The following is a 144,179-nucleotide window of genomic DNA, read 5'->3' on the forward strand; positions in this document are numbered from 1 at the left end:
AAGGTTCCAGAAAGACAACCATCTCTGCAGCGCTCTACCAATCAGGCCTTTATGGTAGAGTGGCCAGACGGATGCCACTCCTCAGTAATAGGCACATGACAGCCTGATTGGAGTTTGACAAAAGGCACCTAAATGACTCTGACCATGAGAAACAAGATTCTCTGGTCTGATGAATCCAAGATCGAACTCTTTGGCCTGAATTGTGTCACATTTAGAGGAAACCTGGCAACATCTTTACGGTAAAGCATGGCGGTGCCAGCATCATGCTGTAGGGATGTTTTTCAGCGGCAGGGACTGGGAGACTAGTCAGGATCGAGGAAAAGATTAATGGAGCAAAGTACAGATAGATCCTTCATTAAAATCTGCTCCAGAGCACTCAGGACCTTAGACTGGGGCCAAGGTTCACCTTTCAGCAGGACAACGATCCAATGCACACAGCCAAGACAATGGAGCAGTGTCTTCGGGACAAGACTCAATGTCCTTGAGTGCCCCAGCCAGAGCTTGGACTTGAACCAGATCGAACATATCTGGAGAGACCTGAAAATAGCTGTGCAGCGATGCTCCCTAAGTATTTGATACACTGCCAATTTTGCAGGTTTTCCTACTTACAAAGCATGTAGAGGTCTGTAATTTTTATCATAGGTACACTTCAACTGTGAGAGACGGAATCTAAAACAAAAGTCCAGAAAATCACATTGTATGATTTTTAAGTAATTAAATTAGCATTTTATTACATGACGTAACTATTTGATCACCTACCAACCGGTAAGATTTCCGGCTCTCACAGACCTGTTAGTTTTTCTTTAAGAAGCCCTCCTGTTCTCCACTCATTACCTGTATTAACTGCATCTGTTTGAACTCGTTACCTGTATAAAAGACACCTGTCCACACACTCAATCAAACAGACTCCAACCTCTCCACAATGGCCAAGATCAGAGAGCTGTGTAAGGACATCATGGATAAAATTGTAGACCTGCACAAGGCTGGGATGGGCTACAGGACAATAGGCAAGCAGCTTGGTGAGAAGGCAACAACTGTTGGCGCAATTATTCGAAAATGGAAGAAGTTCAAGATGACGGTCAATAACTCGGTCTGGGGCTCCATGCAAGATCTCACCTTGTGGGGCAACAATGATCATGAGGAAGGTGAGGGATCAGCCCAGAAGTACACGGCTGGACCTGGTCAATGACCTGAAGAGAGCTGGGACCACAGTCTCAAAGGAAACCATTAGTAACACACTACGCTGTCATGGATTAAAATCCTGCAGTGCACGCAATGTCCCCCTGCTCAAGCCAGCGCATGTCCAGGCCCATCTGAAGTTTGCCAATGACCATCTGGATGATCTGATCCAGAGGAGGAATGGGAGAAGGTCATGTGGTCTGATGAGTCAAAAAAAGAGCTTTTTGGTCTAAACTCCACTCGCCGTGTTTGGAGGAAGAAGAAGGATGAGTACAACCCCAAGACACCATCCTAACCATGAAGCATGGAGGTGGAAACATCATTCTTTGGGGATGCTTTTCTGCAAAGGGGACAGGACGACTGCACCGTATTGAGGGGAGGATGGATGGGGCCATGTATCGCGAGATCTTGGCCAACAACCTCCTTCCCTCAGTAAGAGCATTGAAGATAGGTCGTGGCTGGGTCTTCCAGCATGATAACGACCCGAAACGCACAGCCAGTGCAACTAAGGAGTGGCTCCGTAAGAAGCACTTCAAGGTCCTGGAGTGGCCTAGCCAGTCTCCAGACCTGAACTCAATAGAACATCTTTGGAGGGAGCTGAAAGTTTGTATTGCCCAGCGACAGCCCCGAAACCTGAAGGATCTGGAGAAGGTCTGTATGGAAGAGTGGGCCAAAATCCCTGCTGCAGTGTGTGCAAACCTGGTCAAGAACTACAGGAAACGTATGATCTCTGTAATTGCAAACAAAGGTTTCTGTACCAAATATTAAGTTCTGCTTTTCTAATGTATCAAATACTTATGTCATGCAATAAAATGCAAATTAATGACTTAAAAATCATATAATGTGATTTTCTGGATTTTTGTTTTAGATTCCGTCTCTCACAGTTGAAGTGTACCTATGATTAAAAAAATGACAGACCTCTACATGCTTTGTAAGTAGGAAAACCTGCAAAATCGGCAGTCTATCAAATACTTGTTCTCCCCACTGTATGTCTCTGCTTGCAGATTACCTGAAATGTTGTCTTGTCATTGGTCTCTTCAATTTAACCATTGGTGACATCTGTGAAACAGCCCCTCAAAACGTAACCATAGTATTTGCACTGGTGACTCTGAGGAGTGCTTATCAAACAGAAATAATGTGATGTAAGTTTCAGATAGACCCTAAGATTGTGTTGTGTCAGGCCTTGTCCCTATTAGTTACATTTTTTTTATTTTACCAGGCAAGCCAGTTAAGAACAATTTTTTATTTACAATGACTGCCTACCGGAGACAGTGAGTTAACTGCCTTGTTCAGGAGCTGTACAACAGACCTTGTCAGCTCGGGGATTAGATGTAGCAACCTTCGGTTACTGGCCCAACGCTCTAACCACCTGCCGCCCCCCAAAAAGTCTATAGAGAACTCAAACATGCTTAAATTCAATAATAATTCAAATTCAATGAATGGCTTTAGACCTGGTACAAGCCTTTTTCATTGCACAGGAGCCTTTTTAATAATATTGCACAAGAGTTGTGGTCTACTGTAAACAATGGTGTGTTTTCTCCAGAATGGAAAAAGGTGTGGCATTACAATGTTTGCTTTGTTCGATCCTTTTCCCCGCCAGCATTCTCAGTACATTTATTCTGCTTGATGTTGATTGTGGACAATGGACAATGAACATGTCTTGTTGGTGTGCTGTGCTCTTTGGGTGCTGGGAATCGGCAGTCATACCTGTTCCAATCAGTATGAAGTAGGCACTGTAAAATGAGCTGTAGGAACTTCAGAACTTTTGACGAAATTATATCGACCTGTTGCATACTTCACATAACCTCCTGTGAACATCTACATGCATGATCATGTACCCACATTTAGTACTAATTAACTGTTGAATGTGCCCTGTGTTTTGCGTTCAACCTCTGTCACCAGTCAGAGCAACAAAACACAACCAGACCAAATTGCATACTATACTATCTGAAAATGCCCTTTGTCTAACCTTTCCCTCTTGCCAAGACTTGACCTTTCTATTCAGGTGTTAAAAAGTACATACTTATACATGCTTGGAGGAACATGGGCCTCAAGGCCTTAGTCTGGGCACTGGTTAAAATGATACATTGGGACATTAGTTAGTTAATATGGCTAATAATGTGAAATGATGCATGACGTCTTTTTCCACCCTACTTAGCCTTGGAGTTAAACTTTTGCCATAATGTATCATGATAAACCCACCTCCTCTGTATGTTCAAATAACATTTTACTCATAATCTATTATGTGTGAAAATAGATTAGCCTACTCATAGGGTATGTTACGCAAATGCAACCTCGGGTTAATGGCTGCAGTGTCAAAACACTTCCAGCAGAATGCCAATGTGAAAATGTCCGCCTTTTAGGCCTAAGTACAATAGGCCTACATAAGCACTTGTGATGTGCTACAATGACGACTGCTGAATAAGTCAGGTCTTAGTATATGTGTTTACAAACTGTTATATTAGTAAATACAAATAATTCCACATCCAAAAATAAAAGTTCAGTTGGATTAAGGCCTCATATTTATTACATTGATTGAGTACAGTACAGTAAACAACCAATAAGTGACAGATAGTATAGTAAGTGCTGTTTAAGGAAATAAGAAACATATCTTATTATGTGATTTCATGATGCCTCTGGACACAGCCCCAGAACAAAACAACATCGTAACTATGGAGAATGGCAACAGTGTTTACATCACAAATACAGTGCTTTTGTAAAGTATTCAGACCCCTTGACATTTTTCACATTTTGTTACATTACAGCTTATTCTAAAATGTATTAAATTCCCCAAAATGACAAAGCAAAAACAGGTTTTTAGACCTTTATGCTAATTTATTCCAAATAAAAAAACTTAAATATAACATTTACATAAGTATTCAGACCATTTACTCAGCACTTTGTTGAAGCACCTTTGGCAGCGATTACAGCCTCGAGTCTTCTTGGGTATGACGCTACAAGCTTGGCACACCTGTATTTGGGGAGTTTCCCTCATTCTTCTCTGCAGATCCTCTCAAGCACTGTCAGGTTGGATGGGTAGCGTAGCTGCACAGCTATTTTCAGGTCTCTCCAGAGATATTTGATCGGGTTCAAGTCCGGCCCCTGGCTGGGCCACTCAAGGAAATTCAGAGACTTGTCCCAAAGCCACTCCTGCATTGTCTAGGCTGTGTGCATAGGGTCGTTGTCCTGTTGGAAGGTGAACCTTCACCCCAGTCCGAGGTCCTGAGCGTTCTGGAGCAGGTTTTCATCGAGGATCTCTCTTTACTTTGCTCCGTTAATCTTTGCCTCAATCCTGACTCGTCTCCCAGTCCCTGCCGCTGAAAAACATCCCCACAGTATGATGCTGCCACCACCATGCTTCACTTTAGGGATGGTGCCAGGTTTCCCCCAGACGTGGTGCTTGGCATTCAGGCCAAAGAGTTCAATCTTGGTTTTATCAGACCAGAGAATCTTTTTCATGTGCCTTTTACTGAGGAGTGGCTTCCCTTTTCGCTTGTTCATAAAGGGGTGTTGTGTGTATATTAAGAAATGTTGTTTATTTAATTGACTTCTTTGGGATCGTTGTCCCTTCCACGGGACGGTTGAGCTAACGTAGGCTAATGCGATTAGCATGAGGTTGTAAGTAACAAGAACATTTCCCAGGACATAGACATATCTGATATTGGCAGAAAGCTTAAATTATTGTTAATCTAACTGCACTGTCCAATGTACAGTATCTATTACAGTGAAATAATACCATGCTACTGTTTGAGGAGAGTGCACAATTTTGAAAATGAAAAGTTCTTAACAAATTTGGCACATTTGGGCAGTCTTGATACAACATTTTAAACAGAAATTCAATGGTTCATTGGATCAGTCTAAAACTTTGCACATACACTGCTGCCATCTAGTGGCCAAAATCCAAATTGCACCTGTGCAGGGATAATATATTATGGCCTTTCTCTTGCATTTCAAAGATTATGGTACAAAAAAATACAAAAGAACGGTTGTTTTTTTCTTTGTATTATCTTTTACCAGATCTATTGTGTTATATTCTCCTACATTCCTTTAACATTTCCACATACTTCAAAGTGTTCCCTTTCAAATGGTACCAAGAATATGCATATCATTGGTTCAGGGCCTGAGATACAGGCAGTTAGATTTGGGTGTGTCATTTTAGGCGAAAATTGAAAAATAAGACTAATGTAACAAATGTGGAAAAAGTCAAGGGGTTTAAATACTTTCTGAAGGCACTGTACATGATGCCATTGTTTCATACTTAAGATGTTTTTATTGTATATCAAAGTATAAATATAATATAATAATATAGTGGGCATGAAACAGCCCTCTGAGGCCAGGTAGTTTACTGTTTGCTTAGTTTTCTATCATCAATGGGTGCATTGTGCGGTGTGTTTCACTAATTGGGCACGGCATAATTCCACAGAAAACATCCAGTCAGTTCAAATATTCAGGAAATGATTTTATCGCTGTTTAAAAATGAATTTCCTGCAATTTTACACAGTAATGATTAACTACTCTGTCAATCGATTTGATGATTAAATCTATGCAAAGACATATTATGAACTGACCGTTCAACTCTCTGTATTCTTTTAGTCTGTAATAGGGTAACCATAAGTTCAAGCTAAACAAATCAACGTTTATTTAGCGCCGTCCTTGTAGAACCGTGAAGGGCGCTCCAACAGTTTAAAACAACACTCATCAATATCTGTTGCCTATGTCTAATAGTCCTGCTCATCACTTATTATTATTATTATTAGGAATAGAAGAAGTTCACTTCTCACAATTGTGCTCCTTTAGTAAAGTTAGATCAAAGCTGAATCAATGCCTCGCAAGAGTAATGAACGTAATGATGAATTATTATTTTACATAACATAATAGCATAGTAGGCCTATACTGTTAGTGTTACACCAAAAAGACCACCTTGTTTCTAATGACATTTTAGGATGATTAGCTGAAGCTGAATAGTAAAACAAAAATTCTCATGCACCAAAACTCAGAGCCACGAGGCAGGATGTACCGTTGAAGTCGGAAGTCTACATACACCTCAGCCAAATACGTTCAGACTCAGTTTTTCACAATTCCTGACATTTAATCCTAGTAACAATTCCCTGTCTTAGGTCAGTTAGGATCACCACTTTATTTAAAAAATGTGAAATGTCAGAATAATAGTAGAGAGAATTATTTATTTCAGATTTTATTTCTTTCCTCACATTCCCAGTGGGTCAGAAGTTTACATACACTCAATTAGTATTTGGTAGCATTGCTTTCAAAATGTTTACCTTGGGTCAAACGTTTCGGGTAGCCTTCCACAATAAGTTGGGTCAATTTTGGCCCATTCCTCCTGACAGAGCTGGTGTAACTGAGTCAGGTTTCTAGGCCTCCTTGCTCACACACGCTTTTTCAGTTCTGCCCAAACACATTTTCTATAGGATTGAGGTCAGGGATTTTGAATGGCCACTCCAATACCTTGACTTTGTTGTCCTTAAGCCGTTTGCCACAACTTTGGAAGTATGCTTGGGGTCATTGTCCATTTGGAAGACCCATTTGAGACCAAACTTTAACTTCCTGACTGATGTCGTGAGATGTTGCTTCAATATATCCACATAATATTCCTCCCTCATAATGCCATCTATTTTGTGAAGAGCACCAGTCCCTCCTGCAACAAAGCACCCCCACAACATGATGCTGCCACCCCCGTGCTTCACATTTGGGATGTGTTCTTCGGCTTGCAAGCCTCCCCCTTTTCCCTCCAAACAGAACTGTTTTTCCATAATGACCATCGTTATATCTTTGTTTCATCAGACCAGAGGACATTTCTCCAAAAAGTACAATCTTTGTCCCCATGTGCAGTTGCAAACCGTAGTCTGGCTTTTTTATGGCAGTTTTGGAGCAGTGGCTTCTTCCTTGCTGAGCGGCCTTTAAGGTTATGTCGATATATGACTCGTTTTACTATAGATATAGATACTTTTGTACCTGTTTCCTCCAGCATCTTCACAAGGTCCTTTGCTGTTGTTCTGGGATTGATTTGCACTTTTCGCACCAAAGTACGTTAATCTCTAAGAGATAGAACGCGTCTCCTTCCTGACCGGTATGACGGCTGTGTGGTGTTTATACTTGCGTACTATTGTTTGTACAGATGAACGTGGAATCTTCAGGCAATCGGAAATTGCTCCCAAGGATGAACCAGACGTGGAGGTTTACTATTTTTTTTCTGAAGTCTTGGTTGATTTCTTTTGATTTTCCCATGATGTCAAGCAAAGAGGCACTGCGTTTGAAGGTAGGCCTTTAAATATATCCACAGGTATACCTCCAATTTACTCAAATTATGTCAATTAGCCTATCAGAAGCTTCTAAAGCCATGACATCATTTTTCTGGAATTTTCCAAGCTGTTTAAAGGCACAGTCAACTTAGTGTATGTAAACTTCTGACCCAACTGGAATTGTGACACAGTGAATTATAAGTGAAATAATCTGTTTGTTAACAATTGTTGGAAACATTACTTGTGTCATGCAGAAAGTAGATGTCCTAACCAACTTGCCAAAACTATTGTTTGTTAACAAGAAGTTTGTGAAGTGGTTGAAAAACAAGTTTTAATGACTCCAACCTAAGTGTATGTAAACTTCCAACTTCAACTGTATGCTTTGATTGAAACAAAATACAAGAAAGGCTAATTGTTTGTTAACATCATCTGCTCAGATTCTTTCACAAACAGTCATTCAAGAAGATAAAAATGCATAGTCTATTTCCATTAAATTGATTGAGATCAATCAAATGATTGGCAGGCACATGCAGTTTCACCAGTAAAACAGGAATAATTATCCTCCACGATTGACGTGATAATGGCCTGTTTTGAAATGAGGTATTCCTAACTTGGTGTTTGAGGTTATTAAAAATATAACATTTTCTTGAGACAATATGTGTGGGCATAGGCAGACGTTGCAATTGGAGGAAGCATCCTGTAGTTGCAATTGGAGCTACCATCCTGTAGTTTTTCATTCCAACCCTAATCTAGCACACCTGATTCTAATAATTAGCTGGTTTATAAGATGAATCGGGTTAGTTACAACTGGGGTTAGAGTGAAACCTTACAGGATGGTAGCACTCCAGGGGTTTGAGAGTCCAGTAATGATAGGCTATTCAATAGGCTACATCTGCCAGTACAAACTTTGATTGAGTAAATTATGACATAATTTACATTTTTTTCCATTCCTCACCCACAAAAAGAGCACTACACTACTGCAGGTATGATCTATGGTATGTCTGTGGTCGGTGGTGTCTGTATGCCGCATGTGTTCCCCGCTGGCTTCATCCATCTAAGCAGAAGCCAAAATGCAACCATCCTGTGCTCATTACGAACAGGGTAAATAAAGGACCTTGAATGACAGCACCATGGACAACTCCTTTCACCCGGAGACTTCGGGGGCTGTTTTGATCGGATTATTTTACTGAGCCATCATTGCAATCCAATGCATGTACGATTTATTCAATAAACTGAGATGTATTGCGGCGCTGTACATTTTTTTTTGGGGGGGGGGGGGTGCACTACAGAAGGCCTGGTACACGACTGGTAAAGGCCCAGTGCACTATAGTGAAACAAAAGATTTTGCCCGCACTATAGACACTATTGATCTGCTAATACAGGACTAGTAAAGGCCCAGTGCACTACATTTGTGGAAAAAAAAATAATAAAAATATATAATTTTTTAAATTCAGATTTTTCAGGGGGTGCTGCAGCACCCTCTGCTCCTCTACTTCCCGTCGCTATGCCCTCTGTAGCACCTTGCGGTCAGAGGATGATCAGTTGCCAAAAACAGGAGGGGACTGAGCATTCATCCTTGAGGGGCCCCTGTGTTGAGGTTCAGCATGGCAGATGTGTTGTTGCCTACCCTCACCACCTAGATGCAGTCAATACATTGTATCATGTTTGAAACAAATGGAGAATTTAATTAATGTATTGCCAAATCCCCAATGTTTATAATATTCCTGAAAGAAAGTGCATTCTAATTCCCTCAAGAGTAGATGATTCTCACACCTCCCACACAGACATGAACAAATATTGTGAAATATACACATCAATCATTAAGACAAGCTATCAGGCACAAATAATGAACTGAAATTCCACACCGAAAACCGGTCCTAAAAATACCCACAGATCAAATATAACAACTTTGTAACCGGCATGAAAGCACACTTTTGGAATGACGTTTCCTCCTTGAGAGTGGCATAGTAATCTCTGCCCTTGATTGAGTACAGTAGACTGAGGAACCGAAACAATGCAGACACTGCTCAACGTGACTGAGTAACCAGGAGCAGTGGCCGTACAGAGGAGGTACTTTACCCCCCCCCCCCCCCCCGCCCCCGGGAAGACATATAAACGGCTGAGCCTGTGAGTCCGTACACCTCTGCCCTCACTGCACCACCGCCCTCAGGCACCCGCCTGGCCCACACCACTGTGACCCGATCAAGTCTTCAGAGAGTGAGAAAGAAAGAGGACTACTCAAGGAACTTTGAAAACAAGTTTTTCTGCATTTCGATTTATTTATCGATCTACTTATTTGGTGAAATGGCATGCAGAACTTGCCTCTGGCTGCTAGGGACAACATTTTTTACTTGCACAGTCCGCCTGGTTGTTGAGGGTACGGAGGTGGGAGCAACCCAGGGGTCGCAACCGGAGCCAGGGGTGGTGGGATCAAACCACAGCCAGGCTGGAGGGGGCCATGGGTCCAGCATCTCAGGGATACAAATCGTGACCTTTAAGTGGCACCATGTGGAAGCCCCCTACCTCATCGCCTTATGGATACTTGTGGCTGGGGTATCCAAGATGGGTATGTATACAGAGAGGGATGCTATCAGCACCAATGGCCTATCTATCAGACATGGGTGTCTAATTTCAATTCAGTCCTAATTAAAATTATGTGAAATTATTGTTTTCATTCAGTGTTTTAAACCTTTAGGAAGAGCAGTTCTTCAACAGGAGACCCAGACTGTACTCAGGCTCCACTTTGGAAAGTTATTTCATAATTTAGAATATTGTTAGACACAAACTGCTATGTCAGAGAATATACTGTGGAGTTAGTATCAGACAAAAATATGCTGGCAGACAGATATGTGACTACATTTCCCAATTGAGTGTTGTGTACCATTTACAATATTGACTTTTTGTACATTTGAAAAAAGTACAGACTCCGAGCATCAAAATTGTATATCATACGCGAAATATGGGAAAGTTATGCCTATTTGAAATGTGATTAACTTGTTATTCCAGAAAATCCACTTGAAAGTTTCTAACTTGCTGGAGAGCTCTTTTTTGAGTATGCCCATTCAGCATCGTTCACACCCTTTTCAGCTTTAGCCCCAACCATCTCCCCCATTTGAGTCTTCACGTGAGGCCATGTGCTAAACCGAGTGATTAAGGTAGTGTAGAAAACAAGTGGTGAAAGTAGTAGCCTATAAAAAGGAAATTCTCTAGGTAAAAACACTTTATCTAGTCCTTGGCCTATATCCAAACACGTTGTTCTTCATATTGTCTCTAGTAAACACAATGTATATCCAATCAAACCACCCCCCAGACTCATCTACCGTAGCTAAGTGGATGGGTCTCTATTGTCTAGACTTGTTCACATGTTCATGAAACACAATAGATGGCCATATCACCCCCAAACACACCTGGCTACGTTTATGGGTCATGTTATCATCTGGCTAAGTGGACTCTTTTGTTTAGACATGTAGCAAGCTAACTAGCTAAACACATAAATGTACCATAATCCCAACCCATACAGTTTAGTAATACAAACAGATTGTCATACACTTAGCCAGCCACCATGCATGAAATGATACAGCATTAATCTGCAGGTAAAGCTAACCAATCATCTAGCTAACAGTAGGCTACTGTATAACTAGCGATGCAAACAGATTTCTGACTAAATGAGATACGATTTATAATGTTAGCTGGCATTAGCTACCAAGCAACTAGTTATCTAGGTTTAGTCAGCTAACGTTCGCTAGCTAGCAAACAGTATTAAACAATGTTCAATATTCCCTTTATTTGTAGATGTAATCCAGTGAGAGTTGTCTTTTACAAGAGCCTTCTGAGTTATCTTTTCGTCTCTTTCATTTGCAATCAAACTTCCACATTTTGTCCATCTCCTTCTCATACTCTGCTTCTACTGGGCATTACACTGAGTTCAAAATTTGATCCACTTCTTCTGTGACAACAACACTGTTGATGTGTCATCACAAAACTCTGCAATGTCTGGTGCAATGACAATGTTGTTATTTGTTGTCACCCAAGTCAAAGATTTCTTAATCATCGGATTCCTTTTCAGAGTCAGGGAAAGTCAGCCCACCGTCCTCCAGAAAGTAGTCCATCACAACATTCTCCCACTGAGCTTTGTCGATAGAGTCTTCTAAATTCAGGGCAGCAATGTTGTTGAGAGCAGTAGCAACACATTTGCAGTTTTCCATTGCTATTATCTTTTTAAAAAATCAGCGTAGACTACTGACAGTCGTGAAGAGAGCACGACTACCTATTTTCCCCCTCAGGAGACTGAAAAGATTTGGCATGGGTCCCCAGATCCTCAAAAGGTTACACAGCTGCACCATCGAGAGCGTCCTGACCGGTTGCATCACCTCCTGGTATGGCAACTGCTCGGCATCCGACCGTAAGGTGCTACAGAAGGTAGTGTGTACGGCCCAGTACATCACTGGGGCCAAGCTCCCTGCCATCCAGGACCTCTATACTAGGAGGTGTCAGAAGAAGGCCCAAAGAATTGTGAAAGACTTCAGTCACCCAAGTCATAGACTGTTCTCTCTGCTACCGCATGGCAAACAGTACCGGAGTGCCAAGTCTAGGTCCAAAAGGCTCCTTAACAGCTTCTTCCCCCAAGCCATAAGACTGCTGAACAATTAATCAAATGGCCACCCAAACTATTTATAATGCCTCCCCCCCACACACACACTTTACCCCTACCTACATGTACAAATTACCTTGACAAACCTGTACGCCCGCACATTGACTCCGTACCGGTACCCCCTGAGGTCTCGTTATTGTTATTTTATTGTGTTACTTTTTATAAAACAATTTACTTTAGTTTATTTAGTAAATATTTTCTTAACTCTATTTCTTGAACTGCATTGTTGGATAAGGGCTTGTAAGTAAGCATTTCACAGTAAGGTCTACAACCGCACAAGTGACAAATAAAATTTGATTTGATCAGGGAAGCCTACATTGCCTTCAGACTTTTTCCACATTTTGTTACATTACAGCCTTATTCTAAAATAGATTAAATAAATAAAAAAATACTCAGCAATCTACACACAATACCCCATAAAGACAAAGTAAAAACAGGTTTTTAGAAATGTTTGCAAATGTATTAAAAATAAAAAACAGAAATACCTTATTTACATAAGTATTTAGATCCTTTGCTATGAGACTCAAAACAGAGCTCAGGTGCATCCTGTTTCCATTGATCATCCTTGAGATGTTTCTGCAACTTGATTGGAGTCCACCTGTGGTAAATTCAATGGATTGGACATTATTTGGAAAGGCACAGAACTCTCTATATAAGGTCCGACAGTTGACAGTGCATGTCAGAGCAAAAACCAAGCCAAGAGGTCGAGGGAACGGTAGAGCTCCGAGACAGGATTGTGCTGAGGCACAGATCTGGGGAAGCGTACCAAAACATTTCTGCAGCATAGAAGGTCCCCAAAAATGCTGTGGCCTCGATCATTCTTAAATGGAAGAAGATACACCAAGACTCTTCCTAGAGGTGGCTGCCCGGTATCTCTCTGCAATCGGGGGAGAAGGGCCTTGGTCAGGGAAATGATCATGAACCCGATGGTCACTCTGACAGAGCTCTACAGTTCCTCTGTGGAGATGGGAGAACCTTCCAGAAGGACAACCATCTCTGCTGCACTCCACCAATCAGGCCATTATATTAGTGGCAAGATGGAAGCCCCTCTTCAGTAAAAGGCACATGACAGCCCACTTGGAGTTTGCCAAAAGGCACCTGAAGACTCACACACTATGAGAAACAAGATTCTCTGGTCTGATGAAACCAAGATTTCACTCTTTGGCCTGAATGCCAAGCGTCACGTCTGGAGGAAACCTGGCACCATCCCTACGGTGAAGCATGGTGGTGGCAGCATCATGCTGTGGGGATGTTTTTCAGCGGCAGGGACCGGGAGACCAGTCAGGACCGAAAAAGAAAAAATGAATTCCCATGTTTATCGTTTTGCATTCAATAAATATATGAAAATGTATAAATGTTTGTGTGTTATTAGATTAAGCAGACTGTAATTGTATATTTTCATGACATAGATGAAGATCAGATCCCATTTTATAACCAAATTATGCACAAATCCAGGTAATTCCAAAGGGTTCACATACTTTTTCTTGCCACTGTATACTGTGTATGTATGTAAGACCGTAGGACCTAGAGGGGAAGAATAGGATTTGAGGTCAATTTTAAACACCAGACTGATCAAAGATAGCAGGCAATACCATCCCTCCAGTGAGAACAAAATCTGTCTTTTGTGTAGCATTTGTGCCATAAATAGGCCCAGCATAACGCTACTACTGTCTGGTAACTGTAGCTTTTGTCAGTGTTATCAAGGCAACACACTGTTCTCCCGACCAAGTGCTTTTAGCGTTTTACTCAAGTTCATGGGATATATTAAGACATTCCATAGATAACTGTTCAGAAATGTTGACAATGGTTTTTGAGTAGGTGTGAAATAAGTGTGAATGTGGCATCTTCTTACATACAGTACTTTATATTCTCAAGGCCAATCACTGTGCTTCAGACAGGAACAGTGCTTATGTCCAAAACAGTGGCAAAAAAGTAGAACATTTAGAAGGGAAGAAAAAGCTGAGCAAATGAGGAACAAAAATGCATGTTTTATTCAGTTAAAAGTTTCTCCAAACAAGTGAAGAATAATTTACTCAAAGATACTTTTCTAAGAGTTAGTCTGGAGTGGTCTCAATCCATGTAACTAACCAATAACCATACATGTCACAAAGGAAAAATCCTTTGAACAACAGCTTATCTATTTGTTTACTTAACATTTAACTAATTTATCCCAGATCCGGAGTGTTGGGTATACATCACTTGAGTATAAGTAACACATAAAATGGATTATAACTCTCCCAACAGCTTTTTCCAACTTGCTAAATATTTTATTTTCACAGCCAAGGTCCTCGAGGATAAATAAACAGAATAGTAAAGGAGAATCTAAACGTAATCTTTAATTGAGCTTCCAGCAATCAAGAGCAACCTGTAGCCTGAAACACCTCAGCAGAATATACAACCCTGAGGTACCGGAAAGATACAACCCTCAGCACTGTGGGTGGATGACAAATCCAGATGTTGCTGTGCATTGTCAGTGAATATCTCCACATTAAGATAGAGAAGAGGTCATCTGAATAAGTAGAATCTGATAAAACATTATGACTTATGAGAAATCCTTGCCTCATGCCACTTATCCAGAGTGTGAGTGAGTGATGAGCACATTTATAATGGTACGCTGCCAATGAATCATACTCCAGGGTTCAAAAGACTTTCTCAGTCATCCGAAATGGTTGATCATTTACAGACGTCGTATCCTCACACATTTTAATCTCTTTGCTTTACCGTTTAGTTAGGGATTTGAGTTTCAGCACCTTCCTGTGTGTGAAGCCCAAGAATGTTGTCAAGAAGGAACAGATGTCAATGTCTGACTCCCTAGTATCCTGTGGGCATCTTGATCCCGTTATTGCCCAAGGATCAACAAAGTGTAGGGAGGCCAGACCCTGTATTCTTAAAGCGTCTCAGAGAATGAGTTCTGATCTAGGATCAGGTCCTCCCAGTTCATGTATGCATATTCAGTGGGATCTTAAAGGCAAAACTAAACTGAGCCTAAATCAGCACTCCTACTCTGAGATGCTTTATGAACACAACTCCAGGGATCAAGAACGTGTAAGGTTGACTGAACTCATTACCCAATTACGCTCAAATAGTGCCAGCGACTCGGCACTGAAAAGTTAATGTTGACTTCAGAGGTTTGCCAGACAGTGAGCAGAGCACAAGCGCCACGAACTCTCTCTGAGGCATCATTGGAGTAAGGAAGCAGAAATAATTGACTGGGTTGGTACCTGAGACAGTTTATGGTTTAGGTCTGTTTGACTTGGCTCGTCTGCACCTGAATCTACCAAAATTATCCCTGTAATCTTTTCTACTCGCTGACACTCTTTGGCTCTCATTTCCTCTACGTATCACTGTCTCTCTGTTCCCCAACAGTGGTCGAGCTGAACCACAGCCTGACCAGTGTGATCCCGGAGAGCGCCCTCCTCATCCTCATCGGTTGGATCCTGGGCGGCATCATCTACGGGGCAGACAAGATGCAGACCTTCACCCTGACACCCACCGTCTTCTTCTTCTACCTGCTGCCCCAAGTCATCCTGGATGCGGGCTACTTCATGCCCAACAAGCTGTTCTTCAGCAACATGGGCGCCATCCTGGTTTACGCTGTGATTGGCACCTGCTGGAACGCTGCCACTGTGGGTCTCGGCCTCTGGGGGTGCTGGTTGGGCGGGGCCATGGGTAAGGCAGCCAACATGTTTGTCCCAAATGGCACCCCATTCACTATACAGTGGTACACTTCTTTTGACCAGGGGGTCCTGGTAAAAAGTAGTGACTATACAGGAAATAGGCTGTCATTTGGAACTGGCCCGACCAAAGCTTGAACTGATGATTGAAACTGGCATTTGTGAGGTCCTCAATCAGCAAGTTAACGGGTAATGTAGTTTAAAGGTCTGAGATCATTATACCTTTCACTCTGGGCCTCTGCAGGTGATATCGACATTGGTCTCCTTCAGTTCCTGTTGTTTGGGAGTCTAATTGCTGCTGTGGACCCCGTGGCTGTAATTGCCGTGTTTGAGGAGGTCCATGTCAACGAGGTCCTGTTCATCATGGTGTTTGGGGAGTCCCTCCTCAACGATGGTGTCACAGTGGTTTGTCTCACATTTTCATCCTCATTCAGCATTATTAGGTGTCCCAAATGACACCCAAATGGTGTGTCTCTGGTCAGAAGAAGTTCAATATGTAGACTAAGAATAGGGTGCCATTTAGGCCGCTGAATTAATGTTTACACTATAGTTTTTTGCCCACAAAATGTACTCAACTTTTGAAATGTGTTGCTTTAGTGAACTTTATCATTGCAAAGATATACCCAATGAGTGAAGTACAAAGGCAATACACAAACTGCATTCCAAGGCAGGGCTCCTTGGCTGAACTGCATGCATCAGTCATGTGCTTCACTCTGAGAATGCTGTCCGTTTGTACATAACATAAATCACATACAAATAGACCAGGAATAATTATGTTTGTCCAATGGATAGACTACACCATTTATTCCATTGATTGTAACACAATAAAGCAGGGTATTCAAACTTTTTCAGCAGGGACCCCATTTTTTGGCCATAATTTCTGGGGATGCTCATTTTTTGGCCATAATTTCTGGGGATGCTCATTTTTTTCTGCCGACACAACCCCACCCAAAATCTAATTACACAACGTTACATTCAGTCAATTTAGATTTTCAAATAACGTGAACTAGTAACCTTCCATCCACTGCATTTTCAGCTTTCTATGAGAACCAATACATACATTTACTCAATACAATTACATTTTTCAAATGATCTTTCTATACACCGTTTGTATATTGTCCCGTATATATTATATATATAGTTCCCCCCCTCCAAAATAAAAAATAAAGTTGCAATTTAAAAAAAATTAAATTCCCACCCCACTGCAATTCCTCGACACAGACTTTAAACACCACTGCATTAAATAACATACTGTTCTATTGATTTGGTTGCATTTGGTTCCCTAACCTCCCCACCTCCTCAGTGACCAGTCATCTTTATGTCCATGTTCCCTCAGGTGCTGTTCAATGTGTTTGATGCATTCGTGTCGCTGGGAGGGGCAGAAATCGATGCTGTAGAGATCATTAAAGGCATAAGTATGTAAGATCCACACACTTTTTGCATCCCAAATGACTGTTTCCCTATTAAGTGCACTATATAGGGAATACGGTGCCATTTGGGATGCAAATTTTTCAGCGTTGGATTCTCAGGCCAAATGCCAAGCCATTAACAACCCTGTCGTGTAATCAATAGTGACAACTTCTTGTGCCATCTTGAAGCAAACTGAAAGGGTAATGCAACAAGCAGTAGATTATGTAATCTGTTTAACTAAAATGTTATGTATTCATGAAATAATCAATATCCTTGTTCACTGTTTGCCTCTCCATATGTCCGTCTTCCTCTTTCTCACTCCTCTTTCGCACTCTCATTCTCTCCTTCTACCATGTGTAGTCTCGTTCTTCGTGGTGGCATTCGGAGGCTCCCTGGTTGGTATTATCTTTGCTCTGCTGATCTCGCTCCTGACCAGATGCACAAAGAACATCCAGATCATCGAGCCAGGCTTCATCTTCATCCTGGGCTACCTCTCCTACCTGACAGCTGAGATGCTCTCGCTATCCGCTATCCTGTCGTAAGTGCTTCTGAGTGTTATGTTGATTTATTAGGCCAACAATACCCTTTCCGTAAAGGGATGTTCTATTCAAAACACAACCTAACATGATTTTTCCACTTGGCTGTAATTGATTTGGATATGTATTTCAGTTACTTAGTACAGTGCATCCAGAAAGTATTCAGACCCCTTTACCTTTTCCACTTTTTTTTATGTTACAGCCGTATTCTAAAATGGATTAAAACATTTTTTTAAATCAATCGACACACCCTATAATGACAAAAGGAAAACAGGCTTGTAGAAATCTTTAGCACATCCATTAAGAATAAAAAACAGAAATACCTTATTTACATAAGTATTCAGACCCTTTGCCATGAAACTCGAAATTGAGCTCAGTTTCATCCTGTTTCCATTGATCATCCTTGAGATGTTTCTGGAACTTGATTGGAGTCTACCTGTGGTAAATTCAATTGATTGGACATGCTTTGGAAAGGCACACACCTGTCTATATATGGTCCCCCAGTTGACAGTGCATGACAGACCAAAAACCAAGCCATAGTGTCGAAGGAATTATCCGTAGAGCTCCGAGACAGGATTGTGTCAAGGCATAGGTCTGGGGAAGGGTACCAAAACATTACTGCAGCATTGAAGTTCCCCAAGAACACAGTGGCCTCCATCATTCTTTAATTGAAGAAGTTTCAAAGCAAGACTCTTCATAGAGCTGGCCGCCTGGCCAAACTCAGCATTCGGAGGAGAAGGGCTTTGGTCAGGGAGGTGACAAAGAACCCGTTGGTCACTCTGACAGAGCTCCAGAATTCCTCTGTGGAGATGGGAGAAACTTCCAGAAGGACAACCATCTCTGCAGCACTCCACCAATCATTCCTGTATGGTAGAGTGGCCAGACAGAAGCCACTCCTCAGTAAAAGGCAAATGACAGCCCGCTTGGAGTTGCCAAAAGGCACCTAAAGACTCTGACCATGAGAAACAAGATTCTCTGGTCTTATGAAACCAAGATTGAACTCTTTGGCCTGAATAACAAGAGGAAACCTGGCACCATCCCAAAGATGAAGCATGGTGGTGGCAGCATCATGCTATGGGGATGTTTTTCAGAGGCAGGGACTGGGTGACTAGTCAGAATTGAGGGAAAGATGAATGGAGCAAAGTACAGAGAGATCCTTGATGAAAACCTGCTCCAGAGCGGGTTCATGATCTAACAGGACAACGACCCTAAGCACCAAGCCAAGACAACACAGGAGTGGCATCAGGACTCTGAATGCCTTTGAGTGGCCCAGCGAGAGCCTGGACTTGAACTTGATCGAACATTTCTGGAGAGACCTGAAAATAGCTGTGCAGCTACGCTCCCCATCCAACCTGACAGAGCTTTAGAGGATCTGCAAAGAAGAAGGAGAGAAACTCCCTAACTACAGGTGTGCCAAGCTTATAGCGTCATACCCAAGAAGAATCGAGGTTTAAATCGCTGTCAAAGGTGCTTCAACAAAGTACTGAGTAAATGGTCTGAATACTTACGCTACCGTTCAAAAGTTTTAGAACACCTACTTATTCAAGGGTTTTTCTTTAATTTGACTATTTTCTACTTTGTAGAATAAGACATTAAAACTATGAAATTAACACATATGGAATCATGTAGTAACCAAAGTGTTAAACAAATCAAAATATATTTGAGATTCTTCAAAGAGCCACCATTTGCCTTGATGACAGCTTTGCACAATCTTGGCACTCTCTCAACCTGCTTCACCTGGAATGCTTTTCCAACAGTTGAAGGAGTTCCCACATATGCTGAGCACTTGTTGGCTGCTTGTCCTTCACTCTGCGGTCCGACTCATCCCAAACCATCTCAATTTGGTTGAGGTCGCGGAATTGTGGAGTCCAGGACATCTGATGCATCTGACGTTTTTAAATTTATTAAATACATTTGCAAACATTTCTAAAAACCTATTTTGGCTTTGTCATCATGGGGTATTGTGTGTAGATTTATGATGGGAAAAAAACTATTTAATCCATTTTAGAATAAGGCTGTAATATAACAAAATGTGGAAAGAGTCAAGTGGTCTGAATGCACTGTATGTACAGTATGAGCCTTATAAAAGATTATGGTCCATAATCTTTGGGCCCTCTACTCACCATGAAATACGATCCATTTGCCTGCTGTGCCATAGGATCGTGTTTTGTGGCATCTGCTGTCAGAAGTATATCAATGCCAACATGGATGAGAGGTCGGTCACCACAGTACGATACGTCATGAAGGTGTTCGCCAATGGCTCAGAGACCATCATCTTTGTCTTCCTCGGCATCTCGGCCATAGATCCAGCTGTATGGGTTTGGAACACAGGCTTCATCCTCCTCACACTCCTCTTCATCTTTGTGTTCAGGTTCATAGGTCAGTTGTGATCTTTAGTATGATTTTGTGAAATCACTGCTGACTCCATTTCATTCTTCATAGGATGAACAATATTGTAGTTTGGAAGCTTAGGGCTGATTATAAACTTGCAATCCCTGTGTATGTAGCTCAGTATTTTACTAAAAGATTCTCATTCAAGGCTTCACATTACCAGCACTAACACTCTGTGTGTCTATGTATTTGTGTGTGTTTTTACATCACAGGGGTCTTTCTCCTTACCTGGATTTTGAACAAGTACCGACTGGTTCCCTTGGAGTTCATTGATCAGGTGGTGATGAGCTACGGTGGCCTGCGAGGGGCAGTTGCCTACGGCCTTGTGGCCATGCTGGATGAGAATAAGTTCAAAGAGAAGAATTTGATGGTCAGCACCACCCTCATAGTGGTGTACTTCACTGTCATGCTGCAGGTAAAATGGCTAATTTAAATGTAAAACTTCAGTCCATTGCGATTTCATTAGTTGTGGAAATGTTTTTCTTCCATAGTGTAATATGTCTTGACTTGAATAGACTGGCATATGTTAATTACCAGTTTACTATATATTCTTCTTCTTTGGTGCAGGGAATAACCATGAAACCACTGGTCACCTGGCTGAAAGTGAAGAGAGCAGCCGTGACAGAACTCACACTAGCTGAAAAAATACAGAATAGGGTAAATATTTGGTTAGAAGTCTTTGTTGTTCATCAACCTGAGAATCAGATAACTAACTATACATCTCTCTTATAAATCCACAAAGTAAAGTTTCACCTTTTGTTGTGTCAGATCTTCAGGGTCAAACCACAAAAGTCAAAACCCACCTCCAATATAGCTGAACCCTTATTTTACAAGGCATCAGCCATTTAATCTAACAGTGTTGAAATTGGTTGACCTAAATATATTCTTGACAAAATAAATCCATGACTCACCATTCATTTGTATTTGTTCAGACCTTTGACCACATGCTTGTCGCCATAGAGGACATTTCTGGACAAATAGGACATAACTACATGAGAGACAAGTATTTGGACACTAACATCACATTATCAACTTCAATAAGTTATTATCATATTATAAGTACAGTTTGAATTAATATATCACATACCATACCTTGAAAGACAGAACGTTAGCACAGATTTTTAGAATTGTATCCTTTTCCTATCTTCTCGTATCCTTCTAAGGTGGCATAACTTTGAGGAGAGGTGGTTGTGCTGGTTCTTGATGAAGCCCTCTGCCAGGAAATCCCGTGACTACATATTCAACATCTTCCACCAGCTCAACCTCAAGGATGCCATGAGCTATGTAAAGGAGGTAAGAGCAACTCACAAGGTCAGGGAAAGCCATGACAATTTAATACTGTATTTACAAACGCAATATATTAACCACCAAGATCACTGATCTACAGTAACATTAACAAATAAAGAAATTGGATGGCAGACCATGAAGTCTTCTTATGCTCCCACCATAGGGAGAACGCAGAGGCTCATTGGCGTTCGTTCGAAATGAGACCAAGGCCGATGTGGATTTCAATAAGAAGTTTCGTGCCAGTTTCTCTGAGATTATGCCTGACATCATGGCAGATAACATGGGACCGGATCATGTTCCACTCTCCTCTATCTTGTAAGCAACATTTCCTGACTTTAGGGTTCTGGTCATGCACTAAATAGGGACTAGAGTGTCATTTGGGATGCTGTCTAAAACACATGCATCATTAACTTGGGTTGGCGTAAACCCTTTTTTCATTCTATGGCAACTATAAATGCATACCATCACAGGGAACTGTTTCATTGGAAGATGCAGGATGACTAGCATAAACATGACTTATTTATGAGAAACATTACATCAGGAAGCAGAGAAGGGAAATGTCCCTTAAACGTAATCCAAGGGATTACCATCAGTTTTCTAAATGTTCTTTGACAGAGAGGAACCCACATTCACAAAAATGTTATTAAATAACATCAGGATCACTATAGGTCTTATTTCCAACAAAGGATTGAATAGTTGTAGATGTCTTTTTCTTATCCAACAGTTGATCTATGATTTTCCAAGTTTACTTTATATTATTGAAGAATTCTTGTAATTTGTTAGTAAAATATATTTTGGGGGGGTATCCGAAGTAGGTGAGTAGATTTGTTCTTATACTTTTTATAAGTTGCAGAATTCAGGGGAGAGGGATTTGTGATTTGTCATCTTTATCTGGATCCCAATTAGCTGATGCCATGATGATATATAATCTTTCTTTCTAATAGTTTTAAGTAACTACTATTATTATACCACCAAATATGATGATTCAAAATAGAAACAAAAGCATACAGTAGCAAAAGCATGGTTAGTAGACACTAACTTTTTGTAGAGTAAGATCCTTCTCCTTGCTCCTCAATGTACTGTAACACTTGAAATACTGTAGGTCTGGTACGTTTTCAGTGTCTGCCCTCCAGTGGCCAGCTAAATAACAACAGTGTACATTTATATTTCCTCCCTTCTAGACAGGATATTGTGCCCTCTGTCTGCCTAGACATGCATGAGCAGGACCTGACAATGAGGGAGTCAGAGGACTTTAATGCACACCATCTACTGCAGCAGCACTTGTACAGAGGCAGGAAACAGGTATTAGAGCACTCAAAAATCTCAGGGGCGGTTTCCCGGACATCGATTAAGCCTTGTCCTGGATTTAAAAACAAACTCAAAAGAGAATCTCAGGATTAGGCTTAATCTGTGTCTTAAATACCCCTCAATGTTGAGCAATTATCTTAGCACCAAATCACTTATCATTAGTTTGCCACTGTCACTGGTTGCTTGTTTCATCGTATTAGTTTGTGTGCTAACAGGCCAGTTGTAATCCTTTTACCTTTTATTTTTGTTGATACTGTACTCAAAGGGAAATCCCAATCTTTGGGAGTAAATGTATGGGGATTCTGTCTCCTAAAGCATCTCCTGCATCTTGTCAATCCACAATCAGCCATACACAGATTAAGATGGTCAGTTACCCTGCTCTCTTCCTCTCATTCCCTCAACAGCACAGACACAGGTACAGTCGGAGCCACCTCGAAACCAACAGGGATGAGAATGAGGTGCAAGAGATCTTCCAGAGAACAATGAGAAGCCGTCTAGAGTCATTCAAGTCAGCCAAAATGGGTGTCGCCCCTGCCAAGAAGATCCAAACCAAGCATCAAAAGAAAGATAAACCACAAAAGGTCAGGGGTGAAGGCACTTTTTCCCCCTTCCTCCGTGTCCGACCTCATAGCCATCCTCTTATAGGCAATGTAATGTGTATGTTGTGTAATTTCATGTTATGTCATTTTTAGATGCCAAATGGAAACTCTTCGGATAAAAGTAAAAACCATCCTTTTGGGGATAAAGGTACTTGCTCTTTGCTTTTCACTTCTCTTTTGCATTATATGAAATGGTTAAGGGGGGAAAGATGAGGCTGATTACATTTGCTTTCTGCCATTTGGGCTTAGATACCTCTGCTAACGTAACAGGCATAAAAGAAATGACTCAAACTAGATCCCCCACATTTTGGTCTTGATGAGAATAAAACCTTTTAGGGGAAGGTTCTCTTCTGCACTGTTCATCCAATCCAGTAAATGTGGAGGAGTTAAGATGGAGTGTCACCTTGTTAACATCCAAAAACAGAAGTCGCGTCTAGGCCTGTGGCAGTCATGAACGTTTTTCAGACGGTTATTTTCATACAAAAGATTGCTGCTGATGCCCGCCTTTAGGAACATCTACATTTAAAAAAGGCTAATAAATCAATGTCATGTACACCACCACAATGAATCCATTATTTATTTTAGGTCGGTCTAAAGAAACATTATGATATGATGAAAATGTATGGAAACCATGTGTTTGATACCATTCCACTGATACCGGTCCAGCCATTACCACAAGCCCGTCCTCCCCAATTAAGGGGCCACCAACCTCCTGTGGTATGCATAATAATACAGTCCCACTCAAAGGCGATTAGTGGAATTTGTTTAATTTTGGAGAATAGGCTAGACTAATTATTTACCAAAGACATCGTTAATCAGTTTTTATTTAAAAAATTCTGCCCTGTGTAATATGCGGTAGGCTATGTATTGTATAACGGCCCAATAACTATTTAAACAAAAACATTTGGGCTGGGCTCATATTGGCCTATGCGTATGGATAAGCTCTAATATGCAGATGCGTGTTTTGAATGAATCATCACCTTAGAAAGCGCTGTCGACTTCGTTGTTAGGCTTTGAAACAACATCCACAGCCACCATTTTTCCACTCAGTTTCAACCTGTTGTTGAACTCATTTCTTCAAATTGATCAATCACAGTGAGGTGAGTGTTTTAAAAGCACAATACTATTTTGATAAGTGTTTGATGTGATTTTCAATTGCATTTGCATTGATGTCAGTGTGGTTAGAGCACGTGTTAAACTCATTCCATGGAGAGTCGAGTGTCTCCAGGTTTTCACATCTCCCTTGGACTTGATGAATTAAGGTCACTGATTAGTAAGGAACTCCCTTCACCTGGTTGTCTAGGTCTTAATTTAAAGGAAAAAACAAAAACCCACAGACACTAGGCTCTCTATGGAATGAGTTTGACACCCATGGGTTATATGGACATTAGAGTCCTGCGTGCCAGGCCGTTAGCGACCTGATGGTCGTTAGCGAGTTGGGTACTACTAAGCATGTCCAGAGTGCATAAGAGGAGATTACCCCTATTCAACAGTCAAGTGTAATTTTACTGCAGTCATGACTCATTACCGCCGGTGTGGTGGTAATACTGTCACTGCAACAGCCCTAGTCTCATCACAGGCTCTCGCTTCCATTTCCCCTGAAAACCAGAACATACGGTTGTTGACAACCCCGCAGATTCTACCCCTGCATAAATGAACAACATAATTTCATTGTTTTCTGATTGGCTGTTTCGCTCTGCCTCCAGATTTTGAGTTTTCTGAAGGAGACTGTGGCTCTGGTGACGAGGCTGCTGGCGATTTATTCCCCATGAGGGCCTATAGAGTAGAAGGTAAGAGTCTTCTTCACATCAACTCAAGACTAATGAAACCAACCAATTTAAACATGCCAAAGCCACACTAAAACCATTTGGGTACTAACACTAATCTCACCTCAGAAACCTTTCAGACAGTTAAATCAATTCCATTAATTCTATCCCTTCTGGTGTAGCTGGAATAGTGAACCCAGCCTTCATGGCAGAGATGGACCCCATGGACAACATGCAACAGATCCCACATGTAGCACTTCTTCCACAAACTTTGAACTCCTTTGACACCTAACCCTGGGTCCTGGTCATGACCCCAGTTGCCAAAGAATCAAACATTGCACCTGCTCTTTGACAAAACATTTACTAGGGCATGTTTTCTTTGCTGTGCAGTTGTTTAATCATAGTTCTGTATCCCCAGACAAAACATTCCAGGTCCAGTAACCCTTGTGCCCTCCAAAAAAGGCTTTCAGTCTTGACTGAGCTCTTCCCTCTTCTTAGTGTATGTTTGGTTGTAGGTTAGGTTTTTTAAAGTAAAGGGAACTGTGCTGTATATAACTCCATCGTAACACATGAAGATCATCATGAGTCCAACACCAAATAAGAATGTTGGACATTTGACCTTGCCATCCAAATCCATGGTAAATTCTGACCCGGTTTACCTGACAAAACCAATCCCTCAAACAATCCAGGCTTTGACTGGCTTGCTCACATCCCATGTAGGCTGACAGTGAAAGAAAGTTCAGTCACACTTTATTTGGATAGTCCCATATAGATAATCTACGGCTGGTCGTATTATTTACATTTGAGTCATTTAGCAGACGCTCTTATCCAGAGCAAGTTACAGAGTTACAGTGCTAGGAGGGACAAGAACATATCACAGGCATAGCAAGTACATTTTTACTCAGTAAAGTAGGGTGGGTGTCAGAAGGGGGGAAGGAGAAAAGTATCTAAGTGCCATCCGCATAGCAATGATAGGAGAGACCATGTGAGGATATGAAGGAGCTCCTCCTGACCGGCTTAGCTGTCCACAGCTCTGTTCTGTAGACTTGCAATGATTCACTCAGCCACAGAGCAGGAGGGGCTGGGAGAAAAGGGGACAGTGCGAGTCATAAGATGCGGAAAGGGAGGAGGGTAGGGCCGACGAGGCAGAATCAGGAGACAGGAGAGAGAAGGATTTATCAGAAGGGAGAGATGGTAGAATAGAAGAGGAGAGAGTAGTGGGAGAGAGAGAGCGAAGACCATGACCATTTGGGTAGGGGCTGAATGGCTAGGTTTGGAGAAGAGTGAGACAGAAAAGGAAACAAAGAAGTGATCAGATACCTGGAGGGGGGATTGTAGTGAGATTAGTAGAAAAATGAGGTCAAGCATATTGCCTGCTTTGTGAGTGGGAGGGGACTGGGTAAGGCTGAGGTCAAAAGGAGTGGAAAGAAAGAAATCGAAGGCAGATGTCGGGGAGGTTGAAGTCGCCAAGTATGAAGAGCGGTGAGTCATCACCAGGAAAACACCATATCAAGGTGTCAAGCTCATTGAGGAACTCTCCAAGGGCACCTGCAGGGGATAGATGACAACAATGTTAAGCTTGAGTGGACAAGTGACAGTGACAGCATGGAATTCAAATGAGAACAGGTGAGTGAGGGAGAAAATAGAACATTTCCACTTAGGAGAAATGAGTAGCCCTGTGCCACCACCGCGACGACCAGATGCTCTCAGACTTTGAGAGAAAACATAGTCAGATGAAGAGAGAGCAGCTGGAGTAGCAGTGTTCTCTGGGGTGATCCATGTCTCCGTCAGGGCCGAAAAGTCAACGGACTGAAGTGTACCATAAGCTGAAATAAACTTGCCGTTCTTGACTGCAGATCGGCAGTTCCAAAAGCTGCCAGAGAGACCAGGAATTGCACATGGATTGCGCGCGCAAGGTACACTAAATTAGAATGGTTGCAACCAAGGGGTGGGGAGAGTCTTTGAAGCCTACAGGGAGAGGAGTGGACAGGTATAGAAAACACAGTTTCCAAAGCCACAAAATAGCAAAATGAGATCATCTGAAAATAACTAGGTAAGATACTGAAGTGAGAGTGTAGTGTGGGAGCCTTCCTATCTTTCCTTCCTCTAATAACTATGCAGAACAACAAGGCAGAACAGTCTTAGTTTTGAGATGAGACCACCACTGACACGACCACAGCTTACAGCTGCCACTGAGAAAACAGAGGAGATTGAGGAGATTGAACAAACTATACTGTATGTTGATAAGCAACTGCTTGCTGAGGTTACAGTTAGGGTTAGGTTTGGAATAACCGTTAGGGTAAGGGTTAAGGTAAAGATTTGGGTTAGGATAAGGTTAGAGTTAGGGTTAGGTTTGGAATAACCGCTAGGGTAAGGGTTAAGGTAAAGATTTGGGTTAGGATAAGGTTAGAGTTAGGGTTAGGGTTAGGTTTGGAATAACCGTTAGGGTAAGGGTTAAGGTAAAGATTTGGGTTAGGATAAGGTTAGAGTTAGGGTTAGGTTTGGAATAACCGTTAGGGTAAGGGTTAAGGTAAAGATTTGGGTTAGGATAAGGTTAGAGTTAGGGTTAGGTTTGGAATAACCGTTAGGGTAAGGGTTAAGGTAAAGATTTGGGTTAGGATAAGGTTAGAGTTAGGGTTAGGTTTGGAATAACCGTTAGGGTAAGGGTTAAGGTAAAGATTTGGGTTAGGATAAGGTTAGAGTTAGGGTTAGGTTTGGAATAACCGTTAGGGTAAGGGTTAAGGTAAAGATTTGGGTTAGGATAAGGTTAGAGTTAGGGTTAGGTTTGGAATAACCGTTAGGTAAGGGTTAAGGTAAAGATTTGGGTTAGGATAAGGTTAGAGCTAGGGTTAATGGATAGTTGAAATGTTGTTGATAGTTATTGAACATCTACTTGGGACAATCCAAGTAAAGTGTTACCAAAAGTGTAACGACACACCATATTTAAGTTCATAGAATGAGACCAAACAAGCAAGTTTATTCAGACTGTCATTTTTGTGACCACCTCATGTCCTCACCCTTTATTGTGATCAAATTATGTCGATTTTTTTGATGATAAAGAATATAAAGCACTTTATATGACAGTAATTTATTGAGAGGATGACATAATCTAATGCAATTTTAACAACTGAAATGCTGTCAATCACTTTGTGTTTTCTTCCATTTGTTTGAGAGATTTGTAGCCATTTTTGGGGTCAAGATGTGGTTAGTGTTGAGAGATTGAATTTTACAGATGTAAATGTCACTTGTATAGTAAAGAAATAACCTATTTATTCACCAATAAAGTTTATTGGTTACCTGTATCGTGTATCAGTCTGTTCAGCATTGCATTAGACTAATCTAAGCAGACTATTGTTTCATGGGAGACATATCATTCAATAATTAACTTACAATGGTGTCACTCATCATAGCCAGGAGTTCTACCACAATGACTAGCTTGGTACTCTGTTACGGTAAACGTGTGAAAACTGTAAATCTATAGATTTTCCATTTTTATACCTTTACTATAACATCCCCATTGAGAGATGCCCTAACAATAGCCTCTAGAATAAACCTGTTACACTCGCACCTCCCTCAAACGTACAGGTTAGCTGCAGTGAATAAACAATGATTTGAAATCTTATATTTGGCAATACACATCATGAATTAGTTCCTATGAATAAACAGATCTAAAATGTACAAGGGTCCAAGGAATGCGCAACAAAATACAGCAGCAGTTAATTACTTTAATTTTGAACTTGAGGATCAGACCAAAAAAGTGACAGAGATGAACAGATGGTACTGAAACTGGCACAGATGTTGACCAACTTTCTAAGGGAAATCAGGCTCAGCAGAATGTCATTGGTATAATACAGTAATGGTAACATGGGCCCTGGTCAAAAGTAGTAAACTATAAAGGGAATAGGTGTCACGCCCTGGCCATAGAGAGGCTTTTATTCTCTATTTTGGGTAGGCCAGGGTGTGACTAGGGTGGGCATTCTAGTTTCTTTATTTCTATGTTTTCTGTTTCTATATTTTGGCCAGGTATGGTTCTCAATCAGGGACAGCTGTCTATCGTTGTCGCTGATTGGGAATCATACTTAGGCAGCCTTTTATCCTTTGTATTTTGTGGGTAATTGACTTTGTTAGTGGCACTATAGCCCTAGTATGCTTTACGGTTGTTTCTTTGTTTCTTGTTTTGTTGACGACATTTACATAAATAAAGGAAAATGTACTCTCACCACTCTGCACCTTGTTCCGGTCATTTCCACAACGACATCCGTGACAATAGGGTGCAATTTGGGATGCAGCCATTGGTCTACATAGAGGACCAGTCAGTCAACCCGCCTGGATAACATTTCAAGCCGCAATGTACAACTTACATCACTGTTAAAATCCTAAAACACACTGACTAGATTCACATTCATTTTCAACAAACCCTATTTCCATCATTTGCATTAGTGCTCATAGGGATAGAAAAGTGAAAGATATTTTGAGGATCCATAGGCAGGAATCCGCAGCGGTCCACCCATTAAGAAGTTAGAAAAAACAACAACAATAATAATATACACTACCGTTCAAACGTATAGAAATGTCCTTGTTTTTGAAAGAAAAGCACATTTTTCATCCATTAAAATAACATTGAATTGATCAGAAATACAGTGTAGACATTGCTAATGTTGGAAATTACTATTGTGGCTGGAAACGGTTGATTTTTAATGGAATATCTACATAGGCGTACAGAGGCCCATTATCAGCAACCATCACTCCTGTGTTCCAATGGCACGTTGTGTTAGCTAATCCAAGTTTATCATTTTAAAAGGCTAATTGATCATTAGAAAACCCTTTTGCAATTATGTTAGCACAGCTGTAAACTGTTGTCCTGATTAAAGAAGCAATAAAACTGGCCTTCTTTAGACTATTTGAGGATCTGGAGCATCAGCATTTGTGGATTCAATTACAGGCTCAAAATGGCCAGAAACAAAGACCTTTCTTCTGAAACTCATCAGTCTATTCTTGTTCTGAGAAATGAAGGCTATTTCATGCGAGAAATGACCAAGAAACTGAAGATCCTGTACAACGCGGTGTACTACTCCATTCACAGAACAGCATAAACTGGCCCTAACCAGAATAGAAAGAGGAGTGGGAGGCCCCGGTGCACAACTGAGCAAGAGGACAAGTACATTAGAGTGTCTAGTTTGAGAAACAGACGCCTCACAAGTCCTCAACTGGCAGCTTCATTAAGTAGTACCCGTAAAACACCAGTCTGAACGTCAACAGTGAAGAGGCGACTCCGGGATGCTGGCCTTCTAGGCAGAGTTGCAAAGAAAAAGCCATATCTCAGACTTGCCAATAAAAAGAAAAGATTAAGATGGGCAAAAGAACACAGACACTGGACAGAGGAACTCTGCCTAGAAGACCAGCATCCCGATTTGCCTCTTCACTATTGACGTTTGGACTGGTGTTTTGCTATGTAGATATTCCATTTAAAAAATAACATGTTTAAAAAAAAGCAATTTCCAGCTACAATAGTAGTACATTTACAATAATAGTACATTTACAACATTACCAATGTCTACACTGTATTTCTGATCATTTTGATGTTATTTTAAAATGGACACAATTTTTTTTTATTTCTTACAAAAACAAGGACATTTTTAAGTGACCCCAAACTTTTGAACAGTAGTGTATGTGTCTAGATCTTCTCTCGGGTGACATTTCTAATGGTGGCCCTAGTGAATATATCTGTCTTGAGTCAATCATGTACTAAGTGTGTGTGTCTTACATTCTGTTTGGAGACATTCCTTTTTTTGCACAAAGACAGATTTGATTCACCTTCAACCCTGTACTTGAATCTCCTGGAATTGCGTTTAGTATTACAATGATGGTGGTGTTGGTGGTGATGATGATTACAATGATGAAGAAAACCATTTTTTTCTTCTCTAAACCTTGGCACAAACAGAAGGGTAGTATTACATGACAGCTACACTCCTCTGAAGCTATGGTACATAGTATCTTAATGTGTGAAGATGTTTTACTTGATAGTCTGTAAAGAGAATTAATCTTACATATGTCTTTCATTTTAGATTCGATGATATGGATTCTTTTTGATTCTGAATGTATATGTTGTTATTAATATACAATTATTATTTAACTTGAAAGGAAATACCCTATAAACATGTATGTATTACAGAGTATGTTTGTAATATAACATGTGGGTGGCAGGTGTGCTAGCGGTTAAGAGCATTGGGCCATTAACCAAAGGGTTCGAATGCCCGAGCTGACTAGGTGAAAAATCTACAAATGTGCCCTTGAGCAAGACAATTAACCCTAATTGTTCCTGTAAGTCACTCTGGATAAGAGTGTCTGCTAAAATGTCAAAATGTGAGATGAGATCGTGACCCTTTAGGTCAGAGTTTAGTCTGTAGCGTCATTCCAAACCAGTACATCACCTCTGACCCTGTGATGTCACTGGTATTTATTCACAATATGTACCGTATAGCAATTTTTGTCAGAGTTGATATTTATTATCCTTATACTGTGGGATCTGTCTGTGAATGGGAGGTGAATTGCATTGGGCAGGCTTTTGTTCCAGCCTAGCACTAAACACACCCGATTCAACATATCAACCTCTCATCAAGGCTTTAATAAGCTGTATCAGGTGTACTAATGCTGATATGTAACTTAGTAAGCATGCACACCCTATGGCTCTCCAGGACCAGGACTGACCACCCCTGGCTTGGGGAGTGTGTGGGGGTCTGGGTTAAACCAAGTATGGCTCTCTGTTTTTAAGGTTTATGACTGCTTGCATGTATTACATTCCTCTGACCCAGATGCTATTGTAGCAGTTGTTGCATTTTGACTATATTAAGTTAAGAGACACCCGACTGCAAGTCATAATGTCATCACAGTAAAAGGGAACGGCAATGGTGGTCTATTTGTCTCCCTTCCTGCTCTCTTCCTCTGACTCTCTCCCTCTATCTGTGAGGATGGGATACTGATCCAAGCACTATGAAACTGACATGTCTGTGGGAACTGAAAGACTGAAAGATTGTAATACAGTTTGACGTGCTTTGACTGAAGCAATACATTTGGCTACTTTGGGTGTTAAAGTGACTTTGGTAGACTTTGGGGGCCTTGAAAAGCACTTATAATAAAATGTATTATGTGTTTGTTTCTGATGACACTGGAGAGCTTTGTGCATTAGAGCTAATAATGTACCATGCCAGGTAGGGGAGTGCATTTCACTGATCCCCGCGTCACCACAAATCTCTGTTTTAACTAGTCATAAATGTTTATATACAACATATTTATACAGTAGAGATCATGTTTGAGCCAGAAATTCAAACACAGTCTAATTTTAGTCAGTGGTAATATTTTGCATTTGAGTCATTTAGCATACACTCTTATCAAAAGCAACTTACAGGAGCAATTAAGGTTAAGTGCCTTGCTCCAGGGCACATTTAAAAATGATTCACCTTATCAGCTTCAAACCAGCGACCTTTAGGGGACTGGTCCAACGCTCTAACCACTAGGCTACCTGCAACCCAACTTTCTCAATAATTAATAATAATTATTGATAATTAATTCTATGATGACTGAAAACACAACCGTGGTTGGAAAGCAACCATTGTAAACAAAGTGACATGGCAGGCTGTTTAGCTCTTGCATTTGCTTTCTTTGGATTTGTGGCTACATCTCATTATTGTAATCCTTATTTGAATATTCGATGCGGGTTGTTGTAAACTGAGTGTATTAATTGGAGAGAGTTTCTATGCACTTTAGCCTCATTCTATGCATGCACATAGCCACATCCAGACAACTCCGATATGAAGTGTTTTTTCTCAAAGTTGCCGGATGTCACATGACCTACTTAGGTCAGTGCACTCGTAACAACTTAAGCATTAGGAAACGTATATTTGATTAAATAAACCTCACCTTGCAAATAAGCTATTCATTTAGTTGTTTACCAAGTTAGACACTCTTATTGACCTTCATACAAGAAGTAATTGCTTGGTAGGCGAAACAACGAAAAATACGACACTTGCTGGATGGCGACTGAGTTTCCGCTGAGTTGGGCCTCCCTCCTCCGGTGCATTCGGGTGCACCCTCTGACACAATCTAATATCGTCTCTATGGCAGGAACTGATCAATGGACTGACCAATGGCAGGTACTAATGGGCATTTCCTGATATCAAGGAACGCCCATATGAAGAAACTCCGAGAATTACGCCATATTTAAAAAATATCAACAATGAAAGGGAAAGGCGATTAACGAAACGTTTAAAGAGTCATGTCCCGGTTGAGGCAGGGATTTTCATTCCACTGTATGGATGTACTAGCTAGCTAACCTTATATTTCTGAAGTATTATTTGACTTGTATCGAGTTCGAGGAAGAGTTTGCCTGATTGATGCTTATCTAGCTAGCTAACCAGCTAGCCAACTCGCTTATTTGCTTCGACAGAGATTGTTGTTAAAACATATGACTCACTGCGTGGAATGGGCATATTATTCCAAGCTGACAAGTTAACTCTGTCTTGTTAGTAAACCTCATGTGGATGTTCATACTCCTAGCTAAGTTGGCTGGCTAGCTAGAGAGTCTGTTCACTAACGTTAGCACTCGCTAGCAAGAGACCGCTATCATGAGTTGGTTCAGATCTACCCAGCTGTCAAGCTTTGCCAAACAAGCTTTGACAACAGCTCAGAAATCCATCGACCGAGTTCTTGACATTAAAGAAAACGAACGGGGCGACACAGTGATAATGCCTTGTGGCGGTAGGTGAAGTAACGTTAGCTAATGTTATAGTATAACTGTACTGCTGTCATTGGTTGTTTTGTGATTTAATACACAACCATTTGCGTCTGAGCATTATTCCTGAATTGATGTGATTACCAATGAAAGTGAAACACTAGCTAGTCTCCGTGATAAAGAAACTATGATGAGCCGGTTCTAATTTACAGAAATAAAATAAATATTAAATATGCTTTGGTGTCTGACTGCTATATGCCCTTTTCTTCTGGCCGTTCACCAACAAGGGCTACAATCTGTTTTCCCGTTAGATCTACCAGGGAAGATGCCATTGAGCGGTGGATGGGGGTTGACACAATGAGAATCTCCTCCAGAGGAGTGTGTAACAACTCTCCCTCTGTCATCAGAGGCCATCACGACCGCTGTCACCCGCGCGGTTGTGGATGAAACAGAAAACTTCTTCAATGCTTTTCTGCCCCCAGGAGAACTGCAGGGTGTCATGAATATCCAGATTGTATCTGTGCCACCCACAGGTGGCTACAGGAGAAGGATGATGAGAACGGGGAGACTATGGTTAAGGACGATGTGGACCCTCGCAAGCCAGGGATGAAGGAGACCAACTTCTTCCTCAGAAATCGTCCTCGTTTAGAGACCAGACCCTCCAGTCTTGGCTCAGGGTGATGCTCATAATGACACTGACAGTCCACTAATCAGTGAGAGTTGGGTAGAATCAACTGTAGAGGATACAACTGCTGTTCCTGAGGATGCACAAACAGAACGACCATTTACTCCCTCAGACACCCAACCTGATGATGATGTTGTTGACACTTCTGAACCCCCCAGCAACACTGAACTGGAGTCCCCCTTCGACTCTTTCCCTACCACACCCCCTAAGGAAATCCTATTGGAGCCCAAAGACCCCAAAATGGAGGACAAGCAGAGCGAAGCACCCTCCCTGAAATCAGAGGACAGCAACACCCCCTCCCCTCCTGTCAGCACATTCTCCTTAGGCACCTCCACCACTAGTGACATAGAGGTATTGAACCATGAAAGTGTGCAGAGTGAGAGTTCGGCCAGTTCCAGGCAAGAGACTGCAGAGGCCAAGGCAGGCCTCCACCTGATGCAAGGCTCTTTCCAGCTGCTCTCAGCATCTGCCTGAGGAGACTTCTCCTGCCTGGAGGACTACGCCAAGCTGACCGAGAGCTGCGGCTCCTCCTCCGATGCCTTTGAGCGCATCGACTCGTTCAGCATGCAGTCTTTGGACAGCTGCAGTGTCAGTGAAGTCAACTCTGACGATGAGATCCCAGGGAACCGGATGCTGGCGTCTGTCACCGCAGGACCCATGCCCTCACCTCCTGTCATAGTTGCGACCCCCGCACAGGTACGGAAGGGGGAGAAACAGGAAGAGGAAGAATAGGAGGTGCTAATAGAAGCAATGAAGGATCAGTCTCTGGATAAGAATGAGATGGAGGAGAGTGGTCGCAGTGCCACGCCTGTTAATGGCGAGAAGCCTGAGGACGTAGAGGAACAGCTAGGGCTTCAAAAGGTAATACAGCGGTCCACAACATGACCTTTGCAACTTGAAACACCACTTTTTAAAAACAGTGTGTGTTGTCTCAATGTGCATGGGTTTGTGTGACTTTAAATACCAACTCATAGAGAGCAGAATCGTGGCACTGTTGGGCAGTCATGTTCATACAGTGTACAAAGTACAGTGCATTCGGAAAGTATTCCCCCTTTCCCTTTTCTACATGTTACGTTACAGCCCTGGTCCAAATTGGATTAAATAAAATAAAAAGAGCTGGCTGCCAGGCCGAACTGAACAATCGGGGGAGAAAGACCTTGGTTAGGGAGGCGACAAAGAACCCGATGGTCACTCAGACAGAGCTCCAGAATTCCTCTGTGGAGATGAGAGAACCTTCCAGAAGGACAACCATCTCTGCACCACTCCACCAATCAGGCCTTTATGGTAGAGTGGCCAGACGGAAGCCACTCCGCAGTAAAAGTCACGTGACAGCCTGCTTGGAGTTTTCCTAAAGGACTCTCAGACCATGAGGAAGCAAGATTATCTAGTCTGATGAAACCAAGATTTAACTCTGGCCTGAATGCCAAGCGTCACGTCTGGAGAAAACCTGTCACCATGGATCAGGATCAAGGGAAAGATTAATGAAGCAAAATAAAGAGAGATCCTTGATGAAAACCTGCTCCAGAGAGCTCAGGACCTTCCAACAGGACAAAGACCCTATGCACAAGGCCAAGACAACGCAAGAGTGGCTTGGGGACAAGACTCTCTGAATGTCCTTGAGTGGCCCTGCCAGAGCCCAGACTTGAACCCGATCTAACATCTTGAGAGACCTGAAAATAGCTGTGAAGCGACGCTCCCCATCCAACCTGACAGTGCTTGAGAGGATCTGCATAGAAGAATGGGAGAAACCACCAAATACAGGTGTGCCAAGAGGACCCAAGAAGACTCAAGGCTGTAATCACTGCCAAAGGTGCTTCAACAACGTACTGAGTAAAGGGTCTGAACACTTATGTAAATGTAATATTTCATATTTGTTTGTTTATACATAAAAATAACATGTTTTTGCTTTGCCATTATGGGGTGTTGTGTGTAGTAGATTGCTGAGAAATCCATTTGAGAATAAGGCTGGAAAATAATAATGTGGAAAAAGTCAAGGGGTCTGAATACTTTCCTAATGCACTGTAAATGGTCCCTGTGGGGTTGCTCCACCTCAAAGCACAAGAAAGGATTTTGGTAACCATCTCAGATTGTTCATTAATTGTTCCTGTTGGAAACGGATTGGATTGGCATTCCTGCAAAACAATTTTGTTGAAATATAATTTGATAAATTTGGACCAAACTTATTTTTTCTAACAATGAGTTAGACACAAGGAATCTGACATTCATGGACCCCCCTCACGCTAATCCTACCCCAACAATGAGTACAACGTATCAGTTCTCTACATTTAACATAATCGACAAGTAGTATGGAGCTGTGGCTCAGAGTATTGTATCTTCATCCTATGTAATGTATTCTTGGAATTTGAGGATGTTTTATTTTTCCCTTGTTCAGATAAATTAGTAATTGAAGTCAGGTTTATGTCCCATCCTACGTCCTGATATTACCAGGTTCTGACCAGTAGATGGTGCTGTTCCAGGTGATGTTAAATGGATAGGCCTAGTTCACCCCAATTACAAAATTACATGTGTTTCCATACCCTGTAAGCAGTTTATGGACAAGGTATGACAGCAATCCATGCTTTGGGTTTGTTGTCATCAATAAGAACAATCATTGAGTTACACAATACATTTTTACGGATGTAAATTATAATATACTATAGGTACTATTGCCCAGAATTCGATTTATGGTACAAATGCTAGAAAGCTGGTACTTGAAACAGTAGACAACAAAACCAAAGAATGAATTGCTTTCGTACCTTGTCCATTTAACTGCTTACAGGGTAAGGAAACCAATATGTGATTTTGTAATTTGGTTGAACAAGGCCTATCTCTTTAACATAATCTGGAACAGCACCACCTAGTGGTCAGAACCATATAATATCAGGATGTAGGATGGGTGATAAACCTAACAACTTCAAAGACTAATTTATCTGAACAGGGGGAAAAAACATCACCATATTCACTGAGAATACATTACATATGATGAAGTAACAATACTCAGCCGTGGCTCCATACTACTTGTCAGACATAGAAAACTGATAGTCTATACTCATTGTTGAGGTGGGATTGGTGTGAGGGATCAGTGGGTGTCTTTGGACCTTTTCTTTGGATTCGCCATGGCTTACACATTGTTAGGAAAAAGTTTGGTCCAAATGAAATGTTATGTACTATAGTTATTGAATATTATTATATGAATCCTTATCCTTTCAATTAAAGTGGACAATTAGCTTAATTTCTCAGAGATAAAATGATATTTCAACAAAATAATGATGCAGGAATGCTAATCTTAGCTGTTTCTAACTACAGACACGGAACAATCTGAGATGGGGGTCATGGCTTGTTGAAATGACATGGATTGACCCTGTCGACACAAAGCATTCCCCAAACCATCATGCATTAAGCAATGTGCTCCTCTATTTGAAAAACATTCTTGCTGGAAACTGAAAATTAAGTTGTCTAGAAACAAGGTACACTATCAGTTTTATTCATTCACTGAGTGCATTCCCTGTGACGTTCCTATGTGGACTTTTTTGTAGGTAATTGATGAGATGTCAAACTGCCTTGAGAAGAGGGAGTTACAGCTGCTGACAATCAGCGAAGACAAGGCAAGGCTAGAGGAAGAGTGTGACAACCTTAAACAGTGTGTATCAACATCTTGACATTGGGTAAAATCCAGGTTTGAAAATGCCATGTAAGAGCAGAAAGGAGCATTCTCTAAACGAACCAATGGAAATATACTGAACAAAAATATAAACACAACGTGTAAAAGAAAGTGTTGGTCCCATGTTTCCTGAGCTGAAATTAAAGATCACAGAAATTCTCCATAATATCCTCTTACGCCCACCCGACACGCAGACGTCCCATCTAGCCACCTGGAAATGCAAATGCGCTACGCTAAATGCTAATAATACTCGTTAAAACTCAAACGTTCATTAAAACACACATGCAGGGTATTGAATAAAAGCTACACTCGTTGTGAATCTAGCCAACAAGTCAGATTTTTAAAATGCTTTTCGGCGAAAGCATGAGAAGCTATTATCTGATAGCATGCAACACCCCGAAATACCTGAAGGCGACGTAAACAAAAGAATTAGCGTAGCCGGCGCTACACAAATAGCAGAAATAAAATATAAAACATTCATTACCTTTGACGAGCTTCTTTGTTGGCACTCCTATATGCCCCATAAACATCACTATTGGGCCTTTTTTTTCGATGAAATCGTTCCATATATACCCAAAATATTCATCTATGGAAACTGTGTGATTCAGAAAAAAACACAGTTTCAAAACGCAGCGTCATTTTTTAAAATTAAAAAAGTTGACGATAAACTTTCACAAAACACTTCAAAATACTTTTGTAATCCAACTTTAGCTATTAGTAAATGTTAATAATCTATCAAATTGATCACGGGGCGATGTGTATTCAATAGCTCCACGTCGTCAAATCATGTTCGGAAATCTCTCTTCCAAAACTTCCTGTCGGAGACCGGATGGAATGGGGTCTCTCTCCTTTGTTTGACCAAGAAATAACTCCCAGGAAATTGACAAGACTGGCGACATCGTGTGGAAGCTGTAGGAATTGCAATCTCAGCACCATGCAAGTGGCGCATGGATATTTTTTCCAGTTTTCAGTGACCAGTTTTTCTTGCGCTTTTCGATGAAACAGCCGTGATATAGTCACAGCCGTGATTTAACCAGTTTTAGAAACGTGAGAGTGTTTTCTATCCACACATACTAATCATATGCATATACTATATTCCTGGCATGAGTAGCAGGACGCTGAAATGTTGCGCGATTTTTAACAGAATGTTCGAAAAAGTAGGGGGTAGGCTTAACAAGCACAAATAGCTTTTTGCTAAAAATTTGTGCACAAATCTGTTTACATCCCTGTTAGTGAGCATTTCTTCTTTGTCATGATAATCCATCCACCTGACAGGTGTGGCATATCAAGAAGCTGATTAAACAGCATGATCATTACACAGGGACAATAAAAGGCCACTCTAAATTTTGCAGTTTTGTCACACAACATAATGCCACAGATGTCTCAAGTTTTGAGGGAGTGTGCAATTGGCATGCTGACTGCAGGAATGTCCACCAGATTTGTTGCCAGATAATTTAATGTTAATTTCTCTACCATAAGCCGCCTCCAATGTTGTTTTGGAGAATTTATCAGTACGTTCAACCGGCCTCACAACCGCAGACCACGTATAACCATGCCAGCCGAGGACATCCACATCCAGCTTCTTCACCTCTGGGATCATCTGAGACCAGCCACCCGAACAGCTGATGAAACTGGGTTTGCACAAACAAAGAATTTCAGCACAAGTTGTCAGAAACGATCTCAGGAAAGCTGATCTGCGTGCTTGTTGTAGTTCGGCGTCGTAACCGACTTCCGTGGGCAAATGCTCACATACTTCTCCAACATGGCCACTGGCATGTTGGAGAAGTATGCTCTTCACGGATGTTTTCCGGTTTCAACTGTACCGGACAGATTGCGTGTATGGCGTTGTGTGAGCAAGCAGTTTGCTGATGTCAACGTTGTGAACAGCGTGCTGCATGGTGGCAGACAACGAACACAATTACATTTTAGTTATGGCAATTTGAATGCACCGCTGGATGAGATCCTGAGGCCCATTGTCGTGCCATTCATCCGCCGCCATCACCTCATGTTTGCATGGCCTGCATACTCACCAGACATGTCACCCATTGAGCATGTTTGGGATGCTCTGGATCGACGTGTACGACAGCGTGTTCCAGATCCCGCCAATATCCAACAACTTTGCACAGCCATTGAAGAAGAGTGGAACAACAGCAACAGTCTGATCAACTCTATGCGAAGGAGATGTGTTCCATGGCCCTGCATGAGGCAAGTAGTTGACAGACCAAATACTGTTTTTCAGATCCATGCCCCTACTTTTTAAAAAGATATCTGTGACCAACAGATATCTGTATTCCCAGTCATGTGAAATCTATAGATTAGAGCCTAGTTATTTTATTTCCATTGACTGATATCCTTATATGAACTGTAACTCATCAAATCTTTGAAATAGTTGCATTTTGTGTTTTATATATATTTTTCAGTTGAATGGTCTATATTAGAATAGCCTAAAGAAACAAATTGTTTGTTGGCGAGTATATGTCCTCTTGGTTTTGTCAATGGGAGGGTATGTATGGTGTTTGGATAGGATGGTCCTTTGTGAGACTGAGGAGTCTCTGTGTGTGTCGCAGTGAGGTGATTGGTCTTAAGGAGGAGAGTTCCAGTGTTCAGTCTCTGAAGGAAGAGTTCACACAGAGCATCGCAGACACCGAGAGGAAAGCCCAGAATGCATGCAAGGAGAGAGACATTGCCAAGAAGGTAAAACAAGCTAAGAACTAACACACGGCCTAAGAACTCATTTAAGATCATTGTCATATATCTAACTGAACATTAGTGACAATGATAGTCACAAAGCAAAAAAAAGCCTTCTTCAAGCATCGTCTCAAGTCTTTTTACTGTTATGTTTACTCCATAGGAGATTAAGGGGATGAGGGAAGAGCTGTCCACCAGACTATGGAGATCCTCAGAGAGAAGGAGAAGCAGATCCACGGACTGCTTGAGGAGCGTGAGAAGCTGTCCAAGCAGCAGCAGCAACACTCCAACACCATCAAGAAGCTGCGTGTGAAGGAGAGTGAGACCAAAATCACCAAACAGAACAAGATGCTTAAATAGCAGGAGGAAGAGCTCGAACACCTACAGCAGGTCACAGGAAATATATTACAAAATGTTGAATTTGATAGAAAAGTCACAATACTTTGCGGTCATCAGAAGTGTGTCCTGATCCTGAATGCCCATTAGTATCTAACCATGCATGGCCGTGTGTGTGTCTCCAGCTTTTTTATGGGAAGGAGGAGGTGGAGAAGCAGCACAGGGACAACATTAACAAGCTGAACATAGTGGTGGAGCGCCAGGAGAAGGACATGACCAATCTCCAGAATGACTCAGAGGAACACCAGGAAAACAATAAGAGCCTGCAGGCTGCCCTCGACAACTCCTACAAGTAAGAATACATACTTCACACAAATAATAATAACTCTACTTTTCCAACTCCTGCTTCAGATGTGCTTGTCATTTAGAAATCCCACAAAGACACAACATTCTGATGTTTAAAGATGGTCACAGAAGCACCAACTCATATTTCCAAGCCATGTAGTGGCATGGTGGGGTGCATGTGATCTCAGGGAACTGGCAGGGCTGCACAAAGCCAAGGCCAGCCATGCCAGTGATGCCCAGGAAGCTGTTTTGAGCAGGGAAACCCAGGTCAAGGAGGAGCTGGCTCTGACCCTGGTGGAGGCCCACATGCAGCAGGATGCTTTGGTCAACCAAGTGGCTGATCTGCAGCTGGCTCTGCAGAGGGCTGAACAGCAGCAGGCCAGGAAAGAAGACTACCTGAGGGAGGAGATCAGTAACCTGCAGCAGGTAGGATACACTCACACAGGCCTGTTTTCCTCATTACTTCTTTGGAGTTGACTGTAAGGCGCAGCCATGCTTGTGTGTTAGGGGTCAAAGGTTACACACTGATGTGTTTACCGGTGGTCTTTAGAGACTGCAGGGGGGCGGAGACCAGGACCCAGGAGCTGAGTCAGAGTGTTACCTCAGCAACACAGCCCTTACTCAGACAGATCGAAAACCTGCAGGCCTCGCTGGTTGGCCTCGCTGGTTGGCCAGACGGCATCATGGGAGAAACTGGAGAAGAACATTTCAGATCGAGTAGGTGAGAACAGAACCTCTGAAGTCACAATTTACTTTAGTTTGTAACAAGAGCTTTCTACATCTTGTCAGGACCACAGATTGCTCCTATTTTTAGATGCAGGTTTAATTCCTTTAACCTCCCACCCTTTAACTCAACAGCGGAGGCACAGGCCCAGCTGGCTGTTGCTGTGGAAAAGGAGCGCGCAGCAACTGAGGAGCTTCTGGCCATTAATGAACATGCTGGTCTCACTGGAGTCCCAGAATTCCCTGCTTCGCCAGGAGAAAGGGCGTCAGAGGATGACAGCAGCAGGTACTGGAGGGCTTTTAACACTGGCTCGGTGAGACACAGTAGTAAGTTGCCTTCACTTAGTGTTTTCAGAAAGTATTCCCACCCCATGACTTTTTCCACGTTTTGTTGTGTTATTGCCTGAATTTAAAATGGATTAAAAAAATACAAAAATATCACTTGCCTGCAGACAATACCCTATAATGTAAAATAGGAATTATGTTATGGGAATTGTTTTACACTTAATAGAAAAGCTGAAATGTCTTGAGTCAGTAAGTATTCTACCCCTTTGTTATGGAAAGCCTAAGTAAGTTCAGGAGTAAAAATATTCTTAACAAGTCACAAAATAAGGCGCATTGACACTTACTGTGTTCAATAATAGCGTTTAACATGATTTTCGAATGACTATCACATCTCTGTACCCCACACATACAAGTTCACTCAGTTGAGCAGTGAATTTAAAACACAGATTCAACCACAAAGACCAGGGAGGTTTTCCAATGCTTCGCAAAGAAGGGCACCTTTTGGTATATAGGTCAAAATACAAAAAGCAGACATTGAAAATCCCTTCGAGTATGGTGAAGTTATTAATTAAACTGTGGTTGGGTGTATCAATACACCCAGTCACTGCAAAGATACAGGCGTCCTTCCTAACTCAGTTACCGGAGAGGAAGGAAACCGTTCGGGGATTTCACTATGAGGCCAATGGTGACTTTAAAACAGTTGCAGTGGTCTAAAGTACTTAAGTAAAAATACTTGAAAGTATACTTTAGTAGTTTCTTGGGGTATCTGTACTTTACTATTTATATTTTTTACAACTTCTACTTTTACTGCATTCCTGAATAAAAATTATATACTTTTTACTGCATACATTTTCCCTGACACCCAGAAGTACTTGTTACATTTTGAATGCAGGAAAATTGTCAAATTCGAACATCCCTGTTCATCCCTACTGCCTCTTATCTGGCGGACTCACTTAACACAAATGCTTCATTTGTAAATTATGTCTGAGTGTTGGAGTGTGCCCATAGCTATCCGTAAAAAATCGAATTGTGCCATCTGGTTTGATTTATACTTGTGCTTTTGATACTTAAGTATATTTTAGCAATTACTGTCATGTCTTATCATGTTATGTCTTGTTCCTGTTCTTTCTCTTCACTCTGTCTCCCTCTGCTGGTCGTATTAGGTTACCTTCTCTTTCTCTCCTCCTCCAGCTGTTCCTCATCTCCTCTAACTACCTCGTTCACCCTTTTCCCACCTGTTCCATTTTTCCCTCTGATTAGGTCTCTATTTCTCTCTCTGTTCCTGCTTCTTTCTTTGTCAGATTCTCGTTTGAGTTTCTCATGCCAGAAACAAACTATCGTCTCGTTTGCTTCACCCTTATCCTGTCCCGTCCTGTCGGAATCCGCCTGGCAAGTGCATCCTGTACTCAGCTAACTGTCTTGTCGTTTGTACTGTGTCCAGTTCATCTGATGCTACGTGAGATCAGGTACCACTGTTCCTCTACGACCCGCGCCTATTCAGAGAGACCTGCAGCCTGTCGCCGCTAACCCAGCTATTCTCCTCTGCTGCTAAGAAGGGGGCTCTTTTGTAATTATCAGAAGGACTTTTTGTTTCATTTGTCGCCCTCTCTGCGGGTTGTCTATTTTTCCATTATCTACATCTGAAGAGGATCTATGTCTTCCCTGTGTTTACATTAAAAGACTCTGTTTTTGTTAAACCGCTTTTGGGTCCTCACTCAAGTGCACAACAATTACATTTACTTTGATACTTAAGTATATTTAAAACCAAATACTTTTAGACTTTTACTCAACTTGTATTTTATTGGGTGACTCACTTTTACTGGAGTCATTTTCTATTTCAGGTATCTTTTACTTTTACTCTAGTATGACAATTGGGTACTTTTTCCACCATTGAATGTCTGTGACAGGAGATAACTGAGGATGGATCAATAACATTGTAGTTACTCCACAAAACTAATCTAATTGACAGAGTGAAAAGAAGGAAGCCTGTACAGAATAAAAATATTCCATAACATGCATCCTGTTTGGCACAGGGCAAAAAAATATGGCAAAGCAATTAACTTTTTTTTCTCCTGAATACCAAGTGATATGTTTGGAGCAAATCCAATACAACCCATTACCGCGTACCACTCTCCATATTTTCAAGCATAATGGTGTCTGCATGATGTTAAAAAAAAAAAAATCGGTGCGGCCTCCTGGCCGCAAACCTGAACCTATAGGGGAGGGTCCGGGTGGAAATCTACCCTCGGTGGCGGATCCGGTTCTGGATGCAGCCCCCCCTCCTTACGCTGATCCCTCTGCTTCTGGGGAACTGGACTGGGGACCGTCGCCGGAGGCCCCGGACTGGGGACCGTCGCCGGAGGCCCCGGACTGGGGGCCGTCGCCGGAAGCGCTGGACTGTGGAGGCGCACTGGAGACCTGATGCGTGGGGCCGGTACAGGTGGCACCAGGCTGATGACATGCACCTCAGGGCGAGTGCAGAGAGGAGGCACAGGACGCACTGGGCTGTGAAGGTGTACTGAAGACCTGCTGCGTGGGACCGGTACAGGTGTTACCGGGCTGATGACACGCACCTCAGCACGCCCGCTCTGCAGCACTCTCAATGCCAGCACCTCTCTCCGGAATCTTGCGTCGAGCTCCTCACTCCTGGCTCAATGTGGCCCCCCCGAAAAAATGATTGGGGTTGCCTCTCGTGCTTGCTCCGTTGAGCTATCTCCTCGTATCGTCGCCGTTCCGCTTTCGCTGCCTCTATCTCCTCCTTAGGATGACGATACTCCCCCGCCTGCGTCCAGGGTCTTTTTCCATCCAGGATCTCCTCCCAAGTCCACTCCTCCTCTACACGCTGCTTGGTTCATTTTCGGTGGGATTGTCATATGAGTGAGACCAAGGTGCAGCGTGGTATACGTACATTCTCTTTTAATAAATGAAACACTTAATAAAAACAACAAAACCAACAAACAAAACGTGAAGCTATACAAAATTAGTGCAGACAGGCAACTAAACATAGTCAAGATCCCACAACACAAATGAGAAAAATATAAATATGGTCCCCAATCAGAGACAACGATAAACAGCTGTCTCTGATTGGGAACCACTTCAGGCCAACATAGACATACATAAACCCTAGACATACAACAACTAGAGTACCCACACTAGTCACACCCTGGCCTAACCAAAATATATAGAAAAACAGATATCTACGGTCAGGGCGTGACAACAGGCAAGTCTGCTTTCTACCAGACACTGGGGGATGAATTCACCTTTCAACAATAACCTAAAACACAAATCCAAATCTACACTGGAGTTGCTTACAAATAAGACCGTGAATGCTGATTGGCTGAGTTACAGTTTTGACTTAAATCTGCTTGAAAATGTACGCTAAGATTTGAAAATGGTGGTCTAGCAGTGATCAACAAGCAACTTGGCAGAGCTTGAAGAATTATGAAAAGAATAATGGTCAAATATTGTACAATATAGGTGTGGAAAGCTCTTACCCAGAAAGACGTACCCAGAAAGACTCACAGCTGTAATCGGATTCTAACATGTATTGACTCAGGGATGTGAATGCTTATGTAAATGAGATGTTTCTGTATTTAATCTTCAATACATTTCCTAACATTTCTAAAAACATGTTTTCACTTTGCCATAATGGGGTATTCTGTGTAGATGGGTGAGATGTATTTAATCATTTTTGAATGTATGATGTTGCGCAACAAAATGTGGAATAAGTCAAGGGGTGTGAATACTTTCTGAAGGCACTGTACATTGAGGTGGACCTAATGGCTATTCATTACAAAGCTTTGGAGCCTTTCCATTAACGGGCCATTGTCTGTCATCCTTATGGTGTAGGGAGCATGTGGAGCTGGAGAATCTGAGGGGAGAGCACACTCGAACACAGGAGGAGGCCAATAAGGACAAGGCATGTTTCTTCCCCTGCCCAATTTATCCTGCAGTAACGTAACAACACTTCTCACACATCCTCAGAGTCTGGTTTCTTCCTAGGTTTCCTTCCTTCCTTTCTAGGGAGTTTTTCCTAGCCACCATGCTTCTACATCTGCCTTGCTTGCTGTTTGGGGTTTAAAACTGGGTTTCTGTATATTACCTTGTGACATCTGCTGATGTAAAAAGGGATTCATAAATACAGTTGATTTAACCTCCTCTGTTCCTCCCACCAGCTACTCCTGACCAATCAGCTGGAGATGGAAAAAATGAAGGTGGAGCAAGAAAGGAAAAAAACGCTACCTAGCACAAGAGACCCTCAAGGGAAAGGTAGATATCTATCGATTTCTGTTTTATATCAATTACCAACCTTGTGTGTCTGTTCTTAAATCAGTCTGTGTGGAGGGAAAATGACATGCTGTTTCTGTCATTAGGAGTGGAAGTCATTGGTTCAGTCTGTGAGTGAGCCCCCAGCCTCATCTACCCCCTCCCAGTCCCGTTCCAGCTCCATCAGTGCAGTAGACCACACAGGCCTGCACTCCTCTTCCTCCCAGGTACTCGCCACAGGCACACAATTTACCCTATCACACCCAGCCAACCTCCATTTTTTCCCCACTATTAGGGATGGTTACCTCAGTAAAATGAATAGGGAACTTATGGCAAAGGGACAAATCTGAGCTAGTTTGCACATTTGGCTCGCTTGAGGTTGGATGTTTAAAAAAAAAGATATATATGTTTTACCCCTTTTTCTCCCCAATTTCGTGGTATCCAATTGTTGTAGTAGCTACTATCTTGTCTCACCGCTACAACTCCCGTACGGCTCGGGAGAGATGAAGGTTGAAAGTCATGCGTCCTCCGATACACAACCCAACCAGCCGCACTGCTTCTTAACACAGCGCGCCTCCAACCCGGAAGCCAGCCGCACCAATGTGTCGGAGGATACACCGTGCACCTGGCAACCTTGGTTAGCGCGCACTGCGCCCGGCCCGCCACAGGAGTCGCTGGTGCGCGATGAGACAAGGACATCCCTACCGACCAAGCCCTCCCTAACCCGGACGACGCTAGGCCAATTGTGCGTCGCCCCACGGACCTCCCGGTTGCGGCCGGTTACGACAGAGCCTGGGCGCGGACCCAGGGACTCTGATGGCACAGCTGGCGCTGCAGTACAGCGCCCTTAACCACTGCGCCACCCGGGAGGCCTCGAGGTTGGATGGTTAACAAGAGAGACCTGTTTTGTATTTCATCAGGAGGACTCTCTGGATCAGTCGTTGGATCAGTCCATGTCTTTGAGTGGGACCAACTTGTATGATGCGGCTCGGCTCTGTGGAGGCTCCAGCATCATAGAGAACCTGCAGTCCCAGCTGAAACTCAGAGGGAGGGAGCGCAGCTACAGGTACCAACTGCCTGCCTGACACTGCTTCTACTTTGCTTTGAGGACTACCACTGTAAGTGTCCTACATGCATTTCTTCAAATGCCTTCTAGTTTTCGATGAAGTGTCTGATTTTCAAATATACTTTCTGAAGGTTGCTGAAAAACTGCTTGCCAGGCTCTTTCTTACCTCTTTCTTTCCTCTTTCATTCTTTCGCTCTCTTGCTTGCCCCCTCAGCTGGAGATCTCTAGTCTGGAGAGGACTCGCTCTTCCATGGCGGAGGAGACGGTCAGATTGACCAATCAGAATGAGGAGATGGAGGACAGTGGAAGATCTCAGAAGGAGATCTCCACACTGAAAGTGCAACTTCAGGTGAGGAGAGGATTCATTCATAGAAGTACCACTAAGACAGTTTAATCATATTAGGGTAAATCGCTGTTGTGATTATTTAGCTTAAATACAAGATGTTAGTTGTGAAAACTAACATCTGGTAAGATGAGTTGCTGGACAGAGCTTTATAAGCAGCTAGTCACAGATAAGGAAAAGTCCATTAGAGTTAGCCCTCTTGAGACTATAGATCTAGTGTTATCCTCTGAGCCCGCGTTGTGTGACTGACTGTGTTGTAGGAGCTGGAGCTGAGACGCTACACCATCCTCCAGATGTATGGAGAGAAGGCTGAGGAGGCAGAGTAGCTGAGACTCGACCTGGAGGACGTCAAGAACATGTACAAAATCCAAAACCCAACTACATCCTACATCTCCACCTTGTGACTAATAGTACACTGCGTGCTGGTGTAAGGTTTCCGGTGTTATGGCGACCTGGAGTTTCTACATTTTAGTTTGCAGAAGGTAAGCGCCAGGTTTAATACATGTGTAGTTTAGTCTTCTGATCGACCACATAAACTTTATTTTATTTACGAGAAGTTGACTTTGGAAGTTTGCAGGTTCTATCACTTTTCACCCGGGAATGCATTTAGCTGTGTACCAGCCATAGCGGTGCCACCAAAAGTTCCAATTTGATGATATCAGTGTAGCAGGGCCGGGATGATTTATCGAGCAAAGTGAAACTACTAATCCAGACGTTTTATTAGGGGCGTTTTGTAATGGTCATGTAATAATATTGCTGCAACTTGGTAAGGAGCTCTGGAGCAGTGGTAGAACCCCGTAAACTACAGATAATTATATATTGGTGAGCAACTTGTGAAAATCAGATAATATGTCAGTCACTGTGCGTGTATGGTTCATTGTAGCAATCAATATAACGATTGTGAAGCAACAAATTATTCATTTGATACAGTAGCCGGCCTGTGACACTCCCTGAGAAAAGTCTAGACGGCTTTAATTTAAGGGAGCAACACTTTACACCATAAACATGCCATAATTATGTGATTCCACATTTAGCCTGTTGGTGTTATTATTAAAGACTCTGAATGTACATATTCTAACAACTTCAGCATATCTTTGAAGCCACGTGGTGTTTCCCCACGGGCTCAAAAGCATCAGATTGAGACGAAAAAATGGTCAAACAACATTGCAGCCAAGTGGCCTACAACGGTGGTGAAAAGGACAGCACCCTCCAAGGTGCTAATTAATTCAAAGCATTTTACACGTCACTTCAGTATGCCCACATACTTGAGTATAGCTGCGGTGTTTACACAGGTCTACATTTCTTATGGCCTACTTGTCTAGACATCAATGTCCAGCAACATTTTTAGAGGACACTGCAGAACACCCCAAAAAATGTTATCTGAGTATGTGCTTCATATTACCACATAGGCAGAAGGCCTATATATTCTCATGCGTGTTCTGCTGTAGCCTACATTGACTTATTTTATATGACGTTATATTCCGATAGTGTGATATTTGTTCTACTGCTACATTTTTAGACGACACTGCAGAACACCCACGCACACATACTGTACACATACTGTACACATACTGTACACATACTGTACACATACTGTACCCAGCTGTGGGACATCAATGTAGCAGTAGAACAAATATCACAATATCGGAATAGAACTTCAAATAAAATAAGTCAATGTAGGCTACAGCAGAACATGCATGAGAATATATAGGCCTTCTGCCTATGTGGTAATATGAAGCACATACTCAGCTAAAAACATTTTTTAACCTCCCACAATGACTCTCCCCATCTCAAGTCCATTTAACTCCTGAGAGTCAACTTCTTTAATACTGATCGCTTTTATTCGAATGTCTAAAGTGTGAACAGTGGAATAATTAATTAATCATGCCGCGAGAGGTACCAGTTTTGGGCAAATAGGTGCCGGAACAAACCAAGTCAAATCTGAGAGGTGCAGGATCCTGTTCCTGGTCACTGGTCATACCCATCCCGCACATGTTTTTTTGTTGTTGTCAATTTCCCCTATCCCAGCCATGATGGCTTGAACAATGGTAGGAAAAATGTCACTAATATTTCCTGCAACAGGACTTCTACTATAAAAAGTTCAGATCCGCCTCAAGGCAGATTCCCACACTATAGTCTATACCCACAAACTTGTAAACAGCGGTATCCATTTCTTACCCAAGATTACAGTGTGTCTGCCTCTCTCGCTCTCACTGCACAGTGTTTGTGATGTGCTGTGAGGTAAACCAAGGCGACTCTCACATGTGTTTGTGTGGGACTGACTATGCTGCAGCTGGTAGCACTGGTCATGGTCTGTATTTACGCTGTGGTAGCTGCTGAGGAAGCTGAGAACACCAACCACAAACCACCACTCCACTACAGCAGCCTTGCGCTGCCACGGCACCACATCTCCTACTTCCCCCGCAATAACAAGAGAGTGGCCAGGCTCTGTGGAGAGGACCCGCTCTGCCCTTTTAAAGTAAGAACTGTACTGTCATAGTTTTTTAAATAATACAGGGTGAGCTACTGTGTTATTATTACTGTGTTATTATTCATTGGACTCGCCTACCTGTCAGACCTGCTCTCTCCCTATGAACCTCCACACACCTTATGTTCAAGCCACTCCAAACTACTCCATGGGGGACTGTGCCTTTTCCTCCCATGCACCACACCAATTGAACTCTCTTCCTGATAATCTCAGCGCTGTTCAGACCATTGTTTTTTTTTTTTTAAGCTAATCTCCATCGGTGGAACCTACCATTATGTCCTTACCTCAAAGGCTTTGATTGTTGCTTTCCTGATATGGTTAGATATACAGTATTTGGTTTTTTAAACTATTTGTATGTTTATTTGATTTTATGCACTTTGAGATTATTCTTGTATAATGAAGAGCAAATTTGCAAATGTAATTGATTATTATTATTGTCAGTAATAGGGACCTATGACTACCATGTTTGTTATCATCATACACATGGTGGAGGGGGATTAGCTCATTTTAAGTCTCTTGTCTAAGCAGCCATAGTCTTGTGAACAGAAAGTAAGTTTAGAGCTTAAGCCTAAAACAATTGAAAGCTTACAGTGTTTGACAGTGACCACGTACTGATGTTTTGTGTATCATGGTGGTACAAGTAGGCTGTTTTTAGTGGGGTCTTTTAAGTTCCATCCAAGTGTTTAGCACGTCTTTTAGTTTATGCCTCCCCCTTCCCCTTTAATGTTTTATAACAGGATGCTCTGCTGGATGTGTCGGCCTGCTGGGGCTATGAGAAGAACTGTGCCCCAGAGAACTGCTTTGGCTATCCTGTCTGCACCAGGGTTGACTCCGGATGGTACAATACAATCCCACTCTCTCCATTCACTAACAAGAATATTGTTTCATTTTATTAATTAGCATATTGTGTCAAGCTCTTGTCATACATGTGGATGTGCATAATTTATTTCTGACACTGGTTTGACCTAACAGAGCTCTTCGTCCTCCCTAGCGCCAGCTCATTGGAGGCAGCCCAGGAGCTGTTTTGGAAACAGGCAGACTTTGGTTACGTCAGGGAGCGCCTCAGTGAGATGAAGACTCTCTGCAAGGCCACCAATCCTGTAAACCCTTCCTCCTCTAGTGCAGCTGCACACAGGACTCAGGAATCCACACTGATAAACAGAAAATACGTTTGCAAAACGCTCACATTTTATTTCTAGGGAGACTCGTCTCTGAAATGCACCCACCACACTCGCTTCTGCAGGGCAACCAATCTGTACTTGGACCTGCGGAACCCTCGCAGGGGTCATGAGAGGTCAGTGTACCCTTGGGGACACGTCTTATCTAGAGTCCCATCTGGATTCCTTGTTTTCCTGTGTGCGAAGAATCCTAGTAGTTACGTTTTTATTTCTTACATTTGCTTGTCTCTTCATCGTCATTGACCTGAAAGGCAGGATAGGTGAAAGCAGTATGACTGACCCTCCTCTTGGCCTGATTAAAGAAATGATCATAAAATGAAAGTGTGGTACTCACCTGTGTTTTCTCTGCAGGTATAAGGAGGACTTTCTCCAGGAGGGGGAGATTGGGGGTCTTTTCAGTCTGAACCACGAGCGCTGGCCGCAGAAGGAGAGCACAAGAGCCCTCTGCAGTCCTGGTGAGATAAAACATAGATTCCTTATGACCCTCTCTGAACTGTGAGATTCATATCAAGGTTTCTTCTTACTAAAAACATTTCTCTCTGTAACAAAAGTAAAAAGGTTCAATTTGATTGATTGATGGTCACGTCTGTGACTATGAATAACACAGGCCTGATAACTCTGAAAAACCCTTGTTTTCCTCTCCCAAGGTATGGTGAACTACAGACATACACAGAGCTGGACTTGAAACCCACAGATGAAGAGCACTGTGACATCATCTTTGAGAAACCTACTGTATTCATGAAGCTTGATGCAGGTGGGCACAGTCTTCATGCCTTTTTAGTACAATATCAAATAACACATTCTGTTTGCGTATATATAAATAAAATTAATAGAACATTTATTGATTATTATTTTTAACCTTTATTTAACTAAGAACAAATTCTTATTTTCAATGACAGCCTAGGAACAGGGGCTTTGTTCAGGGGCAGAAAGACAGATTTCTACCTTGTCAGCTTGGGGATTTGATCTTACAACCTTTCGGTTACAAGGCCAACACTCTAACCACTAGGCTACCTGCCTCCCAACATGCTTGGAACCCTGGCAATTTGACTGCAAGCTCATGGGTACACTCGCAATGGCTGCCTGGGATAGTGATGCAATAATGATATTTTGAAATGGTCTATCATCTGATGCTGGGTTGCCATGGTAACGTAGACTGTTCATTCAAATGATGCTAACTGATGTGGCTCGTGAAATGGAATGTATTTGTTGCCATGTCAGTTGAGTTGACTCAACAAACCACAGCATAGATTGAAGGGTAGACTTCCGGCCTTTAGTTTCTGGCATGGTCTAGGTTGAAGATTGAGAAGGTTAAGGCAATATAATAATTCCATGCAGAAGCGTTCGGAAATAAACAAATTCATTGGACCAGCACCGGAGCGAAAATGACTGGAAGTGAATGTTAGCAGTACAGAAAGTTTGCCCTGAAAGTGGAAAATACACACAATCGTAATGAATTTTAGCTAACTAGTCTGCAAACACATAGCCTAACTGTTTTAATGTCATTCTATTTAAATGTCTTTCAGATGATCTATAGCCACTTTATTGTCATGTCATGTTTTCAATACTGATCCTGTAGTATTAGCAATGGCACTGGTCCAATGAATGTGCTTATTTTCTAACGTTAATGCATACAATTATTACGTTGTCATAACCTGTATTTTTTTCGACTTAGGAATGGGTACACTCAAAATGGCTGCCAGTCCAGCTATAATGTCATTAATGACAAGAATGGAGATGGGCTATCTATGCATTCTATTTCTATGGTAGTGACACAGGAAAGCCGAGGTCACACGAAGCAATCTGGACGCAATTGATGTTGTTGCAACAATGTTGCATCTGAGTTGCTCCTTGTGTCACCCCCCCCCCCCCCAAACAATAGCCTGTGACTTAGTTGCATTGCATCACAAGAGATATAATCATTCTATTTCATGCAGCTGACTCTATGCAATGTCCAATCATTGAGCAGAAAAAAGTTGACATGACTTGTCATATTGTGCTGTTCGGAACTTCGTCTGAGTTGTGATGTCAACACAGCTGTCAGTGCTGCTGCAAACTGCGACAGAAGAGCCATGCCAAATGGGAAATGCATAAACAATTCTAAATATCATGGCTAGTCATGTATATGGTCTGCCAGTCAATAAACATTTTAAAACGTAAACCCAGACCTTTCTCTGTCCAGTTTCAACTGAAATTGTCCAACATGAACTGCACTATCTAGCTAGCTTAGCTTGTCGCTATCTTGGCTAACTATCTAGCTATCTTGTTAAAACTTGTTTGGAAAATAGGCAACATTTTGCTAGCTAGGTAAATTGTACAGCCGGCATCTTGTCTATGTCAATGCTGTTACAATTACCAAACGTTTGAATAAACAAATAATAACAGCCTTAACCGCGGTACTGACTGAGATGTGATGGATCAACCTGAATGTGTGTTTTTGGCAGGGTTTAACATGTACCATCATTTATGTGACTTTGTCAACCTGTACATCACCCAGCACATCAACAACTCCTTCAGCAGAGACATCAAAATCCTCATGTGGGACACAGTAAGTGCAATATTCTGCAGCCCATCTCCATTCCACTGACCTGAGACGACTGAAAAAGTGCAAGAAATATGGTGATGGCTTAGCTGGGCCCTCCAATAGGCTAATTAGAGATTCCACCATGTTGCTGTCACCTCGCAAGCTGAATGCTTTGTCCAAAGGTGTTTGTACAAACAGAAGCAAGAGAATGGTTGTTTACCAGAGTGTTGTGTATCGATGTGCTGTGTTTCACATTTGACCACTTGCTTGTGGAGGAGATTAAGGTGAAGCAGTGGGTGTAAAACAGAATGATTTATGGGAAACCTTATCCTGTCTATTGTTCCCCCCTCTGTCTGTGGAGGCGAAGGATAAGGATAGAGGAAGGGAGAGAAAATGACAGCGAGATGGAAAGGAATGGCCTTTCATCTGACAATTGTGATCAAGGTCGGTTCGGTTTCAGTTCGATAATAAAGCAAGGTCAGTTCAGTTTCAGTTCGATAATAAAGCAAGGTCGGTTCGGTTTCAGTTCGATAATAAAGCAAGGTCGGTTCGGTTTCAGTTTGATAATAAAGCAAGGTCGGTTCGGTTTCAGTTTGATAATAAAGCAAGGTCGGTTCGGTTTCAGTTTGATAAAAAGCAAGGTCGGTTCGGTTTCAGTTTGATAATAAAGCAAGGTCGGTTCGGTTTCAGTTTGATAATAAAGCAAGGTCGTTTCGGTTTCAGTTTGATAATAAAGCAAGGTCGGTTCGGTTTCAGTTTGATAATAAAGCAAGGTCGGTTCGGTTTCAGTTTGATAATAAAGCAAGGTCGGTTCGGTTTCAGTTTGATAATAAAGCAAGGTCGGTTCGGTTTCAGTTCGATAATAAAGAAAGGTCGGTTCGGTTTCAGTTTGATAATAAAGCAAGGTCGGTTCGGTTTCAGTTTGATAAAAAGCAAGGTCGGTTCGGTTTCAGTTTGATAATAAAGCAAGGTCGGTTCGGTTTCAGTTTGATAATAAAGCAAGGTCGGTTCGGTTTCAGTTTGATAATAAAGCAAGGTCGGTTTCGGTTGAGATGTTTTTTGTTTTTAAACATTAAATACATTATGTGGGTTGAATGCTGTTACAACACAGAATAAAACAATAATATTAAGTCCCGTGATGGTAAGTGATGGTGTGACTGCCCATGGCTGCTTATCACTTTATTAACCATCCTTTATTTACATGACTTTATTTTAATAAAATATTTCAGTTGTGTATATTACATTTGTTTTATTTGGTTACTTTATTTCACTCCAAGTCATCATCTCGTCTAGAGAGCTGCTGCCTATGCTGTCTGACAAAATAACTATTTTAGTAGTTCTTCAAAGTAAATAAGACATACTTTTATGACTGCTGAATACCAAATATCAGTCACTTAGATCATGTCTTTTCAGGTAGAGATACACTATATATCAAATTTTATTTGTCACATGCGCCGAATACAACAGGTGTAGTAGACCTTACAGTGAAATGCTTACTTTATACAAATGTATGTGGACATGCTTCAAATTTGTGGATTTGGCTACAGTATTTCAGCCACACCCGCTGCTGACCGGTGTGTAAAATAGCGCACACTGCCATGCAATCTCCATAGACAAACATTGGTAGTAGAATGGCCTTACTGAAGAGCTCAGTGACTTTCAACGTGGCACCATCATAGGATGCCACCTTTCCAACAGGTCAGTTCCTGAAATTTCTGCCCTTCTAGAGCTTCCCTGGTCAACTGTAAGTGCTATAATTGTGAAGTGGAAACGTCTAGGAGCAACAACGGCTCAGCTGCGAAGTGGTAGGCCGCACAAGCTCACAGAACAGAACTGCAGAGTGCTGAAGCGCATAGCGTGTAAATATCGCATGTCTTCAGTTGCAATACTCACTACCGAGTTCCAAACTGCCTCTGGAAGCAACGTCAGCCCCATAACTGTTCGTTGGGAGCTTTGGGAAATAGGTTTCCATGGCAATCAGCCGTACACAAGCCTAAGATCACAAGAGTCGGCTGGAGTGGTGTAAAGCTCGGTGTCATTGGACTCTGGAGCAGTGGAAATGCGTTCTCTGAAGTGATGAATCACTCTTTACCATCTGGCAGTTTGATGAATGAATCTGGGTTTGGCGGATGCCAGGAGAAAGCTACCTGCCGAGTGAATAGTGTCAACTGTAAAGTTTGTTGGCGGAGGAATAATGGTCAGGGGCTGTTTTTCATGGTTTGGGCAAGTCCCATTAGTTCCAGTGAAGGAAAATCTTAACGCTACAGCACACAGTGACATTCTAGACGATTCTGTGCTTCCAACTTTGTGGCATCAGTTTGAGGAAGGCCCTTTCCTGTTTCAGCATGACAATGCCCCCGTGCACAAAGCGAGGTCCATACAGAAGTGGTTTGTCAAGATCAGTGTGGAAGAACTTAACTGGCCTTCTCAGAGCCCTGACCTCAACCCCATCAAACAACTTTAGAATGAATTGAAACGCTGACTGCGAGCCAGGCCTAATCACCCAACATCAGTGCCCGACCTCATTAATGCTCTTGTGGCTGAATGGAAGCAAGTCCCACAGCAATGTTCCAACATCTAGTGGAAAGCATTCCCAGAAGAGTAGAGGCTGTTATAGCAGCAAAAGGGGTACCAACTCCATATCAATGCCCCTGATTTTGGAATGAGATGTTCGATGAGCAGGTATCAACATACTTTTGGTCATGAAGCAACTGTTCTCTAACCCTCTTGGTCACGCATTCCAATAACCGCTACATTTCAGTTTTCTCCTCCCCACTCAGACCACTCACAGAAAGTCTTAGCAAAATTCACGCTTGATAATTTTCTCTTTGTTAAGAAGCTATTTTTGTTTCTTTTTGACAATTTAAATTTAAAACTACAGTAAGATACTTAATTTTTACCCAGATATGATTTGATATTCAGATAAAATTGGCTGCATTGGACCTTTAATCAGGTGGCTGACTGCTGGGAAAGTACAGTTCTAATGAAACATACACCATAATTCAAAACAGTGTTTCATAATACTCTTCATGAAATCTGACATGAAGTTTAGCCAGTCCGATGAAGCAACTGAATTTCAAAGTCATCTTTCTGATGTCTTTTTCTTCCTTGTCCGCGTTTTGACAGATATGGGGATCTGTTCAGTGAGACCTGGAAGGCTTTCTCTGACTATGACATCATCCATCTGAAAACTTTTGACACTAAAAGGGTAAGAGAGAGTGTGTGTGTGTGTGTGTGTGTGTGTGTGTGTGTGTGCGTGTGTGTGTGTGTGTGTGGGTGGGTGGGGGGGGGTCGTTCATGGTTGTATAACGTATCCATTACCTTGAAACCCTGCTCCCCAGGATGAGATATGGGCTGTTCTATAACACACCTATGGTTCGTATTCTGTCTGTATCTCTTCATGTGTAATGAAAATGTAGAGATAGGATTGCGCCGCCAATGAGGAAATCGGAATCCATTTGAGCTGCTTGGGTTGTCCCTGCCTTTCGGACTCCATGCCTTCCTCCGTACCTTCTCTTATTTTGATCACATAGGCTTTATGTCTGTGTTTTTTTCTTTCATGTTTCTCGCCTCATCATGCAATTTTCTTTTATCATCTGTTATCCAGTTTGGTCATAACTCATAGCATGCCATTTGGGTCAAATATTTATGCTATGTACTCATCATCTCCAGCCCTTAAGTTATTTAAATGATAATTTCAAGGAGATTTGTGTAAAGATGGTATCATTTAAATACTTAGGTCTAGGGGGGGTCAGCCTTGAGGTGTGAAATATTGATAGGTTAGCCTCATATCTGATGCCTTGGATTGCTCCTGCTGCTTATGTCATGTTTATATTCATGTGTTTATATTTATGACTGCTTTGCTCTGGCCTGTAGGAGGGAATCGTAGACCTGTGCTTGGCATGGCTTTAAATGTCTTTCTGTGTGGGTATGGAATGTGTTTGGATTTGTCAGATTTCTATCCAAATACAATTCTCACTGTGCATCTGTGCGTGTGTGCGAGGGACATTGTGTGTGTGTGTGACATTGAGTGTGTGTGTGTACATGCATGTGTGCGAGGGACATTGTGTGTGTGTGTGTGTGTGTGTGTGTGTGTGTGTGTGTGTGTGTGTGTGTGTGTGTGTGTGTGTGGGACATTGAGTGTGTGTGTGTACATGCCTGTGTGTGAGGGACATTGTGTATGTGTGTTTGTGTGTAAATGCGTGTACATGCGTGTGTGTGAGGGACATTGTGTATGTATGTGTGTGTGTGTGTGTGTGGGACATTGAGTGTGTGTGTGTGTGTGTGTACATGCGTGTGTGCGAGGGACATTGTGTGTGTGTGTGTGTCTTTGTGTGTGTGTGTACATGCGTGTGTGTGAGGAACATTGTGTATGTGCACGTGGGACAGACAGATGGAGCTAATGGATTTGTCTTGGTGTGTAAATGGCAGGTATCTGACTGCCACAGTGAAGTGATGTTCAGGGCCTTCTCCCAGTATGTTCTATATCGACTCAACATTCCACAGGATGGACCCAAGGTAAGGAATACTGACCACACATGCAGACACACACGCATACACACACACATGCACACACACCTTTTCTTCACTGGTCTGTAGCTCACCGATACAGGCTTTACTGGTCTTTACGACCCCAGACTGAGTGCATTTGACTGTATCTTTACGACCACTGAAGACGGTTGCGAGGATGCAGCTCATTGTGTATTCTCGGCTGATGCTAAGAATATGCTAACAGCCTTCCTGTGAGATGGCAGTGCTTGCGATACCGTCTCCCAGCTGAATAAGAGGTGTGCCCGGCCCTGACCCCCTCTCAGCTCCTCTCAGCTCCTCCTTTCATCCCTCTGATTAATGGTTCAGGGAGACAGCAGACTGCTCCTCTCTACCATTGTGTTCTACTCATCACAATATCAGCTCTCCTTATGCACACACTGCTGTTTCATGTCATCCATCTAATATGCTTTTCTAGTTGGGTAACTGCATGTATTTGGCATTATGTGGTGGTGTGTTCCCTCTGGGTTTCTCCTGACAGTCTGTGTGGTTTGTGGCTGATCACTTTCACAGTTTCTCTTTTTTTAACATTAGGAGTTGTCTTCCTGAGGCTATTTCCAACTCAGATGGTACAATGCCAGTGAGACTGAAATTGAGTTTTGTAGGACTTTTAGCCACTAGATGGTGATGCTGTATAGGACATTTACTCTCTCACTTGTTATATAAACCCTCTGTGCTGTAGCTCTATGTAATGTGTAATAAAAAAGACTGTAGAAAACTCCCACTTCACCTCTGGATGGGAGCCTGCCCCTTATTGGTTGTGGGAGTTTTCTACAAGTACATCAAATTGAGATTAAGGTCCTTGAAAAGCTATGGATGGGTTTACAGTTGTTCTTAATCACATTCAAGCATTTTGGGGATCTGATTTGAAAAGTATCTGTAGCAGCAATGTTCAAATACATTTACAGGACTTCAGAAGATTTTCTTGCCTGAGTTACCTGAGTTTCATATCTTAGACACACTTTTGCTAGACTTTAAATACAGATGTCATCATTGAATACAACATTCACTGTTAAGTGAATTTTACACGCTGTTTTAATTGGAAGAGAAATGTGTGAAATTGTGGTCACTGTTTCCAGTAATCAGTAAATACTTGTGCACTAACGCCTAAAACACCCCATCAGTGTCATGCCATGCATAATATAGGGGAAGATCTAGGCAATGGGGAAGATCTAGGCAATGGGGAAGATCTAGGCAATGGGGAAGATCTAGGCAATGGGGAAGATCTAGGCAATGGGGAAGATCTAGGCAATGGGGAAGATCTAGGCAATGGGGAAGATCTAGGCAATGGGGAATAAGTTTAGATATTTTTTTATTTTACGACATGTAAAGATGTGACCTTCCATTATAGAGCTTTGATGTGGATTGAGGCATTTACATTCATATCAGTTGTGTTCTTCCGTTGTATTCACCTTTCCTTATTTATATTGTGTTTCTGTGCGCCAATGAAAAGTCTACAAAACAATGAGCCAATCAACCTATGTGTTGAATACGTGGAATTTGATTGTGAGGATACTGATGAATGAATCCTTATTGCTTCTTTTTTATTTGACTTTTTCTCAGGAATAATATTTGATTTGATGTATATTGTTTAGTGAAACATGCATAAAAGGAGTGTAATTGTCCATGATTGTACACCTTTGGATAGTTGTAATTCCAATTTTGATCATCATGATTTAGTGACTGCTTAGAAAATGTATTGATCTACTGGGATTTTAAAAAGACAGACAAACTTTCTGTTTCGTGTGCTTGGACTGTTTTTATGAATGTATTTGCCATTTTGATGGTATAATATAATTTTGATGAATATACTGTATTAATGTTTTGAGAAGGCAACCACATTTTGAAAGTGCATTTACTGTTTTGCAAAAGGCCACAGAGTTCTGGTTCTTTTAGACTGTTTTGAAAATGGACAAAGTTGAATGCTTTTACACGTTTGAGAAAAAAATGTATTACGTGAAATGCTGGAGTTCATCTTTTGCGATTTCTGTTAATGCACCATATCCAATATAGCCGTCCTATTTATATCATCTGACTACTCCTGATCCTTATGCTCCTGGTTTCAGGAGGGGAGGATTCGTGTCATGTTGTTAGCACGCAGCACAGAATATCGCAAGACATTAAACCAGCAGGAGGTGAGTCCAGTCTGAGGCAGCACTGCCCACTTCTCCCTCCCTCAATTGATTTACTGCCTCCTCCAGCTCTTAACTGGCCATTTAAAATCTTATTCAAACTGGCGGAGTAAAATGCCTGTGATTTATGCGGCCGGTGTCTGTGTTTGTTCCTCTCATTGATCAGAGAATGCATCTCACTGTGTTCATACAGCTCACAAACGCCCTGAAGACCGGGCCTTTACTCGAGGTCAACGTGGTGCATTACAAATACAAGTGAGTGTGAACAGTTTGTGTTCTTTAGATGCATTATTGGTGGATAAATGATATGGTGCTGCTGGAGGACATAAAGGCAGCAGCACAAAGGGAATTGAGTAACAGGTGTATTTTATTGTCTGACACACTGCTATTACAGTGGGGTAAATATTGAGTGGTATACTATGTTGGAGTGAAGTCAGTAGGGGTATTATGAGTTAAGTAGTAAGTTAAATGTCATAACTGTCTGTCTTGTCTGTAGGGACGTCCCGTTCCTGGAACAACTCAGGATTACCCACAACTCTGACATCTTCATCGGGATTCATGGGGCGGGACTTACTCACCTGCTCTTCCTCCCTGATTGGGCCGTCATCTTTGAGCTGTGAGTGACACTGTTCAGTCTGTCTGTGTGTGTGTAAAACAGCTTTATGTCTTTGGGTTTTTTTGGGTCTGTGTGGGTCTGTGTATCTGTCTGTTCCATTGGATCCTTGTCTGTCTGTCCGTCCTTCCATGCTCTTTGAATGGTGAAGTACAGGCCAACAGAGCAGAGCTCTCCCTGTGCCGTCTGTGCTGGATATAGTGCTATCTATGTGATGGGTCTGGCAGCATGCTGTGCTCTGTTAGCCCTTAGCCATGAGGTGCAGCAGTGAATAACGGCCTAATTAAACAGGCATTCATCAGGCCGGGCCATGCAGGGCTGGGAGGCATACTGAGAGAAGAGAGTGAGAGCAGGAGATAAAGTGTCTGCATCTGTTCTCCACAGATATAACTGTCAGGATGAGAGCTGCTATCGAGATCTGGCTCGGCTGCGGGGGATCCGATATGCGACTTGGCAAAAAAGGGACAAAGTGCTCCCAGAGGATAAGGTGGGACACTCCAGTACCGCTCCTGCCACCTCCACCTAACTCACTGCCCCAGGTCCCCAGAGACACCTTACCAATCCTCACCTGTAGCTGCAGCATGTACCACCAGACTCATCTGTCATTTTGTCTTTAGTATATACACTTGCGTTGCCTCTCACAGACACTCACAAATCACCTTGCAGACCTGCAGTGCGGTGTTCATAACGACTCTTTCTTTCACCCCGCCCCACACACACAGGGTCACCATCCCACCCTTGGGGAGCATCCTAAATTCACCAACTACTCCTTTGATGTGGAGGAGTTCGTGCGTCTGGTGCTGAAAGCAGCAGACTTCGTCCTGAACCACCCAGAGTGGAAGCCCCGGCTCAGCCGTGATGAACTGTAGGCCCCCAGCAGCAGACTTCGTCCTGAACCACCCCGAGTGGAAACCCCGGCTCAGCCGTGATGAACTGTAGGCCTCCAGCAGCAGACTTCGTCCTGAACCACCCAGAGTGGAAGCCCCGGCTCAGCCGTGATGAACTGTAGGCCTCCAGCAGCAGACTTCGTCCTGAACCACCCAGAGTGGAAACCCCGGCTCAGCCGTGATGAACTGTAGGCCCCCAGCAGCAGACTTCGTCCTGAACCACCCAGAGTGGAAGCCCCGGCTCAGCCGTGATGAACTGTAGGCCCCCAGCAGCAGACTTCGTCCTGAACCACCCAGAGTGGAAGCCCCGGCTCAGCCGTGATGAACTGTAGGCCCCCAGCAGCAGACTTCGTCCTGAACCACCCCGAGTGGAAACCCCGGCTCAGCCGTGATGAACTGTAGGCCCCCAGCAGCAGACTTCGTCCTGAACCACCCCGAGTGGAAGCCCCGGCTCAGCCATGATGAACTGTAGGCCCCCAGCAGCAGACTTTGTCCTGAACCACCCCGAGTGGAAGCCCCGGCTCAGCCGTGATGAACTGTAGGCCCCCAGCAGCAGACTTCGTCCTGAACCACCCCGAGTGGAAACCCCGGCTCAGCCGTGATGAACTGTAGGCCTCCAGCAGCAGAAGGAACACAGGACAGTTAGGTGAAGTCAAATCCCTGGACTCAAACACAGCCATCTTAGAAATCTAAAAGTACATTTTAACAATGAAGATGTTGTATATTATCAAGGTAAAATGTAAGTTTACAACCTCGCTTTTCAGCTATTTATTACCTGCCAACACAGCCCAGGGTACATCTCAATAGAGATAATGAAGACCAATCAAATGGCCTTGGCAAACCTTATGAGTGCCTGCTACCATTTCCCTTGCTAGAGAAAAGTATATACTCCTTACAACAATTGCCAAATTTGTATTACATGCTTCCACTGGTGTGTTTGCCAGAAAGAACATTTGTTTCATTTCTAAACAATGTGCTTATTTCTGCATTTTCTGATAAAGTTGTGTGTGACAGACAGGGATGTACCTTTCAGCATGTTGTGTATGTACCAGTTTGAACAACACTTCAGACTGGTCTTTGCAGGTGTTTTGTAGTCCCTATCGCACACAAACTATCGAATGAATCTAAAGCTCAATGTTTTATTTAGGAGAAAGGGAGTCAGACCTTTTGGTCGATGTTTTGCAAATACTTGTGAAGTCATTTTATATTTCAAGGCCATGGAAACATTTTGAAATCAATATTTTCAAACGAACTGATCTTTTTTTTGTGTGTGCAATTTAACCCTAAAAGTGGCAACATATTTTTGTTGATGACCAAATTGGTAATGATTGCAAAGTAACACCTGTCAAGCAGTAAAATAATAAAATAAAAACCTTCTGTAACACAAGTAAATACATTTTTAACACATTTATAGTCAAGTTTATGTTAAAAAATATATGTTTTTGTGTGTCATGTTTTTACCCGTTATTTTAATAAATTTCACCCATAGCAACTGAAAAAATGTGTTGTGATTCTGTGATACTCAAGGGCTGAGAAATTACAGATTGAGCCAGTCTGACATACCGGTACGACCGATATGGGCAGCCGATATGGGCAGTATGATCAGATTTTTGGAAAGCTATGGGCTGTCAACTCCGTTCCAATTTAATCTGAAAGATGAGACTCTCACCTTGGTATAGAGATTGACTGGAAGCTTAATATGCATTTACATTTTTTGGGGGGAGTGGTGCCATATGTATATCTTTTCAGGGTACATGCATTGACTTCTGTGCTAAATGTGATGCTTTTATGACAAAGTGCGCACTTGAATAACATTTTTCAGAAAGATTATTTTTTATTTATTCCATATTAAAACAGAAATCATAGTAAATTGTGTGTTTTTTCGTCAGTAACTAGTTGCTTGACAAAGTCTTACAGTTCCGGAAGGATCAAAAAAAGGGTTTATAAATTATGTTTTTGACACTTGGGGTCCAAATATACCCGTTGGCGCTAAGCATCAGTGATTTTATTAATCATAATTTTAGTCAATCTTTGATGGTGACCACGAACAGAAACGCTCTGAACTTTTCCAAAATAATTGCTGATCTCAAACAGTTATTTTCTGTGGGTTTCATTATTTTAGTTAGCTGGGGACTGGGGAGGAATGTCTCCCCACAAAAGGGCACTGTTTCAGATCTTTCTGTAAAAACCATAAATCTGTCTGACCTCAAAACCACCAAGCCTGTGCTATCGGTGACACCGGTTCACCGCTAGATGGCAGCAGAACACCACACATTAGTCAACAGATGAGTTTATTTCAGGATTACACAGCAGAGGATTGCACGATGTGTGGCACTGCATTGATTAGCCTGAGACTGCTTTCTTTATATAGTCTGTTGAACTCCTGTGTAATCTGGGTCAGGATTTATTCAGTTGATTGATCATATGATGAATGACAGATAGCCTGATTCATATTTAAGAGCTAGCCTATGTTCTAAAGGATTGTCAGGAGTTGTACCCCGTTCACAACACTAACACAGAAAATATCATGTAGGCAGGCCTATCTGAGCTGCTCTTGACAGATGTTGTGGCTGAACTTTCCCAATATTGACAGACTGTCTGGGATGAACACTATTTATGGGTCGGCTAAGGTTACGGCCAGTAACCTCAAATAAAATAAGAATCTCTATGCAGCGGATGAAAAGTGGGGAAACCAAGATGTATGCCCTCAATAACCTTCATGGCAGCAGAGAGCAGAAGGGTATCCTACGAAGCAAGTTAGATCTACTCCGGGTTTTCTAAAGCAAACCAGTTTCAGTTAGCTTCTCACTCAAGCTCGTGCTTCATCTGCCTACGATGAAGGCTCGTCCGCCTGCCGCTTGCAGGCTTCTAACTGCAAGCGCAGTTCTGCTGAGAGAATGATGAAACGTCAACCCATGGGTGAGTTAGTGCCACATTTTCATTTGTGACAAAATTAGACAGGCTATGAGGTGAAATAGAATTTTAGAAGTGTTGTCTTTCTTTTATTAGTATATGAACATTGTCAATTAACTCAGAAAATCAAAATGTCCGTTGTGTGTGTGTGTGTGTGTGTGTGGGTGTGTGTGTGTGTGTGTGTGTGTGTGTGTGTGTGTGTGTGTGTGTGTGTGTGTGTGTGTGTGTGTGTGTGTGTGTGTGTGTGTGTGTGTGTGAGAGAGAGAGAGAGAGAGAGAGAGAGACAGAGAGAGAGAGACAGAGAGAGACAGAGAGAGAGAGAGAGAGAGAGAGAGACCCTTGGAAACCCGCGGTGGTCCATTCAGTGAGTAGTGTGTATGTGCGCCTCCTGTGTGTAATTAGGATGGAAGCATGTGCTGGGTGAGTTATGGTCTTTCGGTGCAGTTATGTCCCCAATCGTTATCTATGAGCTTTAGCCATTAGCGCTTATGACAGCGACTTTTGGATATTTTCTTCAGGTGTCCCACATGGTGCTTTCTAAACAGGGCTGCTTGGGTGGCCTTATTTCGTGTTAGAAGTAATGATGTGTGTCTACCCTGGAGGTGTTGAATTACCGCCTCCTCTGTTGCTCTTAATGTGTGCCATATGGGGGGAGAAATGAGCTTGAAATATGCAAGGAGAGGGTGTGCTCATTCAAAGAGAGCCTATGGCTTAATCATGGGGAAGTGTGATGTGCGTAAAGTCATTAAGGCACATCTCATCCAGTGATTCAGACTAGATTAGGGAGAATTATTGCACTGCAGTTTTACCAGTTGGGCTTTTGAGGATTGAGGTTTCACTGCCAATGCAAGGGAAATACACTATATATACACAAACATGTGCAATCTCTATAGACAAACACTAGCAGTAGAATGGCCTTACTGAAGAGCTCAGTGACTTTCAACGTGGCACCGTCGTAGGATGTCACCTTCCAACAGGTTAGTTAAAGCTTCCCAAGTCAACTGGAAGTGTTGTTATTGTGAATTGGAAACGTCTAGGAGCAACAACGGCTCAGCCGCTAAGTGGTAGGCCACACAAGCTCACAGAATGGGACCACCGAGTGCTGAACGCGTAATGGGTAAAAATAGTCTGTCCTCTGTTGCAACACTCACTACAGAGTTCCAAACTGCCTCTGGAAGCAATGTCAGCACAATAACTGTTAGTCTGGAGCTTCATGAAATGGGTTTCCCTGACTGAGCAGCCGCTCACAAGCCTAAGATCACCATGCGTAATGCCAAGCGTCAGGTGGAGTGGTGTAAAACTCATCGCCATTGGACTCTGGAGCAGTGGAAACACTTTCCATGTAGTGATGAATTCAGTGGAGGCTGCTGAGGGGAGAATGGCTCATAATAATGACTGGAACGGAGCCAATGGAATGGTATCCAACCATGTGTTTGATGTGTTTGATGCCAGCTATTACTATGAGCCCGTCCTCTTCAATTAAGGTGCCACCAACCTCCTGTGGATGAATCACGCCTCACCATCTGGCTGTCCGACGGACGAATCTGGGTTTGGCGGATGCCAGCAGAATGCTCCCTGCCCGAATGCATAGTGCAAAGTGTAAAGTTTGATGGAGGAGGAATAATGGTCTGGAGCTGTTTGTCATGGTTCTGGCTAGTCCCTTCAGTTCCAGTGAAGGGAAATCTTAACGCTACAGCATACAATGACATTCTAGAAGATTCTGTGCTTCCAACTTTATGGCATCATTTTGGGGAAGGCCCTTTCCCGTTTCAGCATGACAATGTCTCCGTGCACAAATCGAGGTACATACAGAAGTGGTTTGTGGAGATCGGAGTGAAAGAACTTGACTGGCCTGCACAGAGCCCTGACCTCAACCCCATCGAACACATTTGGGATGAATTGGAATGCTGACCGCGAGCAAGGCCTAATTGCCCAACATCTGTGCTCGACCTCACTAATGCTCTTGTGGCTGAATGGAAGCAAGTCCCACAGCAATGTTCCAACATCTAGTGGAAAGCATTCCCAAAAGAGTGGAGGCTGTTATAGCAGCAAAGGAGGGACCAAATGTATATTAATGCCCATTATTTTGGAATGAGATGTTCGTCGAGCAGGTGTCCACATCCTTTTGGTCATGTAGTGTATATAGGCCTAATGCCACCGTTGGTTCTCACTGCAGTTCAAACACTACCCACAGAGATCATTAAATCAATAAGCATTGCATCCCTTGTTTTGCCATTTAACTAACTTGTCTAGGCCTATCTAGTCTAGTTTGTGAGCTCACTTCTTTGTCATACTATGCTCATGTCTTTTCTACCCAGGCCATAGATTTGATTTAGTTTTCATCATCTATCTCCTCTCTCGTCCATTTCCCCTAGTCTTTTTGCACAATATCCATCAAATGTGTCTTATAAAAAAACATGTCTCACCACTAAGCAGAGATAAATCAATTACAGTGAGCTCATCTTACCTCACCACTTCTACAGGCGTCCAACAAAGCAGGAAAACATTCTCTTTCAGGGGATAAATGTGGAAATATTGATTGAGTGGGAAAAAAATATTCAAGTTATGACCAGATATTTCCATGTTTTTCTCTCCGAGGCAACGATTCTGGGGGGAAATAGTCCCAGAAGGGATACTATTAACCTGGGTCTCTGGAACCCGAGACGGACTTTACTCCACTCTTACCCATTCAGCAGTATTTCTTCCATCAACTCTTTTCATGCCAAATGGGATATATGAAGGAAGTTGAAAGATATTATCAATATAAAACATATGTCTTTATGATAACCTTGGCTTGGTCTCTTTTGAAATCGCTGCTCTTGCTGAATATACCTGTTTGTCTACCGTACCATGGCTTAAATTTAATTTCACATTTAACCTCAAAACTTGATGCCCAGCAAAGTGTTTTTTTTCTCTCAATTTGGTTTGTTCCAATACAACCTGGCCGTTTGTGGATGACGAGATAAGTGCTTTTGATGAAATAATATTAACGGAATGGTCAGGAGTTTGAAATGAACCCATTAGCCGTTTTCACTCTTCTGCTAAAAGGCCCCACATCCACATCGCTGAACGCTGGGTTCATATTCCTGAAATCACATTAGCTGGATTTTCACATATTTATGTCAAAATATCTTGACATCATCCAGCTGGAGATCACGTTGAATCCAATAACATTTTGGTGGCTGATCTGATCTGACAACTGAGCCAACGCAGACAACAGCGGATTTTTAGTCTTCACGAGGGAGCTGGCCATGGTGCTGAAGTCCTTTCGAGCGCCTCTTTCCGCGGTCCTACATTGTGTTCATTCATGTAGGCTACCTCTATTGGAAGAAGTAGAGCCATCCCTCTGTTGAGTCAGTGAGGGAAACTGCAACATGACATCAATTAACATTTTGAAGCCTGTAGTGTTTGGTGTTTCAGCGCTTCCCATGGTTATGTACATACTACCTCAATTGTGCCGACCAACCAGTGCTCCCGCACATTGGCTAACCGGACTATCTGCATAGTGTCCCGCCACCCACCACCCGCCAACCCCTCTTTGACGCTACTGCTACTCTCTTTTCATCATATATGCATAGTCACTTTAACCATATCTACATGTACATACTACCTCAATCAGCCTGACTAACCGGTGTCTGTATGTAGCCTCGCTACTTTTATAGCCTCGCTACTGTATATAGCCTGTATTTTTACTGTTGTTTTATTTCTTTACTTATTTATTGTTCACCTAACACATTTTTTGCACTATTGGTTAGAGCCTGTAAGTAAGCATTTCACTGTAAGGTCTACACCTATTCGGCGCACGTGACAAATAAACTTTGATTTGATTGAAAGTAGCACATGTTATATCTTCTTAGGCATATTGAAAATGTATGTTTCATGCAGACAGGTAGATTCATAAATGTTGGACTAGTTTTAGTCCAGGTTAGGCCATTACCTCATCAGACCGAGATAATGAGCGACCATGAGATTAGGTGATATGTGAAGACTTCACTTCGCTTCAACTGCAACCTTACAGCTCACATTCTACCCCCCCCCCCCCCCTCATAAAAAAGAAAAACCGTCCAGCCCCGAGCTTCGCGAGGTTGTTTTTGGTAAATATTTTATTAGATAAATGTCTAGACAGGGGAAGTGTAGACTACTCGATGATGGAAAGTAATCGCCACGAGAGATTGATTGCACTAGCTGAATTGCACCGGCCGGGCCTAGCCACGTGTTTATCTGAGCACACTCAAAATGTATTTTATTTCATGCTCTCTCCATCAAAGCTTCAGTATTGCAACATAGGCTAACTGTAGGCCTATGTTTCGCCTATTCGATCAATGTAAAGCAAACTGTGTAGACACAGTGAACAGAAAGACAAGGCACTCCATATATGATATGCCCTCGAATCTCTGACGTGGTAAAACATCTGCAGCATATCAAGTCCTGCAGCCGATCCTCCTCTATTTGGGTCGTTAGCGGACATCGACCTGGCCAAAGCCTAATGACTATAAATACAGCGCTACGCAATCAATCGCAACGCCTTCATAGAATATTCTAGGGATCAAATAATGGATAGCATAGGCCTATATCTTGGAGCATATCTGTGAGACGGAGTTGATTCAATTTGGTTGTTTAACCACCTTGGGGGTTGACATTTACACACCTACGCGCGCGGGCGCAGAATCAAGTAGGCCTAGGCTGTTGATATTTATCCACGGTTTGTTAAATGATGTTCGAAGTGTGGAAGCGAGCCGGCCTATTATGTGATGCTAAGTGTAATCGATTCAATCGGTCAGTTGAGCAGCTGCCAAGACTTTTGGATCGCATTCATCTCGTCATCATCTCTTGCCTCTTGATTTTCTCCTTGGACTTGCCGATGCCGTCATTTCAGCACATCCCTCACTTGGCTACTTGTAAACTATGACATCAGTGAACGTATACTTGAGACATGGCAAATGGGGCGGGCGCAGCGAAAGTGTTCAGAACCGGGAAGACAGCCTCACAATTCTCATGTCAAATCGATATCAGCTCGGGAGGAGCGCGCACGGGGAGCGCAACTATCATTCTACCATCACCATCACTCTCGCTTCTCCAGCCGCTAGCGGACCCGTCTTACGGGCATTGGCGGGGGACCATTGCCAATAACACAATTAACTTGTGTGGAACGTTTAGAAAACACGAGTCTGTGTTCTCGTGTTTGGATTTATTCACTTTTGGTGACTTTTTTTTATGCCATGAATGAGTAACCTTCCCATGTCTATGTCACTGTCCTCTTTTGGTTCCATCTATTATGGGACGCAGTATAATAACTAGAGGGTGGATCCAGTCGATAACCAAACTCAGACAGCTCACCCGGCTCCGGTGCGGTGGCACCCCGGCTTTAGCCCACCCCGCTGCCAGAGTGTGGCCGGCTCCGCTAGATGGACAGGGAGCTCGAAGGATTGCCTTGTAGTCGGAAACCGGATTCAGTGGAGTGAAGAAAAAGCAACACACAGCAAGCGTGCTATCCCTGATTCCTAAACAATTTGATTATGCCATCGGTTTTATAGATTTAGGTAAGATGTTATTTTTCATTCTTAATTCCTTGCATTGATTTGAATAGATTACCTGCTTTCTTGTTTGTTCCGTGACTGTTCCATGGACTCGGACGCACACGGTCAATGATAGGCTAATGAAATAGGACCAGGGTCAGGAGAAGACTTTGCTTTTAGAAGAGGTAGGCAGGCACTAGGCAGGCTACCATTTGTCATGCCGCACAGAGGGGGGGTGATCGGTAAGGGGAAAATAACTTTGATGTTCTGGTTTTCTAAAGTGTGACCAATCTGTTAAATGACCACTCTGTGAGAGGACGTTTTAGTGAAAAATACTTGAATTAAACGAATTATCTTCACACTCTGACCATAAAAGTCACTTTGGATTCCTGTTTTCTTTAGATTGCTGAATCTAAACCGTTGCACCGAATTGACTGTTTTAAATTAATCCGAGGGAACTTCAGAAAAATCCAAATGAATGTGAATGTGTTCGCAGTAAGGGCAGCGATTGAGGAGAGATTGATGCAGTGTTCACTGCAAGGTTAAATAAGCGATCGGTCGGGGATCTGTGCTGCTTAGCACCTATTGAGTGGTACGCAAGGCTGATCCGCTGATCTGGCTCTTTTTCACCCGACTACGCTTGGATCCTGATCAGGTGGGAATAGAGAGGGAGCAGGGACGCGAGCGGGCAGGGAGCATACACACACACACACACGCACACGCACACACACACACACACACACACACACACACACACACACACACACACACACACACACACACACACACACACACACACACACAAAGAGGTAAATGACTTGGTGCATGTTAATAGGAGCAGTAATGAGAGCCAACCCCTATTATGTTGTAATTGTTAGTCATCCCACCGTCCTACTCCTCACCACCTCCTCGCCACTCTTCTCTCTGTTCTGCTCTGCAATTTGTACAGTATAGAGAGTGTAATTATTTCCCCATTGTTTCTCTGTGCGGTAGTGGCACTCTGCAGAGACCGTGTCATTAGTGCAGGGCAGAGGGGGAGATGGAGAGGGCCCCAGAGAGAGGAAAGGTTTGGGGACTTAATTCTCATTGACAGTGGATGGCCTGTCTCCCTCCCTGCCTGCAGCACTCTCTTAATATGCAGTACTCTCTTAATCTCTTAGTGATCTCAAGGAGATTACTCTAGCAAACCTGGCCTCTTCTTTCACTGAACCGTCATCAACACACACACACGCCACACACACACGCTCGCCGCACGCAAGCGCTTGCCGCACGCACGCGCACACACACACACACACACACACACACACACACACACACACACACACACACACACACACACACACACACACACACACACACACACACACACACACACACACACACACACACACACACACACACACACACACCTTGTGTATGGGCATCATTTTTCTCGAGGGTTAGCAATACGATGAGGATTCTTACCAGAATATCGCCATTCTGCTTGCAGTGTGTGGCTTCCCCTCTGTCTCTTTCAGCCTCTGTGGTCCAATTCCATCTTTCAAACCCCCCCCCCAAACCACCTCCCACATCCAGACTCATCACCGCCCTCTCAGGACGCCCACCAGAGAGGGATAAGGCCTATTCTGTGAGGCCCCTTCATGGCATGACACCCCCACCCTTTCCCAACAGGGGATTTATCTGGCTGAGTGATTGTGAATAAGGAGGAGTGTATTGTGTGCATTTGTGATGAGTACAAGGCTGAGCGGGCAGGGAGGGAGACAGGCCATCCACTCCTGGGTGATCCGCTAGATAAAGAACGCAATAATCATGGGTAGCAGTGTGACAGATCTGAGATCAGCTCTATACTGGCATTAGCAGATTCACTGTGAGCCCTTGTGATTGATGCAGTGCAATCCAGAGAAGAGGAGAGGAGGAGAGGAGAGATCCTCCAAGCAAGAAGGCAAAAAGAGAGAGTGAGAGATGGAGGCCTCAAATTTGTAAGTGAGATTGGTCCTGATGGTCATTCATCCTTTCCTCTTCTGCCCGAACCGTACCATACTGTACTGGATAGACTCCAGAGAGAGATCAGAGTCAAGCACAGCCTAATGCAGATCAGGAGCTGCACAAAAGCTTCCATCAGAGCCAGGCTGAGATGGAGGGTGCAGCCAGAGAGCAGTGTCACCTCTGGAGGAAGGTAAGGCAGGGCAGATTAACATTAGAGGAAGTCTTTGTGCCTGTGCCATGAGCAACAGGAGGCGGAGGACACAACCTCTGCCATGAAGAGGAGCCATGGTAAGGGTAAAGGTCAAAGGGCACAGCATTCAGAAGAAGCCTTGTTAACAGTGCAACAGGGCGACCGTGTCATGTCCAACAGTGTGATGTGTGAATTAGAAATCCCTTTAGCCCTTTTGCTTTGGTGAATCAAAGGGAGCCTCTTTAAATAGAGTGATTAGTTAAGGAATCCCGTTGAAGAAAGATTGAATCCCTTGTGTTCACTCCTCTCTCTCTCTGCTACTCTCTCCCCTTATCTCCCCCCTCTCTCTCTGCTACTCTCTCCCCTTACCCCCCCTATCTCTCCCTCTCTCTCGCTCTCTCTCTTCCCCTCTCTCTCTCTCTCTCCCCTTATCTCTCTCCCCATCTCTCTTTCTGTATTTCTCTCTCTCTCTCTCTCTCTCTCTCTCTCTCTCTCTCTCTCTCTCTCTCTCTCTCTCTCTCTCTCTCTCCCTCTCTCTCTCTCTCTCTCTCTCTCACTTTCCCTCACCCACTTGCTCTCTGCTATTCTCTCTCCTCTTATCCCCCCTCTCTCTCGCTGAGTGTGCGAAGTCTCTGTGCCCCAGGAGGCTGCAGTAATACAGTTAGGGAGATGAAAATGTGTGGTGTGCAACAGCCTAGAAAAGAAGTGTGTGAATGAGGAAGGCGAGCCCTGGAGGACAGAGGCAGAGCAGAGGGAGGAGAGAGATATTGCACTGTGGTCCGTTGAGCTGGTTCTCCTTCGTTTCTTCTGCATGTGTTCCACTGCTTCCCAGGGTTCTCTGATGTCCACCCTCACACTACATAATGGATTCACAGGTGCTGTTGTCTCCGGCAGGGCTGTTTGGCTCAGGCCAATCTAACATGGCTGGCTTAGATTTAGAAAGAGAAAGCACAAAGTTAGGTGTTTGTTTGTGCAGGTAATGTATTTCTGCAAGTGTGAGTTTTGAGGTTGAAAGAAAATAACAACTTCCTAAATGTATTCAGTCCAGATGTTGGTTGATCACAGAATCAACCCACTTCCCCCAACATTTTCTTTCCACGAATCTCACATTTGTACAGACTTTCGTTTCTTATCATCAAAGTCTATGAAAGATCCCTGTAAGCAACGGTAATGATTGTAATTGAACAGTCACAGCTTCTACCCATGGTGCAGTATATATCACCCAGGATGCAATCTGCCAGTGTGGCAGCTGGCAGATGTACGGGTACGCGTGAGCGACATTGTGTGTGTGGGTGATTATTAAAGGCTCCCAGTGTAGACTTACCACGGGGCCACTGATGAGGGCTAACACTACTAGAGCCCAAACCAGTCAGCCACAACAGCACCCAGAGCAGCACTACAGGCTGTTGGGGGATTTAGACCTATGGGACTAAAGACTGAAAGGGAAAGATGAAGGGTGGTTTGTTCTTCCTCTGTTGGTGAGTATGTGTGACTGTGAGAGAATGTGATGAGTGTTGTCTATTGTGTGTGCATTAGTGAGGGAGGTTGGTTGTGTGTGTGTGTGTGTGTGTGTGTGTGTGTGTGTGTGTGTGTGTGTGTGTGTGTGTGTGTGTGTGTGTGTGTGTGTGCGTGTGTGCGTGCGTGTGTGTGAGTGCTTGAGAAGCAGATTAGTTTTTGTGTGCGTGTGTCTCGCTCTCTCTCTAGAGAGAGATCTCTCTGAGTATTGCGGCAGTGTGTTTGAAGTGATGGCTTTGTAATGAGAGCTCCAGGCTGCCACTGGTCAGGAGATTGTCTCTGAGGAGGACTGATGTCACTCACAGGATCAGTGGACAACGTCCTGCTCGGGGGATGTTAGAGGATGAGACGTCATTTAATGTGTTTGTGTGTGGTGTTTTTGTTTCTGTGTGTGTGTGTGTGTGTGTGTGTGTTTGTGTGTTGTGTTTTTGTCTCTGGATGTGTGTGCGTGTGTGTGTTAGCATTCACATTGTGCATGTGCATGAGTGTGTGGGTTAGAGGCCTCTCGTCTCGAGGGGAACAGAGCAATATGGTGTCAGACCCACAGACAAATTAATTCACTTATTGACACCACTGACACGTCTCAGTGACTTTGTAAAATGAACATTGATCAGTCTCTCTCTCTTTCTCTCTCCAACGCCCGCTCTCTTTCTCTCCCCCCTCCCCTATCCCCCACATACTTTTCTCCCCCCAAATCTCCACCCCTCTCTACGGCCTATGTCTCTCCCTGGCCCGCCCATTTGCATGCGTGGCACATTTGGTCATTAATATAATTACGTGCTAGCCGGTACCAGCCTGGTCATTAGCAGCAGAGGGAACTGAAATAATCAGGATGTTGGCCGTGTGTGTGAGGGCTTAGGGCCGAGGACTCAGCCCCCTCTCCTCTCTCCATGAGACAAGGCCCATTGATTGGTCTGGTCCATAGGCATACAGCACATAGCCAGCTGGGTGGAGGAGTCAATGAACCCAGTGCATTCCTCACCGCTAAAGACCCAGGATTAGCTCAACTTCAGAGGGGCTGTGGCGCCGCGCATAGAAAATCAAACCTAGCTCCACATCAAGGTTGTTTATATTCCATTAATCATAATTTGGACACAAAGCACAATGAATTGCTGTGGTTCTCGGGCTATCTGCCTGTCAGGGCTTCTTTTGGCTTTGTTTGCTCTGAAGTTGCTCGATATGCCGCGGAAGACTGACTCTCTCTCTCTCTCTCTCTCTCTCTCTCCGAGGTGTTGGAACAGCGATCAGTGATTCAGTGACTAATTGTTGAACATTCTCTCTATATCTTTCATCACACCTTCTGTAACTACCCCTGCTCGCTGTATAGTGTAGTTCACCGCCTCTCTCAGAACCTCTAGTCCTTTTTGATCCTTCACTTCCTTGGGGTGAAAACAAATAGAAGAGATGAGATGAAAGACGGACAAAAAGAGAGAGTAAAGAGATAGATAAATATATAGAAAAGGAGAGAGAGAGAGAGACTGAGAGAGAGAGAGGGAAAGTCCAAGACAGAGAGAGGAGAGGGAGGACAAATAGAGAGAGAGAGAGACAAAGAAGGAAGGAATACAAGTGAGGAAGAAAGGGTGGGAGGGAGAGGAGGAAGGAAGTAAAGAAGGAAAGAAAGAATGGAGGAGGGAAAGAAGCAAGGAAGTGTCTCGGTGAAGACAGACCGAGCAGTCAGAAAGCAGCACAGTGAGGACATGAATACTGTTCTTTCACTATAGTGTTGAATCACAGTGCTTACCAGAAAGTACAATCACTGCCTTTGGCATGAAATGAAAGAGTTGCAAATCAAATGTTATTTGTCACATGCTTCGTGAACAACAGGCGTTGACTAACAGCTAAATGCTTCCTACAGTAGCAAAGACAGACACAGATTTCAGATGTTAATTCAGTCTCCTAGCTGTCTACAGTATAGTGGGTGCATCTAAAGTGGCAACATACTGTAAGGATGCGAGTTAGGTGTCTGGACCCACTGTTTGTCTCCCATCCATATCTGTGTCCTAAGGGACGCTGACTTTTAATGGTCTTTTATTGCTTTATTAGAAAGTGCTGGATTTATGGCGTGGGCCGTGACTCTGTCTGCCGGAGCGCTGTAGGAGCTGCTCTGATCTATGTCAGGCCACACTAGCTGTCTGGGTTTAAAACGACGCCCTCGTAAAGCACACAGTAGTGGTGCTGGGTATGTCTGGGCTGAGCTGGGGCTGGGGCTGGGGGCTGGGGGCTGGTGCTGGGGCTGAGGCTGGGGCTGGGGTTGGGGCTGCAAGCAGGTTGGCTCCGTAAACGAATGTTTATTAGCCTGTTAGTGTCTGTTGTTCCATAAAGCATGGAGTAGGAGGAATCCATCTCTCCCATCCTCAACTGGAGAAGACCCTCCCTTACACCCAGCTAGCTGCTTTCTGATGAGGATTGTTGGCCTCTGAAATGGACTGTCATGCCCAACCAGGGAAAGATACATGAAGGATGTTGTACACACACTCTCTCTATGCATGTGTAGTGTGTGTGTGTGTGTTTGTGTGTGTGTGTGCGTGCCTGTTGGCAGGGTGTCCAGACTCCCTGGAGCTGCCGGTAACCTGCTTGGACACATGAAACACGCTAAGGGACTCTGGTCACGTCTGCTTTTCATCCTTAGTGCAGAAAAAGGAGGAGGGTGAAAAAAAGAGAAAACCATAAGAATAAAAACACAAAGACACAACTGGTCGAGTCACCGGATCTGGGGGGTGGAGTCTCTGGTCTGTGCAACAGGGTCTGGATTGGACTTAAGTGCAGGCCGATCAATTGTGCTGTAATGGTACCTTACCGCCACCGCCATCTCTGAGCCCTGCAGTCAAAACCTGGAGAGGGGCACAGCAGGTACTGTCTCTGGTAATGACTATTCTCTCCTTGTTCTGAGACATTTCTACACAGCCAGGGGGTTATCCTAAAATAATAGCTTGTGAGTGTGAGGGAATGCCTGCCAGCAGTGCCCTTTGACCTCTCTGGTAGCCCACACACAGCACAGACCAAGCCATCTGACTGAGGGAAGTTTTATTCTCCATTTAAATGAGCAGAGTAGAGGACCCCAGTAGCATAGAAAGACTGATTTAGGATCCCAGTAGGCCATTGAGCTAAGGCATTGGCATTACTATTAGTATTGGGAGCTAAGTTAAGTCTTCAGGTCTCAGGCAGCGGTTGTCGTTATGTTAGTTCACTGAACCACCTCTGCTACATAGGTTTCATATGTGAAAAGAACGTTGGCTGTATGTTTCATATGTGAAAAGAACGTTGGCTGTATGTTTCATATGTGAAAAGAACGTTGGCCAGATCTGCGCAGTTGCACTGCACAAGAAAAGTCTAACAATTATGAACACAAATGCAGTATACCAATCTATATTTATCTAATTTCTGGAGTGGCGGTATTTGTGATTTTCTGTGTTTGTGTATGGAGAATGTCACTAAAACAGAGTGTTTGAATCAGACAGCCATGTCTGAAAAAGACGAAATATTGTCAGATATAAGGATATCTTCACCTCATGTGTTTATATTAGGGAATACAACCCCATGTCACTCACTCACTCACTCACTCACTCACTCACTCACTCACTCACTCACTCTCTCTCTCTCTCTCACTCTCTCTCACACTCTCTCTCACACATACACACACACACAGGAACCTAGGAAGGAGGCAGAAAAATTGTTCCACCATGATTAGGAATAGCAGTGGAGATATATTGAGTTTGAAGCAGACGGTAAAACAGTGGGAGAGGCAAAGGAAGAGAGAAAGGAAAAGAGAGGAATGAGAGAGATAGAGAGACAGAGAAAATAAGGAGGAAAGGAGAGATGGAGGGAAAGATAGAGAAGATGAGTAGAAGAGTAGCTAGACAGGGACAGATATAGGAGAGGAGAAGAGCAGGGAAAGAGAAGGGAGAGGAGCAGAGAGAGCGAAAGAGGGAGAGAGAGGAGAGGAGAGGAGCAGCGAGAGCGAGAGGAGAGGAGAGGAGAGGAGAGGAAAGGGCGAGAGTGAGAGTGAGAGAGGGAGGGAGGAAGGGAGAGAAAGTGGAGCAGAGAAAACGAGAGGGAGAGAGAGGAGAGGAGAGTGAGAGGGAGGGGGGAGGGAGGGGGAGGGAGGGAGGGAGAGAGAGAGGAGCAGAGAGAGCGAGAGAGAGGAGAGGAGAGGAGAGGAGAGGAGAGGAGAGAAGAGGAGAAGAAGAGAAGAGAAGAGGAGAGGAGAGGAGAGGAGAGGAGAGGAGAGGAGAGAAGAGGAGAGGAGAGGAGAGAGTGAGACGGGGAGAGAGAGAGGAGCAGATAGAGCGAGAGAGGGAGAGAGAGGAGAGGAGAAGAGCAGAGAGAGCGAGAGAAAAATAGGAAAACAAAAGAGCAAGGAGAAAGGGACAGAGTGAGGAAATATAGATTGTGATCGAAAGAGAGAGAAAGAATGAGGAAAGGCGAGAGGAGGAGAGAGGAGGAGGTCATGGGTCATAAATGCCTGTTGTCCAGAACGGAGGCTGTGTTGGGCTCTATGTGCTATCCGGAGGAAATGGAAAAGAACAGCGTGTTGTAATGGGCTTGTCTCAGAGCCAGATAAATGCACAGGACTAGGACGCTGGCTGCTGTGCCCTGCCAGATATTTTATATTGTGCACATCTGCGGAAATCTGAAACGCTTTTAAGAAGCTTGTATCGGGCTCTGTCTCTGTTCAGCTCATTTTCCATATCTTTATGGCCATAGGAACACCCAGTTGTTTTACACAGATATGGTTTTATGTGCTTTGTTCGTGTCCAGACTCGTAAAACCAGCACTGATGTGTCTCTGGACAATGTAGTCTTAGAGCTAATGTAGAAGAATACGTTGAATATTATATTATCATGAACGTTGTTGATTGATATTATTTTTTTACAACAATGGACAGGTGACATTTGAAGCTTTATTTGTAGAGAAACAACAACCTTTCCAATTCCCCCAGCTGCTGCTTTACAATCCTGTTCAGAATGAATATGGGAGGAGAGGGATATTGCCTGTGTACAGTGTTCATGTTTAATACACTCTCCTCTCTCCATCCATTGGGAGAACAGGGCTCTGTACCAATGCAAAGCCAAACATCCTCAGGATAGGATCTATGTGTCCAGTACCTGGAGGGTGTATGTCACCCTTAGTAGGTCGACACACACACTCCTCACCAATCACTTTCTCCACGCTCACATCCACTATCATGACAGGGAGATTGTGGCACACAGACTTCTTCTAGGTGCAATATCTTGTTCTAAGTGCAATATCTTGTTCTGGGTGCAGTATTTGTCATTCAAGTGTTGTTGCTTGTGTGTGATGTGTGCTGTGTATATGTACAGTTGGGTAGCACAATTCTACATTTTTTTGCCATGCAGCAGAGCAAACATTTTGCAAAACATTTTGCCATGTCTTATGACTTGGGGGGGGGGGGGGGGGGGGCTAAAGCTTTTTGTTGGGGGCACCCTAAAGCTCATCCTACACCACTGTGTGTGTGCCATGTGCCATGTGTGTGTGTGTGTGTGTGTGTGTGTGTGTATTTGTGTTCAGGGAGTGCTGACAGATTATGGCCTTTGGATGCAGGGCACATAGAAACATTTCTGACAGAGGTGGGATTTGTCTCACCGCATGTCAATGAGGCCCTAGTGTCACTCCTGTGTTATTACTGCATAAGCCAATGCAAATCAACTAAATCTCTCCTTCAGCCCAGAGAGAGACAGAGGTTTGAGAGAGAAAAAGAGAGATAAAGAGATAGAGACAGAGGGAGAGAGAGAGAGATAAAGAGAGCGAGAGAAAGGGCTGATCCCTCTTCAGATAATCATGAACTCTGCTCTGTGTTTACATATGAATGTGTTTGTTCCTGTGTTCCTCTGATGCCTTAAGGCTATTCACCACGCACTGCCAAACATAACATTCCTCAACAGCTGATGCATGTAACTGAGACCTGCTACATCTGCCTCATCTGCCCCAGGACATCTAGTGTGTAAATGTGTGTGTGTGTGTGTGTGTTTGTACAGTATAAACTGTGTGTTTCTATGTGTTTGTTGAGAGATGAACGTTGAGTGCTGTAAGAGACAGCAGGGTGATGTCAGCGTGACTGACAGTACTCATTGTCCCCTTAGTCCTGAGGAGAATGAGGTACATCTGGAGAAAGGGACAATGCAGCATTCGCGCGCGCGCACACACACACACACACACACACACACACACACACACACACACACACACACACACACACACACACACACACACACACACACACACACACACACACACACACACACACACACAGACAACATTGTGCTCTTTTAATGAACGTGTCAGAGAACAAAGCTGATAAAAATGCAGACCATGGACCTGCCAGAAAGAGAATAAGAAATGTCCGGAAATGTGCTACTGTGCTGTGGTGCAGCATGCATAATCACCTCTCACAGACTACATGTACACTAAGCGCACGCACACACACACACGCACGCACGCACGCACGCACACACACACACACACACACACACACACACACACACACACACACACACACACACACACACACACACACTCACGCATCTCTCTCACAAACATACACATACCTACACGCACAAACACTGTCCTGTACATGGAGATACACACATAATGCTCATGCAGCTACAGCCTCTGTGTACACACATACAAGGACACACGTTTCCAAGTTTACTCAGAAAATATACTTTCCACAACACGTATTCCCTAAATATATTATGTTACATTTACATATACACAGTCAGAGCCACAGTTATACAACCCTGTCATTCCTGGGTGACTGATCTCTTCACCGCTCATCCCCTCTCTCTCACGCTCTAACCTCACTCTTTCATTCATCTGTCTTATTCTCTTCTTCCCTCCCTCTTCTCCTATTTTTTTCCCTTCCTCTGGCTTTCTTTGTACTGCTATTGTTTTGGTCCACACCTCCCTCCCATCTGCTCTTCTTTTTCCATCCCTGCTTACCTAATTGAACCATTTTCATTGTTATTCTACACATGTTGTTTACGAAGCATGTGACAAATAAAATGTGATTTGATTTGAATTTCTGTCCTCTCTCTTGTTCTCTCTCTCTCCCTCTCCCCCTCAACCTCAATCCATATTTTCTCCCCTTATCTCAGTTTTTCTCCCAGTTTTCTGTCCTTGCCCCTCTCTCTCACACTCTGTCACTTCTTGTCTCTCTTCGGTGACTTGTGTTATCAGTGGTTTTTCTCTGACCTTATCACTAATGACTTGCAGTAACTGAACAGTGTTTTATTGTCTGGTTCTATTATACCTCAGAGATGGTCTCAAATTTTACCACCAGGGGGCAGAAGCATCACACTCAATGGCTCACAGGAGAGGTGATCTTTTTCAGGGAGTGAATACTCGTCTACTTAACATAGCGTACACAATACTCCAGAAGTCCCCCAAAGGATAGTAAAACAAGGACAATTCTGATGAAAGCTATTTTAGGCTTAGGGCTTAGGTTTAGGGTTAGGGTTAGAATTAGGTTTAGGGTTAAGTTTAGGGTTGTGGTTAGGCTTAGGGTTAGGGGTTAAACTTAAGGTTAGGGTTAAGTTAAGGGTTAGGGTTAAGTATAGGGTTAGGGGTTATGGAAAATAACATCAACTGTTATTTCCCCACAAGGATAGTAAAACAAACATGGTGTGTACAGATACTGGCATGTGGGAGGCTGTCACTCAGCTGTAATTAGAGGTAGTCTCCTACTGTCCTCCAGTACCATCTGAATGTACCCAACCAACAGTCTGCCTTTTTGTGTGCCTGTGTTTGTTTTGGCTTGTTTGATCTGACTGTTTGAATCTGTTCCTGCATCTATTAATGATGATGTGTTTTTGGTGTGTACTGTGTGAATGCAAGTGTGTATATTCTTGTTTGGTGAGTGTGTTTGGGATTCTCTGTGCTTTTGTCTGCTTCTTATGTGTACATTAGTTACGGTGTCTGTGATATTCTGATTTTGTATGTGGCGTGATGCTCTCTCTCTCTCTCTCTCTCTCTCTCTCTCTCTCTCTCTCTCTCTCTCTCTCTCTCTCTCTCTCTCTCTCTCTCTCTCTCTCTCTCTTTGTGTGTGTGGTGTATTTCTCTCTGTGTGTGAGTGTGTGTGTTTGTGTGGTGTGTTTGAGCTCACTGCCTGCCTCTCTGCTGGATTCTTCTCTCTGAAGCTATGTGTGATGTAGAGGGGATCACGTAGAGCCTGGGGGTAGGTTAGCCCACTGTAAACAATGAATCTGTGACAGAACCCTGGCCCTCACATCTCCTCTCCAGCAGGGTCTTTAGACAGGGTTAGGGGACACACACACACAAGGGCCACTAGGGGCCACCTTAGGGAATCTCCCTCTGACCGCCCCCCTCTGTTTCCCCAGGGGCCGTCGCTGTGTGAGAGGAGGAAAAGGAGGTGCAGGGGAAAGAGAAAGAGAAGGAGGACGTGTGTGCAGTCATGACATTGACCCTCGTCCCATAGAGCATCCTGCTCAGATCAAGACTGACCAGAAAGGAGAAGGACAGACAGGACAAGAAGGTAAGACTGGTTCTATTTCATTGTCTACTCCTTTTTGAAGACACCTCTCCTCTCTTTCCTTTCAAATACTTTTTTTTTTACCCCCCCCCCCTCTCTCTCCCTGTCACTCTGTCTCCCTGTCACTCTGTCTCCCTGCCTCTCTTTCTCCCTGTCTATCTCTCAGGATGAAGCTGTGGGGGAGGTCAGCTTGGCCTTTGCAGGTGGCCCTCCTTGTTGCCGTGGTGATGTTCTGTGGTCGCCAGGTGTCTGCTGGCAGCCGTAACCATCGGGGACAGACAGGTACAGTAGGCCCTGCTCTCGCCCTAAACCCCACATGAGGTTAATTAGATTTTCACTGATGCCACATGTGTGCTATGAGTCTGTCATTAAGCATGCCTCCTCAGTGACACTTCATTTGTCCCCATGACAGCACACTGGGACCTAGGACCTGTTTTTGAGGCTTGTGTACTAACACCACTTCATTGGATAACACAGCCCACAGCATATAGCATTTTAACTGTCATCTGCCAACTATCAGAAATGAGTGAGTTTGTGATCTGAGATCCATTCAGGGTAGATAGACGGTGAGGCTATAATTCCTACACCATTTCCCTTTGCTTGACTCATAGATGGTTTAGTGCTACTGTAGGACATACATGTATAGACTTGTAGTGATGCCTGCCTTAGTAGGAGAGTGTGAAAACTGGCCCAGTAATAAGTATATTAATATGCATGACTTAAACTGGCCCAGTAATATGTTCTCCTCCCAGAACTGACCCCACCCACCCTATTTCCATTATCACTCCCCTCAGAGAGAGACCCTGGCCAGGGCTAAAACATGTCCGCCACCCAACACTAATTGACACCCACAAGCTAAGGCGCTGTGATTTGCATAATTCATTACCATGGTTCCCCTCGTGGCCACAAAAGTGACCAACACAACCCCATCAATATTTCAGAATGCCAGGGGGTCGCCATGGGGACAGTAATGCTGAGTCATAGCCTCCCGCGGCATGCCCGGTCCCAGCTCCCTCCTAGCACCCTACACCTCCCTCAGGGTCACTGTTTCTCACTTAATTAGGACTATTTCCTTAATTATCCCTTGCCATTTTTTCTCTCTTCCTCAAGTTTTTGCCTGGGATCCAAGGTAACCTTTAGCTGGCATAGAAATGCCACCAGCATCTAGTGCCGGTGACTGATGCAGGCGCTGGCGAGGCAGTGTTTTTGGCGTCAGGGCGAGCACAGCGCTAATTGCAGTCCCAGTCTGTTGTGAAGGTCAGCTGGGGTCTTCTCTCCCCTCTGAATTCGCACGTTGCTTTTCTTTCCCCAACAACAGCAGCCAGAAGACTCAGTTCCTACACTGCAGCAATTCGTTAGAGCTTTTCTACTAATTGGGGGAAGTTTAGGACTTGTTTGCTGTTATGCTGCATGTTATACAGCAAGGAATTTTAAGGGAGAAAAATAATTGGTCTGGCCTACAGCAAATAGTATTTTCACTGTCATCTGCAATGCATTTGTTTCCCTCTGTTTTTCACTTAGTTTCACTGTTCCGTTATTTATAGTATTATATGCTGTGCCGTTTCTTCTGGTTCCATGTCCTGTCCTATCACATGTGGCCACACGGTGGCTCCGGAGGTGAAAAAATACCTCACTGGAGTGATGCTGTTTTTTCCCTTAGGCTCATTTACACAATGTCATCCACAGTGGCACTCTGTTACTTTGAAGGTGCTCACCAGGAAACAGTAACACACAGGAACGGAGAGACTAAATCTCATCCATCCATAGAGGGAAGCTTTGACTGACACTTGTCAGGAAGAATAGATAGGAAACATAGCAGCAGCTTTTCCTCTTGTTTCCTGTTAATGTTCGCAGGGCGATGAAAGACAGTCGTATGGGGGCAGAATAGTCTTAATATTTTGTCTGTATAATGTCCCAGGATCCGTGTGTACATTCACCATAACTCACAAATAAAACCATGATCTGTGAATACATTGAAATGTTTCACAAACAAAACTATGATCTGTGAATATGTCAAAATATTTATTTAAAATAAAAAATGAAATGTCACATTTACAGTATTCAGACCCTTTACTCAGTACTTTGTTGAAGCACCTTTGGCAGCGATTACAGCCTTGAGTCTTCTTGGGTATGACGCTACAAGCTTGGCACACCTGTATTTGGGGAGATTCTCCCATTTTTCTCCGCAGATCCTCTCAAGCTCTGTCAGGTTGGATGGGGAACGTCGCTGCACAGCTATTTACAGGTCTCTCCGGAGATGTTCGATCAGGTACAAGTCTGGGCTCTGGCTGGGCCACTCAAGGACATTCAGAGACTTGTCACGAAGCCACTCCTGCGTTGTTTTGGCTGTGTGCTTAGGGTCGTTGTCCTGTTGGAAGGTGAACCTTCACCCCAGTCTGAGGTCCTGAGCGCTCTGGAGCAGGATTTCATCAAGGATCTCTCTGTACTTTGCTCCGTTCATCTTTTCTTCGATCCTGACTAGTCCCCCAGTCCCTGACGCTGAAAAACATCCCTGCAGTATGATGCTGCCACCACCACACTTCCCCGTAGGGATGGTGCCAGTTTTCGTCCAGACGTGATGCTTGGCATTCAGGCCAAATAATTCAATCTTGGTTTCATCAGAGCAGAGAAACTTGTTTCTCATGGTCAGAGTCCTTTAGGTGTCTTTGGGCAAACTCCAAGCAGGCTTTCATTAGCCTTTTACTGAGGAATGGCTTGTGTCTGGTCACTCTACCATAAAGGCCTGATTAGGGTGCTGCAGAGATGGTTGTCCTTCTGAAAGGTTTTCCCATCTCCACAGAGGAACTCTGGAGTTCTGTCAGAGTGACAATCGGGTTCTTTGTCACCTCCCTGACCAATGCCCTTCTCTCAATGCCCTTCCCTGCTCAGTTTGGCCAGGCGGCCAGCTTTAGGAAGATTCTTGGTGTTTCCAAACTTCTCCCATTGTGTTCTTGTGGACCTTCAATGGTACATTTCCCCAGATCTGTGCCCCGACACAATCCTGTCTTCGAGCTCTACGGACAATTTCTTCAACCTCATGGATTGGTTTTTGCTTTGACATGCAGTGTCAGCTGTGGTACCTGATATAGTCAGGTGTGTGCTTTCCAGATCATGTCCAATCTATTTAGTTTACCACCGGAAGGATTACTATCAAGGATGATCAATGGAAACAGGATGCACCTAAGCTAAATTTCGAGTCTCATTGGACAGGGTCTGAATACTTATGTAAATGTAATCTTTAGTTTTTTTATTTGTAATACATTTGCAAACATTTCTAAAAACCTGTTTTTGCTTTGTCATTATGGGGTATTGTGTGTAGATTGAAAATATTTAATACATTTTAGATTAAGGCTGTAAAGTAACAAAATGTGGAATATTCAGGTGGTCTGAATACTTTCCGAATGCACAACTTTGCTCTTTTCTTGTATGAGAAATGTATTCTGAATGTAATCGTTTATGCCTGGGCATAGCACTATCACAGCATCCACTTTAGTTGTTAATGATATTGTCAATGCTTTGCACACTAAAATCAAATGTGCTGCTTTGTTTGTGGACCTGTCAAAAGCTTTTGATTTTGTTGCATCATGTTGTTTTATTGAATAAGTTATCCTCGATAGGCCTGAGTTCTGATGCCTCTTCATGGTTTCATGAATATCTTAGTAACAGAACAAAGGCCATCGTGACTGAAATACTTCCACATTTCTTGAAGTATTTTAAGGTGTGCCGCAGGGGTCGATACGAGGACCTGTTCTTTTCACTATTCATATAAATGCTATTGGTCAATCCATTAAAAAATAAAATGTAATCTATATGCAGATGATACTAATATGTATGCAATTGCCCCGACTGCTGACCTGGCTTTGGCAAGACTACAGTACCATTTTGCAGTTGTGCAGGAAGCCCTTACTGATTTAAAACTCATACTTAATATGAGTTAAAACTAAATACATGTTGTTTTCAAGTTCTCTGAAGATTGTCTCAGATGGATTACATCTTTACTCATCAGATGGTTCTATAATCAAAAAAGTCCCTGCGTACTTGGTATTTGGATTGACAGTGATTTATTGTTTAAAAACCATATGACTAAGATTGTTAAGAAACTAAGATTTAATGTGGGCTTTTAAATATATATTTTTTATACAGAAACAGATTTTGTCTCTTTCTATTCAGCAGGAAGCAGATTGTGCATTCAACATTTCTACCTGTTCTTGATTATGGTGATACTATTTCTGACCGACCGCCTTGATTCGGTCTTATGTAGCAAAATTTGAATAAAAGCATTGGATAAAAGCAGAAACACAGAGCTTCAAAATGGTATGCAAAGGCTGTCTCGCATTTGAGGAACAATATGAAAGTAATTCTACTTGAATGTTGATAAACTTGTAACCTCACTTTTTAGAAAATGGCCTTTGAATGTTTTGGTACCTACTGGAGAGCTCGTCTTTGTCTACACCCAGCATCGTTCACACCCTCTTAAGCTTTAGCCCCACCCTTCTCTTTAAGGAATAATCCAAGCATTCTGTACTAAGAACACCAGTCAAGCACCCAAGCTTACTGGCTAATTTGCTAGCAACTTCCAGACACAAATGAGAGAACACTGACCGTTACTTTCCCTAGCAGAGCTGGTTGTTATCCAGAGCGTTGGTGACTGCAACTGTGCTGCTGGTTACATTTTATGCATAATTGTAAAATCGTCAGTTATTCTGCACTCTGGCACACTCAGATGAGAGTGCTCTGATATTGGAGTAGATAGCCAGATCGAGATTACCAGCTACGTCTATCAACAGTTGTCGCAGAGACATTCTACTGAAGGGTGTGCTTATCAATTAAATCTGGAGTGCCAGAGTGCGCTCTAGGCGTTCATAAATTCAGAGCGTTGTCAGATTGTCCGTTCGTAATTTCAGGGCGTTTCGCTCTTGGAGAGTTCAGAGCGCACACTGGACGCTCTGGCCGAGGAGTAGGGTTGCTTGTGCTTCTAGTTCCGACAGTGCAGCAATATCTAACAAGTAATATCTAACAATTCCCCAACAAATATCCAATACACACATATCTAAGTAAAGGAATGGAATAAGAATATATAAATATAAATAAATAGATGAGCAGTGTTGTGCGGCACAGGCTAAGATGCAATAGATAGTATAGAATGCAGTATATACATATGAGATGAGTAATGCAAGATATGTAAACATTATTAACCTCTCTGATCTCCCCATCCCGGATCCGGTATCAGGAATACAGACTCAAGCTCATTACCATAACGCAACGTTAACTATTCATGAAAATCGCAAATGAAATGAAATAAATATGCCATCTCTCAAGCTTAGCCTTTTGTAAACAACACTGTCATCTCAGATTTTCAAAATATGCTTCTCAACCATAGGAAAACAATAATTTGTGTAAAAGTAGCTAGCTAGCGTAGCATTTAGCGTTAGCATTAGCGTTAGCATCCAGCACGCAACATTTCAACAAAAACATAAAAGCCTTCAAATAAAATAATTTACCTTTGAAGAACTTCTGATGTTTTCAATGAGGATACTCTCAGTTAGATAGCAGATGCTCAGTTTTTCCAAAAAGATTATTTGTGTATTAGAAATAGCTCCGTTTTATACATCACATTTGGCTACCAAAAAAACCCGAAAATTCAGTCCTCAAAACGCGAACTTTTTTCCAAATTAACTCCATAATATCGACTGAAAACATGGCAAACGTTGTTTAGAATCAATCCTCAAGGTGTTTTTCACATATCTCTTCAATGATATATCGTTCGTGGAAGCATGGTTTCTCCCCTCAATCAAATGGAAAAGTACAAGCAGCTGGCAATTGCGCACCGAATTCCACGCAGGACACCAGGCGGACACTTGGAAAATGTAGTCTCTTATGGTCAATCTTCCAATGATATGCCTACAAATACGTCACAATGCTGCTAACACCTTGGGGGAACGACAGAAAGTGTAGGCTCATTCCTTGCGCAATCACAGCCATATAAGGAGACAATGGAAAACAGAGCTTCAGAAATTCTGCTCATTTCCTGGTTGACGCATCATCTTGGTTTCGCCTGTAGAATGAGTTCTGGGGCACTTACAGACAATATCTTTGCAGATTCTGAAACTTCAGAGTGTTTTCTTTCAAAAACTGAATATGCATAGTCAAGCATCTTTTCGTGACAAAATATCGCGCTTAAAACGGGAACGTTTTTTATCCAAAAATGAAATAGCGCCCCTGGAGATCAAAGAGGTTAAAGTGGCATTAGTAAAGTGACTAATGTTCCATTTATTAAAGTGGCCCATGATTTCAAATCTGAATGTAGGCAGCAGTCTTTCTGTGCTAGTGGTGGCTGTTTAACAGTCTGCTGGCCTTGAGATAGAATCTGTTTTTCAGCCTCTCGGTCCAAGCTTTGAGGCCTTGCACAGATCGCACCACCCTCTGGAGAGCCTTGCAGTTGTGGGCGGTGCAGTTGCCGTACCACACGGTGATACAGACCAACAGGGTGCTCCCAATTGTGCATCTGTAAAAGTTTGTGAGGGTTTTAGGTGACAAGCCAAATTTCTTCAGCCTCTTGAGGTTGAATAAGCAATGTTGCGCCTTCTTCACTTTACTGTCTGTGTGGGTGGACCATTTCAGTTTGTCAGTGATGTGTTCGCAGAGGAACGTAAACTTTCCACCTTGTCCACTGCTGTCCCATTGATGTGTATAGGGGGGTGCTCCCTCTGCCGTTTCCTAAAGTCTACGATCCTCTCCTTTGTTTTGTTGACATTGAGTGAGAGGTTATTTTCCTGACACCACACTCTGAGATCCCTCATCTCCTCCCTGTAGGCTGTCTCGTTGTTATTGGTAATTAAGCCTACTACGGTTGTGTCATCTGCAAACTTGATGATTGAGTTGGAGGCATGCATGGCCATGCAGTCATGGGTGAACAAGGAGTACAAGAGGGGCTGAGCACACACCCTTGTGGGGCCCTAGTGTTGAGGATGAGCGAAGTGGAGATGTAGTTTCCTACCTTCACCACCTGGAGGCGGCCCGTCAGGAAGTCCAGGACCCAATTGCACAGGGCGGGGTTGAGACCCATGGCCTCAAACTTAATGATGAGCTTGGAGGGTACTATGGTGTTGAATGGTGAACTATGGTCAATGGTCAATGAACAGCATTCTTATAAAGGTATTCCTCTTGTCCAGATGGGATAGGGCAGTGTGATGGCGATTGCATAATCTGTGGACCTGTTGGGGCGGTAAGCAAATTGAATTTGGTCTAGGGTGACAGGTCAGGTGGAAGTGATATGATCCTTGACTTGTCTCTCAAGGAACTTCATGATGAAAGAAGTGAGTGCTACGGGGCGATAGTCATTTAGTTTAGTTACCTTTGCATTCTTGGGTACAGAAACAATGGTGGCCATCTTGAAGCATGTGGGTACAGCAGACTGGGATAGGGAGAGATTGAATATGTCCGTAAACACACCACCCAGCTGGTCTGCGCATGCTCTGAGGACCCAGCTAGGGATGCCGTCTGGGCCGGCAACCTCGCGAGGGTTAACACATGTAAATGTCTTACTCACGTCGGCCACGGAGAAGGAGAGCCCACAGTGCTTGTTAGTGGGCTGCGTCGGTGACACTGTATTATCCTCAAAGCGGGCAAAGAAGGTGTTTAATTTGTCTGGAAACAAGACGTCGGTGTTCGTGATGTGGCTGGTTTTCCTTTTGTAGTCCGTGATTGTCTATAGACCCTGCCACATACGTCTCGTGCCGTTGATTTGCAGTTTTTTTTGTATGATTGCCTTGCAGAGGGAATAACTACAATGTTTGTATTTGGATATATTCCCAGTCACCATTCCATGGTTAAATACTGTGGTTTGCGCTTTCAGTTTTGCAATGGCAGTCAAGCATCCAAGCTAACTGGCTAACATTGGCTTGCTTTTTAGCTACTTCCAGACACAAATGTGAGAACACCCCACTCTGACCATTTTACGCTGGCTACATTTTAACACCGGTCATATTCAACGGATGTTGAGCATTCGTAAATTCGTCAGTTATTCTGCGCTCTTGCACACTCAGACGAGACTGCTTAGGAATCAGAGTAGATTGCCAGACTGAATTTACGAATGCACCCGAAATGGTTACTTGCATAGTGGAGTCTTTTGTAAAGACATGTAGCTAACTAGCTAGGTAAACAATGAACCATAATCCCAACTCATGATGTTACTATCCTGCATGAATCTGCAGGTAGCTAACCAGCCAGGTTCAATTTTAGCTGGCTAACATTAGGCTGTAACTACAAAAGCAAATGTCTCTGAGATACAAATAATAAGATCATACACGTAATGGTCGCTAGCGAGCCAGCCGCTAACGTTACCTAGCTGGATAACAGTGCACTTCAACCTGAAATGAAAATTACTTTCTGTCAAAATTAGAAATGTGTAATATCTGAAAATGTGTCTAGCTAGACTATCTTACCCGTGCTCTGAAATCAGATTAAATAGCCAGAGCAAATTTACCTGTTATGTCTATCAACAATTGATGCAGTGACATTCTATTGAAATGGTTACTTGCATAGTGGAGTATTTTATTAATATTAAGACATGTAGTTAGCTAGCTAAACAATGAACCATAATCCCAACACATGACGTTACTACCCTGCATAAATCTGCAGATAGCTAACCAGGCAGGTTCAATGTTAGCTAGCTAACATTAGGCTATAACTAGCAATGCAAATGGCTCTGATATAATGTTAGCTAGCAAGCCAGCCAGCTAACATTAGCTAGCTAACAGTACACTTTAACTTGAAATGAAATCACTTTCTGTCACAATTTGAAATGTGTAATATCTAAAAATGTAGCTATCTAGACTATCTTACCCGTGGATGGACACGTCGCCCTGTCACGGATGCCATGGTTGCCCTTAGATTGAAGATGTAATCTGGAGACAGGTGTTTTCTCCATCTCCTTAGCTATCATTCTCAAGTTCCACTGATTTCAAAACCCAGTCATCAACAAACACTTATGCAGTTTTACTATGCGATACATAAAAAAAGCAGCGTTAGACAGGATTATCTTTACACACTGTCCAGCTCAAATAAACAGAAATGTGCTATATGGCAGACCATTCCAATCTCATTATCTCAGCCAATCATGGCTAGCAGGAAGGTTGCTGTCTTTTTCTGTGGCTAAACCAACAGTAATTAAACCAACTAGTTTAATAGTAATTAAACAATTTATTTCATATTTACATATGGCATACAAATTTGTTATTAAGGCACATGAAAGTTCACATGTTCCAGAAGGCATTTCTGCCAAAAATCGCATTTTGATTAAACTGCTCTCCTGTGTGACCCGCGACTGCTCTCAAAATGCTCTCCTGTGTTTCCTGAAATGAGTCACATTTATCAAAGTGCAGCTGCCTCTACTCTTAAACACTTGGATGCTGTTTATCATATCCCCCCTCGTTTTATCAAGGGAGACAATTTTATTACTCATCACTGTCTTCTTTACCAAAAGGTTGGCTGGACCTCTTTGAAGTCCCCTAGATCACATTATTACGCTCTTTTTGTTTACAAAGCCCTGCTCCACAAACCTCCGACTTACCTAACCATCACTGTTAAGATTTAAAATGACAAGTTATTAAACCCCTTCACGGGGTTGGACATTCCGGGAGACTCCTTTGGTGTCTAGTTAGGTAAATCAGCCTTTAATTTCCTTTCCTTCCTCTACAATACACCTGAAAATAGGAGGAATTGATGCCTCTAGGGCAGTTGTTCCCAAACATTTATAGTCCTGTACCCTTTCAAACATTCAACCTCCAGCTGTGTACCCCTTCTAGCACCAGGGTAAGCACACTTTCAAATGTTGTTTTTTGCCATCATTGTAAGCCTGCTACACACACACACTATACAATACATTAATTAAACATAAGAAGGAGTGTGAGATTTTGTCACAACCCGGCTCGTGGGGGAAGTGACAAAGAGCTCTTATAGGACCAGAGCACAAATAATAATACAATAATAATCAATCATTTAGCTCTTTATTTAGCCATCTTACATATAAAACCTTATTTGTTCAACAAACATTGTGAATAACTCAACACAGGTTAATGAGAAGGGTGCGCTTGAAGTGATGCACATAACTCGCAATGTTGGGTTGTATTGGAGAGAGTCTCAGTCTTAAATCATTTCCCGCACACAGTCTGTGCCTGTATTTAGTTTTCATGCTAGTGAGGGCCGAGAATCCACTCTCACATAGGTATGTGGTTAAAAAGGGCATCAGTGTCTTAACAGCGCGATTTGCCAAGGCAAGAAACTCTGAGTGCAGCCCAATCCAGATATCTGTCAGTGGCTTCTGAAAAAATTAAACTTTCACATAAACGCTTGTTGCAATTTGGATGAGGCTCTCTTGTTCAGATATCTGTAAGTTGACTGGAGGCAGGGCATGAAAGGGATAACGAATCCAGTTGTTTGTGTCGTCCGTTTCGGGAAAGTACCTGCGTAATTGCTCCCCCAGCTCACTCAGGTGTTTCGCTATATCACATTTGACATGGTCCGTAAGCTTGAGTTCATTTACACATAAAATATCATGCAATGATGGAAAGACCTGTGTGTTGTCCTTATTAATGCAGACAGAAAAGAGCTCCAACTTCTTAAAAGTGGAACATGAATTGCATCATTCAAGTCATGAGTGAAGTTGTTTGGTTTATTGTTCCCTGGCCACTCTCTGAAAGTCAACCTCAGAGTTTCGTCAGCAACACGTTACAACTGTGGTTTGGGATTCACCATTGCAGAATTTTCCAGCGGAAAAATAATCTCAAAATTCTGTAAACAAAGATTAGAGATCCACACCCAGATTTTGAGGCTGAAATGTACATTCCACAGTTGTAGATGTTAGGAATTTAGGAATATTTGCACACAAATCATTCTACATTTGTTTAAATTGCTGATTTATTTGTGAGCTATGTTGAATATGTTTAATGATCATGGATTTATTTGTGACTTATGCTGAATATATATCCAGCTGAATATATATACAGATCATGCTTTTTTGTTAAATAGATAGACATATTCACAGATCATGGTTTTATTAGTGTAACATTTGAACATATTCACAGATAATGGTTGTCTTAGTGAAATCTTTTATATCTGTGATATATTCACAGATCACGGGTTTATTTGGGAGTTATGGTAAACGTACACATGGATCGTGGGACATTATACTGATAAAATATTGAGACTATTCTGCCCTCATACAGTCAGGAGCGAGTCACCGTCTTTGTTCGCTCACAGTAACGGTCTCTATCCACCAACAACAGTATCTGCTTGTGTGGTACTTTGGCCTTCTGGGTGTTCAATGCACTGAAAATACACAGGTGCACGCAAACACACACACAAACACAGACACACACACACTTTTAGTCCTCTATGGCCCATCAAACAAACTCTTGCACTGCACATATAGGTCAGTGCAGGTCTCTCAGGCTGAAAACCAATTTGTGTTGTGTGTGCTGTTTTGGGGTCTTGATCAAGCTAGACATTAAGTTTAAGGACATAGAGAAGCCAAATCATCCACCCACCTGCCGGTGCTCTTAAATGTTTTTTTTTCCTGGGGGTTCACCTTATTTAAACAAAGAACTGAGAACACAGTGGACTTTGTCATCTTCGCTAATCACTTTAAACAGGACATGTAGGGCAGCTACACTGTTCCCTGACATCATTATGGTCCTCCCACTGGGTAAGAGCATCTCTCCTATCCTCTCCTGGACCTTAGGTTAAGGCCCCACCTTATTAAAGTCCATTAGCCCATAACTGGAGATATACTGTACACCTTTCTGCAAGGTCACTTTCAGCAGACCAGACCCTCACTCCAATAATGTCTGATCCTCTAAGTAAAGATGCATCACAATCACTCTAAACAGATGCTGTTGGAACATACATATTGGTAATAACAGTGGTTATCCCCTTTTATAAGCAGGACTAAAATATCACGTGTGTGAACGTAACCGCGTGTGACCGTGTGCGTGTACGTGTGTGAGAGGGTGTGTTTTTTCCTCCTTGACAAACACTGATTTGCTGTCACAGTGAGTGGGTTTTATTGGGGATAGATTTGTGTATAAATGAGGTCTCTGCATAGGACCACTCAGCCGTACAAACAACCTGTGAAATTAGAATAAATCTGTGGACGGGGCCTGATCTGGGCCTGTGAAACACAGATAATGTCAGCCTGATTGATGGGCTGTGCAGTATAGGACCGTTCACAACTGAGCTGGAGAGAGATTGGAGAGGAAGAGTGGGAATGCAGGATAAGAAGGTAGGGAGTGGGGGAGAGGAAGGTAGGGTGTGGTGGGAGTGGGGGAGAGGAAGGTAGGGTGTGGTGGGAGTGGGAGTGGGGGAGAGGAAGGTAGGGTGTGGTGGGAGTGGGGGAGAGGAAGGTAGGGTGTGGTGGGAGTGGGGGAGAGGAAGTGAGAGTAGGGTTGAGAATGGGGATCAATGGGTAGATGGAAAACAGGAGAGATGGTAGAGATGGTTAGAGGTGTGGAAGAGGAGGATGTGGATGTGACGGGGGAATGGGGAAGATAACAGCATTTACTCTAACAGGGTTAGTTCATATGGAAGACAAGGTAAACGTGTGAGGCAGTGGAGCCATGTTGTGATGTTCCTCCATTTTACAGGAGAAAATATATCCAGACTTGTTCTGTTTATTGAAAACAAGATTTGTTTTCGTAGTCATTCTGATTTTATGAATTAAAGTCCATATCGTTTCAATTCTGTAATTTTCTTGGATGGAGCTGCAGTCTGTGTCTGTCCCTGGAATTGATTGAACTCCCTTAGACAGATATAGCAAATGTCTGGCCTTCCATTGCAGACATGCTTGTCAGTTATTGACAGGGTAAGGACAGGCTTTTTGATAAATTGCACATGGTCTGGGCCACTTCTGTCTTTCAGAATACATCAGTTGACTGGCTGCTCAATCAGTTCAAGTTAGAGCTGCTTAGTTTGCCGCCCAGAAAACGCTTGCTTGGCTGCCACAGGAATAGACCCAAATAGCCAAACTTGAAATGTATTTTTCTTTCAGCCTGAGCTGAGGTTTATTACATTAAGACTGCCATAACACCACTTTGTGTAAAATGGCGCTAGAGAAGAAGGCAGATGTTCAATGTGCCCCCAGCCAATTGTGTTTTTTTGTTTGTTTATTTGCGTTGTTTGTAACTTATTTTTTGACAAATTTTGTACACAATGTTGCTGCTACCATCTCTTCTGTCTGAAAATAACTTCCAGACATCAGGACTACGATTACTCACCACGGATTAGCAGAATCCTTTTTTTCCTTTCATGACTCTGACGAGTCCGACGAGAAGGATAAACTGCTTCCTCGGGAATAGGCCCCAATCCCCGTGATCTGGGTGAAGAGGAGGCGGAAAAAGAGGGGCCGAAGGTTGGGCTGCCTTCTAAGAATTCGTAGGCGATCTAATAAATCCCCACTTACATCCGTTCTGCTAGCAAATGTGCAATCTTTGGAGAATAAAATCAACGAGTTACGTGGAAGATTAAACTACCAACAGGACATTAAAAACTGTAACATCTTATGCTTCATGGAGTCATGGCTGAACGACGACAACATCAACATACAGTTGGCTGGTTATACGATGTACCGGCAGTATAGAACAGTGGTGTCTGGAAAGGCAAGGGGCGGTGGTCTATGTATATTTGTAAACAACAGCTGGTGGATGATATCTAAGGAAGTCTCGAGCTATTGCTCGCTTGAGGTAGAGTACAGCATGATATGATGTAGACCACACTAGCTACCGAGATAGTTTTCATCTGTATTCTTTGTAGCTGTTTATATACCACTACAGAGAGGCTGGCACTAAGACAGCATTGAATGAGCTGTATTCTGCCATAAGCAAATAAGAAAACACTCACCCAGAGGAAGCGCTCCTAGTAGCCGGGGACTTTAATGCAGGGAAACTTATATCTGTTTTACCAAATTTCTATCAGCATGTTAAATGTGCAACCAGAGGAAAAAGACCTCTGGAACACCTTTTCTCCACACACAGAGATGCGTACAAAGCTCTCCCTCGCCCTCCATTTGGAAAATCTGACCATAATTATATCCTCCTGATTCCTGCTTACAAGCAAAAGTTAATACAGGAAGCACAAGTGACTAGATCAATAAAAAAGTGGTCAGATGAAGCAGATGCTAAGCTACAGGACTTTTGCTAGCATAGACTGGAATATGTTCCGGGATTCCTCCAATGGCATTGCAGAGTACACCACAGTCATTGGCTTCATCAATAAGTGCATCAATGTCGTCCCCACAGTGACCATATGTACATACCCCAACCAGAAGCCATGGATTACAGGCAGCATCTGCACTGAGCTAAAGGCTAGAGCTGCCGCTTTCAAGGAGCGGGACTTTAAACCGGAAGCTTATAAGAAATCCCGCTATGCCCTCCGACGAACCATCAAACAGGCAAAGAGTCAATACAGGACTAAGATCGAATCATACTACACCGGCTTTGATGCTAGTCAGATGTGGCAGGGCTTGCAAACCATTACAGACTACAAAAGGAAGCACAGCCAAGAGCTGCCCAGTAACACGAGCCTACCTGACAAACCAAACAATGTCTGTACTCACTTCGAGGCAAAAAACACTGAAACATGCATGAGAGCACCAGCTGTTCTGGTGATCACGCTCTCCTCAGCCGATGTGAGCAAGTCCTATAGACAGGTCAACATTCACAAGGCCGCAGGGTCAGAAGGATTACCAGGACGTGTACTGCAAACATGTGCTGACATCCCAGAAACCCTAGATCCACTCCAATTTGCATACCACCCCTACAGATCCACAGATGATGCAATCTCCATTTCACTGCCCTTTCCCACCTGGACAAAAGGAACACCTATGTGAGAATGCTATTAATTGACAACAGCTCAGCGTTCAACACCATAGTGCCCTTAAAGCTCATCAATAAGCTAAGGACCCTGGGACTAAACACAACTGCAACTGGATCCTGGACTTCCTGATGGGCCACCCCCAGGTGGTAAGGGTAGGTAACAACACATCCGCCATGCTGATCCTCAACACAGGGGCCGCTCAGTCGTAAGTGCTCAGTTCACTCCTGTACTCCCTGTTCATTCATGACTGCACGGCCAGGCACGATTCTAACACCATCATTACGTTTGCCAATGACTCAACAGTGGTAGCCCTAATCACCGACAACGATGAGACAGCCTATAGGGAGGAGGTCAGAGACCTGGCCGTGTGGTGCCAGGACAGCAACCTCTCTCTCAACATGATCAAGACACATGAGATGATTTTGGACTGCAGGAAAAAGAGGACAGAGCATACCTCCATTCTCATCGACGGGGTTGCTGTGGAGCAGGTTGAGGGCTTCAAGTTCCTTGGTGTCCACATCACCAACAAACTAACATGGTCCAAGCACACCAAGACAGTCGTGAAGAGGGCACGACAAAACCTATTCTCCCTCAGGCTACTGAAAAGAATTGGCATGGGTCCGCAGATCCTCAAAAGGTTCTATAGCTGCACCATCAAGAGCATCTTGATAGGTTGCACTCCATAGGGTAGTGCGTACGGCCCAGTACATCACTGGGGCCAAGCTTCCTGCCGTCCAGGACCTCTATTCCAGGCGGTGTCAGAGGAAGGCCCTAAAAATTGTCAAAGTCTCCAGCCACCCTAGTCATAGACTGTTCTCTCTGCTACCTCTCTGCTAAGCGGTACCGGAGCGCCAAGTCTAGGTCCAAGAGTTTCTGCCCCCAAGCCATAAGAGTCCTGAACATCTAGTCAAAAGGCTACCCAGACTATTTGCAGTGCCCCCCTTCCCCCTTTACACAATTGCTACTCTCTGTTGGCATCTATGCATAGTCACTTTAATAACTCTACCTACATGTACATATTACTAATCGGTGCCCCCGCATATTGACTCTGTATCGGTACCCCCCTGTATATAGTCTCGCTATTGTTATTTTACTGCTGCTCTTTAATAACTTTTTACCTTGATCTCTTACTCTTATCCATAATGTTTTTAAACGGCATTGTTGGTTAGGGGCTCGTAAGTAAGCATTTCACTGTAAGGTCTACCTACACCTGTTGTATTCGGCGCATGTGACTAATACAATTTGATTTGATTTGAACAAGATGGTTGAAGCAGAGTGCTTCAATACTGCTGTGATACTCTGCTGTGATACTGCTGTGATATTGCTGTGATACTGCTGTGATACTGCTGTGATACTGCTGTGATACTGCTGTGACTTCTCTGACTCAAGCCACTATCCCAGAATCATCCTTACAGATCAGGGACGGTCAAGACAAGAGGTTAATTTACAGTTACAGATCATCAAAAGATATGCATGCATTATGGAATGCTCTACTTTGTCTCTATACACTGGGTAACACTCAGAAGTTCAGGTTGACTTGTCGGATGTAGACTCGTGCAGTATAGATTGGTGGATGAGGAAAACACTGTAGAGAGAAAAATGAATGGATTAAAGAAGAGAGACGGAGAGAGATGCTGCTCTGACCCTGTGACCTCATTATGCCACCAGGAGACAGCAGGCTCTTTGTTCTCCTTTCTGCCTATGACAGATCCCCCCCGCCCCCTCCTCCCCAGCTCCCTGCATCACACACACACGCATGCGCAGACACACACACACACACACATGCACATGTGCATGCACACATGCACACGCTCACATGGGCTCCCTCTCTCTGTTTCATTTTGCTTGTGGTAGTCTCACACTAACAAGACGATTGTTTTCTGGATGGGGGAACTAGCTATCCCTGTCTTACCCAGGCATTGGTATGCAGACTGTGGTACAGGATGCCACACTAACAAGAGGATGGTTTTTGAAGGGAATTTTGCTTTTGAGATAGATGGAAGAAATTGGATGGTGTGTGACCGCATTATTAAGTAGATAGTGCATACTGACAAAGATTCTCTCACTGTTGAATAGATCTCTCTGTCTCAGCAGCATTCCTTATTTCTTCAATATCTCCATGCTCCAAGTATGGTTTCATTTTTTTTCCCTGCCTCGGATATATGTGTGTGTGCATGTGTAGGGATAACCCACCAGTTCCCTGTGCCCCTGGGGAAATGAAAACAGAGGGATGAGGCCAAGGGATCATTGAGAGGGTTCTCTGGAGAAGAGAACAAGCAAACTTTAAATCAGAATGAGAGGGGCCTCGGCCTGTCGAAGCGCGCGGTGTGTGTGTGTGTGTGTGTGTGTGTGTGTGTGTGTGTGTGTGTGTGTGTGTGTGTGTGTGTTAGGAAGGTTAGCTTACTAAGGTCATTCAACTCAGGGTTGAACTTTTAAACAAATCTGACTAACAGTAAATGTAACATACCGTAAGTGGGTTTCTTTGGAACATTTACAGACCGTTTGTTGTGCATGTTTAAACGTATTGAGTGTAAACCCACACAAGGCATCTGTGTCGAAATGAAAACTGCTGATAGTTACATTCATCAATAAGAAATAGCCCCCAGGAAGTTAAATCTAGAGAGTTAAACAGAAGAGTAAAACTGTTAAGCTTCATTATGTGGAGAGTTTGGTGTATTGTGTTTTGGGTGGAACTCCAGCAGAGAGCAGGACAGAGCTCCAGATGCTTGTTAAATGCTGCCTCACACAATATGGATGCGGTTTCTCTACTGCTATCAGGTGGTTAATAATTTTGACTTAGAGAATTCCACTGAAAACCAACCTTTTGTTTGTTTATTTACTTAATTAAATAATGTTAGTGGGATTTTCTTTACAAGATAACCCTGCACACAATGAACGGGCAGGTGTTTCATGTTAATGATGCTGTTGAGCTAAGAATGGACCAAAATATTGGCATAAATGCATAGTCTTATATTGAAAGTGAAACTGTCTGCATCTTTAGAATAATTCCTGGTGTTTATACAACTGTAAATAATTCAACAGTTTTTTCTATTGTATAAACTCTGAATACTCAAGTGTGGCTTTTTCCTTTCTTGTATTTCAATAAGCTTTTTTAAATGTATATGTTGAAATACTACTGTACTACTGCAACCACATTGAATACTCTCTCTGTCTCCCTCCCTCTCTCTGTCTCTCAGCATCCTACCAGGTGAAGCAGGGGACCTGTGAGGTGGTGGCCATCCACCGCTGCTGTAATAAGAACAAGATTGAGGAGCGCTCTCAGACCGTCAAGTGCTCCTGTTTCCCAGGCCAGGTCGCTGGCACAACCAGAGCCAGGCCCTCCTGTGTGGAAGGTAAACGTACATTGTGTGTGTGTGGCCTGAAGAAGATCCTTGCAGGATTGATATGTTGTTTGTTTATCAATACAGGTACGTGGTGGAGCCTATGTGTGTGCGGGCTCTATTTATTTCATACCGGCCCTACAACCCCCTAAAGGATATGTGTGGGATCACACTTGACTACTGTGTGTGTGTTTGTGTGTGTGTGTACATGTGTGCATATGGCACAGGAGGTTGGTGGCACCTTAATTGAGGAAGACGGGCTTGTGGTAACGTCTGGAACAAATATAGTGTAATGGTATCGAATACATATAACACATGGTTTCCATTTGCTCTGTTCCAGCCATTATTATGAGCCGTCCTCCCCTCAGCAGCCTCCACTGGCATGTGGGTGTCATTTATTTTAATTTGCATATACATGGATGTTAGCAATGTATACCAACGTAGTCTTAGAAGCTGTTCTGACAGTGTAGATCCCATCAGAGCTGTGTTTGAAGGACTTGTTGAAATATTTACCACATAGCCAGACTAAGCCACTTCCTGCATGGACAGGAAGCTGGCACACACTCTAATAGTCTCACAAAGTGCTTTAGTTCTCTACTTCATGATAAAGTGGGTGTGGATTTCTCTATGGTGCAGCCTGTCCCCCATCCTGTTTATAGTAGATCATGTAACATTAAAGGCTCGGGCCACAGCAGGCTAATGCAGGTAATGGAAGATCACTGCAGTGTCGCCTTCCTTCTCTTATCCTCTAGAGGAATACGACAGGAGAGGGAAATATAGCACATCTGGCAGCCTCCGAAGGTTTGGCCCAAGGCCTGAAAAAAAAAACACAATTTAAAAGGGCTCATTTAATTTGGGAAAGCATTCCATTTCACATCAATTCAGGCCTTTCGACCATACAGTATGTCAGATGGTAATAGAAAAATAATTTTCTGCTCCCTCGCACCCTGTCATATCTCTAGACTCAATATTGTTGAATCAGGTTTCCACAAATAAAACCCTTAGGAAAATAGATTACATTTCATTATAAAAAAAGATTGCGGGACAAAAGTGTGTGTTTGTGTGTGTGTATGTGAGAGAGACAGAGAAAGAGAGAGAGAGAGAAAGATGGAGAAATGGAGCAAGAGAGTGCAAGGCGAGGAGTTATGAAGGGGATGGTGTTGTCTTAGCGACGATAGAGAGAGAAAACCCAGGAGTCATTTTGATCGACCTTGCATTGCCTGTCTATGGCGTTGAGGGTTTCCGCTCTTGAGGGAGAGACAGAGCCTCTGAGTGTCAACTGACCCTCATCAGACAGGCCTCCCCTTCTCCCTATCCCCTGGCACATATACACACACACCCTAACTCTGTCGCACAGCCAATCCAGATGAATTAACCCCCCTCCAGTGGGAAACAGATAGTTGTCCCATATGTGAGCGGAGCGGATGAATCAAACAGAACCTGCAGGGACTGGTGAAGTAACCTCAGGCTCTAGCTTTAATGTCTCTGTTTAGCTTCTTCCATGTTTTTTTCTCTCCTGTTCTAAGAAAGAGGTTGTTCTGCGCTGGTCAGCTCAGTTCCAGTCACATAGCTGCTTCATGTCTCAGATACAGATGTGGAGACCTTGGATGGGGGCTTTTCCATTGTACTATATATGAATAACAAGCGTATAGTAATGATGGGAGATTTTTATAGTAAAGCATCTTGCAGTAAAGTGCAGTTGTTATTTGGAAATTCTGTATTTTTTTATGACAAACTACTGTAACAATGTCAATGTTCAACAATACTTGCAGAAACTATTGCATAGGGACCACGCTATGTACGGTCATGTGAATGCATTTTCACAGAGTTTCTGCTAAAGAGTGACTAAAATGTAAATGTATCCCTTTTCCCTCACCTTAAACATATGAGATACAGTTCCTATGACTAACCAATAGAGGGCACTGTTCAACAGCCATTTGTCTTAGAAGTGCCTGCTGGTACCCAAGGCTAGTTTTCTCATGTATTTTTATTTTTTTTACCTGATAGGAAACTTAATAAATATAAATAATATAAATATATTTTTAAGTATCTTAGATATTGGTTTAGAACCAAAAATGTAATAAATGAGAATTCTGGAGAAAGCTGCAAACCCTGAAAAAATACAAATACAGTACATTCAATACACAGAAATGCCTTTACCCCTCACTACATCCCACATGTCTAACCCTCCTAATATAAGAAAATGCCCTAGAGAGCTATTCCACTGCGGACATAGCTATTAAACATCATTAGAGCTGTGCGAGGCACTGTGTCCTCTCAGGCAATGGACAGAGAGAGGCTCTTTCCAGTATCCTCCATTTTGTTCTGGTTTAGTCCCTCTTGGGGTACCTCTCTATATGAGAGAGCTGCCTGGACTGAAGAGGAGCCCTGAGGACTCCAGTGTGCTGCTGTGTTTAACGCTGACCCTCGGGTGTGGTCAGGGGTCTCAGAGATAGCCCTTTGGAGAGAGCCTTCTGGGGGCCATCTGCCCACTGAATAATGCACTGTTGTGACAATTTATAAACTGAAAAATATCCATATGCTGTAACAGTACAGTTCTTTTTTTTATCTCTCAATCTCATTCCCTCCCTAAATGTATGTAGGCCTATATGGTTAGATAGATAATGACTGTAAAGGTGAAAAGCAGTTAAAATATGTCTTGTTTACCACAGTCACACTGTCTCCACTGGGCCTGACAGCTCAGAGTTATAAAGTACCCCAGGCAGAATGATGTCCCTACTGTCACCAGCCAGATGGCCGTCCCCTCACCTTTTAATTTAATACCAGTGATGAGTGTGGTAAGGTTTAGATGAGGGACATCTCCATTATCTGTAAAATACTGTACATCAATTTCCAACAGCTCTTCATTGCAAAGACATTCTGAAAAACCATATTATTGAGACAGGTGTGATGAGTCACAGCACCCAGTAATGGAGCACACCATTCATCACACCTCTCTCGATAAATATGCATTTTTGAAAATGTGTGGCTGTACAGAATTTTGGTCAATTTTGATCAAAAGTGTAGTTACGGCGGTTTGCCTTTGTAGGGCAGAATGTTGTGCTCCATTACCGGGTGTTGTGAAGTCTGACCTGATATCATTAAGCCAGCTTGTTCAAGACCAACGGCTGACATTTTCCTGTCTCACTGTATCAGAATCTCACAGCTTTCTTCATCCCCTCTTTTCTTCTCTTCTTCGGTTCATCTTGAAGCACATTCCCTTCAGGCTTTATATGGGAATTACTGGAGACTGTCTTTAGCTGTGTGTTGGTTAATAAAGGCGGTGTTGGAGTTGGAAGCAGAGACTGGAACGCCCCCTTATGACTTCCTTCTTGCTGGGCAGCTCTTAGATCCAGTCTATGGGGTTGAATTCATAATCACCAATAAGCAGAGGTCAAGAAGATCACTTCCATTTATCAGGACACACCGTGGGGATGTCCACGTGGAGAGATTGGCGGTCGGTGCCAGCGCTGGATTATACTGCATTATTATACAACATTAACCCGTGTCAAAGTCAGCTTTACCAGCGTGAGTCAATATGGGTGTAAATCAAGCCATTTCATTCTAACAGAACGGCGTGAATGGATTTAGATTGTTATCGCTGAGTTTGGCTTCCGATGGTGGAGAACTCGTCTTAAGGTGCTGTGTTTTTGAACCCTCCACCGGAGGGGGTTTAATTCACTTGTATTGGCTGTGTGACAGGGTTAGAGTTGTGTGTATGTGTTTGTGTGCGTGTGTGTGCACATATGTGTGTGTGTATGTGTGACAATGTGAGTGTAAATCTGAGCAAGTATCTACAGTACCCGTCAAGTTTGGACACACCTACTCATTCCTATTTACTTTTTCTACATTGTAGAATAATAGTGAAGACATCAAAACTATGAACTAACACATATGGAATCATGTAGTAACCAAAAAACTGTTAAACACATAAAAAAAACATTTTCAATTTGAGATTCTACAAAGCAGCCAGCCTTTGCGTTGATGACAGCTTTGCACACTCTTGGCATTCTCTCAACCAGCTTCATGAGGTAGTCACCTGGAATGCATTTCAAATAACAGCTGTGCCTTGTTAAAAGTACATTTGTTGAATTTCTTTCCTTAATGCATTTGAGAAAATCAGTTGAGTTGTGACCAGGTAGGGTTGGTATACAGAAGATAGCCCTATTTGGTAAAAGACCAAGTCCATATTATGGCAAGAACAGCTCAAATAAGCAAAGAGAAACAACAGTCCATCATTACTTTAAGACATGAAGATCAGTTAATGTGGAAAATGTAAGAACTTTTAAAGTTTCTTCAAGTGCAGTCACAAAAACCATCAAGAACTATGATGAAACTGGCTCTCACGAGGACCGCCATAGGAAAGGAAGACCCAGAGTTACCTCTGCTGCAGAAGATACGTTCATTAGAGTTACCAGCCTCAGACATTTCAGCCCAAATAAATGCTTTACAGGGTTCAAGTAACGGACACATCTCAACATCAACTGTTCAGAGGAGACTGTGTGAATCAGGCCTTAATGGTCGAGATGCGGCAAAGAAACCACTACTAAAGCACACCAAGAAGAAGAAGAGTCACGAGCAATGGCCATTAGACCGGTGGAAATCTGTCCTTTGGTCTGGAGTCCAAATTTGAGATTTTTGCTTTCAACCGCCATGTCTTTGTGAGACGCAGAGTAGGTGAACGGATGATCTTCGCATGTGTGGTTCCCACCGTGAAGCATGGAGGAGGAGGTGTGATGGTGTGGGGGTACTTTGCTGGTGACACTGTCAGTGATTTATTTAGAATTCAAGGCACACCTAACCTCCATGACTACCACAGCATTCTGCAGCGATATGCCATCCCCTCTGGTTTGCGCTTAGTGGGATTGTCATTTGTTTTTCAACAGGACAATGACCCAACACACCTCCAGGCTGTGTAAGGGCTATTTGACCAAGAAGGAGAGTGATAGAGTGCTGCATCAGATGACCTGGCCTTCACAATCACCCGACCTCAACCCAATTGAGATGGTCAGGAATGAGAGTGAAGGAAAAATAGCCAACAAGTGCTCAGCATCCTTCAAAACTGTTGGAAAAGCATTCCAGGGGAAGCTGGTGAAGAGAATGCCAAGAGTGTGCAAAGAAAGCTGTCATTAGGCAAAGGGAGGCTACTTTGAAGGATATAAAATATGATATATATTTAGATTTTTTTTAACACTTTTTTGGTTACTACAGGATTCCATATGTGTTATTTCATAGTTTTGATGTATTCACTATTATTCTACAATGTAGAAATAGTAAAAATAAAGGAAAACCCTTGATTAATAGGTGTGTTCAAACTTTTGACTGGTACTATACTTCCTATACCCGTGTGAGGAGTCATCTTTTTCTGTGTTGTATTTGCTGTTTTTGTAGCTTAAACAGTATGTTAAGTTCATCTTGGTATCTGGCAAGTCTATTATTCAGGTGTCTGTGTGTGTATGTGTCTGTGTGTGTGTGTGTGTGTGTGTATTTGTCTGCATGCTTGGTGCGTGTGGGGCACTTGAACACAGATAGGTTTTTACTTAATCATTTCTGAAAGAGATGGATGCCCCTTTTCTGCTATGACTGTACAGAGAGTCCAGTGAATGGAACGACTCGTACGCCACAGGGGCTTCTGCTGCTGAATCCTATTTTGGAAGTCAGCCAGTTGTCTCACCCTTTCTGTCCTCCCCTGTTGAGTGGAGCAAATTAAATCCATGCCCTCCGTGTGTGTGTGCATGTGTGTCCGTGTGTGTTTGAGCATGCAGGTTCTCCAGATAGCCTTTAAATGATGTGTAAGGACGTAGAACCATTAGTGTTAAGCTTTTATGTCCAACATGTATAGTGCCTCCCACATGCATGCACTGCTCATATACAGTACACATGGGGACTGCTCATATACAGTACACATGGGGACTGCTCATATACAGTACACATGGGGACTGCTCATATACAATATAGTACACATGGGGACTGCTCACATATAGTACACATGGGGACTGCTCACATACAGTACACATGGGGACTGCTCTATACAGTACACATGGGGACTGCTCATATACAGTACACATGGGGACTGCTCATATACAGTACACATGGGGACTGCTCATATACAGTACACATGGGGACTGCTCATATACAGTACAAATGGGGACTGCTCATATACAGTACACATGGGGACTGCTCATATACAGTACACATGGGGACTGCTCATATACAGTACACATGGGGACTGCTCTCATATACAGTACATAAGGGGACTGCCGGTATAAATGAGTTGTCAGCTACATCTGGTGATTTGTTGTACATTGTTCCTACCAAATAAACGTAATAGACAAATAAAACATGTGAACCCCCTGTCCTCCCACAAAAATGCACACACACACACACACACACACATCTACCCCCTGCCGCCACATACTCCCCAGAATCTATGATGATTTATACACATGCATAATATCACATAGTTGTATTCACAGTGTAACCCATAGAGACGAGCATCGACATCAGATTGAGCATCCGCCAGTTGTTATTCTGCCCACAGCATCTGTCACTGAATATGATCAACTTGCGCACCTCTGGTTTGGTGAGTGGCGTGAATTTTGTCTTCACCCACTTCATTATGCAGCTTGCCACCTCAATGGACCCTCGGTGTGCAATCCCCTCATGCCAAACACACATGTATGCAGGATCTTCTTTTCCAAGTTCCTGGATGCAAAAGTTAAAATTTGACAGCTGCCGCTGGTAGTAGACATTGGAGTGGGTCAGATTAGGGGTGTACATCACCCCCTGTAGATCCACAGAAATAACATGGCAGTCAGCATTGGCTTTAGCCCACTCAGTGTCACTTTGAAGCTGTGTGTAGGCCTTTTCGGCTTTTCGATGGTGTAACTCACTTTCAACTGCAATCTTCCTCTTCTCCTCTTCAGATGTTGCTGCTGACATCTTAGTGAAGAATGCGTCACATTTGCCACAGGTGTCACTCCTGGGTTGGCCGAAATTGAGACTCTGCTGTTTGAAAATGTCCCTATAAACCCAGAATTTTGCAGATGATGTGGTATTATTCTCTTTGTAGAGTCGGTACATTCGCAACAAATTCAGATCAGGGCTGAGGTATTCTCTGTGTACATCCCCCTTCATCCGTGAGTAGTGGTTCTGGGTTCTTGGGAAAGATAGAATGTGCTCCTTGATGCCCTCTTTCACTGTAGCATGTATCCGATGTGGCCTGTAAGGAGACAACAAGGTGTTGTTAAACTTGTATTCTCTCAATGGTCTAGGGACCTGCCTTAGAGTGCAACTGTGTCGCTATAACCGGGGTACAAATCCCGGTCACGCCATTGCCGTTTGTGGCCGGGGGTCCTGTAGGGCGGCGAGAATTAGGCCAGTGCTGTCCGGTGGGAGGGGGAAGGTAATCGGCACTCAGTTCTCAATGCTCAGGTGGTAGTTGGACAGCTTAGTTACCATCATTTTGTTTAAAAGTAATAAACATTTTTATATTTTTGTTTCAGAATTCGCTATTCATCCATTCGATACTCTATGTTAATGTTTAGAAGATTGTTTAGAGCACTGCTATAGTGAAATAATCCAGGCTGGAATCCATAGTGCATTACCTAGTTCAACCCCAGTCTTTGTTTCGTCTGTAGGATTCAAGTATTATTTGATGAACACTCTAAAAGCCTCATGCTTGGTTGCGTTTTGTATTTTGCCTTTGTAGTCCAATGGGAGCTAAATTAGTCATTGTAGCCCACAAAAAAATACATACAGTAATCTGACTTGTCTGCTGTTATGTTTACAAGATATGTAGGGAGAGGTTGCATAACTCTAATTGAAGTTTAATTCTAAATTATCTATTGCTATTCGTATTTTTACATTACTCAGGTCACGTAACCTACATTAGCGTTGAATGTAACAGAATCATAATATATTATGTCATGTTTTGTTTGTGGTGAAAACTAATTATCACGCATTAGACCTGGAACACAGACGGAAACAGACCTGCTAGCTGCAGATGGGCCACTGTTTTTCATCCATTCTTTCACCAATAAAGACCTTTTAGCAGCTAGCAGACAGGAATGAGACAGCCTATATGACTGTGTGTGTGTGTGTGTGTGTGTACCTGCAGAGATCAATGTTTTGTGGGACACTCATTTTGTGGCTGTTAACATGTTGTTAGCACAGTATAACACAAACACATATAAGTTAGGAGAGTTTACTCTACGTTGCCATGGGTGATACTTCCCACAGTGCAGGACTTTCCGTAGGAGAACAGAAAAGAGCAGCTGCAGTTTCATCTTTGTCCACATGATGTCAGAAACATTTCAACACCAACGGTGGCAGGATTCATGGAAACAAAAAGGAACAAAGGAAAACTGTGGTACCATCCAGTTCTGGGTGCTAACGTACACACACACACACACACACACACACACACACACACACACACACACACACACACACACACACACACACACACACACACACACACACACTTAACTTGATGTTTTGACAGGCAGTGAATTCAAAGATGGATTGAATCTGCTGTGACCTGTGACGTGTCAGTGTTGTGGTGGATGGACATCATCTCTGTCTAATCCTCTAGCCAGCCTTTAGGCATGGCTCCCCCACATACCCTGTTTAGAATCACCCCCTGAGACTAGCAACACAGCCAGGGATTTGGGAAGACAACACTAATTTGCTCCCTATCATGGCATTCACAGAAGTCTCCATTAACAATATCATTTGATTTACTTAATAACAACTGCTCTCAACAGACATACTGAGACATCTTGAAAAGGTCTAGACTCATTTCTGAGTGAAGCGTCAGCAGTCAGTTGTTTAAATGACACGTGGAGTATGGCTTCTGGATGGTAACTAGCTATAGTAGTCAGATGTTTAATGGCACGTTTAGTATGGCTTCTAAATCAAATCAAATGTCTTTATATAGCCCTTCTTACATCAGCTGATATATCAAAGTGCTGTACAGAAACGCAGCCTAAAACCCCAAACAGCAAGCAATGCAGGTGTAGAAGCACAGTGGATAGGAAAAACTCCCCAGACAGGACAAAACCTAGCAAGAAACCTAGAGAGGAACCAGGCTATGAGGGGTGGCCAGTCCTCTTCTGGCTGTGCCGGGTGGAGATTATAACAGAACATGGCCAAGATGTTCAAATGTTCATAAATTACTAGCATGGTCAAATAATAATAATCACAGTAGTTGTCGAGGGTGCAACAAGTCAGCACCTCAGGAGTAAATGTCAGTTGGCTTTTCATAGCCAATCATTGAGAGTATCTCTACCGCTCCTGCTGTCTCTATAGAGTTGAAAACAGCAGGTCTGGGACAGGTAGCACGTCCTGTGAACAGGTTAGGGTTACATAGCCGCAGGCAGAACAGTTAAAACTGGAGCAGCAGCATGGCCAGGTGGACTGGGGACAGCAAGGAGTCATCATGCCAGGTAGTCCTGAGGCATGGTCCTAGGGCTCAGGTTGTCCGAGAGAAAGAAAGAAAAAGAGAAAGAGAGAATTAGAGAGAGCATACTTCACACAGGACACTGGATAAGGAGAAATACTCCAGATATAACAGAATGAACCTAGCCCCCTGACACATAAACTACTGCAGCATAAATACTGGAGGCTGAGACAGAAGGGGTCAGGAGACATTCTGGCCCCATTCGATGATACCCCTGGACAGGGCCAAACAGGCAGGATATGACTCCACCCACTTTGCCAAAGTACAGCCCCCACACCACTAGAGGGATATCTTCAACCACCAACTTACCATCTTGAGACAAGGCCGAGTGTAGCCCACAAAGATCTCCGCCACGGCACAACCCAAGGGGGGGCGCCAACCCAGACTCAACCCACTCTAGATGGTAAATAGCTACAGTAGCGACACACTGCTCTGCTCTCTGTGAATTAATGGTGGTAATTCTGTCGATAGACTATCAGACTAATCACTGACTGCTGACAGAGAGAGATGGATCTCAGTTATACCCATCTGTCTCTGGGAGAAGAGATTCTGAGAAATGTGGTTCTTATTTCCAGGCATAGATCCCAAACTAAGTTGCTTTACTGGCATACATCCCTGACATGATACATGGATGAGTAAGTGCAGTGCACCTTACATGGTAGCCTATGATGAACCGAAAGGTTATCTGACCCTGCTTGTCATCTACAGTATGAACATTAGAACACCTTGAAAAACAATCTAGCCTTAATGGCCATGTACTCTTATCATGTCTACTGGGCTCAACCAGAAGAAGACTGGCCACCCCTCAAAGCCCGATTCCTCTCTAGGTTTCTTCCTAGGTTCCTGTCTTTCTAGGGAGTTTTTTCTAGCCACTGTGCTTCTACTTCATCTGCATGGCTTGATCTTCTGGGTTTTAGGCTGGGTTTCTGTATAAGCACTTTGTGACAACTGCTGATGTAAAACAGGCTATATAAATATTCGACTAGTCCATGTCGGCACCTCTCAGGAATTCCCTTTATTACCGTAGTTCATCAGCGCTCCTCTAGGTATTCTGTTGTTGCTATCCATCCAACAGCCCTTGGCCATGCCATGACATCATAAGCTATTAGCCACTCCCGTCCATTCTGCAGAATGACAGGTAGGTCTGCGATGTCACAGACTCCCGGCCCACTCCGTAGAACGTGAGATGAAGTCTCTGAGAACTCCAACTCTAATGGCTCTTCTTCAGGCCATGCTTATTAGCTCTAAATAACATGGTGGTAGCGTAAAGCACCACGGCAGACACCATAATGGCAACATTAACGACCATTACACAGTCATTGGTTTTTAGAACCCTTTACTGCCACTGAGCTCGTGCATCATAACAGCATGTTCTCTGGAGTGCCCTGCCAGGCTAAGCGTAATTTATTAAGGGGACTCTTAGTCTTCGTAAATGGTGTCATCCTCTCTCCCTTGTTTATGCTCTCTCTGTTTCTCTTTTTTCTCTCTCTGTGTGTCTATCTCTTCCTCTCTTTCACCCTCAATGTCTCTCTCTCACTCACGCTCTCTCTTTTGTTTTCTCTCTTTCTTTCTGTGCATTCATTCACTCCCTCACTCATTGGAAAGAAGCAGTCTTGGTGAACTCCTCCAGTCATCTCTATCTCTCTCAGTCGGGGGTTCTTACACATCGCTTGAGAGGATTTGCTCGTGTTCTTTTGCATAATTCCATTTAAAACCCATTTTGCTGCAGATTTCACCCCTTCTCTTCCATTTCTGAGGAACAATCGACTGTAAAACAGGACTCGATGGGAGACTCCCTCTAAACCACAATCATTTGCCTCTTTTAATTGATTGGCCTATCAAAGCTGAATACGTAGTCGAGAGTACATACCATGACTTCCCCATCCCAGTAGTGAAGAAGGAAGAATAGATGGATAGAGACAGATCTTCCCGCCTGGTTTTGGCCGCCTAGCCGTGGATCACTGACTGTGATGGATCACTGACTGGCCTGGAAGGGTGGACAGTACAAGGCAGAGCAGTATGAGTGGACAATCAGAGTGAGAGGAAAAGGTTCTGTGTCAGTGCCTATTGGGCTGATATTTATTGTTAAAGGAGACGTTCATATTTTTTTCCTACCAAATCCATATGTTGGTTGATTTCACTTGGTTTTGAGAAATGTACCCCAACCAGCGATAGACTTCCTCATGCTCGTTCTGCAGTACCAGGAAGGGATAAAACATGAACAAGAGTAACAAAAACACCCAAATATGTCCTTTTAGAAATGGCAACGCTCTCAGTATAGTAATGCAGGTCTTTAGATGTTGTACACATGAAATTGTGTCATTCCGAACTTTATCCGTTATGGTACATTCTATCTTGTTCGATTCGAGCAGTTTCCCCTATCCATCAGTGATACATCGCAGCGTGCCTGCTGAGATGTAGGGAAAAGTATGACTTGAGTTGCACAAAATGGAATATAACGCTGTGGATAAAGGTCGGAATGACACAATTTCACGTGTATAACGTCTAACAACCTGCAGCACTATACTGAGAGCGTTGCCAGTTCTAAAAGGACGAATTTGGGTGTTTAGTTTTTTTTTTTTATAGCTTTTGCTCTTGTTTTATCCACACCCTGGAAGTTCTCCTTAACATCCAACACGTCATACACATACTGTTCTTTTGGTGGAAAGACACATCTGTTTGTTTGTCTATGAACGTTGTTGGAACTGTGTGTGTGTGTGTGTGTGTGTGTGTTTGCTTCATTGTATTTGAGAAGTGATTGAATGTCATGTTACTTTTGTCTGATCTGACATCATACCAATGAAATAGATCATGTTTAACTATGTCTTGAACAGACACCTTTCATTTTATATTGAAGTATTTCATGGTTGTAATTGGTACACACCAGGTGATACTGATGTGACACGCACAAGCCTAGGTAAATAATATATCTGATTCTTGATTCAAATACCATCTTTTATGGATAGATTCCTGCCAAAGACAGTGGGCCCCCCAATAAATGCAGACTTGGCATTGAAAGGTTTACATTTCACAATGTTCACTAAATAAGGTTTTATGATAGAATGATGCTATATCAATGGGTAAAAACATGCTGATTGTGGCTGAGCCAATCTACTTTTACTTGCAGATTACTCTCCTCTCTATAGAATCTATTCCCTCCATACTAACCATGGCAGTTTGCTTCTGCACATTGCTCTGCCCTGTACTGTCCACCCTCTCAGTATCAGGTCTCAGGTGCTCTCTCTCTACCCTCTTCTCCAGCCTCCATCGTGATTCAGAAGTGGTGGTGTCAGATGAACCCCTGCATGGAGGGTGAGGAATGTAAGGTGCTCCCTGACCTCACCGGCTGGTCCTGCAACACTGGAAACAAAGTCAAAACCACCAAGGTGAGAGGACAGGGCCCTTTTCCATCCTCTCTGTGTGTGTGTGTGTGTGTGTGTGTGTGTGTGTGTGTGTGTGTGTGTGTGTGTGTGTGTGAGAGAGTAGTGGGAGAGAGAGATGTTCCTTGGCTTGACACTATTTTTTCCTTTGGTGATACTGAAGAATACTTGAGCTTCTATGATTATTAATTAGCAATTAAATCAATACAGTCTTTGATAATGACAAAATATAAATCATGACAAAATAATATTATTTCATGAATCAATATGCAATCTGAACATCAACAAAATAAAATATCCTATCAGTATTTACAGCAGAATGTGTCCAATGATGAACCCATGAAGTCCACACAGTACTTAGGAAAAGCTTGAGGAACCCATGAAGTCCACACAGTACTTAGGAAAAGCTTGAGGAACCCATGAAGCCCACACAGTACTTAGGAAAAGCTTGAGGAACCCATGAAGTCCACACAGTACTTAGGAAAAGCTTGAGGAACCCAAGAGGTCCACACAGTACTTAGGAAAAGCCTGCTATTTCTATCACATTCTCCAGCTTGAGTAATGTTTGATATCAATTCAATTGACAACCTTTCTCCCATATAGTATCTTGTCTCAATTAACTATTCATGAAAATCGCAAATGAAATGAAATAAATATGCCATCTCTCAAGCTTAGCCTTTTGTAAACAACACTGTCATCTCAGATTTTCAAAATATGCTTCTCAACCATAGGAAAACAATCATTTGTGTAACAGTAGCTAGCTAGCGTAGCATTTAGCGTTAGCATTAGCGTTAGCATCCAGCAGGCAACATTTCAACAACAACAAGAAAAGCCTTCAAATAAAATAATTTACCTTTGAAGAACTTCAGATGTTTTCAATGAGGAGACTCTCAGTTAGATAGCAAATGCTCAGTTTTTCCAAAAATATTCTTTGTGTATTAGAAATAGCTCCGTTTTGTACATCACATTTGGCTACCAAAAAAACCTGAAAATTCAGTCCTCAAAACGCGAACTTTTTTCCAAATTAACTCCATAATATCGACTGAAACATGGCAAACGTTGTTTAGAATCAATCCTCAAGGTGTTTTTCACATATCTCTTCGATGATATATCGTTCGTGGAAGCCTGGTTTCTCCTCTCTATCAAATGGAAAAATACTTGCACCTGGCTTTTGCGCACCAATTTCGACGCAGGACACCAGGCGGACACTTGGAAAATGTAGTCTCTTATGGTCAATCTTCCAATGATATGCCTACAAATACGTCACAATGCAGCAGACATCTTGATGAAACGACAGAAAGCACATGGTCGTTCCTGCTGCATTCACAGCCATATAAGGAGACATTTGAAAACAGAGCTTCAGAGATTCTGCTCATTTCCTGTTTGACGTTTCATCTTGGTTTCGCCTGTAGAATGAGTTCTGTGGCACTCACAGATAATATCTTTGCAGTTCTGGAAACGTCAGAGTGTTTTCTTTCCAAAGCTGTCAATTCTATGCATAGTCGAGCATCTTTTCGTGACAAAATATTGCGCTTAAAACGGGCACGTTTTTTTATCCAATAATGAAATAGCGCCCCTATAGACTTAACTGGTTAACGTTGCGTTATGGTAATGAGCTTGAGTCTGTATTCACGATACCGGATCCGGGATGGGGAGATCAGAGAGGTTAAAGTCTTGTAAAACACACTTTTAAGATGAGGAAGCTTACACTTGTTCTCATATTTTAAAAGTTTAGGTACAGTAGTGTATTAGGATAATCCTCTAAATACAGGATAGTTTGGTCAGAAAGAGCCAATAAAGCCCCAATGTATGTGACAGAAATGGGAAGTCCATGGAAGAAAAGAGCCAATTGTCTGCTGAGCCCCAAGTGAGCAATGTTTGCAAAGATCTGGAAAGAGGGATGGAAAATGGATGTCATGGAAAAACAAAGCTGCACATAATGTATGTACAGACTGTAACAGTAAACCAGACAATCAGAATGCTAATCATTGTTGTTTATATGAGATAAATACATTTTAATGAAAGCCCTTCACATCCGTTCTACAGTAATATTTTGATGTGTGGAAGTTATTTGCAGGACCAACTGATGGACGGGGGTGTGGGTGTGTGTATTGTGGGATGGTGCAGTTGTGGTTTACTCACAGGTGAAATATAAAAAGAAAAACAGTTGTAAGGAGCACACAGGCACTGTAAGAGTAATTACTCAGAGAGACGGAATAACAGCAGAACATCTGTCACATTCATTAGAAAGCATTATGGCTAGGGGATCCATGGAGGCTTTCAATTTAAGTCCTAATTATATTGGTGAGGGGGATATACGGGAGGATGAATGGCCGCTAAGAGACTGCCGTTAGAATGAACAACCCTGGGTCTCTGAACAACTGAAAGACTGATATGTGAAGTCATCACCATCCTCTATCGCTTTTTCTCTCCCTCTTTGACTGTCTAGCTAATCAGCTGTTGAGGGAGGGTGAGGGAGCGAGGGGGAACCGTGCCTCATCAACGGACATGAATTCTGCATTTGCTCAGTGTGGAACAGGAGCACAGCTATTAGGAGACGTGGTGGCAGATGTCTCTGGAGATTGCTGCAACGAAACCGACTACACGGCAACTGTTCCTTCCAGCGTCTCGTTCCCTCTCCCCATCTCCCTCTATCTGTGACCTTCTTTCTGTCCCTCTCTATCTATCTCCGTGTTCGATGTGAATGTGTCACGCAAACTCTCTTTCTTTGTCTGTCTGTCTGTCTCTCACTCCCACGTTGAAGGGGTATAGATGCCTGATGGCCTGTAGAATGAAGGTTATCACTAACACAGTGGAGAAACACAGGTTCATAGACGTCAGTTCCCTCTACCATCATTGGAGGGGGGCTGCGGGAGGTTTTATTTCGTAGATGTGCACGCTGTGTCATTTGCTAAGTCCCTCAAAGATAATTGTATGTTTCTGAGTCACTGGTTCAACTCGCCGATCTTCTGTTCTTTGCTTCCTCTTTCATAGGTCACACGATAGCAAGAGAATCACTGAGCAGCGACCATCACCAAGTCTCTCTACCGTTAACTCCATATGTAAAGAAAGGACGGCACTCATATCTGAGACACATAGACTGCCGACTGACAGAAGACTGTAAGTCATCTCATAATACCAAGCTGTGACAAAAACTACAGAACATATTTAAAAAAAACACTCTCTGATGGACCGAGACACCGAGATACAGTGTCAAATGTAATGCCCAAAACTGCTATGGACTATAGACTTCATAGAAACAAAGGGTGTATACTTTTATGGACGATAAAGACTCCGTCTGAATACTTTTGAGGAGCATCTGAAGACATTCGCCTGTTAATAAACAAATAGGGAGATCCAAAGAGGTGGTTTTGACCAGTGGCCGAGGAGGAAGTGTAATCGATGTCTGTTTTGACAAAGCATTAGTGGATGTGTTGGCACCAGAACCGCAGACAGTGTGTCAGTGTGTGTTTCTATGGCTCTTGGACTGGATCCTGAACTACTCTGATTATAGAACGGAGTGTCACTGCTCTATCAGGAGGACTTTCTATTCATGAGGGGAGGAATACATCACTCGTGAATCGCAAATTATTGTCAAATTACTCGTGGGTCAACTCATTACCATGGAGATGTTTCGATTAATTTAACAGTTCTAATTAGGGTTGCTAAGAAGGATCATAACAACATATAAAAAATGTAATGTAAGATCTTTGCACTAGTAGAAGACCGTTTTAGGAATGTTTTGTTTTTCTAGTTATTTCTCGTCTATTGCTGGTGATGTCACATTAAATGAAAGAGAGGAAGATATTTTTAAAGAGTTTTGCCTCTGATGCTGTAGAGATGACACAGCCCTTCTCTCTGGTATAGTTGCAGGTTATTACAAGTTATTCCATGGCTCAGCCTAAAGGTATAGTTCCCTTTGAACATATTTAACTATATACTCCGATTCATTGATAACAAGCAAGTAATCTGGACATCATTTGGTCGGTCACTGACTCTCTAGATCTACAGGTTACTTTCTAGTTTTCCATAAAATAAGGTAAATGTGTCATTTGTGGGAACTAATCCTTTAAAGAGTATTAAATACTGCTTGTCACTAACTGTGGACTGTCCAGAAAGCTGAAAGTCGATCCCTGTGACATCTCTTATGTAAACTGTAAAATAGAGCGCCCATAAACCATTAAAACATGGTTCTGCTTGTGTCGTGTTTCAGTTTGACAAGGAAATAACATGTTTTTAATCTCTAACTAATCCTTCTCTCCATCCATTTTTTTAAACAATATTTTTGGTAATGCTCTATTTTTACAGGCTGCTGTTCGCTTACATTTTCATCTAAAATGTTTTCCCTCTCCTTCGATCTTCTCATACCCCCCCCCCATCTCTTTCTCTGCATCTCTCCCTCTCTCTCTTTTTGGTCAGACACGGGGCCAGGCCTGTGATGGCTGCCTTTCTCAGAGTGAGAGGAGAGGCCCTTCAGACTGGCTGCTTTGAGAGCTATGATAAATCTATTTGAGCTGTTGCGTTTCCAGTGCTGAGCCATGGGCCAGAGGGAGCTGGGGACAGCAGGGCTAGTGGCAGCTCCACTCTCTCATTACCCAGGCCTGGATCGCACTAGCCCTCTCCCGGGACCACTGACTTGTATTTTTAGGTTCTACTGTATAAGGGGCCTTATTGTCACAATGCCACACTCCGTCCCCCCTCTCTCAACTCCAATGGTACATTTAAATTCCACACGTGTGCCTGCAGACACACACACACACACACACACACACACAGAGAAAAACATATTGTACTAAAACACAATTTGAAGAGAGTGTAGATTGTTTGTACTCTTAATGTCTTGTGTTTGCTGTGCAAATTTAAGCCAGAGAATGCCTCTCTTTCTCTCCCTCCTCCCCCTCATTCTCTCTCTCTTCCTTTCCTCATCTTCTTGCTCTCTGGAGGGATGTTTACTGGGCTGTGGGCTGTAGAAGAGTCAGGTGTCTGGATCCATCCTACACGGCTCTCTGCAGCAAAATCAATATTTGAGGACAATTTGCGCGCCGCTGCTACCTGGTGGCTGGGGCCTGACACTGCAGCTCCAGTCAGACTTGGAGGGGGAGAGATGAGACCTGTCTGACGATTGTCATAGGCAACCCATCTCAGGTCACTATTATTTCACTGGGAAACTGCACAGCGCACCATATATACAATTACCACTGCTGTGGAGCAGAGACATGTCTGCAGCAAATAGAGGAACTGCTTTAGGCAATAGGCAACAGCTGAACACAGCCCTGTGCAGGATGCATTGGCCCCATTCAATAACCAGGTGGGTTATTGAGAGTCACCTGTCTTTTACTGAATGATTTTAATACAGTGGGAAACCATGATAAGACATTCAATAGTAGAAAGAAAGAGTGTCTCTCCGTGGGCAGGTGTCTGAACTGAATGTCTGATTGCAGGGTAAATGTCCCATGATGATTGGTCCCTTTAATCTCTGTGGGCAGCCTATGAGGCAGGTGACCATGAGGACGGGACTCACAGTAGCAAACACAACATGAAGGAGTTCAACTAGCTACAGATCAACATGCTAATGAGAGAATCAGTGAGAGAGAGAGAAAGAGACAGACAGGAAAATTAGGACGGAGTGATGGAGGGAGAGAGTGGTAGAGAGGGGAGAGATATTGAAGTTAGTGAGAGGGACCGGAGGAGAATCATGAAGTGGGTGAGAAAGAGAGCAAGACTGTGAAGCGTATTTTAAGTATGCTGTTGTTTATGTTCCATGCTCAGTGGTTCCCATGAGGCCACTTGCATTGGCAAACCGTGCACCTCCACTGGTCCATCATCACGCTCCACGGCAATCACAACCTGAGGGGGGAAATCATCCCAGGAAGCACAGCTACTTTGGCTTTTCATTCATCTGTTGTCAAGTCCAGTTTGTATTAGCTACTCTCCTGCCAAATTCTGGAAATGTGGGTCTTTTTCTGTTCAGTGAGAATGGTAATCTTCTGATGAGCAAGTGATTCTGTCAAAGGCACTGAAATGTATGGGACTATTCAGCTCTGCTCTCTGTTATTGGAACATCATGGATGGAAACCGCTTGATATCTTTGAAACTACAAACCTATCTAGCATTTTACATGCTATAATGTAGGCCCCAGTATCACAAGGAACTTAACAGTGAGCATGACTACATTCATTGTATGGACAAACAGACTTTGCAGAGTGATGTCCATTTTATTTACACCCACATTCCCAGTACATTCTTCATCGAGAAGAATGAAGAATTCACGTCATGTAATTACATTTCCTTGAGGGATATATGATAGTAGGACATGATCCCATTAACTAACCACCCTGTTAGCCTTCAGGTGATGCTATGATCATTAATTGCATAAGTCACGCTCTCTTAACCACCACAGAATATATGACAGAAGCACAACAGCACAGGATATTTAAATTCAATCAAACATTGCAAAATGCCAAACAATCAGGAGGTTTTATGATGAATTTGCATGGCGGTGGTGGCCGGTGAGGGAATGCTATTAACGCTGGAGTGACTGAGGATTCATTAAGTTCATCTCCCCTCGCTGTCTGCTCCCAGAACCTCTCGCTGCTGCGTCATCAAACTCTGTTATCTCTCCAAACCAAAGCAATTAGCGACTGGAGGCTCCATTGACCTGGGCCATTGTTGGAGCAGGCTGCTACATTAGCATGGCCAGAGCCTGGGAGCCTTGGCGCTGCCAGAAGAGGTGCCAATGTGACCAGCACCGATAAAGCAGAGCCCTGCAGTGGGCGTGTGTGCAGGAGCTATATGAATATTAACTGGGTACTGCCAGCGTGTCCAATAGGATTTAAGCAGTCAGAGAGGAATTTGTTGTTACAGCGTTGTTTGTGTGTGCCAGGGAGGGATACAGAGAATAAAACTAATTTGTAATTCAGATGGGGTATGATCAGGGTGTGTGAAGTGTGCATGGTGTGTGTGTGTGTGTGTGTGTGTTTGCATATGTGTCTGCATTCGTGTTCCAGTGTTGCATGTGAACGCTTATGATAGTGACTGTGAAAATGGTACATCTGTAAAATCACATCAATCACAGCACAACAGAGGTCACCACTATTTTCACTCACGACTCTTTCAGGTCCGTGACAAGAGCTGTATTCAACATGCTGAGTTTTACCAGAGTGACAGCTTCAGAACATCGTAATGAAAACAGACAATGCCTCTTCAAGCCGTAGCAGTATGGTTTATGACAGACACGGTGAATTTAGATTCAAAGAGTATGATAAGATCATTCTGCAAAATATTACGTAAAGTATTACGTTCATTTAAATGAGCTGCAAAGCACAGATCTACGCCACATGATAATGAACAGAACTTATGTTTGCGTGCCAGTATGTCTTCTTCCACTGTGTATCGTCAGTGAATACAAATGTACTGTACATGACTTGCAGTTCACCACCTGTGAATCTAGCAGGCCTCTAATTTGTGGAAAGAGGATTTCCTGTCATACTACATCATAGTCAAACAGTGTGTCACATGACCTGAGAAAACACAAAAACAGGACAACCCAGGGCAATAATACAGATAAATAGCAAAAGAAACAGGCAGGAAAATGACTGCAGTTTATGCAAAATAGAGGTTTGCAAGCAAGCGTTTTGTTTTTACCGGTGACAACAACGCACAAGTGGCATGCATTATTCATAATTAATACCCAGTATGGCTGATTCCTCTTCCTTACTTACCAAATTAATGATTTTTTTGGCAACGTCCCCACTCTATTGCATGGGGTGCAGAAAAGGCTTGTATATTCAGGCAGTAGGTGAAATAGGCAGAGTGACTAGGTACATTAGGTAATGTACCAACAAGTCAAAACCATTATTTGTTATTTCTTGGGACACTGTTGGAACATTTCTAGTCAGCAAAACTACAGTACGCATGGCTCATTCTGAGAGCATATTACTATTGTAGAATGCAGTGAACACACATTATTGTAACCCCTGTTGTCTTCTAGTCTAATGTAATATAGTGTGGATTGGTATTCTGGTCAGTGTCAGTCATTTCAAAGAAATCGAATGATATTTGTCACATGCTTCGTAAACAACAGGTGTAAACTGTAGCGATGTGCGCTGAGAGTCGGGAAGCAGGTTCAGGGAGTGTTTTAATAAATAAATGCAACATAAAATAAAACAAGAAACACGAACAACGCACAGACAATACTGGAACAGAAACCATAACGCCTGGGGAAGGAACCAAGGGAAAGACATATATAGGGAAGGTAATCAGGGAGGTGATGGAGTCCAGGTGAGTCTGATGACGCGCAGGTGCGTGCAACGATGGTTAAAGGTGTGCGCCATAACGAGCACGTGACATAAACAGTGAAATGCTTACTTATGGGCCCTTCCCAACAGATAGAAAAAATAGAAATAATAGAACTATTATACCAGGAATAAATACACAATGAGTAATGATAGCTTAGCTACAGACACGAGGTAGCAGTACCCAGTTGATGTGCAGGAATACGAGGTAATTGAGGGAGATATGTACATATAGGTAGGGAAGAAGTGACTAGGCAACAGGATAGATAATAAACAGTAATAGCAGCGTATGTGATGAGTCAAAATAGTTAGTTAAATAGTTAACCAATAGCTACCTGGACTAACTATTTAGCAGTCATATGTCTTGGGTGTAGAAGCTGTTCAGGGTCCTGTTGGTTCCAGACTTGGTGCATCGGTACCGCTTGACGTGTGGTAGCAGAGAGAACAGTCTATGACTTGGGTGGCTGGAATCTTTTAGGGCTTCCTCTGACACAATCTGTCCTGGATGGCAGGGAGCCTGTGATTTACTTAGCTGTACGCTCTAACCTCAATGCTTTCGATGGTGCAGCTGTAGAACTTTGGCCCATGCCAAATCTTTTCCCACTCCTGAGGTAGAAGAGGTGTTGTCGTAACTACTGTACAACTGTGCTGGTGTGCGTGGAACATGATAGATCATTAGGGACGTGGACACCAAGGAACTAGAAGTTGCTGACCCGCTCTACTACAGCCCCGTCGATGTGGATGAGGGTGTGCTCGGCCCTCCATTTCCTTTGTCTCGCTCACGGTGAGGGAGAGGTTGTTGTAATGGCACAACCCTGCCAGGTCTCTGACCTAATCTCTGTAGGATGTCTCATCATCATCGGTGATCAAGCCAACCACCGCCGTTTCGCCAGCAAACTTAATGATGGTGTGGGAGTCACGCAGTCGTCGGTTAATAAGGAGTACAGGAGGGGATTAAGCACGCACCCTTGAGAGGCCCCGTGTTGAGGGTAAGCATGTGTTGTTGCCTAACTTTACCTCCTGGGGGTGGCCCGTCAGGAAGTACAGGATCCAGTTGCAGAGGGAGGTGTTCAGTCCCAGAGTGTCAAGTGTCAGTTGTGCAGAGGTGAGGACGGAGTCAGGCGCAGGACACAGAAATAAATAAATAAACAGCCAATAAATCCACGCAGGGATAACAAACCCTAACACAAAAGACAAACACAAAACAGGAACAATCACGCACAAAACATAATGGGAACCAGAGGGTTAAATAGGGAAATAATAATAACGTAGTGGGAACCAGGTGTGTACAATCAAGACATAATAAATGGAAACAAAAACGTGGATCGTGGCAGCTAGAAAGCCGGTGACGACGACCGCTGAACGCCGCCCGAACAAGGAGAGACACCAACTTCGGCGGAAGTCGTGACACAGAGTCCTGAGCTTAGTGATGAGCACCATGGTGTTGAACGCTGTGCTGTAGTTAATGAACACTATTCTCACATACACTCTTAGAAAAAAAGGTGCTATCTAGAACCTTAAAGGGTTATTCGGCTGTCCCCATATGATAATCCTTTGAATAAACCTTGTTGGTTGCAAGTAGAACCCTTTTGGTTCCAGGAAGAACCCTTTTGTGTTCCATGTAGAACCATTTCTACAGAGGGATCTCCATGGAACCTGAAAGAGTTCTACCTGGAACAAAAAATGATTCTACCTGGAACTAAAAAAGGTTCTCCTATGGGGACAGCCGAAGAGAACCCTTTTGGAACCTTTTATTCTAAGAGTGTAGGTGTTCCTTTTGTCCAAGTGGGAAAGGGCAGTGTGGATTTGTTGCGGCGGTATGCGAATTGGAGTGGGTCCAGGGTGTTTGGGATGATGGTGTTGAAGTGAGCCATGACCTTTCTTTCAAAGCATTTCATGGCTACAGATGTGAGTGCTACGGGGCGGTAGTCATTTAGACAGGGTGTTGTGGCAGGGCCAGTGAGCATGGCAGGCAGATGCAGCCCCCTTGCCCAGGCCCTGACCCCCCTGTCTGGCCCTCTCTCTGGCTCTATGGGCAGTGACTGGCACCCTGAACTTCCATCACCGCGTGCCTGCCCACCTCACTGCCTGACAGATGCCTTGTCAGGTGACCAGTCTGAAGAGGTGTATGTAGGGCAAAACAGGACAGGACATGACAAATAACTGTGTAATTAACAGGGGCATGGTGGGGAGGATTGAATAGCAAGCAAATAAACATTTACAAATGGCCACACAATCCTTGTAATCAGGAGTGGTTCTACCAAAGAGACAGGCTGAACAATGGACTGGCTGTAAGAGGTTCTGGCTTTTGGGGTATTTTGGAGCATTGATTCTGGCCGGGAGAGGGGGTAGGGGCAAGGTTCTCTCTGTTAGTGTTATCAAATGCTTCCCACCCTCTTTATCTTTCATTTCTGCCTTTATGACTCTATCCAGTCCTACTTTTTGCTTCACTCACTCCATATCTTTGGGTCCTTTTCTCTACCTCTCTGTCTTCCACTGCTCTTTCTGGTCTCATTTGGTCTGATTTTCTATCTGAAACTGTGTGGTTGCCACTATGCTCCAACTTGCCAGAATGGTAAATAGCAACAACACACAGGAGAGAAAAACAAAGGACCAGATGGCGGTAGAGAGAGAGAGAGAGAGAGGGATGGAGAGATGAGGAGGGAGGGAGAGAGAGAGAGAGAGAGAGGGATGGAGAGATGAGGAGGGAAGGAGAAAGAGAGAGAGAGGGGGATGAAGAGATGAGGAGGGAGGCTGGGGGAGACAGAACAGATACAAAGGGAGGGAGACAGACAGTTAAAGCAAACCAACTGGTCACACCACATCATTTCAAGGCTGAGAATTGGGTCATATTTGGTAGATACTGTACATTGAGATTCCAACCTATTTTCATCCACTCAAAAAGACAGCCACACGTTTGTTGAAGTTGGTGGAATGTTCTGCATGACAGTCTCTCCTCACCGGGCACAAACTGGTTAAATCAACGTTGTTTGAACATAATTTGTCAATCTATTGTGACGTGGAATCTATGTGGAAAACGCATTGGATTTGAAAAGGTCATCAACATAAGCTGTTTAAATTTGAGGGTCACATTTAAACAATAGAATTATGTCTTCAATGTAACCAATGTTCAACATAGATAAACCTTGTAGAAAATATATACAATTTGTACCTTTGAAACAATGTCAGATATTCAACGTAATATCCACCATAAGCTGGGAAGCATGTCCTACTGGAGAGTTGATCTATCTACAGCTAGCCCTTCGCTCTCCCATTCAGGATTTGAACCTGCTTAGCTTTGATGTTTGTCACTGACACTACCAATGTGCTATCTTTAGAATGCTTATTTAGAAATCTCCAGTTGATAGATTCACTGTTGCTATCGAAGTCATTCCAAAGTCATTCCAAAGTGTAGGCTCAACAGAGCAAATTAAATGGAACCATACTTTGTCAATCATATGTCATATAGCATTTGGGAAGTCATCAACAGCTATTGTTTCAATTCAGCCCAGGATTCAATTAAAAATAACAATGTGTATAGGCCAACGGTTTCAAGCTTTGGTTGATTTCAAATGGAATCTACAAGTTAATAATACATATGATGGATTCACATCTCCATCTCCAGGCTTACAAACAAATGTAACAGTATTTATTCAACCTTAAAATGAATAACACTTTCATGGCCATATTTTGAGTTTACTGTAACTATAAATGTCTTCTTATGTAATCATAGAACACGTGCATGTTTAGGATCGCAGGTCTGTGGAGATCGTCACAATTGCTATAATAATCTGCACAGAATCTCAAACGACATTGATCACTATCACCATTTACTTTCATAATCTCAGTCATTTGGTTCTGCTATTAGATGAAGCACAGTGTGAACACATTAAATTGATGTATAAATAAACAAAATGTAAGACATTGTATTCCCATTTGATCTTTGGTGTGCTTTTAGATGGCTGAAAACGCAGTGAAAACACATTTAGGTTACAACTGAACCAAAGATCTGACATCGATTTTCCATATAAATGTTATTGTGCTTTTAGATGATTGAAAGCACAGTGATAACACTTGGAAACTCAACACATTTCTGGAATCTCATTGGTCAATGTATTTACCAAATATTACCCAATTCTCCATGCTGAAATGGCGTGGTGTGGCCAAACTCCTCTACTCAGGAATCGATGCAGTCTCTTCTATCCAGGTGTCACAACAAAGCAGCACCCACCTTGAGCATAACTATGGTCTGTTCTATGGACCACCGTATCCCCATTAGCCTAGGTTTCCTGATTATACAGATACACTTGGCATGATGTCCCTGGGAGTCACATGAAAGCTTTCCCCTGTTTACTGATGCCCTATGCCCAGAAAGGCATTGATACAAACAGACAGTCACTCTGGGCTAAACTTGGCAAACCCTTTTTGCTCAGGTCCATGAGTAATCACATGATTTACTCTATTCCAAAATATTAACCAATACGGTATCATTTTTATTTATGCGTGATGTTGAACTTTTTAGCTGACAATAACCACTTTTGGGGATTTAGTTAGAAAATCATCAAATTCAGTTGGAAAGACGAGGATTGGCACGGTACTTCAAGAAGGACCACAGTAGTCACAGAGGCGTGTGCGTAACATGGTTGTATGTGCGTGGGTTACATCATCCACCTAGCCTCATGGCCATCCCTCCTCCGTGTTGACACAAAAACGATGCACAAAGACTCAGAGGAAATGAGCTCAACAACATTGAAATGACTAGCATTCCACTATAGCCACTGGCACAGCTAAATCATTAGATGTTTTCTCTGGGTTGGACCCAATTATTCTCAGCATCCACTTCCAAACCAAATTGCATTATTGCAATTATATCTCCTGTGTGACATAGAGGAGAAGGCTTGTGAAAGAGAGAGAGAGAGAGAGAGAGAGAGAGAGAGAGGAGAGAGGAGAGGGGGAGGAAATTCTGTAGTGGCAACAAGAGGCAGTAAATGTCTTTATGTTGCCAGGGCCAGTCTTTAAAATGCTTTATTGATGGTGTTTTTATTGTAATGGATGTTTACATTTACTCCATAAATGCCTCACTCTCCTTTCTTCTCTCACTTTCTCTAATTGATTAAGGCCATTCTAAGTCTGTCTTTATTATACTACATGTCTCTCCAAGGCAGGGTCTCGTGCCGTCTCTCTAATTCTGTCCTACCTCGTTACATTTTCATCTTCACCTCATCTTCAGCTGACGCAGGATGTCATCACACCATCACTCTGAATGTGACAGGGCTGGTGATGGTGACTAGTGGAGATCATCGGTCTGGCCTGTGGATATGTGTTCTGCTAAAGAGGCCTACCTTCTACTCTAATTAGAGCTAGACATCATCACACAGCATCCTGTCAATACCACCAGCGTCCATGACCAACAATACTTGCTACACTTAGATCCTAGACCTGTGAGTCACCACGCTGTCACCGTGATGTCACATAATCCCTCTAAGGTTTTGCGGGCCAATGCCTGTACCACGATAGTATAAGATCGACTGTATGTTTCTGCCCAATCTTACTAAATTGTCCCATTAATAAATTCCAATCACAGTTGGCAATTCATGTAACCGAAACAAATAAGCAAAACTAAAGTTCCCTCTCTGTGTGAGTTGACTGACGTTGGCTTTAATTAAGGGCCGCATCTGTGTGTGTTACCTTGGCTCTGCCCTGTTCCTGACGTCTGGCAGTGGGGTGTGCAGCGAGACCTTGGACCCAGATGTAATTAGACTTGGTAATGACTGTGGCCTGTTTACAGCGTAAGCCTCTGCTAATGATAAATGCAGCTGACTTATGGATTCCGGACTGCACTTCAAACATGACTTATGAAGTTCGGACTGCACTTCAGTCTGTGTGGCTACGGTCCATATCAATTAGCCAACCAACAGTAATATATCATTCACTTACATCCTGGACTTCCTGCACACAAACATTTTTACCTAGAGGCGTTTTCATTTGTAGACATATTACTCCGCAATAATGTTTGGAATCACTGAACTGAAGACCTTGTGGAAAATAGTATTGAATTGGAAGTGGAAAATTGAATGCAGCCTCTGTAGAATGCCCTTTCTTCAGCCTGGCCTCAAAGACATCATATAGTAAATGTACATTTGTGACCCTCCTATCCAAAGGCTGTGTGTATGAATCTCATCACAAACAAATGAGCATCTTTGCAACTACTTACTACTTTTTTAGCTACTTTGCAACTAACCATAACCTTAACCCCCACCATAACCTTAACCCCCACCATAACCTTAACCCCCACCATAACTCTTAACCCCCACCATAACCTTAACCCCCACCATAACCTTAACCCCCACCATAACTCTTAACCCCCACCATAGCTCTTAACCCCCACCATAACTCTTAACCCCCACCATAACTCTTAACCCCCACCATAAGTCTTAACCCCCACCATAACTCTTAACCCCCACCATAACCTTAACCCCCACCATAACCTTAACCCCCACCATAACTCTTAACCCTTACCTTATCCCCTGTTGGAATCGGTTCAACTTTGAACATTGAGATATTAACACCCCTAACCCCAGTGCTTTATTTGTAAATTGGGAGGTGCCAGAACCCAAAGTGAGTGTGAGAGCGGGGTGACCTGGGTGGCTCTGGGGGGCTTTGAAGTGCAATTCGTAACATATCGTACAAAATGGATGACGGACATCCACAACTTAAAACATATACAAAATGTGACATAGCACAATAAATGGGTAGATTCAAATGTACGTTTACTGTGTAACGTCTACCCCGAGTCTAGGTTGCTAGAGCGTTTCACTTCTTCATTTAATAGACTTAACTTTACCAGACCATAAAGTTGTATAAACTTTGGTTTAATGTATTTGTCTGAACTGTAATAAGCACTATATTTTCCTCATGGTTACATAGAAGTGTCCTCGTGACAATGCCCATAAAGAATGTGTATTTCCCTTGGCACTGTGCCTGGGAAGTGACATTCGTAAAAATGGTAGAGCAAGAAATAAGGAGAGAAAGAGACAGATGGATAAAGAGAAAGAGGGAAGAGAGCGAGTGGGGAAAGAGAGACAGACAATGTTTGTGAAAGAGAGAGAGAGAATGAGTAAGAGAGAGGGAGAGAGAGAGAACGAGAGAAAAATATGAAGTAAGAGAGGAAGATGGAGAGGGAGAGATGAAGAGAGAGTGAGATGAAGAGAGAGTAAGAGAGAGAGAGAGGGCGTCCTCAGTCCGGCCTCGGCCGGACTTCTGGACACCTGCTCTGCTCTTCAGAATGCCAAGCTGCCTGGCGGGGGCATTCTGGACCGACACACTCAGCAGTCAGTGGACCTATACCAACACACTGTATGCTGAGTCACATGTTTCCCCTCCCCCCTTCCTGTCCTGCACCACACTCTGTCCCCTCATTACCGGCCAGAGTGGCCAGAGTGCAGGGCGTTAAGGGCAAGCTGCCTGATGATGTGAAGGTAGAGGGGCAGCACTGGGCCTGCTGCTCCAGCTCCATCAGTACCTCGCCTTCTGTTCCTCTGCTGTATGACCTTTGACTGTCTTTAGGGCTTACATGGCAAGGGCGTCTGTGCTACGTCACATTACGGTCCCGTCGGACCTGGGGTTACCTTGGCCGTGTGTGAGACATACATGCACGTCCCTGGACAAAGACAAACCCCAAGGCCAAATCCATAGAAAATATTTTTTTACCCTCTGCTGATGGGCTACACCCCGGGTTGGCAACCCTGTTCCTGGAGTGCTGCAGGTACTGCACAATTTATTTCCAACTAGGCTTCACACCTGACCAACTGTCTGAGCTAATTGTTCAGTTCAGTTCACCTAAATTCAACACACCTGGGCCCGGTTTCCCCGAAAGCATCTTAAGGCTAAGTTCATTGTTAGTACCTTGGTAGGAGCATCGTTAAATCTACAAGCTGTTTCCCAAAACCATCGTTACCAAAGTAGCTCTTAAAAACGCTCGTTATTTAATGACTACCTCAGTCCAATCAAGATGTTCATCTGTCTTTCTGGGACTGCAGAGAGCTTCAGAATGAATGTGACCAGCTACAAATACAAAGTTGCCAATTTCTTTGCAATTGTTACTAACAAGCCAATGACATAAATCTGAGATGACTGTATTAAAATGTAAATACAGTATAGGCTACATAGACCTTTATATTTCAATGATATTGAAATCAATTTCATGAACATTTAATTTAGTTTTATTTATCTATTTGTACGCTACTGTCTGTCATTTTTGGCTCAATTTATTTCATGATGTGTAATATGCAAAGTGATGTGCCATGTTGATTTAGTGCATTATTATAGGGTAAATATTAGAATAAGCCGCCTCAATTTTTGTAGCCATAGGTGATAATATCTCGTCGTCAGTATTGTGGAATAATTCTAATGTTATCGCTGATCTGATACATAGAGCAGAGCTGCCTTTCTTTCGATCCTATCAGTATCTCTCCGGGACACCGGGCCCAGGTCTTCCAGGTCGATTAAATAAAAATGGTTACACAGTAACTCAGTGATCCATTTAAAGAAGTTCTCAAATCTGACCCCAATATTCCAGCACAACAGAATGACAGCTCACTAATCGTTGCCTCCCAATAAATGTTCTTATCCACTGTCTCCAATGTAGTAATACAACAAAAAGCTGTCACTTTATTGCCATGGTTTGGGCACAATAACCCAAAGTCAGGCAATTCACAGAGGAGAGAGAAAGAAAATTAAGCATCGGTCTCATTTCCCAAACTAGCTTTTTGCCAGACTCATTAAAAACAACTGTGCTACAGCTAATCAGCACGGAGAAACAGACAGTTGTTAAAGGGGCAGTCTGCAGTAGTTACATTCATTTTTAGACTTATAAATCTATCATATGTAACCATTGATTCTTGAGGAATATTATGTATAAATGCCTCATGAGCTTAGTTCGACTGTCACACACCATCAGAACGTAAAATATAAGCATGTTTTGAAACAATTCAAATGTAAACAAACTGTAAAACCTCAAAACATGGCTAAAACTATAATTTTGATATCATTGATGGTCAGTCCTTGCATCAATAGCTCTGTCTATGAATTTGAGAGTGGTTACATTTCTCCAGCACTATCCCTCAACAGTGGTGGGGAAAACTTTTGTTACTACTTCAACTGCTGATTGCCACTTTAACCCTTGTGTTGTCTTAATAAGGGTCAAAAATGACCCGCCACTGTGTTTATCAGCAGAATTCTTTTTTTTTTTTTTTAACATTTTTTCAACTTTAAATTTGATGACTTTTCCTAGAGTGACCCCAATATTAGAAAAAGTGAAACATCACTTTGCTCATATTTCCATGAAAGCTGTACACCACCAGGGTGCAAAGATTGTCTTAAGGTAATTTTTGACCCGGCAGTTATAAATTAATTTACACACCACAAAGACACACACACACACACACACACACACACCACAAAGACACACACACACACACACACACACACACACACACACACACACACACACACACACACACACACACACACACACACACACACACACTGAGAAATTGAGAAATGGAGAAATTGAGATTATGTATGATACTGATTGAACTCAGCCAGCACCTCCTGAAGAGGAATATCACCATGGTTGGCACAGTTAGAAAGAACAAGCCTGAGCTCCCCCCTGCACTCCTTGCAACAAGGGGGAGAGAGGCCTTCTCATCAAAGTTTGCCTTCACCCCCACCACCACTAGTGTCTTACCTCCCAAAGAGGAACAAGAATGTGATCCTCCTGAGCACACTGCACAAAACTGCTGAGATCAATGATAGTGAGGACAGGAAGCCAGTCATCATCCTGGACTACAACCACAACAAAGGAGGACAACCTGGACAAGATGATTGGAATTTACAGCTGCAGGAGGATGACTGCCGGCTGGCCCCTGGTCATCTTCCATAACATCATTGATGTGTCCTCATACAATGCCTTTGTGATATGGAACAAGATCAACCCTACCTGTATGCCTGATAAGCGTAACAAGAGGGTGTTCCTGGAGCAGCTGGGAAAAGCACTTGTAACCCCACACATTCAAAGAAGGGAGCGCCTCCCCCACACAGCAGCCTCTGCAGCGCTTGTGAAAGCTGTTCAGAGGGCTAAATCTTGTCCTGATCCACCTGAGGCTACAGCTGGGGCAGGCAAGAGGAGGAGATGCCAATTCTGCCTCAAAAGAAGGACTGTAAAACAAATACTTTGTGCTGCACATGTGAGAAATACATCTGCAATGTCCATGCACACACACTTGCATACTGTCCTACATGTGAAAATTAGAGTTGATTGATTTATGTTCTTCATATTTTTGTTTTGTATCTATTATCTTATTTTATTTGTATTTATTGCTGTTGTTTATGCACCTTGTGAGTGGGGGCAATTGGTTCTAAAAATGGGAGAAGACTAGTATTTTGTAGTTGAATTCCTCATTGTACAGTATATAAGAATATATCACTATGTTGCCAAAACGTTATCGTTTCCCTTCAATAAAATGCATTCAAAACTACTTTCTGCACATTTCTGCTACTTTCTTAGGCTATACAAGTGCTCTTTCTAAAAATTTTATATTTACACCTATGCAGTACCTTTAGCAAAAATAATAATAATAAACCTCTACTTTAGTAAAGAAAACAATTATGACAGGTGTATTGTAATAAAAATGTTTAAAAAATCAACGTTTGTGATGAATGACAGGTTGTTTCTTCATGCAAAATAGATTTGGGGTTTAAAATTAAATTAAGCTGCTTTATTATAGGGGTTTAGTGAATGCGGCCCAATTTTTACCCTTAGGACAAGGGGAGTATACAGCATGTTAAGACTACACAAGGGTTAAATGGGTGGTACTGTATGAGCAGACTATGACATGGTACTGAGTATGCATGGCAGGATTACAACAGTGGCCACAGCCTGTCAGGAGGCTTGTGTGATGGGAGCAGGCTAGCAGGATTACTAGCTACTGTAGGTCACTATCGGGACTTCCACTGTGACTAACACAATTGGACTGTTTGTGTGCTTGTGTGTGTGCCACAGTGGAACTATGACTGCGATGATGGCTAGCCGCTACTGCTTACAGAAAGGGGGAAGGACGGAAGGACTGGGGAAACCAAATGCTAGAAAAGCTTGCAGATAAAGAGGTTAGAGTGAGTCAGAGGAATCAATTAGCTTTTGGGGAAGGTCTTAAGATTCATTAGTGACAGCTTAATTACAGAGGAACAATGTGCCAATAATTACATTGCCAATAATGAATACACTTAATGTAACAAAGGGAGCTTTGAGAACACAGTCATCGGCTAATAGGTTATTACTGAGTTGATATAATCAGCAATTTTGTAATGTAGCACAGTGCCAGAAAACGTAGCTCAGCGTGAATAACGACGGTATCATTTCCATGATTTTTGAATGACACATGAAAAGTTATTTGACGGTTTCATTGGTTTGGCAAATAATTCCGTAAAGTCTAAGATGTTGGTGGAGGGGTGCTAAGCGACATATGGAATTGATTTAAGATGGTCATACTATGGACCATTTAGCTATTTGATTTTGGATTTTAGGACCCCTTTAGGTTTCAAAAAGTATATATATAAAAAATTAGATAAATTATATATTTGATAAAATATTGATTTTGGCCTTTTCTACTAAAGCCTATAGAAACACATTTAATAACACATTCTTATTAAATGGCAAAAAGTACAGTTGTCACGCCCTGGCCTTAGTTATCTTTGTTTTCTTTATTATTTTGGTTAGGTCAGGGTGTGACATGGGGGATTTATGTGTTTTGTCTAGTCTAGGGTTTTTTGTATGTTTATGGGTCTGTTTCCTTTCTAGGTAGTTTGTAGGTCTATCGTTGCCTAGATTGGTTCTCAATTAGAGGCAGCTGTCTATCGTTGTCTCTGATTGGGAACCATATTTAGGCAGCCATATTCTCTGGGTACTTTGTGGGTGGTTGTCTTCTGTCTATGCACCAGATAGGACTGTTTTCACATGTGTTGTTTTGTAATTTGAAGTGTTCAGTTTGGATTATTATTAAATAAGATGAACACTAACCACGCTGCGCTTTGGTCCTCTCCTTCAACAGAAGGAAACCGTTACAACAGTACAAAAATAAGGTGTTGAAGTGTCGCAGTAAATATGTATATATACATATTTCTTTTTTTTTACATTTATTTAACACCTTTTTTGGGGGTAGGCATAAACCTACTTTTATAGTTCCATTCATTTGTTTAAATCCGGTACTGGTTACCTTAACACGAGTTCCGTGACAATTGTGGGGGTCATAGAGAAAATAACATTGTGTTCCTGAGACTCTCCCCTTTCCATAGAGGGGTCATAATAGATGTTAGGTCAAACTGTTCGGACGCTACAGAAGTTTTCGTGAGAAGACCGATTTTCGGGATGTCTCATGGTCTGACAAACACCGCTCTAGCCCTGCCACCTTTCACCGCAGATGCGGAAGTGCAAAACTAGTGGATGCACTGGATTGACGCAGCCAATGCAAAAAACAAAAAACTATCTCCAGTTAAGTTTCAGGACCCTTTATTTTCAATTTTCGCATAAAATTACATTCCTAAATCTAGACTGACGTGTTTTGATGGGAATTTTTTGTTACGTAAATTAATCGACTCTAAGGGTTTAAACAAGTGTCCTCTATCACTGTTGATTTTATGTATTTCAGAGAGATAAACAATAGGCTAACTGCTTTCCCCCCCAATTGATTTTAGTCTATTTGACAGGAAGGCCGCTATCAAGGCACTGCAGCGCTCTCTCGAGTGTAATTTATTCCAAATAGGTAACTGTAATTAATGTTGGCTGTGAATGTTGCCTTTCTATCTGCAAATCTGTTCATTTGTTCCAATGGGAGGAGGGCATTTTTTATTGATTGATGTGTGCTTGGCTGGAACCACATGCTGTATGAAACACAGAATCATGAACAAGGGACCAATACAAAGGCCTACTCATTAGGTGTTGTAACAGAATTAGCAGTCCATAGTTTACTGTAACTGTACAAACCTCACATCCTGTTATTCACTTATTCAAGGTGTTAGGAGGGGTAAAATACTTTTTTTAAAGAGCTGAACACACACACACACACACACACACACACACACACACACACACAGTTTACAGGTTGTGTGAAAGGAACAGATGCTCAAAAACAAGAGCCAAAACATTTCCTTCTGAAAACATCACCATGGACAGTACAAACCAGAATGTGCATACATTTTTCCTTGTCTATCACCTCATTCTGGGTGATAATTCTGTGAGCCATGCAGTAGATTGAGGCCAGGTCTGCCAGGGATATTTCCTCCCATTCACAGGACATATCTCTGTGTTTGTCCAGGGTAAATGTTAGAGCTATGGCCATGCTTGACTGATGCTGCCAATGTTCCTTCGACTAAAGTACATTTTCCCATGGTGAGCTTACCTGGGCTGTCGACAGGACAGTCACAACTCTATTACACCAAGACCCAGCACAACACAATCCTCACACAGCGCAACACTTCCGTTACACAGCGCAACACAATCCTCACACAGCGCAACACTTCCATTACACAGCACAACACAATCCTCACACAGCGCAACACAATCCTCACACAGCACAATCCTCACACAGCAAAACACAATCCTCACACAGCGCAACACAATCCTCACACAGCACAATCCTCACACAGCACAACACAATCCTCACACAGCGCAACACTTCCGTTACACAGCGCAACACAATCCTCACACAGCGCAACACTTCCATTACACAGCACAACACAATCCTCACACAGCGCAACACAATCCTCACACAGCACAATCCTCACACAGCAAAACACAATCCTCACACAGCGCAACACAATCCTCACACAGCACAATCCTCACACAGCACAACACAATCCTCACACAGCGCAACACTTCCATTACACAGCACAACACAATCCTCACACAGCGCAACACAATCCTCACACAGCACAATCCTCACACAGCAAAACACAATCCTCACACAGCGCAACACAATCCTCACACAGCACAATCCTCACACAGCACAACACAATCCTCACACAGCGCAACACAATCCTCACACAGCACAACACAATCCTCACACAGCACAACACTTCTGTTACATGTACACTGCCAGCCTCGTCGAACAACTGAGCATTAAACAAATGAACAGTGAGATTAAATTGTTATTTGTAACATCTGTGTGTAACTACAGTATGGCCCTTATGTACAGGTATACAATTAATATGACTTCACTATAACATTAACCTGTCACTTGATCTTGGTTTAAAAATGTCATCTAAAAATCAACTCGGAGACAATATGAAGCATGTGATGCTATTTGATGCATGCACTTCTCACCTCCTACATTTTTGCACAAATGGCACACATATGTCTAACCTTATTTCAAGCTTTGTTAGTTTCACACTTACTTATACATTAGGGTTTAATATTTTTCCGCTATTTTACAAATGATCCATCCAAAACCGGAAGTGTCATTCAAAACAGAAGCTGCACCGCCCACAACTGCAGAGCTTTCCAGAGGGTGGTGCGGTCTGTGAATGGCATCACCGGGGGCAAACTACCTGCCCTCCAGGACACCTACAACACCCGATGTCACAGGAAGACCAAAAAGATCAAGGACAACAACCACCTGAGTCACTACCTGTTCACCGTGCTTCCATCCAGAAGGCGAGGTCAGTACAGGTGCATCAAAGCTGAGACAGAGAGATTGAAAAACAACATCTATCTCAAAGCCATCAGACTGTTAAACAGCCACTACTAGCACAGAGAGGCGGCTGCCTACAGACTGGATATCATTGGCCACTTTAATAAGACTTGAATAAATAGAACACTAGTCACTTTAATAATGCCTCTTTAAGAATGTTTACATATCTTGCATTACTCATCTCATATGTGTATACTGTATCCTTCACTATCTATTCTTTACTATCTATTGCATCTCTAGCCTCTCTGTCACGGCTCATCCATATATTTTATACTTACAGTGGGGCAAAAAAGTATTTAGTCAGCCACCAATTGTTGTTCTCCCACTTAAAAAGATGAGAGAGGCCTGTAAATTGCATCATAGGTACACTTCAATTATGACAGACAAAATGAGAAAAAAAATCCAGAAAATCACATTGTAGGATTTTTAATGAATTTATTTGCAAATGATGGTGGAAAATAAGTATTTGGTCACCTACAAACAAGCAAGATTTCTGGCTCTCACAGACCTGTAACTTCTTCTTTAAGAGTCTCCTCTGTCCTCTACTCGTTACCTGTATTAATGGCACCTGTTTGAACTTGTTATCAGTATAAAAGACACCTGTCCACAACCTCAAACAGTCACACTCCAAACTCCACTATGGCCAAGACCAAAGAGCTGTCAAAGGACACCAGAAACAACAATGTAGACCTGCACCAGGCTGGGAAGACTGAATCTGCAATAGGTAAGCAGCTTGGTTTGAAGAAATCAACTGTGGGAGCAATTATTAGGAAATGGAAGACATACAAGACCACTGATAATCTTCCTCGATCTGGGGCTCCATGCAAGCTCTCACTCCGTGGGGTCAAAATGATCCCAAGAACGGTGAGCAAAAATCCCAGAACCACACGGGGGGACCTAGTGAATGACCTGCAGAGAGCTGTGACCAAAGTAACAAAGCCTACCATCAGTAACACATAAGCCGTCAGGGACTCAAATCCTGCAGTGCCAGACGTGTCCCCCTGCTTAAGCCAGTACATGTCCAGGCCCGTCTGAAGTTTGCTAGAGAGCATTTGGATGATCCAGAAGAAGATAGGGAGAATGTCATATGGTCAGATGAAACCAAAATATAACTTTTGGGTAAAAACTCAACTCGTCGTGTTTGGAGGACAAAGAATGCTGAGTTGCATCCAAAGAACACCATACCTACTGTGAAGCATGGGGGTGGAAACATCATGCTTTGGGGCAGTTTTTCTGCAAAGGGACCAGGATGACTGATCCGTGTAAAGGAAAGAATGAATGGGGCCATGTATCGTGAGATTTTGAGTGAAAACCTCCTTCTATCAGCAAGGGCATTGAAGATGAAACGTGGCTGGGTCTGTCAGCATGACAATGATCCCAAACACACCGCCCGGGCAACGAAGGAGTGGCTTCGTAAGAAGCATTTCAAGGTCCTGGAGTGGCCTAGCCAGTTTTCAGATCTCACCACCATGGAAAATCTTTGGAGGGAGTTGAAAGTCCGTGTTGCACAGCAACAGCCCCAAAACATCACTGCTCTAGAGGAGATCTGCATGGAGGAATGGCCCAAAATACCAGCAACAGTGTGTGAAAACCTTGTGAAGACTTACAGAAAACGTTTGACCTCTGTCATTGCCAATAAAGGGTATATAACAAAGTATTGAGATAAACTTTTGTTATTGACCAAATACTTATTTTCCACCATAATTTGCAAATAAATTAATTAAAAGTCCTCAATGTGATTTTCTGGATTTTTTTTCTCATTTTGTCTGTCATAGTTGAAGTGTACCTATGATGAAAATTACAGGCCTCTCTCATCTTTTTAAGTGGGAGAACTTGCACAATTGGTGGCTGACTAAATACATTTTTGCCCCACTGTATATATTCTCATCCCATTCCTTTACTATATTGTGTGAATTAGGTTTTGTTGTGGAATTATTAGATATTACCTGTTAGATACTGCTGCACTGTCGGATCTAGAAGCAAGAGCATTTCGCTACACTCACAATAACATCTGCTAACCATGCGCATGTGACCAATAACATTTGATTTGAATTGAAAGCATTATAAAGCATACGGTGCCATCGGAAGGTATTCAGTCCCCTTGACTTTTTCCACATTTTGTTACGTTACAGCCTTATTTTAAAATGGATAAAAAAATCTAAATCATCCTCAGTCTACATATAGTACCGACAAAGCAAAAACAGGATTCTAGAAATGTTTGCTAATAATAATATATATAAACAGAAATTCCATACGGATTCAGACCCTTTGCTATGAGACTTGAGCTCAGGTGCATCCTGTTCCCATTGATCCTCCTTGAGATGTTTCTACAACTTGATTGGAGTCCACCTTTGGTGAATTAAATTGATTGGACAAGATTTGGAAAGGCACACCCCTGTCTATATAAGGTTCCCACAGTTGACAGTGCATGTTGTGATAAAAACCTTATCAAAACATATAGGCCTATGGGCTTGGCTACATAAGGTGTGCGACTATGATTTTAAAAAGTATTGCCTTAAGTTGGGCATCATTCAAAAGTGATAATATATAAATCACAAATGATAGGCTAATATTGTCACAAATCAGACTATTCTTGATTTAATCTGGTCTTTACATATACTAAATAATATATGTGTGAAATGTACTCTTTTAGTAAAGAGAAGCAATGTACTTAATATTTGCTTAATATTAGGAAAGTTGAGAAATAAATAATGTAGGGCCAAGCCTATAAAAGCTGATGGGATCCTCTTAGAGAATATCACTCTGTTTTATCACGCAATTGCCTATAGAAATGTTGTGCAACATGAGCTCATGGGCTCTCTTGAAGTGTTTGATTAGATTTTCGATTACATTTGCATTGATGTCAGAGTGATTAGAGGGACAATAGAGTGCTGAGTACCAGGCAGTTAGCAAGTTTGGTAGGCTACTAATGACCATCAGCAGCATCAGAGCTTGGAGAAGCCTAATTACGTGACTAAATGGTCACGTGGAATTTGACTGCCTTCATGACTCGTGACTGCCAGTGTAGCGGTTTTATAGTCACCGCAACAGGCCTAAGTGTGAGTGTGTGTGAGGTGTCAGACCTGTTAGCATGTGTGCAGTGCAGTAGAGCCCCTCTCTGAGGCCGTTTATGGAATCTGTGTAGTCTATGTATATGTGTGAGAGCCCGCCGATATGGAGAAATCAATTTGAGGTCACCTCGGGAGGGATTTGTTCATAATGCCAAAGTCTCAGCTTCACCTCTTCCACCATGCCGCTGATTTAACACCACCATAGGGGAGAAGGAAGGACCAGGGGGATTCCACTGGACAGGTCCACCAGACAGATTGTGACAGGGGGGGCCTCTCCCATGAATGGATAAACCTGTTATGCTTAAGCTCTGTGCTCATTTCCAGTGTGAGGCCTGAGTTTGATGACCTTTGCAGTTGTGACTGGTTGTGTGCACCAGAGAGAGGCCTTTCTCCCTGGTCTCTGGGCTGAGTAACCAATGGTTAATGACCTCCACTGTGACTCCATGCGGGCAGGCCTGTCACACACTCTACACTCCTGGGCTGATGGGTTGAACTAATCAAACGCTGAGTGCAGAGATTTCTATTCACCTTTTCCATCAGACCTGTGGAATTTTAAATCTAACAACGGATCTTTGTGATATTTGTATTGAGAGGGAATTCACAGTGGGTTGTGTTGTTGCAACCCTTCAAATCAAATCACATTTTATTGGTCACATACACGTGTTTAGCAGATGTGGGTGTAGCGAAATGCTTGTGTTTCTAGCTCTGACAGTGCAGTAATATCTAACAAGTATTGGTGGACTATTTCAGTTTGTTAGTGATGTGTACGCAGAGGAACTTGAAGCTTTCCACCTTCTCCACTGCGGTCCCGTCGATGTGGATGGGGGGGTGCCCCCTCTGCTGTTTCCTGAAGTCCACGATCATGTCTTTTGTTTTGTTGACATTGAGTGAGAGGTTATTTTCCTGGCACCACACTCCCAAAGCCCTCACCTCCTTCCTGTAGGCTGTCGTGTTATTGTTGGTAATCAAGCCTACTACTGTTGTGTCAAACTTGATGATTCAGTTGGAGGTGTGCGTGGTCACATAGTCATGGGTGAACAGGGAGTACAGGAGGGTGCTGAGCATGCACACATTGTTGAGGATCAGCGAAGTGAAGGTGTTGTTTCCTACCTTCACCACCTGGGGGCAGCCCGTCAGGAAGTCCAGGACCCAGTTGCACAGGGCGGGGTTCAGACCCAGGGCCTCGAGCTTAATGATGAGCTTGGAGGGTACTATGGTGCTGAATGCTGAGCTATAGTCAATAAACAGCATTCTTACATAGGTATTCCTCTTGTCCAGATGAGATAGGGCAGTGCGCAGTGCGATGGCAATTACATCGTCTGTGGATCTATTGGGGCGGTAAATAAATTGAAGTAGATCTAGGGTGACAGGTAAGGTAGAGGTTATATGATCCTTGACTTGTCTCTTAGAGCACTTCATGATGACAGAAATGAGTGCTACAGGGCGATAGTCATTTAGTTCAGTTACCTTTTCTTTCTTTGGTACGGGAACAATGGTGGCCATCTTGAAACATGTGGGGACAGCAGACTGGGATAGGGAGAGATTGAATATGTCTGTAAACACACCAGCCAGCTGGTCTGCGCATGCTCTGAGGACACGACTAGGGATGCAGTCTGGGTCGGCGGCCTTGTGTGAGTTAACACGCTTAAACGTCTTGCTCACTTTGGCCACGGAGAAGGAGAGCCCACAGTCCTTGGTAGCGGGCCATGTCGGTGGCACTGTGTTATCCTCAAAACGGGTGAAAAAGGGTTTTAGCTTGTCCAGAAGCAAGGCGTCAGTGTCCACAACGTGTCAGGTTTTCCTTTTGTAGTCCGTGATTGTCTGTAGACCCTGCTACATACGTCCCCTGTCTAGGCCGTTGAATTACGACTCCACTTTGTCTCTATACTGATGTTTTTCCTGTTTGATTGCCTTGCGGAGGGAATAACTATACTGTTTGTATTCTGCCGTATTCCCAGTCACCTTGCCATGGTTAAATGCAGCAGTTTGCACTTTCAGTTTTGCGCAAATTATGGCATCTTTCCACAGTTTCTGGTAAAGGTAGGTTTTAATAGTCACAGTGGGTTCAACATCTCCTATACACTTCCTGATATACTCAGTCACTGTATCAGCACATTCGCCAATGTTGTTATGAGCCTACCTGGAACATATCCCAGTCTAAGTCATCAAAATATTCTTGAAGCGTGGATTCCGATTGGTCAGGCCAGCGTTGAATAGTCCTTAGCATTGATATTCCTGTTTGAGTTTCTGCCTATAGAAAGGGAGGAGCAAAATAGAATGGTGGTCAGATTTGCCAAAAGGAGGGTGGGGGAGGGCCTAGCAGGCATCCCAGAAGTTGGAGTAGCAGTGGTCGAGTGTTTTAGCACCGCGAGCACTACAGTTAATGGGTTGAAGGGGGGATTGCTAGACCTAGAACTTTATTTTGTGTCATTTCTGGTCACAACTTGCAGACTTGTTTACGTGCTGCTGTGCGTTTTGTTGCTTACCTTACTTTGCTACCTGACAACTTTACGGTTTTTACTTTTTAATTACCGTTATATATTTTTTTCCCTCACTCAACTTTTTTTTCATTCAACTTTTTCACTCCGGATGCTTTATCTGGACATCAAATCAAATCAAAGTGCTGTTCAGAAACCCAGCCTAAAACCCCAAACAGCAAGCAATGCTGGTGTAGAAGCACGATGGCTAGGAAAAACTCCCCAGAAAGGCCAAAACCTAGGAGGAAACCTAGAGAGGAACCAGGCTATGAGGGGTGGCCAGTCCTCTTCTGGCTGTGCCGGGTGGAAATTACAACAGAACATGGCCAAGATGTTCAAATGTTCATAAATGACCAGCATGGTCAAATAATAATAATCACAGAAGTTGTCGAGGGTGCAACAAGTCAGCACCTCAGGAGTAAATGTCAGTTGGCTTTTCATAGCCGATCATTGAGAGTATCTCTACCTCTCCTGCTGTCTCTAGAGATTTGAAAACAGCAGGTCTGGGACAGGTAGCACGTCCGGTGAACAGGTCAGGGTTCCATAGCCGCAGGCAGAACAGTTGAAACTGGAGCAGCAGCACTGCCAGGTGGACTAGGGACAGCAAGGAGGCATCATGCCAGGTAGTCATGAGGCATGGTCCTAGGGCTCAGGTCCTCCGAGAGAGAAAGAAAGAGAGAATGAGAGAGAGCATACTTAAATTCACACAGGAGACCGGATAAGACAGAAGAAGTACTCCAGATATAACAGACTGTCCCTAACCCCCCGACACAAACTACTGCAGCATAAATACTGGAGGCTGAGACAGGAGGGGTCAGGAGACACTGTGGCCCCATCCGATGATACCCCCGGACAGGGCCAAAGATGTCAGTGGTTCGTCAGGACCTAGATGATTGACATGGTTCGTCAGGACCTCCACCAGCCGAAGCTAAGTAGTAACATTAACATGATGTCTTCTAATTGCAGTCGCTGTACTCATAATATACAGGAGAACGATTGCTTTACGGCGAGGATAGCTGTGCTGCAAGAACAAAACTTTCAACCGGTTCTCCCCATTAAGCAGCGAGACGGAGTCAGAGGCTGAGCCTTCTCTGGGCTCTACTTCTCCCGTTACGGGGTCTGAGACGCCGAAGCCTCCCACCATTAGCTCTGACAAATTGAAAACCCTAGTCATTGGCGACTCCATTTACCTGCAGTATTAGACTTAAAACTAATCATCCAGCGATCATACACTGTTTACTAGGGGGCAGGGCTACTGACGTTAAGGCTAATCTGAAAATGATGCTGGCTAAAGCTAAAACTGGCGAGTGTAGAGAGTATAGGGATATTGTTATCCACGTCGGCACCAACATTGT

General features: G+C 43.1%; 2 protein-coding genes and 2 pseudogenes across 3 annotated transcripts; all 4 read left to right on the forward strand.

Moving 5' to 3' along the window:
* The first annotated feature begins 9,743 nt into the window (after positions 1-9,743).
* Positions 9,744-26,364, forward strand: LOC139414284 (sodium/hydrogen exchanger 3-like). Of its 2 annotated transcripts, XM_071162194.1 has the most exons (16): positions 9,875-10,005; positions 15,457-15,759; positions 16,009-16,169; positions 17,101-17,179; positions 17,535-17,712; positions 19,869-20,089; positions 20,314-20,516; positions 20,669-20,758; positions 21,034-21,104; positions 21,265-21,394; positions 21,552-21,703; positions 22,570-22,690; positions 23,101-23,277; positions 23,389-23,443; positions 25,002-25,085; positions 25,244-26,364. In XM_071162194.1, the coding sequence occupies exons 1-16, from the start codon at positions 10,002-10,004 to the stop codon at positions 25,351-25,353; spliced, it is 2,139 nt and encodes a 712-aa protein (XP_071018295.1). In that variant the 5' UTR covers positions 9,875-10,001; the 3' UTR covers positions 25,354-26,364. The 2 variants fall into 2 exon arrangements, with proteins under 2 accessions (XP_071018294.1, XP_071018295.1); XM_071162193.1 differs by lacking the exons at positions 23,389-23,443; positions 25,002-25,085; positions 25,244-26,364 and having other exon boundaries at positions 9,744-10,005; positions 23,101-23,388.
* Positions 26,365-33,682: 7,318 nt separating this feature from the next.
* Positions 33,683-48,591, forward strand: LOC139412605 (TATA element modulatory factor-like; annotated as a pseudogene).
* Positions 48,592-50,471: 1,880 nt separating this feature from the next.
* LOC139414286 (EGF domain-specific O-linked N-acetylglucosamine transferase-like) lies at positions 50,472-62,539 on the forward strand (annotated as a pseudogene).
* Positions 62,540-70,960: 8,421 nt separating this feature from the next.
* On the forward strand, positions 70,961-117,664 carry LOC139414287 (TAFA chemokine like family member 4b). Its single transcript, XM_071162196.1, has 6 exons — positions 70,961-71,010; positions 83,035-83,189; positions 83,353-83,468; positions 101,252-101,407; positions 114,120-114,244; positions 117,233-117,664. The coding sequence occupies exons 3-6, from the start codon at positions 83,354-83,356 to the stop codon at positions 117,242-117,244; spliced, it is 408 nt and encodes a 135-aa protein (XP_071018297.1). The 5' UTR covers positions 70,961-71,010; positions 83,035-83,189; position 83,353; the 3' UTR covers positions 117,245-117,664.
* The last annotated feature ends 26,515 nt before the right edge of the window (positions 117,665-144,179 follow it).

The sequence above is a fragment of the Oncorhynchus clarkii genome, chromosome 7, assembly GCF_045791955.1.
Source record: "Oncorhynchus clarkii lewisi isolate Uvic-CL-2024 chromosome 7, UVic_Ocla_1.0, whole genome shotgun sequence".
Classification (NCBI taxonomy): Eukaryota; Metazoa; Chordata; class Actinopteri; order Salmoniformes; family Salmonidae; genus Oncorhynchus; species Oncorhynchus clarkii.

What these genes read in the sequence shown, in the direction of transcription:
- LOC139414284 (XM_071162193.1), top strand. Translation starts at nt 9,744, where the DNA reads ATGGCATGCAGAACTTGCCTCTGGCTGCTAGGGACAACATTTTTTACT. An exon ending in TCAACGATGGTGTCACAGTG is followed by an intron (nt 16,170 to 17,100) that starts GTTTGTCTCACA and finishes ATGTTCCCTCAG; the next exon opens with GTGCTGTTCAATGTGTTTGA. An exon ending in CTGAAAAAATACAGAATAGG is followed by an intron (nt 20,759 to 21,033) that starts GTAAATATTTGG and finishes GTATTTGTTCAG; the next exon opens with ACCTTTGACCACATGCTTGT.
- LOC139414287 (XM_071162196.1), top strand. Translation starts at nt 83,354, where the DNA reads ATGAAGCTGTGGGGGAGGTCAGCTTGGCCTTTGCAGGTGGCCCTCCTT. An exon ending in TAACCATCGGGGACAGACAG is followed by an intron (nt 83,469 to 101,251) that starts GTACAGTAGGCC and finishes TCTGTCTCTCAG; the next exon opens with CATCCTACCAGGTGAAGCAG. An exon ending in CAGGCCCTCCTGTGTGGAAG is followed by an intron (nt 101,408 to 114,119) that starts GTAAACGTACAT and finishes CCTCTTCTCCAG; the next exon opens with CCTCCATCGTGATTCAGAAG.